The following is a 120,832-nucleotide window of genomic DNA, read 5'->3' as shown; positions in this document are numbered from 1 at the left end:
ATGGCCAGCCCTGAGCAGCATGAAGGCCTTATTCATGAATATTCACAGCCATGAAATGACTCTACAAAAATTTTCATGCCAATCAACAATCACCAGTATTAGAAGTATTTCACAATGGAAATACTTTTGCCAGCCACTGGAAAAATCTTTCCTCACCATCCATAATAATAATTTCTGGCATAATAACTAAATAAAATCTTTCACCTTTTGAAGTTTGCCTGGGATGAGCAGCAAGTGTGACAACAATCAGGTCTGGATTGCCATGCTGGATGTATCCGTTCTTACTAATCAAACACTCACATGAAAGAATGATGCCTTATATTTTAATTGTATATTCCATTAGGTCATCACCTTCATCTACTACAGCACCATGGCCCCTATCAGATCTTTAGCATTCTTGTATTTATAAATGTGGAATATTTCTTTACAGTTTAATATTCTTTGGCTTGCACGTCACCATCATATTCAAGGAGCATGAAGAGACAGAGTGAGAAAGAGTAGGAAAGAGAGACTCCTATTTACTGCTTGCTGAGGTAACATCAGCTGCTTTGCTATACTTTGATCTGTATTGCTTCTGCAGTAATTTAGGAGCTGATTAACTGACTCCATGTGATTTCCGACAGGTATGAGTACTTTACTGATTCACGTGTTGATAGAAAAAACAAGTTTGACAGTACTCTAAACTTCCAGAGCTGGAAGCTCACTAAAAAGTCAAACAAAAGGCAAAAGAATTGAAAGTTACCTTCCTAACTCTGTTGAGCTTATTTACTGGAAGCAGTGCCACAAACAGTGCTCCCAAGTTAAATGACACAAACCAGTAGCACTGCTAGCACCGTTCCAGCATTGTAAATGTTACTTACGACACAAGGTTCCTCAGTAACAAAGGCAGCTGTTACCTGAAAAATACTGCTAACATTTTCAAGGACCAAATTAAACCATCTCCACCACTTCTTCCCAGAGTCAGCTGCTGGTGATGCACTCAGTCAGCACTATGGGTGTTTTGTAGCTGTCAGTGCTATTGGTGCATTTAGTCAGAGTACATACTGGATTTAATCATAGGATGCTCAGGAGCAGCTTTAATTTCCTCTTTCCACATAGTCTATTTCTCTTTCTTCCATAGATATTTCTTTTCATAAGCACAAAGGACCTTCTTCAACAAAATAGAAAAAACAACCAGTCCATAAATTTTTGTCAGCTACTATGTATGCAAGATTTAGAATGGATATTGAAATAATAGTTGGATGGCAGTGCTTTAAATTGTCAGTTTAGGAATGATTTCTTTTCTGCAGACACAGAGAGAAGAACAAAATTCTGGGCCAAAATCTGTATACTTCTTTTATGTACAATATTCAGGGACACAAGAGGTTACATGGGCAGATAAAGAACAAATAATAAGTACTCTCTTTTGTACATTTAATGATCCATGCAATTAATTATATCTGGCCTTTCAGAATTGCACTACAAAGGAGAACTTTTGAACTGCTATCCTCATGTGTTTCAATAGTCCCAAGCATAACACACTTGGTGCACTTCACATATTAGAGTCCCAAATTTGAATAATAGCTTCAAAATCACCAGGGATCGAATTTGTGGAGTTTAGTCTAGAGAAAGCTGTCTCCAATTCTCTCCACATAGGATAGTAGTTTTTCAGCACAAAGTAAAGCAAATACATTAAGCCTAACAAAGCGTATCTTAACAGAAAAGACAGAAATTTGTCATTTGCTTTCAAGACATTCCCTTTTATTAAAGAACAATGTATTTGACAGAAAAGACAACGTGTCAGGTGAGAAACACTTTGAGAGTAAATTTTTACAATTATTAAGTTGTCGGGTAACTTTTTAATAGCCTGGTTATTCCTAGAGTGTAAAAGACCCAGAAAATCAAGAACAATTCTGCCTTTGAGCTACCGGGATCCTTCACAGGCATTAAATGCTAAATGCACTCATTATGCATCACTGTTTTATTACTATCTAAATCATTTGTGTATTAGCTCAGATAAGTGTGCCCCCAAGGGAGTGCTGTAGCTTTTAGGGACTTCTGTCATTTCATAATGGAAATAAAAAATAGTGAAGAAAAGCGAGAGATCAGTTATCAAATAGCTGTAAAGATAAAGAGAAAACAGGAGCTTAGGTAAGCGTTGCGTTCAGTCTGAAAATAAAAATAAAACATTTTCCTTTGTTTGTAAAGCATAGATTGAGATTATCATCTCTGGAGTTGAAGTGACTTTGGATATCTAAAATGAAGGACAATTCAGAATAAGAAGAGTGCATATTGAAGCAGGAGGAAAATCAGCCAAAGAATCCCATCTATTGGAAAAATGTGCATGAAATCCTACAGAAAATAAAAACATAGGCCAGATATTCAGCATCTTCATGGAACTAGATTCCTACACTGAGAAGGTTATGCAGACCAAAAGGAAAGTAAACATTTCAAAAGAGTAATATGTGGCCTCATCCAGGGCAGTTCAGCACATCTGCCTTACAAGATTAAAAACTGAAATTCAAAGGTGCTTGACCATAAGCTAAACACATAGTGTAATGGGTCTGAAAGACATCCTTCCTGTGGAATCCTGCAGAGGCCCAAGATGGCTCAGGGAGGTTTAATTTAAACCTCTGTGCATCAGCATTAGTTAATCTGGCCATTAAACTTTAGAGTTATCCACTTCAGAATAGCTCTGCTCTTTAGGTGATGTAATAAATCAAACCATGCCACGTTAATGGAAAGCTAATGATAGCAGGTTAACCTGGCTTTCCTACCTGGCTTTCACTACTACTTGTGTCCAATCAGCCTGTCAGCTCCAGCCATTACCCAGGAGATGAATCTAGTCACTTAGATGGTCCATCTCTGATCCCAGCCTTTGATTAGTTTTCAGTACCTTCAATACAGCTTCCCAGTTTTATCACCAGAAGAATATACTGAAATCTGTCCCTTGGTTTAGTAGAGGGTGGTATCAAAGTAACTAATCTTGGGTCTCTAGCAAACAATTTGTCACGCCCAGGCTAGCTAGTAAACAGTTTCTCAAAATTCTTCCGGTGTCTCAGGCTTAATTCAAGCTTCTGAAATAAAGGCATGCAATTGTTACTATGCACACATTAGCAGAAGGCTGTGGTATTTTTTCAGCATACCTTGTTTTACTAACTCTTATCCTGTGTTGTTTTCCTAAGAAGTTTGATGGAAAATTGCTGAACATCAGGCTTCAGTAGCTTTTAGATCATCAGTTGCTATTCTCTTTATATTTATTTATTCATTTATTTTCCATGGGTGAATGTCCCCTAATTGTGTTTTAAGTCTCTAAACCTTTTCGTCTTTATTTGCACATTTTCTCTAGTAGGCTGTTAACTCAAAACTGTTGCCAGAAAGATGGATTACCAACCAGCCAAAAGAAAAGTAAGATTTCAAGAAGTCTGTTTCCCAGTGTTGCACCCAGTTATAACTGCTTTATATAACAAGGAGCAATGAAAGAAATTATTTATTTTTCATGTCTGCAATATGTTAAATTAATCAAAAAGGTGTTGCTTACATGTACTGACTCAAAAGGAGACTTAGCTAGAACAACTGATAACTCACCAACATTGGCTACTGCTGAGCAGTGTTGACACAGTGTCACAGATTTCTCTCTCTTCCGTGCCATTCAGCAAGTTGACAAGGAGATGGGCAGGTGGCTGGGAGGGGACACAACCACTGCAGCTTATCAGAGGCACCCCAACTTATCAGAGGCATTCATTCTGTTCCATTTTATACAGCACCATTCTCAGCAATAAAAGCTCAGGAAAAGGAGAAGAAATGCAGAATACCTTTGTGGTGTTCCCAAGTAACTGCATGCTCTGGCCCTGCTTTCCAGAAAGTAGCCAAACATCTGTCTCCCAATGGAAAGTAGTCAATGAATTCCTTTTTCCCTAACTTGTGCATAGGCTTCTGCTTTCCCTATTAAATTGTCATTATCTCAAGCCACGAGTCTTCCTGCCTTCCTTCCATTTTCTCCCTGTCTCACAGGAGAGGAGAGTGAGCCAGATGCTAAGTGGATGTTTCATTACTGACTAGGTCATGGCTAGAGATATTAGTTGTAGTTGATCTGTAAAAATTTTTGTTTGGAGCTGACAGAGAATGTCAGACTCCATGCCCTCTGCCATGCTTTCTCCATTCCTCAGGACCTGGGAGGGAGCTCACAGCTTTACACCAAAATGCCACCTGTGGCTACAAAACCTTCAGACAACTTCCACATTCAGTAACAAGACAATGTATAAAAGCAGGGGAGTTACCCCATACTCCTCTTTCTAGCAGGAAAGATGTATGGATTAAAGACTGAACACACCTGAATTTCATTCAGTATCATAGTATAATTCAACTTCAGTTTAGATCACAGAATCACTGAATCACCAAGGTTGGAAAAGACTTCCAAGGATATCTAGTGCAAGTGTCCACCTACCACCAATGTTTCCCCACTAAACTGTGTCCCTTAGTACAGCATGTAAACATTTATTGAACATCTCTAAGGACGGTGACTCAATCACCTCCGCGGGCAGCACACTCCAGTGCCTGATCACTCTTTTGAGGGTGAAATTGCTCCTAATGCCCAACCTGAGGGCTCTAGAGCCAACACTACAGCCTTACTCTTTCTAACAGTGAAAGGCTATTTTTCACAATAGTTATTTAGAATCTGATGACTTTTTAAAACTTTGACCTCTGAGGCTTTCAACAACTGCTAGGGACAGTGACGGAGGAAAGCTGCCCCTTGTCAAGATGGAAAGAGCTGGGACAGTCATCAGATTGAGGACTGAGACCTGAGGGAAGGGACACACACAGCCTCTGTTCAAACAGAAAGGCATAATGTAGTGTTCAGATATGGCTTCAGCTCTTCAAAGATGTCAGAGTGGTTAACCAGAGAGAGACAGGTTCTTCTGTTTCCTGAAGCTGAGATTCTCCATCGTTTCCCTGTATCACCCAAGGCTTTTGTTCATCAGGACATAAATTAAGTGGTGAGAATGCAACTATTGGTCAACCATAATTGACCGGATTGGCTGCCTGCTTCATTTGATGGCCAGCTACAAACTGTGCCCAATTAAGTGCTCTTGTTGGGAATGATCATGTGGGAGAACACCCACTCCAGTGCAGAAATAACAGGCTGCTTTCTGTCTGGGAATGAGAATAATATTTGGGTGTTTTGGGGTTTTTTTTCTGTATTTGCTGTTACACTCCTGATGTTTTTGTAATGCGTAGGAATGTGTATCTCATTTTGATATTGAAATAAATTATTGGCTATTGCCTTCCTTCAATGCCTTGCAGCAGTGAGTTCAGCTGCTAAACAGCGTATTGCCAAAAATTCCCTTATGGGCTTCAGAAATGTAACTATATCTCGCGCTCTGTCTGAAACATCACTGCAAACTTCTAGTCGATAATTCCCAAACTATTAGTGCATTTGTATTGTGACTGCAAATGTGGCATTTACAGAATATGAAATGTTCTGCTACCTTCCTTGTTCTTATCATAAGACAATGTTTGGGGGATTTCCCAGCATGGGTTTCACTCAGCATCAGCTATGATGCTCTCCACAGCTTTGCATGCAATTCCTGCCCTGCAGAAAGCAAGCCAGGAGGTCAGATACCTGTGAGAATTTGGATCCACGTGTCCCAAGAATGTTCTGGGATGTGGTTCAGTCCCATCCAAAGGAATGCAGTCGCACTTAGAAGTGATTCCCATTGAGTTACCAGTCATCAGTCATTTGCGTAGCTCACCAAAATATCCTCACTGAGAACCCTTCCTCCAAGAAAACAAGATAACCTGTTTCTGTTTCAGTTTGTTACAAAAAGTTTTTCTTATTCACTAGACACTACTCTTGGACACCTTTGTGCTGAATTTTGAATCAGAATCATGAAGCATCAAGAGGAACATTATTTTACTAAACTACATTTCAGATGCTGACTTTTTAATCATCTAGAAAAATCCATACTACAGGTTTTTTTTATATGAAATTATTGACTTAGGGTATCCAGTCAGGAATTTTCTTTGTGATTACAGTGAAAGCTTTGAGTATTTTGAGTGTTTAATTGTCAAGTCTCTGATATTGTTTAGAAAGCATCAGGCACAATTTAACCTATTTTCTTTTCCATGTTCTAACTCCCTCTGTTATTTAACATCCAGGTGATGAGGATCAACAGTAAGATATATCGAAGGATAGATTACAGCTTTGTCTTGATGCAATGAGTTATTCAGCACAGACTGAGGAAAATCACAGCACTTTTAGCCACAGACCTTCCAAAAAGAAGAATCCTACAAGCATACTCTTGAGTCTTTTCTTCAATAAAAAGGTTTAAGCTCAATTTTTATGGCTACAGATGATTTGATAAATGCACTGAACTTGCACAAAGACTTGAATACACCCTAAAAAAAACACGTAAAGAAAGGAGGAATGCTCTTTTCTCTCCTTATTTATTTTTGAGTTCCCCAAGAAGAGGCTAGCAGTCAAAGAACACAGCTAAAAAAAAAAAACATTACCCTTATAGCCTGCTCATGATTCTTTCTCACAATAAATACAGGAGAAGCAGCTATATATGAAGCATACTCAATGTAAGCATGCAAAATGACTTGGCTCCAGAAAGCAATAACCATGTGAAATTTTTTTTTTCTTCATTGCAAATGAAATGTTTTAAAGCAGATTATGGTGGGTGTGTGGCAATACATTCATCTAAGGGAAGAACATAGCAGCAGGAGGGCTAAATGTCTCAACTTCTATAGGCTTTCCTGAAATGCGCTGTGTGCAGCAAGAGCCACTGACATATTGGATGACTGAAGAGGAAGCCCCTGAGAATCTGGGGTAAGACAGAGCCAATAACTGCACAGGCCTAAGGTGCATAAAGGATAGAGTGGGTGGGGAAGAACTGACAAAACATTCTTGCACAGATGGTTCTGAAAAATACAGGGATTGAAATAAAAAGCTCAGGCAGCACAGCATGGGCAGCATGACATCTTTGTGGTTTGCGTTTAATCTTACTTTGTTTTCTTGCTTTACTTTGATGTAAGATGGTCTGATGGCATCAGAGTGCAGTTCTTACCATCCTCTCTGGTTTTATCTCTGAATGACAGAGGTGACAGGATGCAGGGAGGAAGACTCAAGTCTATTCTCTCTCTTCTTTTAGTTCTTTAGACTTCTTTGTGCTACCCTATCAAAAAGCATAGCTCTAGTTCTATTCAGGAGAGGAGGAACCACAGTCAGAGAAGAGGCTGACTCTTCCGGATATTTCCTTACCAGATGAGAGAGGTGTCAGGAGTAAGGCAGACTCAAGCCCCCAGTCAGCTACAAAAAATACACCAGAAATAATTCCAGCCTTTTTTCATGCTCTATGAGATGGGGAACAGCTGTATATTGTTATTATTATCTTGGTCACAGTGTCTGTCACACATGCACGCATTCCAGCATCTATATTCACTATCATCAGTGTGAAAAAACTGACATGCTTTCAGTAGCCCTGTTTTCCATTGTTTACCTAACTTCAGCTGTTTGGGCTAACATTCTTCTTTACAGAAGCCTACTTACCATTTTTTATCAGAAAAAAATAAATCATCACTACTCGGATTTTCATACACTGATACTGGAATCTGCAAAAATAAAGGAGCGTAAGAAATAAAGACAAAATAAAGGCAGACAGTGAACAGCTGGGTGCGGAAAGTGAGAACAAGGATGTGGATAGAGGCACAGAGCTAGTACAGAAGATGTGATGTGGAAGCAAGTAGAAACAGGAGATTTTGAGCTAAGATGTCTTTGGAGATAAGAAAGAAACACTGATGTGTAGGAGACCAGCCCTTGACAGGGAGCTACTGCTACAGTCACAGATGGAAACAAAATTGATGGGATACAGATAGACAAAATTCATTCAACTTTGGCAAAAATAAGATAGAAGAACATGATCAGATAGACTTTGAGGATCAGAAAAGAAATCAATAGTCCTGCAAAAGATCTATCCCTCACTGTTAGAAAGTATCTGTGAAACCCATTGCTCCAATTCACTTGCCTTGAAAAGATGACAAAACTGGTTTGTTGTGCAAATGCATAACTGCATGTTACATTCTTCAAAGTTTTTTCCCTTACTAAGTGTACTGAAAAAATCTGCTTTGGGGTTCAGTTGGGAAGGCTGTTAGAAAATAAGAACAGATTAATCAGGTCAGATGAAAAGTGTTATCTGGTATCCTGTCTCAGCATGGAGAGCAGTTTATGTGTGGAAAAAGTGTAAAAACAGCAAATACAGATGATACTTCTGCCAGAATAATGTCCCAGCTTCCTGAACTAGAGTTTGCATCTGCATCATTGTGTTTAATAACCCTTGATGGGTCCATGATTTTCGCTAATTGCTTATTGCTCTTTTTATACTTTTGATATCCTAAAAACTGTGAGTTTCACACTTGAATTATGCATGGCATGTGAAATACAGCATTTTGGTTTAAATTTGCTTTATGAGAGTTTCAGTGGTTGCCCATTGGCTCTTCTATTATAAGAGGTGATGAATAATCATTTCTTATTTGCATTCATTTAGAGACCTTTATTGTGTGCCTGCTTCAGTTGTTTCCTTTCAGAGTTCTACTCCATTTAACTTTTCCACACAGGGAATTCATTCCAACATTTTTGTCATCTCATTATTCTTCTCCAAATCTTTTCCAGGTCTGAAGTATCTTTGCCAAAACTGAAGAGAGCCAGCATCTTCTAAAAACGTGCCTGCTTTTTTCAGTCATCAGAGGAATCAGGTAGGCATTTTTTGCCTAGTAATCCATAGTGACCCCAGATCTCTAAATAGTTAAAGGAAAAGTATAGTATTTCTAAAACTGCACACAGGTACTATGTAACTCAGACTCAGTGTGAAGTTTACCTACCATTTCTTTCCATGGTGACTTAATGAGTGAACTCTAGTTAATGACAGTTATTTTCATAATTTTTGAGCTTTATAACCTTGCTATTTGTTCCATGAATATTCAGAACAGATCCCTACAATTAATTTTACAAGACTTCCTCTCAAGTCCAAGCTATATTCCAAGACTTTCTATTCTGTCTTTAACCAGACATTAATCTCTAGAAGCTACAACTTTTTTTACATTTAAACTACATAAAAAGTAAAATGATCATAAACTTTGAAGAAATCTGCCTATGGGCCACCAGCCAAGCCAGTCCTAACTACATTTTTTCACCATGTTAAAAAACTCTAGTGGCTTTATAAGGAATGATTTCCTCCATAAATATATATGGATTCCTTTCCATTACTACTAATCCTGTCCCTTATTACAGTCTTACAGTACAGAAGGCTTTCTTAATGACTATTTCCAAGTTCCTTCTTTATTACTTGCAGCTCAGAAGTGCAGAATAAAAAACTGGAGATTTCAAGTAGCAGAGGATGGTCTCATCCCCAAGAAAGAGGGTAATTCCCTGAGGAACTGAAATCTTCTAGATTTTTTGACAATCTGTAAGCTGTGTGGGTGGAAGTGATTTCTTCAAACAGTTCAGAGAATGCACAATTAATCCGAAGGGTTTCTGCCCGTCAGGGAAGTAGTTCAGCACTTCTGTGCATATCAACTGATACTTGCAGGTATGCAAAAGATGATGGAAGCTGAGTTCTAAATGTACAAAAATCCATGTAATGCTACATAGTTTGGGCAGATAGGATAAAAGTAGTAAATGTTTAAAATAAAACACCCATAGTCACAACTGACCTTAAACTCTCTGTACATCCATGCCCAACTGAAATGACAGATAATAACACCATTCATCTCAAAGCTATTTTGTGAATATGGTCATTGGTTCCGAATGTGTTCATTGGTTTTGAAGCAGTCAGATACTTTAGTGAAAAATATGATAAATATGATATAAAAGCCCATGAGCAAATTAAGAACACTAATGTTGAAACTGGATTTGAACAGTGGAGATGAACTACACACAGCATGAGGCATAAATTGAGCTTCAAGAAGGAAAAAAACAAATAGCAAAAAATGTTCATCTTCCAGGATTCTGTAACAGCAACCTTGTGCTATTATGCAATTTAAAAGTGACCAATAAAAGACATGCCACAGTAGTTCAGACACATAAGGATTTTTGAAAGATTGATGAAAAAATGGCACTGATGTCCCCTGAACATTATTTTGCATAAACACCACACAGAGTAAAACCCTACACCCTTTCTTCTAATAGTAATGTTCAGTTTACAAGTGCAGAAAGATGAATGCAATCTTACACTAATTACTTCAGGATAAATATTAGAGTCTGACTCATCAATCACAGAAAACTTTCACGGGATTTCAGCTGGCTCTTTCCTTCTAAAGCCTGTGGGATGCACTCAGATTTCAAAGGACATGGAGAGACAGTTTATGAAGTAGAGAATTTGACAGAATTTTTTATCAGCCTAAATAAATAAAGACAAACAATGAACAGACAGTGAAACACCTTTAACAAGACATGTTACAACCTCACTTTTATTCAACAGCTCAGCTCACAACCCAGGCTAATGGAGACCTGTATTTTAATTCTTTAAGATTGGTCTGACCCTACATGAAATGGAGCACCATAATCACCTTAGCATGAGGGGACTGTTCAGAGAGCTTCACTTTACCATAAGCTGATATAATATGCCAGTAATAATGTATAAGATTATGTTATCTATACAATGACAATATAAGCAACAATGTATAGGAACACAGCAAAGCTTCCCACTTGCCAAATAGAGCACCAGCTGCAAGGACAGAGTAAGAAAGGAAAAAAGAAGTACTTAAATAGTAGCTACAGAAAAAGCAGCACATCCAGCAGGTGAAACTGGGAATACTATTTCAGTACAGTACAGTGCCAAGATTCCTCTTCAAGAAACAGGACTGGAATTGAACACACTGTTTGTGAGTACTATCAGCTTGTCATTTGCTCAACAGTAAACTCTTCAATGAACTTCAGCTTTCACATGAGTACAAACATAACAGAGAGAACAACTACATAAATCCCTGCTGAATTATAGTACTGCATCATTCAAATAACAACTTCATAAGAAATTCAAAATGTGCCAGAAAATCTTCAAGGCAAAGTAGTGTCCTCACAGATAACTGACAAATCAGCCCAAGATATTGTTTTGAAATATCAAAGAGCCAAATCTTTACTCATCACCAGCTGCGCTCTGTCATCTCAAAAATTCCCTCCTCTAGTGCATTTAACACTGCAGCAGATCAAGTGCAACAAAGACACTGAACCCCTGAAACCCAGCAAAAGACTGATCTCTATTGCATGACCCACTGATATGACACAGATGAGACATCCTATTGTTTTTTCTTGGCTGAGGACAGTGTTCCTGATATAGATGAAACTATTACATATCTTAGTCACACACATCTTGAATGATGGTGAGGGGGTGGAATATTTTCAGTAATATGATCATCTACATTTAAAATAGAGACATGACTAAAATGGAAGTGAGCAGACAGTCTATTGTTCACAGCCTCCCAAACACTTAGTGGAACTCAACTAAATTCTTACTGACAACCCAATGTACCTTTCTTCAACACAATGTTCTGTATTTTATCATTGCTGCTGTTAAGCTCTACCAAAAGGGGCACAATCACAGTCTCAAAAGCAAAGCACCTATCCATAAATGGCTCCACCTTAAATCTGCTTTAAAAACTCTCTTTAGAGAAAACTTGTTCTCCTTCCTCATATGCAGCATTCCCAGTCAGCTGCATATTAATGCAGGCTGCACTGTACAGAAGTAAGGATGAATGGAGCGCAATCCCTTCTATTGCATTAACCACTGCAGAGGGCAAGCAGTGCAACACAGAGGTTGCACCTGCAGGTACTAAGTCCAGCCTTTTTCTTCAGTTCACAGGAGAGATTACACATGCATGCGTAAGGGAAGAGGAAAGTGGTTTAGCAGATTACTTTAACATTCTGAGCTTACACCATCATCTTTTTTTTTTTTTTTTTTTTAATCAGACAAATTCATCATTCAGCAGATCAGGAACTCTTCACATCCTGCTCATTGTCATTGTTTTTAATTGTTAAAATGCCAAAGAAAGTCTCCGTTGCTCATCAATCTAGTTTTCAGTTCAGACTCAATGATAGCATTGAACAGTCCTGTTATTCGCATCAATTACCTTTTGTAACCTGAAGAAAGGAGAAAGTTACTGACTCTGAGGAGAATTTCTTTACATTCTACCCTCGCTATCCAAAGGGGCTTTGGGAGTTGAAACTACCAAATTAGTGTCAATTTGAGGTATTTCTAAGAAGTAGGCAAGGAAGAAAAAACCCTCAAGATTACTTGCATTCATTTTACATGCAGCCCACTGCTAACTTCTAATCATAGCCACCGTCTGTCACCTGGAAGGACACACCATATTACTGTCTGCATTCTTTAATTATAATAGGGAATAATCTTGCCTCACTTAAGCATGAAATTTCAGGGATTTCAGTATTAAAAAAAAATACAGTTACTTCTTATTTTCTGAAATAAACATTTCCCTTCTCACAAAGGAAGATGAGTTGAGAGTTCTTAAATTGTTTCGTCTTTCCTCCATAGGCACTTGCCTATCTATCAGACATCTCAGTGACTTAGGTGTAGTTAACAAAATACGCAAGTTAGAGATGTAGTCAACAAATACGTAAAGCGGGGATTGTCAAGGTCACCAGGCGTAACCAGGCGTAATCTGTGTGGGCCCCTTGCGTGGTCAGCTAATACGTGAAAGGGGGCTGTAACAGTCATCAGCCTCTGCGGGGGCTCCTTGACTCATGAGAAACCATGATGAGACATGGCAAGACAAGACATGCCACACGTCTATTGGGCATAGATAACCGTAGCAAGGGTGATTGGTAGCACTGTGATATAAGGGACAACTATAAGAAGAGCGTGTTGCTTGCAATAAGTGCCATTTGCCGCTCACCACATTGGTGCCATAAAAGCGTGTGATTTGGCCGGGGCTGTCTGAGCACTTCACGACGGGACATTATTCAGAGGTTGCCGAAGCAAAGGCAACACTTAGGTTGTGGTTGTCCAGGGCAAGTGATGAGCCACTTCAAAATTTACCCAAATAAATGTAGCCAATAAAGGACAAATAGGATATTTGTTATTTTACACATAAACATGCCATATTTAAAGCCATCCATTCTAAAATGAGGAAAACAATTTAATCCAATCCTCCTGCCTGATGAGACAACAAAAAGCCTGTGTGCTTCATCTCACACTTTAGTAAGGTTACTACTTGCTATCTAATATCAGCTTGTCTTGTGAACACTGATTAGCAGAGTCAACAGAAAATTTCATGCAGAAACTTCTCACTCATCCCTGAACTTCATTTTTTTGAAGTATAAACTTCAAAAGTACATGAAGTATAATACAATTAGTCCAAATCCTGCAGTCATTAGTCTGTTGATTGCTGAGAAGTAGATAAAATGACAGGATGAACTAAGAGATCTGAATCATTCAGTCCTAAGAACTGGGCTCAGATGCAGATCTGATGCAAGTATTCAGTGTTTTAACATCGAACTATAGTTGGTTTTAGCAGATATTCTGTACCTTCTACTGAGCGTCCTTTGTTACACAGACTTCTTTAAAAAGAAATGTTTTTCATTTTGTCAAAAGATAAAAACATGCTTTCTAGATACTCCCATTTTCAGGACATGTCTATTCAGTATAGCTATGTATTTTGTGCATCTCAATGGAAGAACATTGTACATCAGTTGCTCCAAAAGTAATGCTTTGTGTTTATTTCCATGGAAACTACAACAAAGATCACAATAACACTAATTGATCAAGCTAATTCTCAGCTACAAAACACTATTTTCCAGCATAGTCACCACCAGTAACTGCGCATTTTCACCAGCGATGAACAGGAGTGTCAATGATTGTCACTGGGTGCCCTCTTTTCTGCATGGAGGAATGCGCTGACACACCTATGCTTCATACACACTTCCATGTACTCTAGTCAGTTTACTATAACACTGAAAATTAACATGTGTCCACAGACAAACTGATGGAGTAGCCACCACATTGTCTCTCTAGACACAATATCTCTTGCTTTCAGGAGACGAGCACTTCATCTCCGTTCAGGATAGTGCTGGCCACATGAGTAACTTTGCTAAAACTGGATGAAGTTCTCTATTTTCTAGCACTGTGACATCACCAGCCGCACAGCTGAAGCGATGTAACACAATTAATACTTTAAAAATAGGTAAAATAGGTGCCCTTCCTCATAAAATGCATCACCAAGGGAAATGTAATGTTTATGAATTTCAGAAGCAATTGCCTTTCATTGTTTTGTATGCCGTGTCAAATTGGAAAAGTTGCCTTTAACATTTTCACACTGTAAGAATTCCACCTAGCAATCTGTCAAGATAATCCCCGCAAAATCTATACAGTAAAAAAAGTTGGCTTTGTGCATTTTCCTATCTTACTTAAAAACTCTTTCACATAATTGGACAGGGGTTCTGGCAGAGCCACCATTCTCTAAAGGCATTATACCTATTGTGCTGTTTCACATCCAAGTAAAATGCACAAAGCTTTATCAAGTACAGCAGCAAAATGATACAATGCAGTATAATGTGGTTTTGGAAGGATTAGCAAGGCTGAGACAAAAGCACCAGTCTCTCATGCAGTCTGAAAAGAACCACCAAGAGAAAGCCACACGTTTAAGATGTTGGTCTAAGAGGACCAAATTCTGAGCTCTGTGACATGTCAAATTCTTTAATCCTGCTTATGCACTGTTGTTCATTAACAGCAATCCAGTGTGATTTCTCAGAGATACTTCTTACACGATTAAGGATTTAAATTACTGTAATTTAAATAATTATTTAAAGCATCTTTTCTCCTCTACATTTTTTCAAGAAAAGCTTGGAGAAAACATAAGAAGTTTTTGACACAAAAAATGCTATGAATGTAATAAAAAATAACTTTTTCTCTAAGACATTTCCTTGTGCAGAACAAATCTTGATAGGACATAGATTGTACAGCTGCAGTGCACTACACTGCTTGTCTCCACGCAGAAACAGAAGTCTAACAAGCTCTCTACACATCAAGCTGTTTCATCTGCAGGTACGGCCTGACCACATCTTCCGTGAGGACAAACTGAACGCATGAAAGAACATAGCAGAACACCCCGCACTATTACAAGGTCCCAAGAGCTTCTCAGCCAGGAGGGGGCAAGAACTTCCTGCAGCAAACTGCTGCTGCCCTTTTCACACATCACTAATGAGCCATTATTTCTTCTCCTTCTTATGCTCTTATCCTTATATCCTAACTTCTAGTTTCAGAGAACAAATGTTCTGAGAGGTGCTTAAGCAGTGAACTGGTGATAAGTGGGCAACCTCTGTATTAAACACCTGTACTTGCCCAGTGCTCATCAGCTCTTGCCTCCGGATAATCTGTGCTATTCACTTTAATATTAACAGGAATCTCTTTTTATTTTGTCATCATCTCTTTCTCAGTCACAAGGAGTTAAGGGATTAGAGAAAAATAAGCAAAGGAAAAATAAGTCATTTCTAGATCCCAAGTGAAGACAGAGTCCCTCCTACAAATTCAGAAGCTTTGATGAACTTCAGTTCCCACTTCAGTCACCCACAGTGAAATTGCTACACGCACAGGCAATACTCCAGCCCTGCATAACCTGCTGTATGTACATAAACACGTTTTTTTTTAAGTGCAGGACTTCATTTAGGATGAGAAAATATTTAGAAGTAGGATATAGAAAATCCTACAAAGTAAAACGAAAGTGTTCACTCCCCCCATTCCTTTGAAGTCCCACAGACAGAATAACACTCCCTTTTACTGCCTGAAGTTCCATTGACAGGTGATTTTCTTCACAGAAGAATAAATCATGTATATTAATCAAAATTCCTGTCCTGCAAGATAGATCAAAATTAAACATTTCCACAGTTCAGATTAATTAGGCCTGAGCATGCCTCCATAGTCTGAGATTTAGCAAATATTTTTCATCTAGGTATGTGGGAATATTATCTTTTAGCAAGATATTTTCCCTCTCTGACATTAGAGCTTGACCTGTATTAACTGCTATCTTCTCCTCAGGCTCTGGGTGCAAATCATGTCCTGATGTTCTGCTTCGGAAACAAAGAGAGCCTGCTCTTTTCCTACAAGGCTGGGCTCTGGAATGCTGCGTGCTCCCTCCCATCACAGCTATGAAGGAGGATAGGGAATAGTAAATGATATTAAATTCTGACTTACTTAGGGAGCACATCTGTGTCTGGCATTTTTAGAAGCCTTGTACATTCTAAGCCGTAATTATGGTCTGCCAGAGTAGCTACCAGGCCCAAAGGGTCAATTCTCAGACAGAAGCAACTCAAAGAAATTCCTAGAAAGAAGCTATGTGGGTTGGGTGACAATTAGTTGTTCTTTTAAACTGAGATAAGCAGTATTAAAAACAAATATCCCAGCCAAATGAAACTGTTAGGGAAAAAGCTGAGGAAAGAGAGCAGAAGCTCCCACCCCAATTCAATCCCCGCACTAAGCTGGGATGCAACATAAAGTTCAGGACACTGCATGAGTATACCACCAACCACCTCATCCACTGCTTTGTTGTTAGTGTAATGCAGGGGTTGACACCACTGTGTTATGTTTTATAAAGTTCTTTTCCTGGAAGACAGTATGCAAACTGGAGGGCCTTCACCTATCGTCTGCTTCATTGCTATTTGCCTTGAAATTACACAAGCAGATAATCACTGAATGAGATCAGGCACATTGCTGTATCAAGGATGGAACTCAGTGGTGCATAGGCAGAAGGAAGAGCAGAGTCAGCAATTCAGTCTTTTAAAATACTAATGCTCTTTCCCTGTAACTCTAATTACCACAGTTCAGTGCTTAATTAAAGCAAACTAATACATTCAGATCTGTTTTTCAAGCACCAATCTTCCAGTGAAAATCTTTAATCTTCTTTATCATGTAGTCTATTCTCCCTCTCCCTGCAAGGCCTCTAGTTTACAAAACCAATTTTTCCATTAGGATCACACCATAGTGGGAAAAGATAGAGCAGCAGGCAGCAGATCAAGGCTGCCCTGGACTATAACCTTCGAGTTTGGGGATTTAAAGATCTGGATATCAGAGAGGCATTTCATCACACCTAAGCATAGTATGCATCATGGAAGTAATGTTACCTTTATAACAGAAATTATGATAAAGTGGAACACTGAAAACTAGGGTCAGTTCTAATTTCTACACATCTTTGGGCTGAAAATACAAGGAGTATGAAAATCCAAATAAATGCTAGCCTTAAATTAACTTCTGGCAATCCTTGCAGGATTATTCTGTCAACGCAACACGGCTACTATCCGAATTTTACAAAAAAACAAACACATAATAAGTTGCTCTTTTTACTTTGAGTACTGTCTTTCCACCTTGCACCAAACCTCTATCATGCAAAGTCATTAGATACTGGTAATAGAAGATCTGTCAGCGTCCTCATCCATACACAGACATATGGCCAGGTTAGAAAAGCATCTATATGTATAATTATAATTCTTTCCTCAACAGGAAAATGAAAAGAAATGATATCCTATGGAAGGACATAACAAAAAATGCTAAACGTGTTCATTTTATTCAGTACATTCTCTGTGTAACTGCCAAGCTGATTGCCTGTATGTGCATCTGTTTATGCAAGATTTCAAGTATTCGTATCTGTGGACTGTTCAAGATTAAATCAATTGGAACTTAACAGTAATCCTTTACCTCCCCACAGCAGTCTTTAATTAGAACACTGTGGGTGTTTTGGAGCTTGTGTTTTGTTTGTCAAAACAAAATCTGAAGCCTTAGGACTTGTAACAAACTAGACAAGAAAAAAGAATTAATTTTTATTCTTAAAAGGCAAGGAATTGATGTGTTGATAAAAGAAGAAAGGATAAAAATGGCAAAATGTGTAATTAATGAAAATGAGCAACTTCCTTTCTCCTATGCTGAAGGATAACAGTAGAAAATAACAAGCATGACATGAAGTAAAGAACGAATTAGACACAATCTCAATAGAGAGAAGTTTACCCTCACATTATAGGCCAGAAAGCAATAACAGAAAAAGGAGAAAAAAGAATGTTCTTTTTTTTTTTTAAAAAAAAAAAAAAAAAAAACCTATAGAGAACATCAGCTGATAGTTGCCAGGCACTAATTTGCATCAGTCCCCAAAATTACAGGTAGACTATATCCTGCATTCAGCCAGCTCATATAAATTGATTGTCTTTTTCCTTACACTGATGGAATTCCAGGAGATCTGTTACAGCTATTCATGGTCTATATAAGGAGAGAGATGAAGAGCAGGAAGGATTTTTATTGTTTTCTCTATATGTTCTCTACACTGTCCCAAATACTCATTTATTCAATCAAATTTTTTTTGCTTGTCTTGCTGGAAGTCTAAAAACTGCCAGTGCTACTTAATGAATAAAGTCTCTGTTCTCTCACCTGCATGTGAAAGATGTAGAAAAAAAACTACTAAAAAAAAACCTTTAAATTTTAAAGGCTGAGCTGGCTGAGGTCTAAACTGGAGAACAGGCTTGTGTGTAGTAAAAGGAAATCATTAGATGCTTTTGAAATGTTCTAAGTTAAATGGCTCTGGTTCATCTCCTGGCAGATGTTAGACCTTATCTCCCATTCAACACACAACTGTTCCAATGTAGACCATGCAGCTTCCAGCTCTGAAGGAGTGTGAAGCATAATAATATCCAGGATAAAGCTGGATATTGGCAAACTGCTTTGCTCTGCTAGGTGCTATTCTGACCAAAGCTGAAATCCACCAGCACAGAAATGCTCATGCACTATTCATCTACACTTTGTCTGCCCTATCTCTCTAAAATATTTTGTCCCTTTGCCCTAAAAATAACTCTCATTTGGCAGAGATTAACCCATTAAAAACAGATGGATGAGCAAGCATACAAATACGTGAAAGTACAAGCTATTCTGAGTTCATTTCTAACACTGAGATTAAAGTAAACACCACTGTATTCCAATAGTTAGAAATAGCATTTTATGGCAACTGCAAGTCACTCAAACTAAGAATGCTGGCTGGGAGATTTTATGACAGCATAGTGGCATAGGGCCACTGTGCTACAGAAATAATCTCTGGACTATTCGTTGGTAGCTCTTCATTACATTAAAGATCAAGGAAGTAAAGATCCATATTACATTGCTTATGAGTTGATATGAAGAAGATGATCACACATACACTTTTATTTGCTCAACAAAAACAAGTTACGGAAGAAGGAATGGAAATGCATACTTTCCAGTCACAACAGTCTTTTAGCAAGTTATCTATTTTATCTCACAGAATTCTAACTCACTATATAACACAAATAATCCGCCATACAGAGATTAGCATCAGCCAGTACTTAAAAACAAATATAAACATTACAGGCACAAATTGTGTGGATTCATGCAGTGACTCAGGTTTCTTGCTAATTCACATTGTTTGTTTGTTTCATTCTCAAGTGTGTAACTCTTCTTTTAACTAAACTTGTATATTGTTGGAAAACAAATAGAAATCATATATTCAGAATTCCTGATCTTAAATAAGATAGAGTGTTAGCAGGCAGGGTTTAGCGTGATATATGCCTCAGAATTTCTCTCTACATCCCTTTATATGCAGATCAATGGCCTACACTCAACGTGTTTTTATTTGCAAAGCAGCCTACAAATTCCTTGTGACAGGGATAAACATACCATACCTAGAATTCACTCTGGCAAAAATAGAGAGAAAATAAGTCCCAGATACCATAAGTTTATAGATCCTAATGTCATTGTCAACTTCAACACAAAGCATATGTAGGAATTCTACAGGTATATTCATTTGTACATATGCAAATACATACACGAGTATGAATGCATGTATGTACAGAGCATAAGCTCTTCCTTGCAGCATCACATGCCAAAACACCTCGTGGCATCTTATAGCAGAATCTGCAAGACACGAGCACAGTGCTCAAGCAAAGACCCTCTCACAGTGTGTGAAGGACCTTCACATGCAGGACTTTTGTCTCATAAATGAATTCCACCACAAGGCACCCATGGACATATAGGACTCATATTTATGACAACTCTATGAAAACAAAAGAACTTTCTGTCAATTTCATTGTCAAAGGATTCCTGAACAATTTAGAAGCTCATTAGTTGAGTATGCTGTGTATTAAGAATGATAAAATATCAGGGAAATAACTTCTAAGAAGAGGAATTTAGTGACACTCTCCCCATCACAACTTGTAAAAAAATAAAATTATATATATGTAACTTCACTATCTTGATGGGAAGTAGACATTCAACTTTATCAAGTGCATTGAGAAAATGAAATTGAAAATTCCTGATATTTAATATCAGATCCTGAATTCACTTTTTTTTAAATCCAGATAAAGCCAAAAGTACTTATGCATAACAAAGGCAGTTGTTGATATGCATACAGAAATTTATATCAGGATTATTAGGATGTAAGTGGTGCACAGGACCCAAGGTTACCTTACTACCAACATGGTCATATTTTGAGCAATATCTTGTTTCCTCAGGGAGCCATAAGTCAAGTCAGTGGAGCATCAACTAAGAAAAGCTCTGCTCACTTGATCTCACCTCCATTGTAAGTAGATCTCACATTTACTTCAATAAATAACTTCAGGCATAATCTCTTTCTTCATTTCATCACTGCATTCAACTTTCTAACAGGCTTAATTCTGTAAGGGTAAGAAATGAATGTAACAACTTACTCTAGAAGTATCTTTTCAATGCACTTACAACCATTTTACATATAGCCTGTAAGTCTGTGTGTGCTAATAGATTAAGCTTCAGACCACAGGAGTACTAATATCTACTTATTTCTTGCTTTCATCCACATACAACAGAAATGCTTGAACAAGATTGTTCTTTTCATGTAAGCACATCAGAAAAGTAAAATACTAGAATAGAATGAACTGATTAAGAAATGAGGCCAAACTGCCTTAATAAATATCTTAAAAGAAGTCACTGGGGAATCAGAAAAACAGGCCACACTTCACATTTGGTTTTCTAGCTAACGTATGTGAGAGCAGCTCTAAGGAAGCCTATCCCAGCTGACTTGCTAGCTCTCTGAATTAACAATTTAACCCTACTCTCTACTGAATAACTGTATGATAAGTAAATGAAATTTTCATCATGCTACTAGGTATTATACCAACAAGTACACATAATTTGAATATATGTATTTATTTTTAACATGCTCTTGTCTTCTATCAGTACTGAAAATGTGAGAAATATGCCACTGTAGAAAAGTTATTTATACTGTTACAAGGAAAAAATTGGAAAGAATTAACCTAAAAAACAACACAGAGTCAGCATGTAACTTAAAAATTATTACAGAAGCCATTCTAAGAAAAAAATATCATACTTAAAGTAACAGTTCATGCCTCAGAGTATTGATATGACTGCTGAGGGAACTTCCAAAAACAGTTTGTCTGGTCCTGGCTTTTGTCTCCATTGTGATATTCAGGGTTAAGGAACATACATTCTAACATGGGAAATTTCAGTGTTACTGGCAGTAACTGCTTAACTTGAATTTACCATGTGTAACCGTAGAATAATACATCATGTCTTTCATTTCTTAACTCCTACAAACCTCAGACTTAACATTATACTTTGTCAAAGTATTCCATCAATTATTTTTAAATCCAATCATTTGGTAATCACTTTGTCACAAAAAAAAAACATACAGTAAAGCCAAAAATAATTTAAGCACAGCAATTATATGTGCCATTGTAAAGATCTGAGCTATTTTTTAAATGCAAAACAAATTCAGAGTACCATTTATTTTTTTATTTATTTCTTTTCAATCAATGCCTGAAATATATGGCTGTGTATGGGCTACACTCGATGTTGTTCCACTAAACAGATCTACTGAGATATTAAATAAATTGTAAGATTCTCCCCATATGTTATTGCAGAAGGGTAATTCAAGTATAGCATTTCAAGGAAATCAACGATTGGTTTGAGAAAAATGCTTTCTATCAAAATGAGAAACGTATGACTTTCAATAAATTTAAGAGTTTTTTAGTTTCTCCCATTATCCTCCTCCTCTATTTTTTAAGTCTAGGGAAGTAGAAACCTAGATGACAGAAAACAAACTGTACTGATAATGAAAAAATTATTTTGTTTTTTTCTTTAATAACATTACATTTTTATCCAGAACTCCAATATATCGCTCAAATTCAGTTGTCTGTAAGTTTGCTTATATTTATTTGACTCAGAAGTATTAAAGTAATGCAGAAGTACTGAAGTAATGCAAAAAAAGAAAAGCAAAAAACAACAAAAAAAAAAAAGGGAGAGAAAAAAAAAAAAAAGAAGCATCTGTTAAAACCTCCTTCATCACAATAGAGGACTTCAGAGGTTTGAAGGAAGTGACTGTTTCTCTCTGCTCATCACAAGGCTGGGTTACTGTGCCCTGTTTGGGTCCCCCAGTACATTATGAGAACACTCAGAAGCTGAAGTTCAGAGAGGACAGTGATTTGATGGAGCCATGTTCCTTCAGTTCCCTCAGTTTTGAAAAGTGAAATTGAATATTAGCAGGAAAAAAACATAATGAGGGGGAAAAAAACATAATAAAGCTAGCTAAGCTTTTCTACAGATTGTCCAGATTCCCTAATGTTGAGAGTGTAAAAAAATCAGCTGACAAAGGCTCTGCACACTTAGAGAAGCTGGCCCTGCTTTGAAGGACTAGATAGCCTCTGTTGGACCTCTGCTACTTTTTTTTTAATGTGGTGCTAGGATTTCAAACCCTTATGAAACAAAAAAACAAAACAAAACAAAACAAAAAAAAAAAAAAAAAAAAAAAAAAAAAAAAAGAGAAGTGCTGCCAGTTCAGAATTAAATGGAAAAAATATTTTCTTTTAAGAGTATATATAAATTGTCACCTTAATCTTTGGAAAACAAATTAAAGTACATGTAGCTATATTGGCCATTTCGTACTGACATTGCTGTAAGACATGAACCTCTAGACAAAACCCAGTTTATTTCTAAATAGTAGTACTAATACATAACTAAATCCATGTGGCAGTGACATTTTGAGAGAAGATTGAGACTTTGGTGTATAACTGAGAACACGTATAGTATATGCTGAAAAAAAAGCTTTATATAGCTTTTTATAAAAAAGTATATGCTACAAAAGCTTTGTATGCCTTATTGTAATCTGAAAATTTAAGTTGAACACATCAGTAGTGATGTGAACCTGACCTGTGATCAGTAGATCATAGTTATTGTGTTATTAGTTGTACATACACTTGCAGTTACCTTCTCTACTTCATGTGAATTTCCAATGTCATGAAAAGTCAGGGAAGTCTAAAGTATCAGGGCTACCTTGAACCACACCTGGAAAAACAGAATTACAGGCTACCTCTCAGAAGAATCTTAATTTGAATCTGAAGTAATTTACTTGTGAGAAAACAAAAAAAAAAAAAAGAAAAGAAAAAGAAAAAAGAAGGGGAAAAAAAAGATGAGTCACCTTAAAGGATGGCCTACAGGTAAACTGGATACCAAGTTAGATTAAGGAAACAAAATGTTATAGTAATAAAACAGTAAATTTCTATGGAAAACAAAAAACAAAGGAACATTTTATAGGAATTGCCTAACATGATGGAGAGCCACACCAAAGTGCCAATAGCAGTGGTAGATCACCGCTAGACTGTGTATATAAGTTCAAAAACAAACAAAAATACTACCAAGCAATGCAAATATCCCCTTTTTTTTTTTTGTCTGCCAAAACTGGATCAGTAGAACTGACCACACTGATATTCTATACTACAGTAGTCCATATGTAAATATCACTTCATTATCATTAAAGAGGAAAAATGTTTCTAATGTTGCAGCAATACTTGCTTGATTCTGGTTAATCGGCCCCAAGGACCTGCTGAAAGAACTGGATGAAGCAGATTTCACAATACCACTGTGAGATAAATTGGAAATACTCTCCAAAATGAACAGATGGTCAAACAACAGAATAGAGATTAAATACTGTTAAGCTGATCATAAATGAAGCAGAGCTGGGCAAGACATTTTAAAAGAAATGTAAAACCCTGATGACAATGTCTCTAAAATTATGTTTGAACACATCAAACAAGAAAAGCTTTTTTCCAGTAAGACTGGAAAAAAAAAAAAAAAAAAAAAAAAAAACCTGCTCAACTCTTGGGTAGGAAATCCTTGATAGTGTACCGTTTATCTGAAGAAAAAAGAAAGCATAACTTCAAATATTAAGGGGAAAAAAATTTGGTGAGGTGGGAAAAAAAGTGTTTCAGCGGTTAAGCTCTAGTTTCTGTTGGCCATGTATTAGATTCCACAAAACACAGTTTTACTTATTCTTACAATTCTATTACAAAGATAGTAAGCAGAATTTACATAACAGCTAAGGAGCCTTCTAAATCTCTTGATACATTCAGATCAAATTCAAAGTATCCTGGAAGTATTGAGAGCCCTAGAGACCTAAGAAGTTATGGTGAAGATGGAATAAGCCAGAAGCTCTTTTTTTTAAAGCTAAGATGTGATCACGGTCTTCCCTGCCCACTTTTCAAGACTTCTTTTATTTAGAAGCACCCCAGTCTTCATGCAATCTGATTAACAGTTTATACGTAGACTCATTATTCTTTTGCCAGCAACTGCCTTTATACAACTGCTTATAGAGCCTCCTTACTTGAAACTGAGGTGAAGATTTATTCACTTAAAGCAATATAAAGCAATATCTTGATCAACACAGTACCTCTGCACCTGCCGCCTTCCAAAGTTATCTTACACCACACACAAACTGGATACAGACTACTTCTAGTCATGAACTAAGCAAGGCATGCTATTGCCTTTCAGCTCTTCAATCACCTGTACTCCCAGAAGACATTCAGTAAAAAACTACACAGTTAGGGATGGAAGACATTTCTATGCAGGTAACAAGAAAATGAAACACTGAGCGCCTGCCTATTTTATACAGATGCATGAAAACTGAAGTTGGTAAAATTTAGATTGTTTGCTCAGGAAAATAATTCTGTATGAGTGAAAAGAAAGCACTTCCTTGGTCATGTATTAATTTTTTAAGAAATAATACATTCCAGATTTCATTCTCTGCTTTCTGCTCTTTTCATGCAGATGACACTCTTTCAAAAGCATTCAGCATCTGTGAAGCTCCACTCACATTCCTTCACTCACGTCTCCTGCAGCTAAAATACTTCAAGATGAATCTTCTGAAATCACATCTGATTATGCAGGACATAAATCTGATAAAATGTCACAATGGAATTACAAGACCGTCTCAAAAAATCATTACAGAACCTATTTTACGGTTGGAATCAAATACACACTTTAATTACCCCAACATTATTTAGAGTTATGATGCAGAAATCTACTACGTTTTGTATTCCTTGCTTTCTTCAGACTGTTTCCTGCAAGCATTGCTCAAAGTAATATAGGTACAAATTAGAGCATTATTTTACAACTGCTGTGGTTAATACCATTACATATATTGAAATCATCTCACTCTTACACTGCTGATCCTTTTACTCATTTACTTATTAACTCCCTTTTGCAATACTGCAATCAACAATGCAACATTCTAATGGTCGAAGCACTGATGACTCAGGCAGAGGCTTCCTGGGGATTAATGATCACTCGGGAGAAGCTGATGTCCCAAAATATAGCCTAGGGCCATTTACTTCATTTGTTCATTAATCTTTAGGAAATGCTTCATGATGAGGTTGTTACTTCTATTACAGACTGAGGACTTATATAGGGAAATATTTTAAGTTCCTTGGCAAACGTCAGACACTTCTAGAAGATTTAATGATCCATAGTACTCTTTAAGTTGTGTTTCAAGATTGTATTATTAGTAATCTAGGATTTTAAAATAAGAAGTGTAAATTTGTACAATGAAAAAACATCAAGATAAAAAAAGTACTAAAAATATGAAAACAAGAAATATGCAGTGACAGATTATTTAAGTACCACAGAAGTATATACAGACATGTATTTGGGCAAAGAAGGTTACTAATAACAGAGATATAATTTATGTCTGGTACTGTACAGAGTAAAAAAACTGATAGAGGATATAATGAGTCTACTCCTCATCCTTAATCCTCACCATAATATGAAGGATTAGTAACATCAACTATTTTTTCCAACAGCATCATATCACCTTGATCACTCAGTCAATTTATTTACACTTAATTTCTGAGCATCAATCTTATTTGGAAGATAATGAGCATTACAGAATATATCGGCCTGCACAAGTGAAGCTAGTGAGAACATGAATAATAGAACATCACCCCTGTTTGGAAAAAAAAGTATTGATTCCAGCTTTTATGATCAGGTTCCAGAATTTCCAATCCAAGATGAAATTAGAACTTACAAAACACTTTCACTGTGTTGGATGTAAGCACTTAAAATTCCTGCTGAAGACAAATTCCAAAATCCAATTTTAAGCAACTCAGATGATGTCGATGTCTTCAACATTTATTGAACTAATATGAACACCGTAAAAGTTTGAAAGCCAACAGTCTTACTTCAGTGTTCTTAGCTGCAGAATTCAAAGTTTAAAAACTTAGTTTCTAATTCTATTCTCAAACCATTAATTATGAGATCTTGCTGTGAAGACTGAAAGCTTGAAATTGTAAACTAATGCCTCACACTGTGAGTCTCAGGGTTCTGGGACTGTGGACTACACAACATCCTTAATGATGAACTCTAGGAAGGAAAAAAGTTGGCTGAATACTCTGTATAAGTCGATTTACTGACAGAGAAACATTTCTAAGGAATATATCCATTTTATCAATATCAAAACTGAATATTTTTGAGCAGCACTATCAATAACTTCAACAATATCAAACCTTCGTCTAAAAATCCTGTTTTGACAACTAAGCACACAAATGCCAGTGATGAGAATGAATTCTGCTAGCTATCTGAAATTGAATAGACTCTTTCTCCAAAAGTGAGTAGATTTTTTAATATGGTATTACATCACAGAATCACAGTATTGTAGGGGTTGGAAGGGACCTCTAAACGTGATCAAGTCCAACCCCCAAGCAAAGCAGGCTCCCTACAGCAGCTGCACAGGTAGGCGTCCAGATGGGTTTTGAAAATCTGCAGAGAATGAGACTCCACCATCTCTCTGGGCAGCCTGTTCCAGTATTGTCACCCTTCACATACTGGTGTAGAACTCCCCATACTCCTGCTTAGGGCTGTTTTCTCTCGTTCTGTCCCCACAGACCACTGAAAAGGGGTTGGCCCTGTCCCTCTTACTCCTACACTTAAAATACATGTAAACATTAATAAGATCACCTCTGATTCTTCTTTTCTCAATGCTGAACAGACCCAGGTCACCCAGCCTTTCCTCACAGGAGAGATGCTCCAGGCCCTTTATCATCTTGGTGGCCCTCTGCTGGACGTTCCCCAGGAGATCCCTGTCTTTTTTGGGGAGCCCAGCACTGGACACAGGCCTGACCAGGGCAGAGTAGACGGAGAATGGCGTTCTATGAAAGTGTGTTTTGTCCTTGAAGTACCAAATAATTACAGCTAAAAGGAGGATATTTTATATCACACTTCCACTGTAACTACTAAATCACCCTCTTTCTCAAACAAATATTATTTTACACAAGAGAGAATGCAAAGGGAAGATAAGCTCCTTGTAATCAGTATGGTCACAACCATACTTGGGTTGTTGACACTTACTTTGCTTTCTATTGTTCCTGTATCAGGCACCTTAGGACACACAGTAAACTTGGTTACAATGCGGGGAAAAAAATCCCCTTATTCAGACCTCCGTACATTATAGTGTGGCACAACCTCTTGACAGTCATGGAATTAAAAAGAAAAAAAGCTTTCTAGATATTTAGGTAGCTTGGTGACAAAATTCCATCAAGATTAGACAGGTGGTTATTTACATCTCTGTGGGCATGCCACTGCTCTCATCTCTCACTGATTCCTTACATACATTTGCCACCTTGTGCAAGGTGCATGCTTCTGCTTCTGAGCAAAGGCACTAACACTGGAGTGACTGGCAGAGATTTGCAAAGGTAACTGGCAATTTGAACTCGGGTTCAGAAAAGTATGCATTTTGTAGTTCGCTGCAGATCAGAAAGTATTTGAGCTTTTCAAGCTCAGAATTAGATCTCTGGTTGCTTACTTGAATTCAAGTGAACTTTACAGAACATCACTAACTGCACTACAAAATACAAGGATTCTTTGGGTCTTAGCCCACCAATGCTGGCGGTCTCAGTCTCAGCACTGTGGTTACTTAATATCTAGGCACAGCATTAACAAAAATTGTACACTTGAAGCATTCTACTTAGCTAATAAGACAATTAGCAAGGCATAATAATTAGCTCTAGCCTTATTTGAGGCAAGAAAAGGTAATGAAAATCAATTATTTCAAATGTGGAGAATCAAACAGGTGATTTTGCAGTACTTCAAATGACATAATTCCTCTCTTCAGATGAATGTCAAAGTGTTTGCCATATCTATGAGGCATGAGACAAAAACATTTCTCTGGGTTCCATGGAAAGATCAGTATGGAGAAAAGATGCTATATGGGTGCTTTGCTTCATTTCTGGAGAACCAATGAATTGGTTTAAGAAGAAAAAAGGTAAAATTATGCCTCAAAATCCTCATAAAGCTTCCAAACAGTCATAAACATTGCAAGTACATTATTGCTATTGGACATTTTTCAGGCAAACTATTCTGGATATGTAACGTCAGAAATTATAAAATGGGAGACAACACTTACTAATCTTTTTTTTAAGTAGTTGTCTTTTATAACAGCCTAATGTGAAGTTTCCACTTAGGAAAAATGTCATTTTGACTGTAATGATGAAAGTGAATATATTAACACTTCACAGTTGTCAAGTGTATCCCAGCACCTCACAATTGTAGCAGCAAAGTCTAGGGAAAAACAGGCAATACAAGGTGTGTATCTTAAGCCAGTATACGTTTCCATCAGTGCAGATAGTTGGGATTCTGCCCTAATGAATAACAGAGTTCATGTCAGAAGAAATCAAATAAATAAATGACCGTGGAAGACACTCCTGTGTTGACATTAATTGGATACAAAAACTGTAAGACATGAGGCTGCGTACTGCAAAGGAGATTGGCTTTTTTTATATTGAGCTCCACAGTCACTGCAGCTGTACAACAATCAAGAAATGCTGGCGTGCACCATGTGCTTGTTCATATCATTACATTCTTCTGCCCATTTTCTTTTTTTGTAGCCTTTCAAAACTAGAAAAATAAACATAACATCAAAAAACTCTCAGGAGGGGTTTACAAGTTCTGTACACACAATCCCTGAAAATTCCTGTCCTGGAATAGTTGAAGTGCATACATCACAAATCAACAAAAACAATGGGATTACTCATCCAGCTGACTCTCAAATAGTCTCAGTTTATGACCATGTAGCAACTGTCCCAGGTGAACTGGACAAAATAAATTTCACTGACTCAAGCTTGGTATCCATGCAAAAATATCTCACACACTGTTCCCTGGCCTTATGGATTCACTGAGCAGGACCAAATGAGAGCATGCTGCTGTTTAAGTAGCTTAAATGAAAGAGAGATGGTGCAGTATAACTCACATCCAGATGCAGGCTCAACAGTATCAATAACATTATTAGCCAGTTCCACGAAAAGTAATGCCTCTTATTTTTTTTTTTCCACGGAAACTACAAGAGATACAAAGAGTGCAATAACAGTATTTGATACAGCAAATTCTCAGCTACAAAACTCTGTCTTTCAACACAGTCACCATCAGTAACTACACGTTTGCACTGGCAATGAACAAGACTCTGTGTACCAGGCTCATAAAAAACTGCACCAATGGAGACAATCCACTGTCACTGCAGCACAGCTGAAACACACCACCAACCGCCTCACTGCGCTCACATCCACTGCTTGGTCTCCAGAAACATTCAGCACGTGTCTGTGAATGTCAGCGGGGGCCATTTTTTCCACATGGAGGAATTCAATTCCGCACCTTCACTGCCATCTATTCCATGCTACAGAATATCGACGAGGAGGTTCGATCCCTACTGCCATCCCACCAACACTGAGCATTACTTTCAGGGCCATCATAGGTGTACAGTGTTTGAATTTTCTGAGAACGAAGGATAACCTGGTACTAAATTGTTGCTTAAGAAGACTGAAAACAAGTAAGTTGTGATAGCATTCAGTACACATGAATATTTCAATATTACTTTAGAATTATTTTTATAGAATTAAAATGGGCTTAGTTCATGCAGCTTATGTTAAATGATGTTTTGTATCCTCTCTCAAGTATTTTAAGCAGAAAAGTACTTGACTACAGAAAAGGTATATTGTTAAACTGCTATGTTAGCTCTTTTCATTAATTTACTCCCATTTGCTTTTAAGTATAAACATACTTTTGATTTCAAGGGTCACATTCAAATGCCACCATCCCAAGGACTAAGTAGAGGAAATTTAAGCACAAGCCAACATCTCTCTGGGATTTGCAGAACCTTCCGTAAAGTAAATAGGGCCCTTGTGGCTTATCAGTCATTGGTGTGTTCAGCTCCTAAACTAAGAGAATTGAGGGGATTAGTTAGAGGAGAAATGAAATGTACCTAATTAATTCCCCAGATCCCTGCAGATATGGCATGTTTGTAGCAGCAGGAAATTGTGACTGAAATTAAAAACACATACTTACAGCGATGATGAAAAAGGCAGCCTCTCTTCCTATTACTGCAATATTGTTGGTATATTAAGAGCAACTTACACATTAGAATTTTTCTTTGCCTTACAAAAAGATTTTCTATGCCAGGATTTTTTTATTTATTTATTTTTTTTAAACACAATTCTTAGAATTCATTCTTAGTCTCTGACAGATAGAAAAGTAACGTTGGGATACGTTGGCATAGCAGCACGGAGCTGTGTCAGAGGAGAACCAAGTAGGGGTTAGGGAAATATTCAGCACCAGAGGGTGACAGGCATGGAATGGGCTGCCAGGGTCATGGTACCAAACTGCCACAGTTCAGAGGCATGTGGACAAGGCTCTCAGATAGAGGATTTGATTTTGGGATAGTCCTGTGTGAATCCAGGAATTGGACTCAATTGGATCCTTGTGGAGCCCTCCCAACTGGGGATATTCTATGACAGATATTATTTGTCCTTCAAAATTTGTGATGTTTTAGATTTGAACCATTTGCTTCCCCATATCAACTAGATATGGCTATCTTCACTTACAAGGATATAAACTTGGAAAAGCTAAAATCCAGATAGTCTTCTAGACTTTCCTAAATAAGGATGAAAGAAAAGTAGAATCAAACCTGAGAATTCAAGGCAAAAGGAAGGATAAGTTAAATGAAGACAACTAGTTCCAAAAAGGTAAATCTGAACTGGTGAAGATCTGAAGTGTGTTCTATAATCTATTTTCTCACTCTATCACAACTGATAGTTGCCTCTATCAGTTAACAACAAAGAAAAAAAAAGTGCTGTTTATGGACCACATTACAAAATTTTCAAAAAAATAATTATATAAGTTTACATAATGCATTCAGAGCTTTGCTACTATGCATCCCTCCAAGCCACATACACTGAAATTAAGATATGTATTTCTGCAGTTCCAGACATTTTAAAGTAATGTTTACCAGGTGCTTCTGTCTTTGTCTCAATGATTTTTTTTTTAAGGTTTTTCATTAATGTGGAGTATAAATAAATATTTGCTTTTCTATCATCTTTGTGGTGCCTCCCACGTGCTCCTATTCATGGAATTAAAGAGCCACTAGGGATGAAGATTAGTTTTCTACAGAAGCTCTGTATAATACCATTGTCAGCACGCTGCCAGTAAATAGAAAGATTTAAAAACAGAATTTCAAAGAAAGGTGTTGTAACAGCAAAGGGAAAACTCAACAGTCTTCTCACCAACAAATTATGTGAAGGCATGGAGAAGGATAAAAGCAAGATCTTCAAAATGTTAAGATAAACAGTCATAGAGAGACAAGAAATCATGTGATTTTTGATGCGTTCTGTAAACAAGGGATGTAGTTTGAGTTGACCACAAGGAAGGACAGACAGAAACTCAACAAAATGGTTATTGTGTAAAACAAATATATATAAATCACTCAACGGTATCAGTTCCCATAGGAAAATGCAATTCAATTTGCAACTCATCAATCATTTGGCATTATAATGGAAGTAAGGACATCATAATAGAATACTGGCACAGGAGCAATGTCTTCTACTTTGGAAATCAACATTTCAGGATTGCTCTAATGTTCGGATAATAGATAATAGATAAAACAGATAATTATAAATTAAATAAATGGTTTCATGGCATTTACATGGCATTACTTGATGACATCTTGTTTCAGCAACATTATTTCTAAAAAAAACCCAACAGATTGAATGTTCATGTATTCATCTGGCACACATTCCAGTTCATTAAGTAATAACCATTGATTGTCTACATATAATATTATTTTATCAGGAATCAAAAGACAATTAGATAAATATTACACACTTGTCATTCTAAAATATCAAAAATATCAAAAGCCCAGAAGACTACAGGTGAAGACATCTGCTACATAATGCCCACACGCTTTAAAAAAGAATCTAAAAATTTACAGTAAATAACCTGCTTATATTTTGTATCACAACTCAAGCTTGCTGTAGTGTAGTAAGGTGCCTGTCAAGTCATTTTCTTTTTGTGTAAATGAATGATGAAGTGTTTTATTACTCATGTCAAGAAACACAAGAAAAGTCATACCACTGAAAATCCTGCCCTCCTATGTTCCAGTTCACTAGTGATGGCAAAGCAAGTTTCAGTTCTTGAAATGTATGGACATATTTTCACCATTTTTGAAAAATGTTGAATTATTCTACTTTGCTTCTTTTTCTTCCAGTTTCACATCTGAATAAACTAAACAACAGTGATATTAAAATAAATGAAAACTATCAAATGCTATCAGATTTCATGTGCTACTTGGATGCTTCAAAAAAATAAAAATTCTGCTCTGTTTTGTAACTTAACTCAAACTCAGTGCATCTGAAAAGGTTCAAGAAACTCAGGTAACCCACATAAGCTTGTAGATCAGAAAGAAAAGGAAGACATGGTCCTGCCAATAACGACCTCTCCCTAGCAGTGGTCAGAGCTGATAAAACAGATGACAGATGGAGCTATGCATCAAATTCCTTGGAAATGCTTTGGGTTATTCCAGTTTGGGCCAGAAATCTGCTTTCCATTCAGGTCTCGGCAGGTAACACCCTTCAGTTCACCTTTTGTGCAGTCATTCTGAATTATTAGCATTCATTTAACAAGACATGCTAGCAACTTCATAAACCTCTAGATCTTCTCAAACTGTTTTCAGAAACTTTTTTAAGCATCTGCTTAGCTCTTATAAATTACCTGAAGACATATCAGGTTGAGCCAATGATCTACTGGTAATCTGCATAATAATTAAACAGTGCAAATGTTTCCAAAGGGAAATGTATGTAGTATGAATAAAGTAATATGCAAATTTTGTTTTTATAGTGATTTAGTTCTGCCATAATATCTAATGCCATTATATAAGCAGTGCATTAAGCCATGTCATTGCTGACAAAAGCAGACAGGAACTGGACCAGATATCCTGCAGCTTCAGCCTGAATGTATGGATGCCTTAGGGGCACACTACCTATTAATTTAAAATTCTGAAGCTAATTATGTATGTCAGGGTGACCTCTTTCTAATCTATATTCATCACAGAACACAAGCCTTCTGTCTCAGTTGTTCCCATAATAAAATAGCTGTTGATAGACTTATATAATTGACTGTATCTGAAGCAGACTCGTACCTCGGTGCTACATTCAAATTCTTTGTAATCCCTGCTGAATAAAGATAAGAAAAATAGTCCAACTATCCCAACTAATTAACTTCTAAGGTTTCACAATAACACTGCAAAAATAAAACATTATCCAGGATTCAAAAAAACAACCGTGTGCATAGTGTACAGAAAACTCATTCACTGCACCAACCAAGAAATTATTTGCAACACTTCAGGATGGATCTAGCATAATATATTCAGTTTTATAAGTCCAGCATGCAGCTCACCATATGCTAGACACTCAAAGATGAAGTGTTCACCTACGCCCAGCAAGGTCCCCAAATCTAACAGTGGAATTTTCAGAGGTGCCTAAAAGTACCTAATTCTTGTCGAATTCTAAAGAAAACACAGAATAAAATATTAATTGATATTTTAATAACAGGAACATTTTGGTAGAGCATGCACCCACTAGTCTTCTACCCTCGTTACAACAAAGTACACAGAAAAAATACCTGCTAACATGTTGCTTTCTCCAGCCTACATTGGAGAATTCCTTGGAGTTGCTCTTAATCACATTATTTTGAGAGTGTAAGTGAAGTGTTTTAAAAAGCACCACTGAAAAACTAACTCAACAAGTTCATTGCACTGCATGTTTGTACAATGAGACAAAATTGAAGGACTGTCATTAAGTGGAGATCTATTCATGAAATATCCTAGTCCAGAGGGCATGCATGCTCAAAAGAGACCTTGAAATTGCAGTATAGACTAAGGTACAAAATGAAATAAGCAATCAGCAAAGTAAATCTCATATAATATGAGGAGATATGACAGATACATCTTTTTTAGACACTGAATTTCTAGTGCTTAGGAACAGAGGGTTTAGTGAGGGAACAATTCATCCACTTTTCCACTTAGAAAATCAGAGTGTATCTACATTAAAGAGAACTGGAATAACACACGGAAAGATGTGAACAAGGTTCACCTTATAAGCCAAAACTGTCTCTATATTTGGTAATGATATTAAATTCTATTGCAAAGAGTGCTCTTAAAAATCACGAAACTAGTTTGTTCTGTATGAATGAGTTGCCAAGAGGAGAGGAGGAGAAAAGCCTGCTAACTGACCTTTGAGATATTATGCCAAAAGTATCTGCTCTAGTCAGTTAAAAACATTAGTATTTGTAGTAAGTAGGTCAGCATGAGCTCCTAAGATAAAGCTCTAAGCTATAAATGTAGAATGGCTACATACTTAAACCAAATAAAAGCTTTTTCACTTCTATGTGTATTTTACTCATTAAATCAATTCTACTTCGCATAACATTCTTCATTTCTCTCCAGTTTACAGCTTGATTTTCCCCATTATCAATTTATTATTTCAGATCTATTTTTTCACAAAATTGTGCTCATTCGCACAGGGAAGCTCTCCATCGGAACCCAACTTCTCTGGAAATAATGAGCACTCCAATTTCCAAAGGCTTCATGCTATCTAGTAGAGACACTTACAAAGAGACATATTAACCAGCTCAACAAAAAAGTAGTTGAACAAAATTCTGCTGCATTCATACTTGATGTCTCAGGTTAAATTTCTTATTTCGAACTTGACAATTCAGTTGCAGCTTTTGCCCATTTGAAACATCAGTCATTAACATTCTAAGAAACCTTGAACAGATCCTGTTTATCGTAAAATCCACATGAACTTGACTGAAGGCAAAGCCAAGATCTGGCACCAAAGCTGTTAAATAGGACTAGTGAATCTGGGTTTACAGTTTCCCATATTCAGTTGAAAAAAAAGGTATCAATTTGCTGTCTCAAAGACAGCGCAGTGCTTCCCCTGAAAGCTGCTTCTCTGGAGAAGTCACTATTGATCAGCAACATCTCAGCCAAACAAAAGCATACAGTAACAGAAGAAGATCACAAAATACCAAGTGCTACTATAATTGAGAAAACACTTATCTGGAAGATTATTCAACTGAGGTAACGTTCTTTATATTCTTAATATAACTTTCACAAGATGGCATTTATTTCTGAAATTGCAGTGCTTCACTTATTTTTAAACTTCCTATCATGCAAACATGCACTTTTCTTCAGTTCTTTCTTTGTCTTTTTTTTTTTTTTTTTTTTTTTTCAAGCCCTTGTTTTTCCCACTCTGGCCAATTTCACATTTCATGCAGTTTTATACAGTATTCACTGTAGCTTTTTTTTGACCATTGCTGTATCAGCAGCAGTTCCAAATTACAGAAAGTTCTCCAATTAAAAATTCTGCAATTAAATTAAATTTTCTTTTTTAAAAAAAAAAAAAAAAAAAGCTAAGACATTGTGCAAATGACATATTTTAGGATTTTTGAAGAAAGAGCTGAATGACACAAAAATTCAGATTCTACAGAACTTTAAGAGATTGAAATGTGAAACTCCACAGCTAAAGTCCTGTTATATATTACAGTCCTATTCTAGAAAAAGAGGAACTGACATTTCAAATTTCCACTTATATAAAAGTCACAGCAAATATACCAGTCCTCTGTTTGTCCTTTCAACAGCGTCCCTACTGAAAAGCAGCACTGAAATTTTTTTCTAGTATGCTGGAGAAGTTCTATTACTTGAGTAATCTTAACATCACATCAGTGGGATGGCTCAGTTCTTGCTAATACAGTACATCTGACAATGCAGAAATTATCCATAACACTACAAGAATGTCATCAGCACAGTAGTTTTGTTTTCTTAACAACCTGTTAGCAATTCCAGTTTAATTTAGGAGAGGTCCCCCACTACAGTGGTGAATCTTCCAGTGCTTTCAATAATACAAGAAGAAAGACATTAAGATGAAAATTTATTGTTCTGAATCATATTAGGTAACATGCTTATATTACCTGAGGGCTGATTTTAATCCAGGTACTAAGCAAGATAAGAAGCCACAGCTTCCAATAGCATCATCAGCCCAGTGTTCCCCCAGTGGCTTCTACCATCCTTGTGTGAAGAGTCTTGTATCACTTTTAATACAGACTGCAGAGCAAAACACGTAGTTTTCCAGGAAATATCTCTATTTTACATGCACAATGTTGCAATTTGGAGACTCCAAAGCTTTTCTTGTGTGTTAAAGATGACTTCTCAGATATTTACCACAAAAGTCACCTTGAAACTCACTAGGCTTTGGGGGCCTGAGTAATTGGAATGATTTTCTACATCCTGTCCTTTCTTCAGCTAAATATGTCAAACATCTGCGCTTGCCTCAGCATTCCATCTCTGGTACATAATGGCAAACCCCAATGTCTCTACCTTAACAGTAATTAACTTCTAGTAATCATCTCCACCTTAAAGTCATACTCTTCACCAGACATTTTGCAACACAGATCTATCACAGTAAATGATGTTATTCTCTTCTAAAAGCAATCCCTCATTCCTTGCTCAGCTGCGGTCCCACAATTCTGCGGCTGTGTAATGTGAATACATGGAAGAAATAGAGCTGAACATGAATACATCTTCAGATCAGAGTATCTGAACATGTTTTCATCACATGTGAGTGCATATTAGGATAAGGGATGGCTCTGAATCAGAAAGCTGTACTTTTTTTTTTTTTTTTTTTAGAACAGAATTCTTTTGTTGACCTACTTTAAAACATGAGGTGACATCTACTCCAGAAAGAATTCTCTCCTGTAACTCTCACTACCATTGCCAAGCAGCTTAAGTCAGATATTTACCAATACTATGAAGAAGAGAACGGTCTTTCGGAGGCTCTCTCTGGTTCAGGAGGTAAATATTTCACTTGAAGCATAGTAACAACCACCACCATACAATGCAGATAGAATAAACGCGGACTTCACAATATGAGGTCTAAACGATATCCGGGGCTTTTTCCCTTTTTCATTTCTTTCCACGGTCTCACTAGCATAAAGTCAGATAACATTTAAAATGAGATTTACATTGAATTCCAAAATTGTGAGGAGTGAAAAATAAACATACTGAAGTTTTGAAGTTCTAAGCACAGTGGACATCAGTCATTTGCATGACATTCATTATAATTGTACACCGGAAAGGAGAGAGGATAATTGCCTCATTAAAAAATTAAGGAAACAAACATCTTAGAGAACTTCTTTGTACAACCAAGCTGCTATGATAAGAATTGACTGCTGAATGCAACAATCCCAGGATTTCATCCTAATATCCAAAATAAAACTTCTAGGTTCAGCTTAACAGCAGCAGAAGTGGTTGCAAAACTACTGTCATTCCTTTCAATTCTCCCTCTGCACATAATTCAGACAGACACAACCGCTTTTGACATAACTGCTTTTCAAACTGTCACAAGAACTTCTTCAACAGCTCTTAATTAGTTTTCAACAGCACCTCTCTATAGCATTTCAACTTCTTTCATTCTGAATTTTGTTTTACTAATAGATGCTAAGTAGTTGTACACTTTCCTACGCCATTAGCAAGTGACTGATGATGGCTCCTGAAGTAATCACCATTAGTGTTTTTCACAAAACAAACAAAATAGGGTTTTTTTTCTTCTCCTCAAAATGAATAAAATTTACAAGTTCCTGCAGAGCTTAAAAACTACTCCTGCAAGCGGGAGTCTTGTCATCTCTGACAGAAAAAGATCAGGTTCTCCCTACCAGTTTCCTTTAGACTGTCAGGGAAAGGGATTTTCTTCATCCATTTGTGGTAAACAAGTATAATACTAAGTTGATCACTGAGGAACCTACAGCCTTACAGAAATTAAAGGCTTATCTATGAGTTCTGTGATGGATCTAATGCCATTACTGGACTGCTGCTCGCAGTTTTTTCTAAGTTTGAACTACATGAATGAAACTGACCATTCTGAATGCCTGCCTGGACTTCTTTTTGTTTATTCGTTTACTCAGTATCAGTCAAAATAGTATCATATTTGTAGAAATCATGCTTTTTCAAGAATGAAGTGAATGGAAAAAGCACATCACTATCGATGTTAAAACAAATCCGCAGCTTTTTTTTCTAAGAAGCTTTAGAAGTAACTGTATATTTCAGAGTGACTACTTCACAATAATTGTGTACTAAGAGCATTTTAGTATTGTCATTTCATGATTTCTGCTTGACTTTGCAATTCTAACACTGTATCTAACAATATAACTATTATACTTTACAGTGTGTGAGATGACACCAATAAGATTAGCTTTCTACATTTTACAATTTAACAAATCAAAAGAAATGCTAGCACATAAAATTCAAAAAACTATTTGTATCACTAATAAATACATTATGTAGAAGATTTAGTATATACTGTAGGCAATCTGTAAGCTAATAAATTATACAGCAAACTACATTTCTTTAAAGTTTCATTTTCTGCTTTAGGGGCTGTTAGAGTTGGTGGGAAGGAAAGTATATTTTATCAATTTTTCCCTTCTTCCAAGACAGAGAGAAACATTCAAAAGTAATTTCTTGAGCTAATTTGAAATGCTTCATGTAGGCCAGTGAGTTGACTGGTGCTAGACCTATATTTTAAATTGCATTTTTAAGTCATTCAAAATGATGTTTTTCCTTATAATCCATTATTTGCGATTCCAGGTGGACCACATTATAAATGTAGCAATAGTCACACTCTTGGTGTAGCCTACTCACACAACATAAGGCCGTTAGGAACACGGGAACATAAGGCACTACAGCTTATCACTGTACAGCTGTCAAGCCCTTTATTCATCTCAAAGTTTGGTGTGTTCTGGACCAATTCACTATGGTTGAAATCCCACTAGAGATGAAAAACTTTCAAGGTGAAATAGTTTTTCATTTTTGTTATCATGAAAGAAAAGAAGAAGAAATGTCTGTAGTAGCAGAATACCACAGCAATATGTTAAGACTGGCAATTCTGTGACATTCTGTGTCAAGTTTAAATAGAATGGTGTTTATTGCTGTCTCTTTTCTTCCTCCTGAAGACAAACCCTTTCTTTTTTTTCCTCAGTTTTCTTTCGGCAAAGTATAAAGAAGAAATGCTGCACCAGAAAGAAGTGCTTTTGAGGCATTATTGAAAATATCACTGCCTTCTCTAGACATAAAAGCCTCTTTTTGTTCCTCAGGTACTATATGAAGAAAGGCAGAAAATGGTGAAATAATCGTAACATTACCTATTTAACATGTCCTTATTTTTACATACTAAAAAATCAAATAGCAGCATCTTGCCTAGTGCTAATCACCCCTCCTCTGAAAGAAGACTATCCTCTATCCCTAACCATGTAACTTTATCACAGCATTGCTTTAACAAACATGGAAAGGAACTAAATCTTCCCTGTAGCAGTAAAACAGAAGGTCTAGCTGCCAATACTTCATGTGCTTTACGCTTCTGTTAGCAGTACCCTCTGATGTCTGGGGGTGCATTACAAGAAAACATGAAGCTTATAACCATACCACCAAACAGATCTCTACACTCCTGCAATGAAACTCAAATATGCATATATCAGCCATTCCCGACAGTGACCAAAACAAACTTACTTAATTCCTCAATAGAGAACTAGCGTTACATGTTACAGAAATCTCTCCAGATTTTGTTGTACTGAAATTATGAGCAGATTAATTATAAATATAAGAACTCACACTATTCAGCTTTTAAAATCTAAATACCAGGCTTCTAGTAGAAGACAACAGGTTTACGTTAGAAAAGAAATAAAAATCAGGCAGAAGAAGTAAGACAACTGGTTTCTTACCTTTTCTCTGAAGCAAAAGGAAAGTCTTGTACACTCTTGAAGATGTTAGTTCAGAACTGCTTCTTCTGGAAAAGAAGAAAGAGGCAATTTTACAAATTAGGTAGACCAAGTTTAATTATCTTTTATATCTCAAGAACTGACCATAATAAAGTATTCCCACGGTGAACTTAGGCAATTTTCCTGACTTTCATTTTTATCAGACAAAATATTTTCTTTTGCTGTTCTGTGTTCAAGCAGATGTCCCACTTCTGTCTGGTCATTAAGGAGGTCAGGTTGGAGGTAGCAGTTTCTGTATATATTCTCTGTTCATACCTTCTGTTGGACCTACGTTTTCAAATCTTTGTTATTCAGCTCCTCCTACTTATTTTGACCATATTATAGTGGTGCTGTTTCTTTGTGAAGAGTTGAGATCAAAAAACATTTGGGTAACATTCCTGCACTGTCACTCATAGCTGCATATGTATGAACATACATTTGCACAAAAAACTGGGAAGGCCCGATAATCAAACTGAAAAACATGAAAGCAATTAGAACAGTAAACTCATCAAGAGAATCTATCACCTCAGTGATAAATAACAAACCACGGGCACCTGTGCACAGCTCACCTGACACTGAGGAGGGCTGCAGCTCTCCTTCCTCTCCTGCTTTCTCCCACAGAGTCACAGCAGCTGCAACACCCATCTTTAGTATCTCAACTACTTTTATAACAAATCATTAGGTACACTCACAGGTCTACTGCCCATTATTTTACAGATAAAATTAGTATTTTCCACAACTTTCTGTACTGGAGCTGCTGAGGGACACGGCAATTCCCACCACAAGCACTGCCACCACCTCCTCTCAGCTGGCAGCTGCCTCTCACTGCCCAGGAAAAGGCCGGCCCAGCACAACCTTCTGATAACAAACACCTTGCAAGTCACACTGAGCATCACAGAATCATGGACAGAGTTGAAAGGGATCCTCAAAGCCTGACCCTGAGCGTCTGCAGGGACGAGGCACCGACCACTTCTCTGGGCAACCTGTGCCAGAGCCTCACCACCCTTATTATAAAAAACATTTCCCTTTTATCCAATCTAAATCTCCCCTCTTTTAGTTTGAAACCACTGAAACCATTTCATCTTGTTCTATCACAAAAGACCCTGCTAAAGAGTCTGTCCCCTTCTTTTTTACAGCCCTCCTTTCTGGTCTCCTGGAGCCTTCTCTTCTCCAGGCTAAGCAGCCCCAGCCCCTGCAGCTTGTCCTTGCAGGGGAGGTGTTCCATGTCCACGTATGTGGAGGCTGAGGAATGGAAGGAGTAAATATTTGATTGGCATCTGATTATTTAATTTGGTTAAGATCACCGGTGTCTTTTTTTTTTTTTTTTTTTTTTTTCTGTTTTCTGTATTCTAGTTGTTGGGTGGGTCTGGCATCTCTGTAACATGAGAAACTGCAACAGTAGCATAGCTCTGCACAAGTCTCAACACTGGGCCCCAGCATAAAACATTCTCTCCAAAACGGTGCTGCTTCAAAAATCTGGGAACATATTAGCAGTTTGAAATATAACTTAAGCAGCAGTGAAAAAGCTGCCTCAGTGGCCCAGACATTATATTTCTTGGCTGTAATCAATGCTTTATAGAACCCAAATGTTTATTGCTATTCTGATGGGGGAAAAAAAAAATCTATGTCTTTTCCATTCAACACTGAAAGGAGCCTTAGGATATCACTCACTATAATATTAACGTATAATATTAATACATGAGGATTAATTGACTTGATGTTGCAATTAAATTGGGGACAGTGTTTCATCAATCTGTGAAAAGCAAATTGCTTAAAACGATAACAAACAACATCTCCAAGACATCACAACCAACCCCATTGCTACGAAAGTTCATCTGATACCTCTTGGATACATGGTAAGGGGTGAACCTAAAACATCTGCTGCAGGATAGGCTTCAGAGAAATCTAATTAACACCATGTCCAGGATTGATGAAAGCAGATGTATCCTGATGTATCCTGGATAAAGTCACTGATGGGTGATCATTTCGTTATGCCAACACATTTTTAACTTAGAAAAAAATAGGTTTGGAAAAATCTTTGAAAAAATCATGGAAGTTTTCAATGACAAATTACATCCCCAAACCCCACACATAAATTATGATGCAAGAGGAAAAAAGGAGATGCAAGAAAGGTTCTCATTCTGTTTTAAACTGGATCTTGCTACTTTGAAGGTCAATGCAGTTAAAAATGGCTGGAGACATCCTAGAGAGCAGTAGTGCACTGAGCTGGAATGAACAGAACTGACTGATCAAAACGCTAATCAAAGCCTCAAAATACTAAGAGCAGATACCAGTGTCTTCTTTTCTTGCATTCATTGGTATGAATTTCAAGCTGAAAACTAAATGGAAATCTGCATGGTTTCATTGCTGAAGATGACCAAGAAAAAAAATCTCTGCAATCTACAACAAATTGTTCTGTCATCTAAACAAAAGGGAAGATAGCACCATTTTTTAAAATACTGCCCTTTTGGAGTTTTGCAATCCTCTTAAATAAAAACTAGCTCAATCTCATTTTTGGGTGCAGGAGATTCATCTTTTACTGCTGTATTTATAGCGTGCTTTTTAAGGTGATTTTCTCTTTACTCATTGGCCATTGCACAAACTTATTTCACAGCCACCCACTAATGGACTGAAACCACAGAGAGAGAGAGAAGTGAAAAATCTCAAGTTCATCATATTTAGAATCATTTCTTGATACCTATGTTGCTTCACTTCCCAAGTACCTTTAGCAGTTGCAGTCACAGAATGACTCTAAAAAGATACAACAGCAGCAAGGTTTTGCCCGGAGTTTTCTCTGTGATACGTGTCCAAAAGATTAATGTTTTGATTAAAAGAATCTTGATTGAATTTTCTGATAGAAAGTTGTTCATAAGCACATGCCCCTTATTCTTTGATCCCAGGTTGACCTTCTCACTTACAGAGAGACTTCATATAAAGGAGGAAGCAAATGGTGATACTAAACACAGACAGCGCAAAGAACTCACGGTTAAGAGGTAGGTGGCAACACAAAAGAAGCTGGCACGTTCAGGCTTCATGTTCATTTCAGCTCCAGCTTGCGCAACAGTTCTCCTCCTTGATCAGTTCACAGGTTCCCACAAATAACAAATGATTTCATTGTATTGCCCACTAAATATTTTACTTCTGACAGGTCATGTTTCAGAAACGAAAACAGATGTGACGCAGATCGCAAGTAACATGCTCATTCATTTTGACTTACAATTAAAAAATTGTCAGCACAAAGGTATTAAACGCGTCCAAGGAGACAGATTTTTTCAGGTCCCCCCACCCCTTCTCAGTAGAGGCAGGCACCAGAGCAATCTTTTGATCACATATTAATGGAGCACTAGTGTCTAGTGGGTAGAGAGGAAGCTGGCAATGAGGCTTCCTGAATTTTACTTTTAAGCTCAGCCATTGATCTCTGTGTTGCTTTTGGCAAGTCGCTTTTTGTGTTAGAGTTGATCTAAGCATAAAATATTGTAAATAATGTAGGTGTGCTGAAATATATTTAAACTCTGTAAATTATTTTTCAGTATTTAAGCAAAACAGATGCCCAAGTATTATTGTGATGGTAGAGATATAAAATCCCGCCTGGACTCAAAACCACAATACTGTGTTTATTTATGTTTCAAGGGTCAGTCTCAAAACAAGTAATTTCAATTATAATTTGCATACTACTTGCATCTCCCGGATTTTTTTTTTTAATTAAAATGCTTCCCTTGGTTACTGACAAAGTGACAGATTCTGTTAAATGCTAATAGTAAGGGCAGCTGACTTTTTTTTCTTTTTCTTTTAGTTTCATGATTGATTCTCTATTAACTCCAGTCTCAAATAGTCCTTTCACGTTATGATTTTGCATTCACTTTGAACAGACATAAATGAGAATATGTGGTTTAAGGTAGTGGAGAAGTAAGCTTTTGATGCAGAAATGTGAAGAGTTCTGCAACTGTTATTTAGCTTCATTTTAGTACCCTGAGTTGGGGAGCTAGGAGATCTCCAGTATTCCATAATTGCTACAAATACACAGGCAGAAAGCTATTTTCATCTGGAAAATCCTGTTCTGATTATATGGAATAGTAGTAAAAGGAAAAGAAGTCCGGCTATATGTGGGTGAGGTTTAAGCTACACATAAGAAGGAGCTCCATGCTCAAGCCATGCTAAGAAAGAAGCGTTCCGACTACTTTATGAAACACAGGCATCACTAAAGGGGAAGGAAACAAAGTATTGGTAAAATACATAACGGTAAACTAAGGAAGGCAGTATGTTGAAGAGCTGCTAAGTGAAGAAACTTGGGTTTGGCTTCAGAAAAGAAGGTATTAAAGAAAGGATGCATAATGACATGGGCTGCAGAGAATAAAGAAAATGTAAGGACAAACATGGCTAGAATAAAGTGACAGATTCCAAACAGGCAACAGCTGCATTTTTAAGCAAGAAGCAAATGCACAGAAAGAGAGCTGATAAAGTTGTATGAAATAAGCCAAGAAATGTAAAACCAAATCAACTAATGAATTCCTTCTGAAATCTTCTCTTTGAGTTTTCTGACTGACTTATGGTGTTATTTATTCTCTATATCACTAGAACCCATATCCCTTCTGCAACATTTGGAAGGAGTCTCCCAACATTGTCTTTTTTCTGTCCCAAATTCTCAAATTTTACATTCACAAATGCAATTCAGGCACCATCTATGATGTCTTCCTTGTTCTTTTCTATACTCCAGAACTACCTTTGCTCACAGAGAGTGAGCTGCACCTGTGATCTCTCCTTGCAAACCTATAAGAATCTACTCCCATGGAACTACCTACCTAATTAGAAGAGAGATCTTAAACACCCTTTTTCCTGTCATCTTCCCTCATTTCTCTCATAAAGCAATCCATGAAGTTATCTATAATCTCACTATTTCTGTCCTGTCCATTCCTTTGGGCCCTGGACACGCTTTCTGAGCCCAATTTCTCTCTAGGCTTTCGTATGCAGAGTATGCCAAACCCTTACAGAACGTGCCTAGATGACAAGCAGAATATGTCATTATGTAACCTTTCCTACTAAATTCTGACAACAACATTCTCCTAACTGACAGTCTTTCCTACACGCTGTTTCTCTAGGCACTTTCTCTCTTCTGTTGCTTCAAATGAGCTGCTTATTTTCCTGTTCAAAGCTTTTCTTATTTTCACGTTCAAAGCCCTTCTTACCCTGTGTCTATGCTGTTTGGCTCTTGCTGGGTATTAAGGATGCCACTGCCTGCCTGCCTTAGGTTAGCCCATGACCTCAGCATCTTTCCTCATCTCGTTACTTTTTAAACAAGCACTTTTTCCCCTGCTGCTCTCACACTGGGAAGAGGTCCCATATACATCCACAAATTATTCCATTACACATTTCCAAACACCTTTCTAAACCACACTAACGCTCAGAAAAGTCTTAAAGTATACAGCACTGTGGTTTTATGAGGCTGTAGACAACTAATACTGTTTCGTGCATTTCTGTACAACTAAATCTATTGTATCCTGTCACATACAAGATGTCTGCAGAATTTCTTTTCAATCTGTGTTCATCCTGTGCCTGGCATACATACATGAATTTGCAGATGATACTGCATGGCTACAGATCCTCTGTGCCTCGTTGTTAAAAATACAGTATGTGCTTTACTAAATCCTGCTGGTATAAAGCCCTGTAATATGTAGAATGAAGTCTTCGTGAATGAAGCCAAGATTTAAATCTTGGACTTCATTATCTGGACTTTTACAACAACTCTCTTTTTGTCAGATTGTGGAAGTATTGAAAAGAGAAAAAACAAAACAAAACAAAAAAACCCTATATGTGAGTTTATGGGGTGGTACTAAAGAGCTATAACACAAAACAGATACTGATTCATAGACTGACCTGCTGAAATTATCCACGTGTGACTGCACTAAAAAGCATTACTAAAAGAGAAGAGAATTTTCTTCCTGTTTTTGTCTCTTACATGTTTACAAACCTTTCTCTTCATAAAACTGGAGAGGGGAAGCAACCTGTGTTTTAAACTTTCTGTTCCAATTTGGAAAATTATTTTTGTTTGTTTGTTTCTTGAACTTATCAACAGTATGTAGTGTTTTCCACTGTTTAAAATGAAAATTTAGTGTAAATCAAGCTACTAAAGCTTGTAGTGCTTCAGAAGCACTCAGCAGAACGGAGATTCACTCATTTAACAGATTTTGACAGGTTTGATTCCTCAAAGCCATATTTTAAAATAAGCGATGTCTGCAAAACCTGCGTTCTAAATGAAATCATTATTCTGCAGACTGAACCTAATACTGAGGTAATGTACAGTCTGACCTTTCCAAATAAATCTCTCTTAATAAACGTTCCTCTCCTGTCTCTAGAACAACAGAAGCCTGTAAGGCAGCAACAAACTAGGAACGAGGGCAAGATGCAACAGTGAAGCAAGAAGCAATGTGATTTAAAGGTGAAAGGATCTGGACATGACCCTACTGGGCAAAGAGAGTCAGAGAGGCTACATTTTTCATGAGTGCCTACGGCATCTTGTTTGCAGAGACTGAACCTCTGGTGAACACCTCGATGTAGTTCCCTCGAATTTTATCAGCCTGATTTTTGTGTCAGAGAGATGAAAGTTACACCGATTCCTGTACATCAGTTTACATCAGGGAATTATCATCAGTACATACACTAGCCATTCAGAATACCACTAGAGGTGCTATTATTTTTACCAGCATCAGTAAGTTTAATTCCCAAGTATAAAACGTTCCCTTTAAAAAGTTCAGTATAAATATAAAATGAAATAATCCCTCACAGACCCATCTTCAGTAGGTTGATGCTTCACTTTTCCCAGTAAATCAGGGATAACGGATTGCAACAGAGGTGAGACCGAAATGATGCTAATAACCAAACTGAAATGAATATTTGAGAAGAAATTTCCAATAAGAGGATTAAACAAAGGAGACATAGCAGGGGAGCCATCCAGAGTCCACCGGGCAGCCCTAAGAATCCACTTAGGATACTTTGGTGGAGTTCTTGGACAAATTGGGCCACTTACTGAGTCCAGCAAAAGTTCCTTTCACATGTAATAGGCTGTAATGGTTCCTCCTTTGTTAGCCTGAGTATTTCAGACAAAGCAACTCCAGTCAGACACTGGCTATGATTGGACACCTGTAGAGGTAATAGCATTCAATGACACATCTTCTGAGTGACAGGCCAAGCACAAAAGGACTTTTCAATTGCATGTAGGATGAGGTTAAGATACACACACAGAATTACACACAGCAGAAATGCTGACAGAGAAGCGCAGCAGAAAAGCAACTTGCTCATGGGACTTAGAACTATGCAGTTTTTTTGAGATTTCAGAGCAAGACAGCCTATTCAGTGCCACACTGATGTCCTTTCTAGTAGGACTCCGCTATACTGGGGACCAGCAGGGCTCCATACTGTTTGGTAAGTTTATACTCAAGAATTTATTCAGTGAGCTCATACTTAATAATAATAATAATAAAAAGGATGGATTTCCTTTTTCTCATTCAAACATTGAAAAAAATCTTTAACAGTTTGGAACCACAAACACTGCAGTGTCTTCTAATGTCCTTCTAAGGAAAACATACATCAAAATCCCTTTGGACGGTAGAGGACACTGAGAGACCTGTGTTGAGGTAATACTCCAGTTATGCATTTCTAGGTAATGAGGTTTATCTCTCAGGATCAATTTTCCATTAATAGCATTCAGTGTTCCATCTAACTTTAAAATTAATTTGACCTGTGAACCCAGGGTGTTCTGAAGCTGCTTTTTAAACTACTGGAATGTAATGTCAACATAACATGCAAAAATTATAGCAGCACGACTTTAATGACCAAAATGATGATTACTGAAGAATTTCAAGGCAGTTTAACGGCAAGTAGGCAGTGTAAATTTGAAAGATACAGGAAGAAGAAAAAATTGGTTTTTTTCCCTCTCAGCTGTAGAGTCAGTAAGATAAGCAATCTAAAGCTGCATTTATCAGGATTGTCTGAGGGAAGAAAAGTGTTGTGTTATTGATCTTCAAGAAGTTTATTTTTTCCACTCTGTAATGTTAAAGGAATCAATCTGTTAACTGAAGAACAAATTATGGTATTGATAATCAAAACAATGGCTTTGCTTTTGTAGGACAATGAGTAGGTTGTACTGGTAGTGCAATAACATAACTGCCAGGTCTGATTGTGTCTTTGACATGCCAACCGGAAGGTTATGATTACCAGAATTAATTCTTTGCAGTAAAAGAGACATCTCCAAAATGGTCAGTGGGACAAGCAAATCATCAGGAGACTATTAATCTCTCATGGTTGCGTGCAGCACAGGTAAATTTTAATATACACAGACCAAAAGGCTGAGAATATAATCAAGTGGATGCAGACTAAATAACTGTAGTCAATACCATCTTGAAGTACATTTCTATCACTTTATCTGTGTGTGTGTGTGTGTGTGTGTGCGCGTGTATGTGTGTGTGAATAGATATCCATATGTATATTTATATATGCAGTCTTAGTCACTCTGATTAATTTTGGGGGGTTGTTTTCTTTTGTCTCTGTTCTTGTTGTTTTTGTTCGTTTGGTTAGATATTTTTTTTTTTGCCTCGGCCATGCGCCAGAAGGAGTTCCTCCATTTTCAGTGAATCAGTAATTTTATCCCACTATAGCCCTAAAGAATCATCATATCCTGAAGGGCAGCCAATGTCATAAGGTTCAGCAGAAACCCAACTTCTAACAGTATTGTAGTTTAGAGTATTAAACTACACCTCACATAATTCCTTCAGAATTTCAGAGATCCCATTTTATTATGTGCAGAACTATAAAAATAACATTTGCTCAAGTTAGAAGAAATATATATTATTTTTTTTTACAGCAGAGTAGGCAAAGATTACAATTCAGATAACATTTAATTAGTTATTAAGATGATTATTAAGAATATATCAGGATAATCTGACAAAAGTCAGTAGTAAACCATTAAATATGAAGCACAGAAAATATAAAAGACAACCTATTTAAAAGGAATTTTACAATGTCTCATCATGATAGGAGGTCCTATTAAAAGTCCTCAACAGACCACAGTAATTTAGCAGCTCTTTTTGCATTTCTACGGCACAGCAGACCTCCACTGAACTGTAAGTGGATGTAGCTAACAGCACTTCCCCCTTTTTCTGGCTGGTTAATCAAGTTTTGCTTTGAAAACATGTGAAATGACTCAGTTTTTATGAGCTTTTGGATAGCCAAGTCCTATCTTCATCCACTCAGAAGAAATAGATAATGGTTGTTAAGCTTTTTACATAAAATTCATAAGTCACTGACTCAGGCTCTTCAATAACATAATTTTATCGTAGCTGATTATCTTAGTGGATTCCAACTGTTGCAAGGCAGTAAAACTAGGCACTATAAATATGTTCTCCTTCAACATTCAATATGACTGAAGTATTACTTTGGTAATACGACTTGGAAATAATTCACTTCAAGCAAAACTTTGCTTCACAAACAATCAATTGAAAGAAAATCACAAAACTGAAAACATAAGAAAATGCTTTAACGAAACCCTGTCTTACGTGGGATTTATTTATTACAGCTCCTGAAGATAATCAGTATTCAGGAATACTGAGCCATAGCAGCTGATGGATTTGGATCACTACTTACAAGAACCTAAAATAACCTGTCATCAAACCTATGTATTTACTTAAATAGACAGAATTATTCTGTCTAGTGCTCAAAATGCAAGTCCACCTCAGATCTTTTTAAAACTAATCACTGCAGTGATCGATTCATATTTTTCTGAGGTATCTGTTCGCTTAATTCTGTTGTGTTCTTAAAGAAGATGGCTTACCAAAGTAAAGATGCTTCAACAGTTCTTTGCCTTCAGTGTCTCTCACCAGCATAGCCAAAGGGAAATTCAGAGATTTTATAAAACTAAATATGCAGTCAGTAACTACCTTTGTTATGAAAAGCCCTTCCTAATAATTTCCAGGGTAAAAAACTGTTGCTGGAGAAACTTAAATGCATGCTTAAACAAACAGGCTTGACTTAGAATTCGTTAAAATGAGAAATACTTTCTACACAGAAAAAGCACATTGCTCATGGATGCTATATTAAGTGGGCCAAGCTTCCAAAAACGTCATTCAAATCTAAACTTATTACTAAACAAAATAAATAGTGCAGAGTTCTGATCCCCTCTGTTTTAGACACTGTCCCTTCATTATGTAGGCTCTTTCTGAGGCGTGATTTAGTGGATGTACTGAATTTTGAATTCACTTCTTACTTTTCTTTTCTGTGACAAATAGTAAAACAGCATCATGAATACAGACAGCAAGAAGCCCAACATTATAATTCTACATGTGCCAAGAACAGCTGAAGTGGTTAAACAGACCATCATCAGCTATTTACCAGGCAATGCCTTATCTCAGAACACTGACTGTACTTGAGGAGAAAGTAGCAGTATGACTCACTGTTCCAAGGCCTGTCTTTGTCTCTTATTCTCAGGAAAACCAGCTAAAAAATATAGATGATATCCATATTTTTACATTGCTTAGTGCAATAGGGCTAGGGCCTCAGAGAAGCCTTGCAGTATAAATAACACAGAGTAAATAACAATGACATGTACTTTTTAACTGCAGAAACCCATCAACTATGCTAAAACATACATCACACACACCGCTATCATCTCTCACTGTTCATTAAAAGGGAATGAATCCTGAGGGAGACATCATTGAATACAGATACGTTTCCAACACACCAAATCATATCCTGAGCCTGCAGTAAAGCTAATAAAGCCATATTAAATACGTTCCAAAAGTTCCCTTGGCTTAGTCCATACCACTTGAGCAATTTATAATTTAAAGGAGAATATGAGATTAGAGAGAGATGGAAATAGCACGCTTCAGAATCTGAAACAGCAGTTTAACTGTTCTGTTATATGCGTAGGATATACTGGTTTACAGTAAATATTACTGAAATTTACTTCCAGAGAACTCAGAAGTCTTCTACACTTTCAAATCCACAAATTGTGTGCACAATAATGTTGGATTCTCAAATAAATGACAAAAACATACTATTTATAAAATTAGTCCTGTCAAACCCACTACATTTTAAAGACGTGTCACAGTCATGTGTACATACACATTTCATCCACACTAAGAATCACAGAATCACCAAGGTTGAAAAGACCTTCAAGATCATCCAGTCCAACCATCCATCCCTCCCCAATAGTACTCACTAAACCATGTCCCTCAACACAAAATCCAAACATTCCTTGAACACCTCCAGGGTCGGTGAATCAATAGCATCCTTACTCTCTGTGCTGATGGGGCTTTTAAGTAGCAATGCCTGAGATGCACACTCTTTGTCAAAGCTCTGAACTTCCAATTGTGCACAATAATGTTTTATTATTTTAATCAAAGAGCTCACTGTATGATCATTCCTGAGGCTTTTACCATAAATATTGATTCTTTATTCATAAATGCACTGATATTCAGCTTCTGTAGACAATTGAAGAAGAACACAAATTCCTTCCTAGGTTTTCTAACTGATTAAGATAACATTATCTCTTGCTTCTACTCAAAAGCAATAGAACTGATACTGTCCTGATCCTCTATAGGTATACTTCCCCTTCTGAGCCACGTGAGTTCCCCTGTAGGCTGACAAAACAATGTTACCACATACACTAGAAAAATCTACAGATTACCTACGTTTACATAACAGACTGTTTGCTTTGACTTTCTAGAGAAATATAATTTCTCAGTGTTTTCATCTCAGTAAAGATTCTGCGTTAAGAGCTGGTGAGATCAATAAGCCCACCGTGAAATACAAATGACAACTTCGTGTTTAGACTTCTTTTTCTTATATTCTATCGCAAATACAAAATTCATTTAAATTTTCCATGGCTCAACACACTGATCATGCTTTGTCCTGACTAGAAGGAAAGGATTTTAGATGGAGCTGATTAGTAAATCCTAAAGCTTGTTGTTTTAAAAGAAGTATGTCCCTTTGAGAATAACAAGAATGATCCATTTGGGGTAACAAAAGCTTTTCAAACCTTTGCTTGTATTTGTAGACTAAATTGACATGGAAAATTAATCTGAAAATATGCAAAAGCCTTGGTACTCTTTTTATCCACAACAGAATAATTCTAGCATGCTGTACACTGAACTGTACCAGGGAAGACATATGGATTTATTCTTCCAGATTAACGCTTTACAACAGGTTAAGGTGAGTGGTGAAATAAACTTGCACATGTTGTAGCATCTAAATCTGTGGAACATGCTCTTCTAATTCATCTCAGGTATTTAAAAATCTGGGAACTCTTAAAATAAAACTATTATTAATGTTTGAATATGCTAAAAAACAATTTTATTTTTTTTTACCAAAGCCATGTTAATCTAACATGAGCTGAATGTCTTTCAAAACTAAACAATACACTGTTTATAGCTTTTTCCAGAACAACTACAGAACTTCTCAACCATAAGATTTGCTTATTCAAATAAACAGATGGAATGGCTGCTAGCTGTATTTTCCTATCTGAAGATTTCAAAAGCAAATCTTTATTGTAAATTTGAGAGACAGGCTTATCCTGGTCTTAGAATAAGCTGCTTTTCACACATACATTATCACAAAACAATGGAGTGGGGCATTCCTTGGTGCTTTTCATTTGTTGAAGGATGAGATGTAAAAAAAATAACAGTGCTGTAGCAGGCAACTGCATTGTCAGCTAATGGCTGCATGCTGACAGGAAGATGTACTTCACTGAGTACTATGGATGCCATACAGAAGGAACCATAGAAAATGAATTACTCTTTGGGCTTACGATGTTGACGTACACTCCTGGCAAAAAGTTCAGTTTTGCTGTTCTGGGTCAGTACCAATTTCCAGGTAAGAACACAGCACAAACAGAAAGCCTGATTCCTCGCTGCCTGCCGCCAGGTTACTCAGCACCGCCATTGGAAGGAAAACACCACACCTCAGCCTGACAGTACTGAGGGACTGCTGACCTCCTAACGTTCCTCCAAGTAAGTCGCCAATAAAACTGCTGTACAGCCACAGACTCATGAAAAACTATGACTCATCCATTTCACAAGTATCTACTTAACTGAATTCTTGGCTTCCACGTTACATAAGGTCAAGTTCTACCTTCACATATTCCTGAGCCACAAAACAGATCCCCAGATCAGAGGGAAATAATTCCTAATCATGTAGCCATTTCTTTTAGTAGTCTGTATTCTCAGATGCTGTCATGTCAGCAATATAATTTTGCACAGTGCTGCAGTTTTTTGTTTCTTTGAACATAGCTGCCTAAGGGCACAGTCACTAACATCCAGCTAGTGACTCCTCACAATCAGTACAGCTTCTCAAGGCCAGCACAGCACTGGTTTTGAAATGTTACCCTGAGCATTCAGTAAACACAACACATTTGGAGATGTGCATCGGTTTCACCTCTCTTTACCTTGTGGCTGAAATCCTAGCTTTGCTGCAGGCTACAGCAGTTTTGGCACATCCTTCAGAGAAACAGTGTTCCTTTCTAATTTCCACAATTCATTTCCAATAACTTCTTATACTGATTTTTGGCCAGATAACTTACACTGGTAGGACCCTTAATCTGATCAAGAAACATATCTGAACCTCATAATTACAATAATAAGAAAGAGTACTGCCCTGTACTGACTAGCACAGCTCTGTTTCATATCACTGAATGCACTGTACTTCTTCGGTACTTACAGTCACACTTCTGGACAAGGCTGTTGTCACACACTTCATTGGCATTTTAAGAAACATACTAAATCATTGTTTACCATTGCCATACTTTTCTTGTCAGCAGTTTGTGATGCTGATCTGCTCCTTAGCCCTTTTAAAATCCTTTAAAATCTTTTAGTTGAGATGTAGGGAATCACACAATACAATTGTTTCTTGCTTACTTTTTTTTGTGGTTGTTTTTTTTTTGGTTTTTTTTTGTTTTTTTTTTCATATGCCTTGTTTCCTCATCTGCCACATCTTTTACACTACCTGAACACTTTCTGTTTATCGTGGTAACTGTTCTTCACAGAGGTTGCACACAGGCTTAGCCTTTCTATAGGGCATATCTACTTATGTCTGAGATTTAGAGTGAATGATTATGAGAGATTTCGAGCAATTACTTATGCCCCATTGTTTCTTATATACTTCCCATAGTCGCAGCCAAAAGTTTATTCCAATCCATGTAATCCTTGCTGGTTTTGCTTTGATCTTTGTTGTTTTAAATAATATCTAAATGTTTGCGACTACTTTCATGAAAGCTCACAGTGCACACACACTCTATGGATGTTATTATGAGATCTGCAGAGCATAAATGTACATTTACTTGAAATATACTTTTAATGTACATCTTGTGATTGTGAGATGCCCACTCCAAAGTCTCCTGCATGCTATTAAGATGTAAAGAAATGAGCTGTGGCATGTCCTAACATTCTGATGCGAAAAGTCAGAAAGGTAACAAGTCCCAGTGAAACCTGTTTTATCACAGAACAATTCCACTAACGCAAACAGTGGAGAAGTAGCTTCTTTTGTGGTTATGATGCAGCAGGAGTGCTAAGAGTTGCAATGTTTATGGCCTCTGCAGCACCCACATCTGTGCTGATCCCCAGAACGCTCTTCCTAAAACCTCAGCTACTGAGGATACTACCTACAATTCTCATTTTGTTTCTGAAATTACATGGATTCATCTAGAATGGACTGCAGATAACTTAGATTACCTTCATATTTAAACCTATAAACATGCTTTTCCCCGTGTCTGAATACAACACAGTAACATATTCAAAACCATTCACAACTACATTGCTGTATCCTAGAGATTTCTTTTAAGTGAAAACTCCCCTCAGGGCATCTGCTTAGTGCGAAATATACAAGACTTCAATCTATTCTGAACACAAAGTATCATACTTCCGTGTAGCTTTACCCATTAGAAAGTCCAGCTACTACAGCTCTTTGAAATTATATTGCACTAACAAATCTGTAATTAAAAATAAATTTTAAAATTATACTACAAATCATTGCTGAGCTCCATCTGCTTTGATTTCTTTGGTTTTTGGTTTGGTGGTTTTTTTTGTTTGTGGGTTGTTTTTTATTTACAAAAAAAAAAAAAAAATGAACTATTTGATGTTTACAAGCTTCAAAATATATGAAATGCTGTGTAGTTTTACACTGACACTTGTACATTATGATTGCATTTGTCAATGGCATTTAGAGCAGTTGGCTTTTTGAAATAAAGCATGTATTCAGTGGAGTATCATTAAGAGCAATTGAATTGCCCTTCATCTGTTTCTAAAGCTCTAAGGACTAAAAAGCACTGTCTGGAAGCTTCATGGGCATTAGCTGCCTTTTTGTTTTGTTCTGCTTAGGCAGCCTTGTCTGTTTTCATACATTAGACGAAAGGATTTCCAGCGATAACCTTCTTCTGATGAAATGCATCTATAACTACTGCTCTTTGTTTCTTAGTAAGCGATGAAAAAATCCTTTATGGGTGTAAGCTTACTTAAATCAATAGCAACTTCTCCATGCACAACAGTGCTTTGGTGTGTGTTCATCAAAATGTCTGCTCAATAGCTGCACTGTCAGTGGCAACATTCACCTGTCCAAGTTAAGTACTCTGCTCGATGCTGTAGCGAATAGGGACCTAGTTCTTTATGACTCTAAATATGCCAAATATTCAGGTTTTCAGGCTTATTGCTGTCAGGGGCAGGGCCTGGTTTATTTGCGATGGCAGCAGCACTACACTCAAAGTGAGGACAGCTGGCAGTCTCTAATAACCGAGCAGTCTGTTGCTCATATCACAGCAAGTGCCACCTTACCATCCATCCAGGAAGTGGCTGGTTCTTGCTTCCCAGGAAACTTTTCTGAGCTCGTAGGCTGGGCTCAGACCCAGGTATGTGTCCATTCAGCTGCCACTGGCCTCCCAGTCCAGACAGCTTGCAAAGCGATTAGTACATAAGTATGAATTACACACCTTGAACGCACTCAGTTGTCTTTGGCAGTCCCACAACCCCGTCTGTGCCTGCTGGCTCTTCTGACCTCCAATCTCTGGACAGCATTTTATATCACATTTATTGGATATTTAGCTTCTCATTTTCCTTGCATAACTGCTCCATCCAGCCAGTCCAGTTCTCTCAGACTCCATCCTGCCAGTAAATCCCTGCTGGGCCAGGCGAAGGATATGCTCCTGACATACGGTTAGCTGGCAGAAGAAGCATGAAGCACATTTCGGTGAACATCTGGAGGGAATACCCCAAGCATAATGACTTTGGCTGGAGAATGAGAAGAGCTCATTATTATATCACTGGAAGCCAGCTTGTTCAACTGGGCATTTTCAAGGCCGGGTTACAGCGCCTAGAGCAACACAAGTACTGCAAAGAGCTGTCACTGACACAAAAAGATACTAACTGGAGTTCTGTTCGCGCCCAGCTTTATGCTCCTTCTTTTAAATGGGTGATACTCACCAGTCCTCGAGCTTCAAAATCTTCCTGACACACATTATTAGAGAATGTATTTTATCAGAAAGGAAAAAAGAAAAGAGAGAATGAGACATTCTCGTGAGATGCTAGGGACAGTGTGTATCCTTCCATGGAATAAGCAAGAAGTTTTCTAGAACACTGGATGCAAAGGACATCTTTACTGTGACCCCCTGAAAAATTACAGATCCTGAAAGGAGGTACAAAAAGACCTCATCCCCAAAACTGCATCCTGGAAACAAACAAACAAAACAAAACAAAACAAACAAAAAAGATAAAAAGCAATTTCCCTACAGCTCTCCAATTTATTTGAAGTTACAACACCTTTTTCCCAGGATGTGATTGATCTTTGATAAGTACAGAGGGATTTAACCAGTCATTAGCTATTTTCCCCCTCTTTTTCCCAACTATAAAGCATAGGTGCCTTAATGTGGCTGCTGGAGGATTGTCAATGTATTTATACAAATATGTACATCAGTTGCTAAATGCTCTGAAATACTGTGTCACTGATTTCACCTGTGTGTTTACACACCTTCTGCTATTCATTACCTCAGACGTTAAAATGTTCTCCTCTAAATCACACTGCAATTTTAAATAAGATTACAGATTCAAAACTCTCCCAGGTTACAGTTCAACGTGGACAACCACGTGTTGTCTGCCATATTGTGCAGCTACAGTTTACTGGTATATTCTCAGCATTTACTCTCTGAGACAGGCAAAAAAGGTTTTCCTACCAATCAAATTTGAGCAGTTATTGTGCTGGTGACAGGAATAAAAAAGTAAGTCACATATAAACTGGAAACAGTCTGTTGTTGGAATAAATTATCTCTGAGGTCTTCTGAGATAAAGGCCAGAACTCAGCAATGAATAGGATTCCTGTTAGCCTCATGTCCTGCAATTATCATCAACAGCTGTGTCATGGTTAAAAGGACTTCTCCAGAGGATAAGGATCTCTGACTCTTTAGCAAAGGCCCCTGCAGTATTTAGGAGGGACAGATTTTGTCAGCAAATCCTGTATTTGTTAGGACAAGTCACATAATGTTCTCATATTTCGCAAGTTTCTTCAGCTAACATTTATTATTTTAACATCCTTTTCACCAAAGATTCAGTTACAATTCTTACCAGAGACTCCTTATTGATGCCCAAACACTGCCACTGAAAAGAAAGGATATAACATTGCTAGAAACAAAAATAAAAGGAAACAAGAGAAGTGGCAAAAACAAGTTAGTTCCTCATGACACTGCAACTAAAACATTCATGGGTGAAGCCAGCAACTCAAAAAGGGTGAAGGAAGAATCTGGTCTATTCACAGAGGAAAGCAGAGCTTTAAAGGACCGCAAGAGTCACTCTCTACATTTTTATTCAAGTATTACTCAGTGAGAAATATTATGTTTATTTATGAGTGATTGAGAACAAGGCTGTTATCATAACCTGTGTTGCAGAAGGGTTTGAAGAAAACTATAGAAAACTATTCTATTTTTTAGAACACTGGAAAACTTTCTATTCCATTCAAGAATCTGGAATAACTTTCGAAGCATCAAAGCTCTGAGATCTGTGGATCAGGCACACAACTTTGGAGGGCTTCTAGAATCCCAACCAAGTGAAATAAATAATATGCCAAGCCGTTTAACAGCTTTGATTTTGTTGTTTTTCTCTATGAAAACTCACTGGAAAACTACAGAAATTTTGAAAAGCTTTGCTTGGGAATTTATTTTGCCTGATCTTCTTATAAGCTTATGGTTTCCATGCTGCAAATATCATGGATGGTGTAGCAAAAACACTACAATTTGAAATGCCAGATTGCCTGGACATTGAATTCAAAGAATTTTTTCTCTCTAGCTATTAACATATTAAAGCCCTGCCAGACTTGGAGAAATGCCCTAATTTATAGAAGTCCTCTGTTTGGCTAATGGAAAAAAAACAGCCTTTTGCCCCCAATCCAGTTTGGTGTGTGAAAGTATAGACATTTCATCCCATTAGAGCACAAGAACACAACACTGAATTTTGTACTCTCTTAGCATGATTACTTTGCAATTGTGGCATACGTATTATGGCAAATCCCAAGTAAATTATGAACTCTGTATATTACAAAAGCACTGTAAAACACTGATTGATTTGGACAGTTTGTAGTTAATTAAGTTCATTTCCAATTCTATCTCTTCACACAATTTCAAAGCATTCTGCATTGAAAGCCCATTTTCAATTAGTAAGGAAGATGAAACAAAAAAGAATTAATTATAGAAGTGGCAATCCCCATTTAAATCTTCATAGTGCAGCAATTATTTATGCTAAGTGTTGAGAAATTGGAGAGTTGTACTTGTCTAATACAGTTTTTTTTTCCTTGATATATATCTCATGTATATTAAATCTGTACAAAGCAGTGGGTTAGTATTTTTTAAATCAATGACTAAAGTATTGCTCAAAAACTTGTACAGCACTCCAAGAGACAGCAAAATGTCTGTGTTTGGCTTTAGTCAAATAAAGTGTCTTGGTTTGATTCTTTTCTGTTCTACTGCACTCATATCCTAAGGTAATTCCATTATTTGGACTGAAGCAAAATTCTGCATTGAAAAAAGTAGTGAAGGAATAATGTATGCTGAACTTTATGCTGTGGATTTGTTGCCTGAAAGAGGCTACAGAATTTTACTCTAGCATTGGACAGTGTTGATGCTGTCCAAAATGGTGTAAATCACCACTACAAATTACTGGAAAACCTTTCTTGCCACGCTTTCCTGTGTAACCTTTTCTAGCCTTTTGATGAGCACATGCTAAGATCTGGTCACCATTTTCAGGTTTTAGTAATTAAGCAACATCACAGTACCTATAGAGTAGTCCAGGAAGTGCTCTTTAACAAACCATCTTTACAAAGAGTTACAAATGAGATGAGGCTTTTAACATATCAAATTAATTGTTTGTTAATAAGAACAAAATACAACAACACAGAAAAAAAAAACCAACAAAAAAAAACCCACCTGAGATTCATCCCTTGGATTGCTGCTGTCATTGTTCTACAAAACAGACCCCCTTCTAGCACATCAACTCATTTTTCTCCATGCAAGCCAAATGCCTCCAATGGCAACCAAAAACAGAGAAGGGAAAAAAAAAAGCATACATATCTGTTGCCAGTTAAAAATAGCATATCCTCACTTGCTGATCGTACTGTTTTCAACTTTACCAAAGGTTGTCAGCCACAAACTTGATCTCAGAATGAATGATATGAAATTAGTTGTACCTGTAGATGCACAGTACTGTAAAACAACTTTGTTAACTTCATTTGCTTTCATCTGCTAGATTTTAAACTGCAGTGCTACTTCAGAGAGATTTCTTATCTAAGTTAGTTAATGCAATAAATTATTAAAAGTTTTACAATGTTCTAACAGAACAACCACCATGAAAAATTCAAAGCAAGCTAGAAGGACAGCATCTCTTCTACAATCATTTTTGCTATAGATTTCCAAGTGTATTTGGAAGAATTGTTTAAGGGCCTACTTTCCACTTACACAGGTAAGAATACATATTCCAAGTCATTCTATCTTCTCCTTTTTTATTTTTATTTTTTCTTCTTTTGTCCATGCACACTTGACTCTTCTGCTTTGATTCTTCAGTCAAGGAGCAAACGCTCACTGACTACCCGTCGCAGTCATAGCAATGACAGAAAAAGAAGAAATGTGCAAACACTGAACTCTACCTCTCAGGAGCTTCTCAGGGGCTCCCAAGGATAAGGGTTTTGTCAGTACTGCTCAGATCACAGGGAATTCAAGACAGGTCTTGAGGAAGCCACAACAAATTCTCCCAGACATGCACCAATAATGGAACGCTTGCACCATCACCGCTCCTGCATCACATCTTGCAAATCCTCTACTTGTGATCTGCATTTATACAATGCATACCATTTCACAAGCACAAAACACAAATACAAGGCCAAAAAATTGGAACATTGATGACACAAATAAAAGGTGAGCACCCACTGATATCTACAAAAACAAACCTGGGTCTCCAGTGCCTTAACAACCTCTTCAAATAACAGCAGCAACAAGCTTGAGACTGGGTTGACAATCATTTACATGCAAGTGTGACCTTTTTATTCAGTGGTGACATTTGTATCCTATTAGCAAAATACTGTATTGTATTTAAGCAATAATTGCATTTTGTATAGAGATAAACGACATGTAAATCAATAAATGACAAGGCCGCAGGCCAAGCACATTATTGATTTTTCAGTCATGTTCATCTCTGAGTTCAATGCTGAGAAAATAGAGTATATGCTATGATTTTTTACAAGTTACATCTTTGGGGCACGACAGAAATTTTGTAAGTATTAAGAAAAATTTTCTCCAGTTGAGAGAAAGGAGATTGAAGGGAGGAGGAGGAAAATAATTTAACAGCTGTAATCAAAGTTAACACACAGTATGTTGAAAGCAAGTGCCGAGTATCTCAACAACAGCTTCAACAACACCCTTGTCATCTCTTCAGTCATTATGGCAAAACGAATCTTGCACACTTATGTTTGTATTGGACCACACGTTAATTCGTATCATTTATTCAAACACAGGATTTACAGAATGTTCAGTCAGAACTGTTCTTACCACCTTTGTCCTTTAGTAATAAAGCCAGATTACTAAAAATCCACAAACATGGGGCACTGACAAGTGGCAGATAGTGACAGTGCAGCTGTCCTTTTATAAATAAATCAAATTCAGCAGTTAAATTTTAAAGGCAACAGCTCTTCCTTTGGGAACACAAAGTTTCAATGCAATACAGCTTTAAAATGAGAATCAGAAAGGTACTGTATTCTGATAATTAAAGGAGAAACAGTAGTTTTCAGAAAGCACAAACATTATGCGTTTATTATTCCTCCATTTTGTAACTGCAAAGAGAAAAAGAATAATCTGGAATGGAGCAAAGATAGAGATCACTAGCTGGTCTCTGAAAAAGATAAGCATAAGTTGTCTGAATCTTATCAGAGCAAGCAACGAAGAAAAACTGCAGCACTCAAGCACACAGCTCCAGAAGTCCTAGCAAGGTACAAGCAGTCTTACTAGCAAAGGTGTCAAATTATCATTTGTGAATGAGGCAAGATGTTTAGCTGCTTCTCAGGGTCACAAGAGACAGTAAATTACTTATACCCTCACTGCTATATCACTGCAGTGAAACCACTGATGTTTTCTAATCTCCATCTAAATCATTAATAAGGTCATCCACTGAGAATATTTCAGGGGACTAAGCCTAATATAGCAAATTTTTCTCAAATTCCTCTGTGACAGACATAATTTTACACTGTTTTTATGTTCTTTACTGTGGTTGAAAATAAATTACTTGAAAGAAAAACTGCCAATATTGTGTCTATAATGTCAACAAGCAGAGTTCACCAACTCATCTGTATGAGGAATAATTCTGCAGTATTCCTTCATGCTGACCCAATCTTTCTATATAGCATAAAAGCAGCAGACATAAATGTTAATTTCATCCACAATGGCCAATTTCCCCTCCACTAGAAGTTATTTTGAATATGGATTATACAATCTAAATGCAGCCATTCAGTGTGCAAAATTCCATAATATCCTACCACTGAATCAACAAGTGAAGACACTTTTCATCTGACTGCACTAAATTATTGATCTAATAGTCTCTTTTTCAGATTTTAAATCATCCAAACAGAAGGAAAAATAAATGCAATAAGACTTTTCCTGTCTCAGTGAGAAAATATATGTAGGTAGTTTGAGTCCCAACAGTAAAAATAATCACAAAGAGTATCTTGCAGTAATCCATCCGACTTTGAATTAACCACTCAAAAAGTAGTTTATTTTTAAAAGATGTTTTGTATTGCTTGCGAGTCGACTGTATAGGTCTCATCTATCAATTCCTGCAGTTTGGGTATTATAATATAAATAATATATGCCTTTGTCATGTGAATAAGATAACAGCCTTCACTCTTCACTGCTCTATAATTCTTGTTCCCAGTGTGACATAAAACAAAACTTTCCTTGAGCAGCTTAAAAGGAATTTAGAATAAAAGAATTATGAATACATCAATGGAGATAGATGCTAATTTTTTTAAAAAGGTGAAGTATATTAGGCAAAACGTCAAGATTTATTAAATAGAGTGAGACCCTCAAAAGTGTCTAAAGATTTAACTGAAGAGTAGAGCTTTCTTAAAAACACTTCCATAGCTGCAGTAAACATGTTTTTTAGGTTACCTCTTCCAAAGCTTCTGAGACCTATATGGCTCTCATCAGCCAACAAAGAACACACTCCTTGAATGCTGGCAGGTGTGAATTCAGATGGGCTCAATTCTAAGCTAACTTGTCTTATTTTCAGAAAATGTTCTCTAATCTGTTTATTGCTGGTGCTTTGGCAAACTTGTCCAAAGCATCAGGAAACCGCATCTGTTAAGAAGAGGTTCCAAGGCCGGGTGCAACTCTGGTATCTCGTGCACCAGATCCCAGGTTCCTGTTTGGCAGAGTCACCATTTCTATTTCTGAAATAATCCCAGTAGTAAATTTAAACACCTGGTTCAGCATTAATAATGTGGCAGTTTGGATATGCCTGGATGCAAGCTACAGTATCAGATAGCTTTAGTACCATAATTCAGTACTAGAAAAGTATGAATGGACAAAAACCACAAGTGATTAAATTGCCCACAAGGTACAACTAAAACCTCTTCCCCTCCCCCTGCCATTTTCCTAAAAGTTCTTAAGACTTCATTTTACTTTCGACTAAAGACAAAAAGAATTGGAAACAAAGAACTGGATGAAAAAGAATCAGGAGAAAGCCTGGTATGCACTTGTGATGGACCAAGGTCTGTTTATTTGTCTAGGTTGTTTTTTCCAGGCTTTAACATTTGGGCATGCACACTTACTTGGACTGTCACAGTTGTTTAAGTCAGTCAGTATTTGATATGTGACTAAATATTCACAAAAGAGCCAGGAGTAGAAGAGAGGAACGATTTCAGGTGAAATTGGAGAGCTTTGGAGAGAAGGGTGGGAAAAGAAGAATAAAACAGGGAGTTGACCATATTTGATATGAATTTCTTATAATAACAAATGTAAGAGGAGGGAAAACATTAAAAGTAAAAAAAAAAAAATATTCAAAAGTACTCAGATTTAAGCATACATCTCTTCATTTTTAAGGGGCTAAAAGAGCTAAATGAGGTATGTTTCAGTTAACTGTATTTTTCTAGTAATCCAAAATGATTTTAAAAATAATTTTTCAGTGGCAGAGAAATTTGCACTTTAGGATAACTTGACAAAACTGTCTTGCTGTCTTCTTCTCTGATAAAAATCAGCAATCTCACAAGATAATTTAATCACACAGATGTAATCAGCATCACTGCCATACTGTTCACAGGTTTGCAGGTCTCAAAAAACTGGAGAGCAAACTTTGGCCTGTTAGTCATAATGGAAAAGCAGTCCATCATCCTAATGGCAATGGGCTTGGGCTCTCAATTTGTTATGGAAAAGGAAATACCCTTGCTTCAGACAGAGAATTCAGTCTTCAGGCCTTGGTTTGACCTTTAAGTCAGAAGGAAGTAGGAGAAATGCTACAGATGGGTTAATAGTTAATGATGTTCACCAAGGTGAAGTGACATCACACTAGAAGAAAAAAAGAAGCCATAGTCCTTCACTCTGCTGTTATTCTTGTTAGAAATAGAAAGTCACAAGCACTAAGCAGATGATAACATTTGTTTTAAAGGAAATGTTAATTGAAATTGGCACGCCGCTGCTCACAGCTAGGAAGGGACCCCAAGAGATCAGTAGAAAGAGGAGGGAAAAAAATGGAGAGAGTTTTGCCAGACAAACACTGACTCCCAGCCAACAATGGGGAGGGCTCCGTGTCTGGTAATCCACTTTTAACTACAGCAAGATTAACTTTGTCCTGAATAAAAAGTCTTTTCTAATGTGCACAAAGACTATTGTCTGCTCTGTGCATAGCAGAGGGAGGTGAAGAAAAAACATATATATATATAAAAATATAGATACTGGATCCAAAAATCTCAAAGTAATAGAAAAATATTTATCTTAATGCTTATTACTTAATACTTATTTTGTTAATACTAATATTTTGTTTATCATTTAATCATTCAGAAATGCTGACAGGTTTAATTACAGCCTTCACAGGATCAGAAAGATAAATAAGTCATGAATCTGACCACCCAAACAAAAATCTTGAAAGTTAGGTTCCACCTTCCTTCCCAGTGCATCTGTTAAGCCTACCTTAAGATCCACTTTTAAACAGAACACCATTCAAAAAACTAATTAAAAAAACCTTTTAAAATCTATATCAAGGACCAAAGTTTGCTTGCAGGCTAGCAGTAACCTACACCGCTCTTACTCTGCATTAATTGTAACTTGGTAAAAAAAAAAAGGAGCTGCTGGACAAAAAACAGGGCTGCTGGAACACCATAGATACTGAATTACAGTTATAAATAAAAGATTCAGATGTCAGTTACTGCAGTGGCTGAAGGACACTGAACAAGCAGTGAGATAGAACAATTCAGACAGCTTCTTAAAGCACGCTGCCAAGCCTGAGCACTGGCATGCCTATGACTGAGGAGTGTGGCATTTTTCCCAGAGATAAATCTCCAGGTGGAAGACCTCAGACAAACTCTCTCAGCTATGCTCTTTCTCATATGCAGTCTTTGGGTATAAATAACCACTGCACCTAAAGCTGTTCATTTCCAAGAACTTGTTCATTCACAAACACATTGAGATTCATCCGAATGCTTAACATACTTCCAGTTTTATGAGCATCAGATACCTGAACGTTTTGAAAAGCTGCACTTAAGAATCCCATCAGTGAGAAATCTTTCATCAACTTCAGTAGAAAGAGATATAAAACATTACTCCAAGTAACTACTTTGATCCAAGTAGTCTGATATTTTGAGGAACACATTAGATTTCTTTTTCTCCTTACAGTTTGAAAAGTATCTGCTGACCTTCGGCAGCTGCTGCGGAAGACCAGTCTGGATGTTCAGTTTTCTCTCTAGGTAGATTTATTCACGTGTTCTGCGAAGGAAAATAATTCAAAAAAAAAAAAAAAAGTCAATACAACAAATTGAAGACAGTGTAAAATTCATAATCCCATGACAGCCACTCTTTGTAGGGTTAGATCCCTTGGTGAAGTACATGGCCTTGGCAGCTAGTCAATTCACTTTGTTTGTTGAGCAAGGTTAACCCCTTCCCCAATCATAGTATAGTTTTACTACTTCCAGATATCAATACAGCACGAATCCAAAATCCACTGTTCAGTAGGATGCATTCATTTATTTTAAGGTGGTTACCACTGAGATATTCCCTGATCATTATTCTCTCCTTTGCTCCCTTGGTTTATTCTTTACCGTGTGAAGGGGAATGCAAAACGCCAGCTTCTCTCTTCTTACTCACTTTTTGCTCTCTCTGGGTGTTTCTATATTACATCTTATTCCAACAGCTTTTTGTGTGAAATCAAAAAAATATTTCCCTCACTACAAGAAAAACACCTCCTGAGCCTCTCTAATGGTTTCCAGAATTGACTAACAAATGAGAAAATATTGTCATTATATAAATACCACCTCTTGAAAGAGAGCCATGTAAAAATATGCAAGACCTGAAACAGTTAAAGCCTCCCCATACAGAAAATGAATTTTTGATAACATTAAAAACAGCTTAATAGACTTCTCTGAGGAAAAAAAAAAAACAAAACAAAAACAAAACAAAAAAAAAAAAAAAAAAAAAACCAACAACAAAAAAACAAAACACGTTGATACTCAAGCTGATTAGTAGTTGCAACATCCATTGCTCAGAGAAAAGACACTGCTGCAGCTCTTCTCTGACCTGAATGAGATGCCTTCTTTCAAACAGGAATACTCAATATAGCCTCTTTTCATATTTTCTGCTTCAGCAGCAAACTAATGCTTTTAGGAAAAAGGAATGCTTAAGACAAAAATAGAAAAAAAATGTGCTAGAGCTACGGAAATAACTTATTCATATTCTAGTGTGTAAGAGCCACTCTCAGCCAGATATTAGCCTATGAAAAAACTCTTCAGGAAATCAGCTACTATAATAGAACATATTTGGAAAGGTAAAGATGATAATCTGTCTAAAGTACACACAATGGGCTTCTTCCTTTATGCTTTTATAATTACAGCATTAAATCCTATACTTTTTAATGTATTAGACATACAGAAGATATAGGACACTCAGTGTTATACAGAAAGAAAAAAGCTAGGGCTTTACAAAAGAATTTAAGAGTGGGATTGGCTTTTACTGTACATATCTGCACTGAGCATCACTCTGAGAAATAGGAAGAAAAAGAAGAAACTGTTAATAGAAAGATCTTCTTTTGCAATAATATATCTGTTGACTTATTATCAAATAGTGCCTTTGACTACGTTCTATTTCAATGAATATTAAATGTGGCTATTTGAAAGATGCAATCAGGTAGAAATCCAAGGTTTGGTATAGGTATATAAATGGAAATTTATCCTAGAGTGAGAATTAAGAGGATACTGATAATAAATAATTAGACACAGCTGGGATTTGTTCCATGAATTCCAAAATCCAAAATAGTTTCCACACAGAAGCAGAGGTGAGGGTTTTTTATTTTCTAAGATGGTGGAGACTTTGCATTTCCCACCTGTAATTGCCTGTAATGCAATCACTTACTACCAATATTCATTCTCCTTTTTGTACAGCTGTGAAATGAAAAAGCAGTTACTGTCTACAGTGCAAAAACAATTATCCACAGAATGCAGTGTATGGTTCTGAACAACGTGTTGAAAGACCAAAATTAACACAGCTCTGATCAGCCCTCAGAATCAGAAAAAGAAAAAAAAAAAAGCAGAAAAAATATTGTGTACGTCAAAAAGTCTACTTTGAACCTGTGAAATAAGAGGTTAACAGAACAGTATTTCTGTTCAGTCTCTGGCACTTTCATTATGCCATCAATTACTACAATGCCATCTTCTAACAGGAATTTCATCATGTATTCATACTGGTGAGCAGAGTCATTTAGCAGCCACAACAAATTGAGCTCAGCAGGCTTTATTTCAAAAACTACAATGGTGTCAAGTGGTCAGTCCTTCACTTTTAATTTCTGGATATATGAGATGCAAATTGCCTGGTCTCTCATTCTAACAGCCAGTCATGGCAAATAGTTATAATTACATTCTAACATACTCTTAACTGTGGGTAAACAACGTTATAAAGCTGAGGATGGGACAGCTAGAATCACACACAAAAAAACCTGTTGTAATATAAAAATATATACTTATGTTCTGTGTACCATATATGTATGTACCACGTGCATTACTCACACACAAACAAATCAAATTCATTTTTAAATTGTGAATATTCTCCTACTTTGTCAGCATTCCATGTCTACATTTGTAGCTTGAAATGCATCTTCCCCATTCCAAAGCCGAGTTGCAGACATCTGTTTCCATCTCCAGCATACCTAGCTATTGGCCCTGTGGCACCTTAGGTTTGCCTCCATTTTGACACAAGACTTTGAATAAGACGCTGAGTCTAAGTGCCAGATGCATTTTTCTCTTTGCACATAAAAAGTTGGCAATGAATGTGTGACACAAAGCAGGAAGACTTAGTGTATTTAAGCCCAGTAAAAGCAAAGAGAAAAGTTCAGCTAACTTCAACATGAGATACTGCAAGAAGCAGGAGTTAATTCTTACCCAGTTAATTTTACATCAAATATCTCCAGCCTCATTTACATTTACTGTAGCATTACTTAAATTAGAAGGTTAGACATAGTTTGACAAAATATGATAAACATAATTCCATTGGCTTAGGCAGTGTCATGTGGCAGTGGTCAGAGTGAATGGTTTGTCTGGGTTCAAGGAAATCCAGAAGAATCACACCTTTGCAATCCCAAAAGGCAGTGCACATCACTTTACCTGCTGAGGGCCATATCTTGAACTTTTCTTCAACGGGGAATTCACATTTTACTCCATGGATGGCTGTTTTGACTCAGACTCATATTGTTACCACCACATCTCATCATCAGAAATGATGTGAACCAGGAAACTGCCACCTTCAACCTCACATTGGTTCAATAAGCACTGAGGAACTTGCATATGGTGTTTCTTCTGATCCTATGTGAGCATTTGTGGGATCTACCTACGCAGATTTTGTTTGCACTGTGGTCACTGTACTCACATCACCTGTTTGGTCACCAGAAATATTCAGCTAGTGTTTAAGGGCAGGTGCTGTTTATTTTGCATGGAAAAATCCAATGAGACATCTTTACCTCACACACACTTCCTTCCTTCCTGTGTGACACTGCCATCTGTCACACAGCAACAAAACGGAGTGGAAGGAATGTTGGTGGAAAGGTTTAACCTTTATTGTCATCCCACCAGCATCTACCTCTGACATCATAGGCCAACATAATAAAATAGAAAGCTTTGCTTTCAGAGCAGCCCTCATAATTCCTTCCCTTCCAGAGCAGACAATGAAGTTTTCTTAGTGAACAAATGTTACATGTTCATTTCCATCCTCAAATAGCATTGAAGATAAACATTAATATTTGGGAATCAGTCATGTCATATCTGATCACCCACAGCATACCTTCAATAAATACCTCAACAAAGAAACACGTATTTCCTCCTTTTTCTGCACTACCACCTGGCTGCAGTCCATTCACCTGACCATCTCCCTGCCGTCACATCCCTGAAGCACTGTGCAACTGTGACAGAGGTTTCACAGCTAATTCATGCAACGTCAACTCAGTCCAGCCTTACCACTGGATAAATTACAAGTGATGAAAAGAATTTCAATGGGTCACCCATAGGAAGCAGAATATTTATTTAAACAATTCACCAGTTTCCAAATAGTCCTAAGTTAGCTGTCAACACAGTAAGACTGCAATGCTGGTTCACCGTTACTGCAGCAGATGGTAAGGACTTGTTAAAGCAGAATGAACTGCTACTTAGCCACTGAAACAAATTAAAACTTAAGTCATGAAAAGTTCTTGAATTCAATCAAAAGCAATAAAAATGGAAACATGAAGTATAGACCTCTGACAAATTTAATATGCACACATATACTTTATGTGCACTTAAGCCATCTTCTGAGAAATGCAGAGCAGTGACAGTTTTTCTACAGGAAAAAGATTTTGTTTTTATACATACTTTAGATTTCCAGTCACAGTTCATTTATTGCTTTAATATTAAATCATTAAAGCTGCAAACGTCTTCAAGATTCAGCGTGACACTCAAAGCTCCATAAAAGACCTCCAACAAATACATGAAATGGACTGCAAATACCTAACTAAATATAATAGTCATCGTCGCATGTAGGAGTTGTGTTTGGATACGTTACTTCACCATAGCTCCCTGTGGAATCATTTTCTAATAAGAGAAGATTTCACTTCCTGGCTCAAATCCTCTCAGAAGTCAACAGTGTTCAGTGACATGGTTCAAATCCCATGTTACTATTCCCATATCATAAACAGGCACACGTGGCCTTTGTTCTGCAAATAGCTGCTGTGTGGCCAGAACCATTGCAATATACTTACTGAATGACTGATGCTAAATAAGGACAATTTCTGACTGTTTCTCAGACTACATTTCTCTTCCTACATCTCTTATTGTCTTACTGCACATCATATGACATCTGATCTGTTTTGCTGCTAGCATGGATTTAAGCAGCAGTCTTGATGAAACAATTATTATCTTACTTTACAGATGAAGCAGAAGGACGATGAGGTTTTTTTCCCCCTTTTCTTTTAAAAGACATGCGTATCTGCTCAGCAATACAAATGTAAGTGCTTCATTAAACACTGCTATTTACACAAGGAAGTTTAAAAATCAAGGCAGATGTTCTAAGATGCTTTTGGAAACCGAATTTATGCCTCAGAGCATAAGCAGATCCATAGTTTGAAATACTGGCTATGGGAGTATCAAAAGGTCACCAAGGAAGTTCCTGGCACATCTCCATCTGTTGGGACTGCCTCTCTAATCCCAGCCCAGGAAATTCTCAGGCCTTTCTATCCAGAGCTTCCAATTTCTCTTTGCCTTTCTTTCCTCTCTCCTCTCACCCTCTCCTGCTTCAGAAATGCTTACTTCACTTTCAAGCATCTACCATTCTTGCTGAACTTTTTAACAAGTTATAAACAAACAAATCCTCACTTATCTTTTCACCTCAGCTTTTTTTACTCATTTGTGTCTCTAGAGACCCAAAGTACTATAGAAATTGCTCAGCATTCCTTTGCAGTTGCAGTGCCTAGAAAACGTCACCCTGATCCACTTCTTTGTACTATGGAGTTACAGAAAAATGATGGAAGATGAACAAGTCTAATAGGAAAAAGTACACACAAATAGAAAATTACAGTATACCCTCTAGAACCTCTGAACTCAGTGCAATAAGTGTTTGGGTTACACTTCCTCTCTGGCTTATGTACTGAGAATGCAAATCAGAATTTTTCTCCTTGATGCATGTGACAAAACCCTACTGAACATCCAATTTGAAATTCTACTGGTGTACAAGATAGGGATAAGAAAGAAGTTTTGATTGCTCACAAGACAAGGGGGATTCATTGAGACTTCAAAAGAAATTACCTGGATTCTTTTGATGTACACTATGAAACCATATAAATACATAATAGCATGCTAAAACCGTTAAATCTGATTGATACTATTATTTGGGCTAGATCTAAAGATCTGCACAGATTTGCTAGCCTTTCTGTGTTCCAAGTATACATTCAGTCTTTTTCAGATCCTCTTTCTCTGCACTGCTACTACTTTTTCTTTCCCCTCTATTTTCACCCATTTATTTCAGTTCTGATTTTTTTCTCTTTCCCTACCCAACAGAATTTTTCCTGGGTAAACAGGTTAAGTTGTGTTACTACAAGGCCAAATACTTTCCTCTCTGTGACAACACAGAATGGTTTGGGTTGGAAGGGAACCCAAGGATCATCAAGTCCCAACCCCCTGCTGTAGACAGGGCCACCAGCCTCCAGATACGATACTAGATCAGGTAGCCTAGGGCTCCATGGTGTCTTGAACACCACAAGGGCCAGAGCATCCACAGCATCTCCGGGCAGCCTGTTACAGCACCTCACCACTTTCTCTGTAAACTACTTCCCCCTGACATCCGATTTAAATCTTTCCTTTTTAAGCTTAAAACCATTCCCCTTTGTCCTATCACTATCTACCCTTGTAAAAAGTTCATTCCTCTCTTGTTTATAATCCTCTTTTAAATACTGGAAGGCTGCAATGAAGTCTCCTCACAGCCTCCTCTTCTCCAGGCTGAACAAGTTCAGCTCTCTCTACCTGCCTTCGTAGACATAGCTCCATGCCGTTCAGTTACATTCACCAAAGGCAGCCTAAACTCAGACCAGCAGAGACCACTGACCAATAATTCATACTTTGTATTTCTACACACCAGGTTGTCATAAAACTAAAGAGCAGGTGGTCCACAGAGAACTGAAGTACGTGGGGACTCTTTTTGTACACTGGCAGTTCGTGCCTTGCAAAAGCTGTCATGGTTCACCTGTGTGAAGTGAGTTTTGAGGATGACAGGAATGACACAGGACCAAACTGCACACCTGTGTTTAATCTACTGCTGAAGAACACAACAGTGTTCCTATGTGATGAAATACATTTATTGGGTGTACTTAGTTATAAATGAGGACAAAGTGTAGCTATGTGCTGTGCTGCTATTTAATACAGAGAAATGAGGCACAACGATTTTAGAAAAGCAAGTGATAATGAGTGTGACATTCAAATGAAACTTCCAGAGTCTTTAAAAATAAGAATATAATTACCTGACTGAAATTGGTCCAGAGCACAGAAGATATCAAAACAACCAGGAGATAGTTAACGAGCACGACCTTGACTAAAAAATGATGATTTTCTCCAACGTCCATTAGATGCAAATGATTATGTTAGCATTTTAACTACGTTAACGCTAAGAATCTTCTGTAGGAATACATAGATATGTATATACATATTTGATGCATTATATTTTAATTAGGTTCATTTCCTTTTGACAGCAAAGCTTCTGTTCACATGTCAGAAATGGAGATTTATTCCTAATCCTTATCTTGTAAATGGATTATAACATGAAATAAGACTTTAAACAGAAACTATATCTCTATTCAACTTGAAGAAGTCAAAATATACACCTTCTCAATTCTTTACATCCATTATTCTCTTTTTAATTAAAGTTAGACACAATGATGCCCTCTCCATAACTCTACATGTACATGAGGCAAATAGCGTACACAAATTTCATCATTAGAAATGAAAACAAATCTCAGGGACTTTCAGAAGGCAAAAATGTAAAAAGAGTGAGACTGATACAGCAGCCATACATACTTGGGCCCACTGAATTTGCATACACAGAACAGATGCACAGGTCATTACTGCCACAAAAATAAGATTCCTCCCATAAAATAAATTAATAAACACACAAAAAGAGGCAGATCTAAACTATACTTTGATTTTCAGGCTCATATCCATTGCCATTGTTCATGTCATATAGTCAGAAAGTAAATTATCCCATAGGAAAAATAGGGGCAGCTGCGCTCCTCACTGAGAGCACAGTAAAGTTCTTACACTACTGAACTGTTCCTTTTTTTTTTTGTACAGCTTACAAATAAACTAATCCATTACATGCATTCATGTAAAGTGATGCAGTCACGCACAGGCTGTGACTATTATTGTATTATTACTTGCTTATTACTGTATTGTATTACAATACTGTATTGTTATATTGCTTATTACTGTAATTAATAATTGGGTACTCCCACAGGTATGTTCCAAACTCAGAGCCCTACTATGCAAGCAGAATGACTAAGTTATGGAAACTTAACAGTCGACCTTCTACTTGTCCTTCTCGAGCTCTGCATTTCCAGGTGAGGGAATTAAAGTGTTAACATAATTACATATTACATACAATATAAGCTCTACTTTGAAAGCAACCATATCTTGTTGGTTGCCTACATTACTTGGCTTGTTTTATTAGACAGACCTGACACAGAGCTCCCCCACGCTAAGCACAGATCAGGGCAATCTATCTTTCAGCATCCCCTTCCTGCTTCTTAGTACATCCACCCTCAGTACTTCACCGGACAGAGAATCAACATCACTCACACAGCCCCATGTTTTTTGCCTCACATGCGCTTTCCCAGAATCTCTAGAGCATTGCTACAGAACACATTTTTGCCAGTACAACTTTTTCACAAAGATGACAAGATTCCCTAAAATAAGAGAGAGACTGACATAGAAAATTCATGTCTTTCAGAAAGAAAACGAAGGCAGTGTGCTTGAGGCTAAGTGAGACTCACACGAAGACCATGAAGCCTGTAGAATCAGCTACTCACAGCTGCATTTGCCTGTGGATACAGTACTATTTCTTCATCTACTCCACAAATACTCAAAAACTACTTTCCCTGTAAATATTCATAAGCTGCAAATTAGTGGTTTCACAGCTCTGTTCCCTTTCTTTTTCTCCTCCAAGCTGCTACAGTAAAACCTCACTTGATGGAATCCCAGTCAAATGCAAGGCAGGTCTGTCCCTTGATCTAAGCTTATGTATGTCACCTCTCCAGATTATTTAAAATACTGATTATTCAAATATTTCTGTCTCTGAATGTCTCTGAAACATTGCATGCTTATGTTGGGACTGATTTTCACCTGGAGAAAATAAATCAAAATCCCAGAACACACTGATAAAAGGCTGAAAGACTAACTCTGTGGCTCGATCAAAATCTGCAGTTAACAAAAATATCACACTTAGCAGATAGTTCTTGAAAAAACACACACCAACTGTGTGACCTTTAGACAATATCCTTGTACAATCCATATTTGTTTTACACAAAGAGAGATGCAGCTTGGAAATCTTCTGCATACCGTGTTGGAGCAAAACAGCATCATGGCCAAAAAAAAACCTCTGCACCAAAAACAAGGTGCTTAAAAGAAACACCTATGATGCTAACAGAAAAACTAAAGGTCTGACCAGGATCTGACTCCCACACAGCCTCTGTATTTTAAAGCACTAAATCCCAGTCCTGCACATTTTCTTCCTTAAACTATGCTTGACAGAAGTCTGGAACAGGCTCACTAACTCTGAATTGACACCAGAACTGAACTCATAGAGCAGACTGCAGTATGGGAAACCCATCCTGGTACTGAAAAAACATTACCTTCAGCTGCTCTGCCTACAAAGCTCTGTGCATACTCAGAGTTGCTAAGTGTGCTATCATCTGACAACATCCTCACCACAAAGTCACTGCAGGTTCTTTTTGTAATTGCTGGAAAAAGAAAAAAATATTCCAGACAAGTGAAAAAAAAAAAAGTCTTCCAGGCTCAGAAACCTAATTAAAAAAATTAATTTCTTTTCCTATTTAATCCGCACACCAAAAATAATAACCCCTGTCATTCAATTATAGACAGTAAACATAGATGTCTGATCTTTCCACAGCATTGTTGTTTTTCTTAAGAACAATTATTAGGAAAAAAAAGTTTTTGAGATTCCTCATGCTTACACATGTGCAGACCCTGCACTGCCATCAGGCAGCACTTCTAACATTAGGAGCTCAGAAGATGAAGGACAGCTGCACATAGATCTTCCCACTGACACTTTTGTGTCAGACTCCAAGGTGTTTTATGGTGTTTTGGTTTACATGCCCTAGGAGAAAAAGCAGCAGCCTCAGAACCTCGAGCAGCAGCTCGTTTCTTTTTCTTCACTTCCTCAACACTTGCTTTCTCCAGCAGCTAATGTCATTACCAGAGACAGCAAAAGTTAAACACTTATGCCAACCCCAGGCAGACAGACAGAACCCTTCGACAATTCTCCTGAGAGCTCCATCTGCCCGATTCATTTTTCAATGAATTAGAAAACTGAAGTATACTTTCCCATAAGTAAAGATGATGCTATAGTTCTGCATTCCAACTGGCTTTTCCAATTTATGGCTAAATTCCCACATAAACAAATTCAATTTGCAGTATGGTTTTATTCCACCAGCTTTACCAGTGAAGCTAAGTAGAAATGTCATCAATGTCTGAGTGATTGTTGGATATTATTCATTTAATACAAAATGAGTACTAAATAAATTGGCAAATTAATCAGCTAATTATGTTATTACCTTGAAGAGATTTGAGTTACTTTGTGTGAAACTATGGCTTACTGTTGTATAACTTTGATTACTGTCTAAATGTACAGATCATCATGAATGATCCTAATAAAAACAAGATTAGTGGATAATGGAGACAGGGTGGATGCTGGAGATGTTGCTGGCAGATCATATTTAAACAAGAAATTTGAATGAAAATGAGCTGAAACATGCTCTAGTGGGGAGGAACAGGTGGTCATCAATAAACTTCATTTATAGAGTACTGTTACTGACAGTATGTATGCTAAGAAATCATGAGGCTGTTTCCTTCCACAAATTGGACTAGGACTAGGTTCCTCTAACAGTGTACTGAAAGAAGCCAACCAGCTGTAAGCACACAGGTAAGTGAAGAATTTTCTCATCAGAGTTTAAAAGATTCTATGAAAATTACTTGCTCTTCTCTCCTAGAAGAGACGTAGGAACATGCATTTCAATGACTGGCAAAAGGCCTGAGAGAGGTCAAGGAAGAATATCTAAAGTGAATCAGGCAGAATTTGGGGACTGCAGAATCCAGAAAAGATTTGGAAGGAAGCATCAGATGCCTGGCACTCCTTGCAACTCTGTCTTCTCCAAATGCTCCAACTCTATGAACATGCTGATAATTCAAATTATCATCTACAGCATGTGAAGCTGAGAAATCCTTCTGCAGTCAGCCTTAAATTCTATCATTTTACAGATTTCTAGAGGTAGACATTTCTAGACATAAAGGCCAGACTGTTGCATTTTTCACTTATTGGCCAGAAGGTTCTTAATTGCTCATTTATTAAATACACTCTATGTCTGTGTTTATTAGCATATTGTCCAAAAATACGTTGCTATCTACACAAAAGAACTCATTATTCAAATGCATTTTCTGAATAGCTTTCCAGCCTCTATAATTTCCTTATTTGCAGCATTCTGTATTTGAGACAATGCCAGCATCCAAATGTTGCATTTCATCTTTATCTACTCCCAATAGAACCATCATAACTCATAATAAGCAGCTCTGAATGGCAGGCTTCTGACGCAAACACACGAATTACGATTTAGCTTAAAAAAAAACTCCTTGCATTTAACATTTACAGTACTGTCAAATGTTCGTCTAAATCAATATATTTTCCATCTGAAGAAAGTATGAGATGAAAAGGGTAAACTAAGTCAGAATATTTTTTAGACTGACTCAGTCACTCTTAGTATTTCATGATATTTGTACCAATTAAAAAAACTAAGAGTTCGGCCAATAGCATCAAGAGATTTGAAGGGTTTCCCTGTCCTTGGGGTGCACATTTATTTTCTCCTCTAAAGACAATATTGTGGGACAAAGTTAAATATTCTCCTCAGATGTTATATTTGCTGAGTGAAAAAAATAATTGCTTCAGTGACGAATATGATTTCTACGGGTACAGATCAAGTTCTACACTAAAATGGTTGCAACATAATACACCAAGGCATGCCTTCAGTTTTGGGGAGGATTATTCATCCAGTTATGGGGTAACTTGCTTGTGCCCACATGTCATCCTGATCACTAGCTATTTTACCTGCAGAAGACTCCTGTACATGTATATGCTTCATTTGAATCACGTTGTTGCTTCAGAAGACAAAATTAAATCAATACCCTTGAAAGTAAAACTAACTGAGTAACATTTCAATCATCATTCCATACTTGCATGTATAAGCTGGTTGCACACCAAACTTTGCATTGTCCCACAAAGGATTGAAAAAAACGTTTCCTACATTAGAATCATAGAATAGCTTGGGTTGGGAGGAACTCTGAAGATCACCGAGTTCCAACCTCTGTAACACTGCTGGGGCCACCTCCTTCTAGATTTCCTCCTTTCATTGTTAGATAGCAGTAAACAAATGGAAACACATAAAAATAAATGTATTGAGCTGCTTAACCACAACCCTGCCAAACTGGTTGCTAGAATCACTTTACTCAAGAAACAGAAAGAAAGAATGGAACAGGTTTCCTTTGGCACAGCTATAGAGAGCTCAAATTCTCACCAAATTCTTGCATTAGGACTACAGTACACTTTTTTATATCCAGTTTTTAATACATAGTACAGATCTTCACAAAGCTCCTGTCTAATTCTAGCTCTTTCCTGATATCAACAGAACTTGAGCTTTCTCTTGGGGCAAGCTAATCCAAAAAGGTGTTTCTCCTCTTAAGTTTAAAGAAGTCTGCAGAAAGTTAGCTGCAAAGGAGACAAGAGGCTTCTGTGACACAGCTGAAGTTAGGGAAGAAAACATATTTAATAGACAAGCCTAATGCTTTTCTTGGTGAGAATACTAAAGCGGCTGCCAATTCAAGTTTGCATCCAAACTGTCAAATATAATTGCTTGTATATGTAACATAATAAAAATCTTTATTGTTGAAGTTTTAAATACACTAAGTAATATAACACCAGCTTTTACAGCATTAAAAACAAATAATAGACTTATGTCAACTTATTGTATTTAGAGAAATGCAGAAAATCCATTAGATTTCATTAAAGACAGACAAATTGTTAAATGGTTTCTGCTGCTTTGATCCACACAAAAGACACAAATCATTTCTTGGAAACATTTCCAATTCAAACTTGCCTCCTTAAAATAAGCTTTTCAAACTGTGCATTAAAATAAAAGCTATATTCAAATGCAAACACTCAACTCATAATTTCTGCATGTTGATAATTGTATTAATCGGGTAGCAATCTGTGCATCTGTGATATTGTTGTGACCTCTTCAGCTGAAAGCAACTTCTAATAGGCACTTTGAAAATTCAAGAGTCATTGACATGAGTGCAAGAATGTTCTATTTGCAAAGAAACGTGTTCAGCTGGTAAACAGGAAAAAAAGAATTCAAGATAATCTGAAAGATGAAGCAAACAAACTGGCACCAAATGAGGCATAATAAGAAAATGGAGTAGCAAAAACAATTTAAATGGCTCTCCTGCTGCCAAAACCAGACTAATGTAGAAGTTTTTCTGCTCTTCCTACACAGAGTGTATTCCCCTCAAATGCTTTTATTCCAACCCTACTGCATCTAGAAGTCTAGAAAGGCCACATTCTATTTGAGTGAAAAATGAGACAGGCAAAAATGAAACCAGAGACCTCCCACAAGTAGATCCAAAAGACTTGAGAAACAAGTCTTTTACAAGACTTTTACAAGCCAATATTAATGGATAATAACCAACTGAAAAACAATTCAGGAAGTAGTAAGGTTATGATGAAGATTCATACTCATTAAATACAAGCCTTGCTCAGGCAAGAGGATCCTTTTTGAGAGCACTGGAAATGGGTACACGCAGGAACTCTTGCAGTAAGAGAAGGACAACTTCCTGACTTTCTATGCATACTGACAGACCAGACATGATGGCAAGCAACAGCAGGTACAAATAAGTGAGGTGATGTTTGGGGTGTTTTTCACTGTAGTTGTTTTTCTCACTTGCATTTTTTGTTTGTTTAACTGAAGGGGAAAAACACTGCTAAAGAAGCAGTCAGAAGGGAAATGGAAGCCTCGTACTTCTCTGTCTTGAAAACACAGCCTCATTTAGCTATTTCATGTATGCAAAGTAGAAAGTTCAATATTTATTGTCTAAACAGTTAAAATGAGTGTCAGCCCTTACATCTCCTCAGTAGTAAATAGAATAATCCGCTCCTCGTGAACAAAAAAGAAATAACGGTGATATGGCTCCTGAGTGCTGAGACGACATTTGGAAAAGGAATATTCTATCTGAAAGTGAGACAAAGGTGCAAAGAGCCACAAGACACTCCAGGTGCTTTCAGTAGTCTTCAAAAGGGAAGAGGACATCAGACTTGTGCCATCTCACATCTAATAATGTAACTTGGGTCATTCTGAAAGCCATCCCCCTTGGCTGCATGTGTAGCAAGTCCAAAGGATTTTGCTTAGCACCAGTGCAAGAACTCACTTCTGCCTAGAATGCCCTCAACTTTTTACTTTATTATGGTATAAATATTAAGGAAAAGAGTAAATAAATACATTAAAAATTATACGTCCTTAAAGAGACAATAACTACTCCTCCTAATTATGAAATAATTTACTGAAAACTGAAATTTATTCACAAAATAGATTCCATATTCACAAGCTCCCTTGCTCAAATCCTGACTTCTACATGGACAGCAAATTTGGAGATCCGAATCCAGGCAGAATTTATAAAAATGTGTAAGAAGGAGATTGAAGGAACAGCAAAGGATATAGCAGTAACAGCATGTGCCCAGCACAGGCCAACTATAGGCATAACTACATAGTTCCATTTTTTAATTCCATATTTAATTACAAAAGGATATAAATAGTACATAAACAAGATTCATATGAGAAGTACCTGCTGGACACTACTTAGCTGTTATCTGGCAGCAATTTGCTTCAGGATCCACAGTTAGAAGTTTAAATGCAAGAGTTGAAGTCCCGAGAATTTGAAGATCACCTCCAAGTTGCAATTGTTAATCCTCCCTTGAATTTTTTTAATCAAATATTCAGTCAACTATAGTTGATGCTGCCATACATTCGTGTTCTGAGGAAATGGGTACTGCTCCAGTGCCAAGCCTGAAAATAACATTGTTGTTGATGGTAAAATCGGGAACTCTAAAGATGACAGACATCCCTGTGTCTCTTTCTCATTCAGAAGATATATTCCCCTCCAGGCCCCCCCCCCCCCCCCCTTAAAGCACAAGTGAATAGGAACCAGTCTTTAGCAGAATAGAGAAAGACAACCCCTATGAGAGTCTGCACCATTTTATCAGTTTATTACTTGCTTATATATATTACCATTATTCTTAGAAAGAGCTTATCTTCACTCCCCTCTGTGTCAGGTATTATCATCAAATTTTAACAGCTCAGCGCTGCTCCTGTGCCTGAATTTGATTTCCTACTTCCTCAAACTGCTACTGTATTCCTTTCAAAGAAAGGGAAAAAGAGGAAAAGGAAACAATCAATATAAGATGCGACTTTCAAGCAGAGTTTCCACAGTATCCCAGTGGTCAAATTGGAAAGGGAAGGGCATGTAGTTGGAAGATAGGAGAATGCATACAGGTATGGTAGCAGCCAGCAGCTGGGCATAGAGGCAGAACTATAAACTGCTGTGGCTGTTTTCATTTACAGCTAAACACTTGGAATATTATGTTTTTTCAGAAACAATTATGACCAAAAAAAAAAAAAAAAAAAAGAAAGAAAGAAAGAAAGGAAGAAAGAAAGAAAGGAAAGCTACACAACTCTTCTTCTTCTGATAGTGAATGCCTAAAAAGAAATGGAGAAGCCTGGTCAGTCTCATGCTATTTCCCACCACAAGGCTCCTCTGCACCGTTATGCTTCACCCATCAATGGAACTACAAGCAACAATAGAAATATTCACTTCTCTTTGCTAGTATTACCCAGGCACATCTCCAAAGCCTGGGTCTCTCCATGCCAATCCTTACTCTAATATCACCTTGGACGACACCCTTTCCTTTATCCTCTACAGAGTATGTATTTTCTCAGCTTTTAGGTTTTATAATTTAAGTACTTGCACAAATAAATTTGTTCTCTTAACAATAATGGTTTCTATTTTCAACTTGTGTTTATTACAGTTATCTCAATTCCAGTTTTGAATGTTGAATGAAAAAGTCTATGAAGAATTCTGAAGTACTTAAAACCACGAAAACTACCAAATGTCTGTTTCCCAGGAACAGCAACTACCATAACGTTATAAATGCTATAAACTTCAAATTCTGTACCAGGAGAATATGGCATCACTGCTACCAGTTAAAAAATAGCTAATGTGCTTTAAATGAAATAAACTGAAACTTGAAAAACTGAAAGGAAATTCCTGGAGTTAATTCCAATTAAAACCATGAACTATAGAGTGAACAAGGATGGCACACAGAGAAGAGCTGGGGTACATCCTACTAAAAGGTTGTGGTTATTAAGAGAAAGTAAGGAAACAGAAGCCTATTCTCCACCCTCCAGCAGCAGACCTAGTTGTTGTTAACCAATGATCTCGAGACAGAAGACATACAGAAAATCAAGATTGTAACTGGAATAGACAGGAAATAATGAAAATGAACTCAGAAAGCAAAATTGAAAAGACAAGGAAATGAAATGGAAGAAGGACATTCAAAACTATCATGCAGTGCACCTTTGGGTAACTAAACATTTAAGTGCCAGCCTGACGAGAGGAAACTTAGTTAATCTTTCCTGACGAGCCTCTTGTAAGACTTTTACTCTCTTACTGTCTTACTGTCTTTCTTACTGTCTTCTTGTAATACCTGTTACTAGAGGAAACTTCTGTAAACAGAAAGAGCCGCAAAGGAACAAACAGGTGAAAATCTACCAAGAAACCAATAAAATTGCTTTAGGCAATTTAGTCATAAAAATTCCTCCAGCTACTTTATCTTCTCCACCAGTGTTAAGCTTTATGGAGCATACCATCAAAAGGAGCATTGTTGCACTGGCATTGACCCTACTAGAGTTTGTGAAACTGCGCAGTGCTTGGCTCTAAATGCGTGTATTTCTTCTCTTCACAAATATTCTAATCCCTCATAACTCAGATGCTGTTCCCCCAGTTAGAGGAGCACATTTCTCATTTCTTCCCTGGCAGAATTCTATTGAAGTCTGGAATGACTTGATTACATTTTCACTGAAGTCTTCTCAGGCAGCACCTCCAGGATGCAGCTCCGATAGCAGCAAGGCAGGGCAAGGCAAGGAGAAATCTCATCACTTGGAAGTTTGCCTTAAAAAGATGTTACCAATAAAACCTCTCCCCTTTTCCTTCAGAAAGCATCAGATACTTCTGAAGCAATAACTTTGGCTTGCTCTGACATCCTCAGTTTCTCCTTGATATTGCCACCATTGGGAAAGGAGGAACAGACAGGAAGGAGAAAAGAACAAGACCAATGAGTTTCATATTCTCCTGGTCTACACCCAGGAAAAATTCTGAACACAAAATACTGAAAAGAATATGGTTCAATGTAATCACAGTTTGGTGATTAAAAGGGCTCTCCTGTTTAACTATACCTCACAGGCACATTTCCTCAAGGCAAACCTCTCCATTTCCTTGCTCATGGCTTACATAAAAATTGGAGCTAGCCTCTCCCTTATGCAGCAAAGGGACCAAGAATGAAAGTGGTTTACTTGTGAGGATGCAGGCAGCCTATCACAGCGATAGCAATGTTGCTAACAGCTGATCAGCTTCCTGGCTCCTCCTTCCCTATCAGCCTTCAGGCTAGCACAGCACTTCCCATGGCACTGCAGCACCCAAACAGCTCACTGGAGGAAGAAAGGCGAGCCAGAGCTGAAGGACAAAGCAGAGCCCTGTGCTGAGGTGAATGCAGCCAACTTGCTGCCAGGAACAGACTCTTTATTCACATCATGGAAGCACTGGGAACAACTGCGCGATTTTTTTTTTATTTTTTTTTTTTAATTTTTACTTTATTTTTTTTTTACTGCTGCACTGAGAGTTTTCTTACCTTCTGAGAAGCCTTCTGACCTTAAGCCAACTCTTGTTTTTACTAAATGCCCTTCCCTCTGCATTCTCCACTCTCAACAGCATTCCCAAATTTATTATCCGTCACCCATAATGAGGGTGACGGATAGGGTTCTATGCTGGAAAGGAGAGGCTATATGAACATCCTATTTCCAATATCTCATTCAGAAATCATCACACAGAGAATGTGGTTCTGTGTCCTTTCCCACTGTGTGGCCTCTAAAAGCATTAATGGTTTACAGATTTCCTGCAGGAGTTACCTAAAGACTACTCTCCTTAAAAAAGGGCACTCCTTTTTGTTTTTCCTGATGTAATTTCTGTCTTCTAAGGGGATGAACACTGTGCTTCAGAATGCCAGCATCAAAGGATATAGCAGAAGCCCAGCTTTCCCATGCTTGCTTTTCATGACTTAAACAAGAGCATGTTAAATTGATTTTCAACAGAACAACCATTTCATGTACACAATCCATAGATTCCACAGACCTGAAGAGCAGGGCGCTCTGGGTTCTCTCCCAAACGGGGGAGAGAAACTTTTGAGAGCTGCTGCCATAGCAGTTGGTTATGACAGCCATGCTTTAACTCCTTCATCAGAAGTGCAGTACATCAGTGAACGCAGCACACTCAAACAGCAGGTCACAGCAGCTCAAGGAAATATAAACTAAAAACAAACAAAGAAAAAACTCCAAAACAATCCTACAGCAACCTTATAATACATGCAGAAGGCCCTGACAAAAATACAGAGCTTAGTCTCTTAGGTCTCTTAGGTCTTTTTGTATAAAACAAGGTCAACATCGTGTGCTTTGTTTTACGAGAAAAACTAATTAGAGCATATTTTTATTGAGTTCAGTATGAGCACAGCAGTTCATTTAATTGAATACGTGTAACAATAAAGAGAGATCCGAATATCAGATCTTTGTAGGAACAGTGTTCACATTCACCCCTCACACATCAGTAACCAGCAGACAAATCAATCACAGATTGAGAAGCACTTGAGCAGGCTGACTGCAGGAAATGGAGGGCAGTGGCACAAATACGCGTTACACATTCTGCAAGGTTAAACTAACGTGAAGTAAATCCCTCTAGTTATGTAAATAAATTATAGTAATGTTGTCTGACAGCTTATATTAAATAAGATTAATTCAGTAAGCATAAAATACACAGGATACTTTTCCCACTAATATGCCCCTGTGCATCTTGTGACATGCAAGGCAAAATGTAACACCCAAAGAAGATTCTGCAGTCTCCAAGCCCAGAGAAGTGAGTGAAAGAGCTGCCTGTCCTGCAGTGGCATCTCTCTGCTGGTTCAACTGCCGCTCAGCCCACCTGAGCACACGCCAGAGGCACACAGCACCCCCACTGCCAGGCAATACCTGGAATTCTGCAGAACTATTGAGAGGGTCAGAAGCTCTAGAAGTGAAGCAGACTGCTAAGCCTTTTACAGATTCAGATGTAAACTGGCCCCCAAATAGGCTTATAAACTGCTCAGTCTGCAAAGCAGATACAGCAAAGTATTTCAAAACAACTAAGTGGACGATGAATTGGTTTTGAAAAGTTCAAAATGCTCCATCAAGTATTTTTAAAACCAGATTCCATCTCTATCAAGATTTTAAATACCAAAATTCCACGAGGAAACAAAAAAATCAGAGCAAAGTACCAATATAGTTAACACTGATACTTTCATTTTCCTGTAAAATCATGAAAACCTTTCCAACCCAAGATACTCCTAGGAGGGAACCGATGCATTTCCATCAAACTTCCTATTAAAGATTTTATCTTTTTTCCTACCCTCCCCCTTTCATCTGGCTTGGCACCCAACCCTTCGAAGTTTCATACTTCAAAATATGAACCTGCTTTTATATACAAAAGAATGTACTTCTGTAAAAACAAAGAACCCCAAAGACACACACACAGCTACAGAATAAGCAGAGCAAGCCACTGAACTCCTTTGTACTTTTGATACTCAGAGCTAACCCTTTTATCGCCAAGAGTATTGGGAAACCACAGACTGCAGACAGCAGTAATCACTTTTAAAATAGGGAGAAGGATATTTTCGGTAAAGGAGTAGTGTAAAAACAAACCAACAATCACTTAATTATGGATCACTCAAAAATTAAGGATTTTACAACATATTACCTTCATCGAATTGAGATTAAGAGTGACTTTATCGATCCGTCTGTTTGCAGGCATGAATTCAGCAGGTTCTGCTCGTTTGAAATAAATAGGCTTAATCTTACTTTTTAATCTTCACTTCAACTTTCATCTTAAATTTCCTGCTTTCAAGTATCAAGCCAGATTGACTTGATGCTTAATGCTTGATAAATAATGAGCCTCTGAATTAGCCTACGTGTGATAAGGCGGTGATCCCATTATTTCTAACATTCTTATAATCAGGCAATGATTAAATTATTTCTAACGGTCCTTAGCGCAAATGCAAAAATACACTAAAAAGATCCTTAACAAAGCTCCCCACCATGTTTTTTTATTAAATGCCCTTAATTTGAGTGTTTTATCACATGATTACACTAGCTAGGCCATAAGAGTTTATTTTAATGAGAATAGGAAGAGCTCTAACAGTAGGTGTTCTGTGTATCTCTTTGACATCTTTATAACCATGTGCCATTTTGAGTGTGATTAGCTGAATAGCAACCATTAGCAAGGTTGATTAATACCTCTAAAATATTCTACATCTTTGGATAGTTTACTTTCGTTGAGAAACAGACTGAACAAAGACTTCTGCTGATCTCCACCCGAGGACGGAGTGCAGTCAAAAGAGTTCAACAAAAAAGGGACCTGAAGCTCAGCTCACTGACATTTCTATTTACAGAATTCTGGACTCACATATCATACCCAAGGACTTATCTTAATTAATATCATTTCCACGTTACAAGTGTGAACACAGTTGAAGTTAAAGAAATGGGGTGGCAGGGTGGTTTCAGTGCGTGCCTCCAGGACACTGCTATCAATAGCAGACACCTATTACAGAGCAGAGAATCAACATGAAATGCCATTTAACATCCTATTAAAAAAAAAGAAAATCTTCCACATATTGAGCTTGCAGAACAAAGCAGTGCATTAAAAGCAATGATAAGGGTATTAAAAGGTAATATTTGATGTATGCCTATCTAGTACATTAATATTGAATTTGGCTGTGATATGAGTTCCACCAGTTAAAATTACATATTTCTCTTTTTCCTTGAATCAGAAGAGACAGTTACAGGAAAAATCAATAATCTAAAGCCTACAAAGCCAAAAATCTCCTTTCAGCACTTAGATACCATGGTGATAAAGGCCACGAAATAAAGGTCAGAAATACATAAAACAGACATTAGATGCAGAAAAAGACATTTGTCACGTGAAGTGGAATTAGTCATGCCTTGCTCTTACAGAGGTTTGCCATAGGAGTTACTCCTGCTGGCACAGCACAACCTCCTCCTTCCGTTAGCCCACAAGTAGGCACTAACTGTCTGAAGTAGGGATATGTGACTAATGGACATCTTCTGGTGGCAGAGTGATGGGGAAAACGGGCTTTGAAGACAAGTAAACAATTTTCTGTCATTCGCTCAGACTCAAGGCTAGCAGCCATCCATAGGAAGACACTTCTCCAGCACAACCTTTTGGATATTCCATGTCTCCATACACAGCAAATTATGCATCTTGCAGTTTTCCATGAGTTTGGGAGTTGCTGCAGTTCTTTGCAAGCAGATGAAGGCTAAAGGACGTACAGTGGAAGAAGCATTATGAAGGGTCAGAACATGCCTTCCCATGGACCATACTGTCCACATATCAACGACCAGTTAGATACTGATCCTAAAATTATTACTATCTAGCCAATTCTGAAAATAACTAGACGTAGCAAAATGTTACTATTAGAGCAAAACATAGGGAATGAAGAACGGCCTTCTCCAAATGATGAGCAGGACGTAAGCTGCCAGCACTGTCTCAACAAACCCAAACATTTTCAGCTACCTGCTCTGCCCTGTGCTTGCTTGCACCATGTTAAAACTGAAGCAACACAGACTGCTTAGCAATTGTCAACTTCTGTTAATCTCCTTCTAGAGTACTGAAGAAAAGCTGTTTGGATTCCCTTTAGCGCAGTTAAATCATATTTCTATCCCACATCTAGTTGTTACAAGGACGTACGTGAACATGACCATGCTGCCGTTCATTTCTGTATTTTGGACAGAAAACCTGAAAGTAGTTACAAGGCAAATTCGACATGGAGAAAACAACTGTAATTTGTTTTATTCACATATAATTTTCAGACCTGGCTCATCCTGCCAACTCAGCCCCCTGTCTGAGGGATGGAGGAGATTTCCAAATAAAAGACTTATTATGTTTTATTGAGATCATGTGCACTTGACTGCAATAGAGAAAACATGCTAGAGGAATTTATTGCACTCGCAGAAATGTACTTGGAGTTCAGTTTATCACTGGTAGATAGCACAACTTACTGGCTTCTTCACATTTGTATATACTCATTTTATTGTATGAAGGCAAAGGGAGAACCTTAAGTGTCTTTATCTAATCAGAAAACAAGAAAAAGTTTAGAAATGAGGTTGGGGGGCGGGGGGGAAGGGGAGGAACAAAAAAGAGGAAAAAATGAATCCCACAGTGAACTGGATTTGTTGATTTAAATGTAACTCAGGTGTTAGGAGAGGTGTCTCCTCACCTCCACACCAATTCTTGATGTGAGAAAACATCTCTTCTAATTACAGGAATTGCACCAGGAAACAGTCCTCGTACAGGGAAAGGCAGGCAGCAAGGCTATTGGGGGCCCTGAATTCCCTGCTGAGCTTCTCTATATCTGCAGCTTGCTCTGACTTAAGTCTTTTCTAAGGATAAAGGGGCAGAAAACAAGACTGGAAGAAGGACTAAAGGACAAAGCGACAGGGAAATGTAACAAGGAGTGTCAGTGGACAGGGGAAGAATGCTGAGGCAGTAACATTGATCAGCAGGCACAAGCAGAAGGAGAAATAGGGAAAAAGGCAAAAGGGAAGATAAAACTTTCCAAGAACTGGCCCCAGTTTCTAGTATTGCCTTCTAAAAAGCTGCCACACAAGAGGGCAAAGCAAACACTTCCAACAGACTTTCTTTAGCCTTCTGAGAAAGAGTGGGAAAATTGTGTTTTTTAATATGTATAACTCACTTCTTTCTTTCATTGCTACCCTCAAAAAGTCATATTCATCAAGACCTTGACGACTTTAAAGAAGCAAAATTAACTTTGTGACCTAAGCACTAATGGCGGCAGAACATACTGCTCCAAAGAGAAGGGATCTTTCTGAAGTAGAAAGTAAATTGAATAGGAGAATGGATATCAAGGTTACATTTATTTTTGAAAAATTAAACTGGTATGAGTCTGAACAGTTTATGGGCAGGCTCAGGTAAAGGTCAAGACAAGGGGAAAAAGTAAACAGCTCATTTTATTACCTACCATGTAAGAATCAGATTCCTGTCAAAGGAAGAAATATCCTCTTTCATGCACACATCTTTTCTTCCCTCATCCCTTTAGAAAAGAGTGACACTGCTTAGGAGACAATAATTCAGTGGATTCCTTGTCTGCAATCACTTTGTGCCTCTTACGCGCAAGGTGCTGCAGCAGCTGGTTGCAGAAGGCAGTGCTACTCCAGGCTGTGCTGATACCTGTGCTGTGAAATGCTAGAGCCACAGTGGTAGTGAGAGAGCCTTCACAAAAGGAATAATTCCCTGTTATTGTCAGACCACTTTAGCTTTTATCTCATTATGTCAGAATCTTCCCCTTGTAAGCAGCTTCCCTCTACAGCCCCCTGCAGTCATGTAAATTTGTCTATAGCAAAGCAGATCCTAACCAATCTTCCCTCACTCCATGTACATACAACCATACCATATTTCCGCAGAACATCACCCTTCATTTTTTGAGGAAGAGAATAAAATCACCACCAGCAGCAGTACCTGCTCTCCATGAAAGAGCAATGTGCACATTTGTCATTTTACAGGGAGCAAAATGACTGCCAGGACTCTGTGCTGCTCTGTCACCACCCATGTTCACCCAGCTGAAGGCACAGAGAACACCATCCTTACACCTAAACACACACCGTTATGTTTGCTTTCTAGCATAGAAGTGAGGTTCTTTCTTCAGACCTGATGGAGTGAGGAGTTTTATCTCCTCAGTAGAACTGAGGGGGAACATTTCAAAATGCTTCCCAAATGCTTAGCAATATGTAGATGACTAGTGCTTTCAGTGTATCTTCATTACATCATCTGGCAGCCAACACTAGGGATGAGCAAGACAAAAAGCTTTCAGAAGTGGTCAGGAACTACAGCCATCACTGGATTGCTTCCATTAAAGCAACACATATCAGGGCACAGTCAAAGCAGCTTTAATTTTGACAGCAAATAGGTTCTTGGCAAGGTTTTGGGTCAGCAAACATGTTAAAGTGGACAACAGGCACATTCCTACCCATACAGCTTGGCTGGCTATTACAACAAGCAGTAAAGTAGTTGTAATAGTCTGCCTTATTCCCTCCAGAATGTAATTCCACCACAGTGCCAGTTTGCTCTGTCCTGGGTACACTTCATCTGAGCAGCTCTGCAAAGAAATGGAGAGGACTAGCAGGTTTTACCCTCAGGACAAGATAAATCCAGTATCACAATCATTTAATGAGGGCTACAAATCCGACTAAGTGCTTTTTCATTTATAAGCCCTAGATAAAGGGGCAGGAGAAACTATGTTTCCCTTCCAGAACGCTCCAGATAAAGACAATGCCAATTTTGGCCTCATGACAGTGTGTTAATACAAGATGATCTGCAATAAAGCCCTTCTAAAGAACACCTCAGAGTATATGTTTTAGCAATTATGCCACAAGACTGGTGTGCTTCAGCAGCACAATCCCCCACCATTACAGCCACGCTAGGCGAGGAGTAGTCACTTTGCCATGATAATGCTTCAGCACAACTCTTCCATTTACATAATGAACAAGAGTTTCAGAAGTTTAATTTGCCAGATGTTGGAGCAGAACCAAGCATGACATTCCTTACTGCTGACACCCAGTTACTCATTCATAAAACATTTTCAGGAAGTGTTTCTCCTTACTGGGTCAGTCAACCGAACATCTCAAAGAATTTTGACATCACCTGGATCTCAATACAATATGTTAAATTAATATAGAGAAAAAACTGGATTACAGAGCAGTTCCCATATTCCTCTTACTCAATCTCTTCTTTTTGAGACCCGAAAAAGAACAACTGGATAAATCTGGTATTACAGGACACAGATAATTATACTCTCTGCACAAGCCACAATGACCTTCTCCAGATTCTCTCACTAGGGGAAAAAAATAATGTTTGTAGCATCACCTTCACACTGTACATACTGAAGTATCCTCATATATCAGTATAAACCTGAAGAAAGAGTGAAATATCTACTGAGATGATCAAGGACAGGAACACAACCCAGGCCAGGTCCAGTTGGCAATGTAGTCAAGTTTATTACTCAAGTTTAGAAGTGAAAATTAAGATTACAAAAAATAACTTATTTTTCCTTCAGGTCACCCTTGTTCCTCCTCCTTCACATCCCACCCAACTACTGCCAACAACAAGCACCACTCCATGAGAACAAGAACCACTCCTCACTTACAAGTTCCCTAATCCATTCAGGGCTTTACAGCCTGCTTTGGATGTACATCTCTGCAGTACTTCTGTAACACAAAAAGCCTTTTTAACAACATACACACACACACGAGTAGTCTTACATTACTTCAAAATGAATTTACACTCTCCAGAATTGCACTGAATGAAGAATAGCCAAACAACCATGTTTGCATGCCAGCTTTTCTGATGAGAACAGTAAAACATTCTGTGCTTCTTTCAAAAGGGAAAAAGTGTATACATATGCTTTTTTCTTTATCACCTATGATTAGCTAGCAACCAAACATGTCTCTACACCTAAACTGCAGAGCTAATACTTCTCTTTTTCAGCTGACAAAGCAGGGCTGAGGAAGAGTTTTCCCAGTTTCAGGCTGTTTGTCCTCAGTCTTCTAAAAGCCACACTATTCCTTGCCGGGTTGTTTGTTAGAAGTGTAGGACTCAGAATCCAGTAGTATAGTTGTGAATTTAACAACTACGTAAAATTGTCAAACCTACTTGCCAAACAACACAATGAGATGTAAGAAAAATAACATCTATCTGTATTTGTCCTCCATTTCCACACTGCCATAATCTGTCAAAAGAAACAACACCTATGAATACAGTCTACATTCAGATGCACTGTGAAAACTCTTCAGTAGTTAAAACCATGCTATGTTAGTCAAGGTTTGTACCTTCAGCACACTGTGCAGTGCTCCATCATAGAGAGAAATAACTTGGTAGTAGCTTTACTTTACAGAGAGCTAATCGCACATTAGCTGGTATTATCAGCACAGGTGTTGAACTAGTGAACCATGGGCACTTACCCCCAACTCCCTTACAAACATTGTAAGAGCTGATAAGAGGCTTGTTATCCAAAGTGACAGACAGTACATGTTTATTTTTCCTCTTCCAGATGCAGTAGAGCAGATTACATAGCACTTTGCTGTGTTGCACAGTGTCAATTCTGCAGCATTGAGCAGAATCACAACAGGTGGTGACAAGGAGTAGCATGATGGCATTCAAGATGGGCAGCTGGGTTTGGTTGTAATTCAAACCCCAGTGTGCCCTCCAAGTCCTTATCTAATGCCTGTAGTCAGTGTCACACCAACAAACACATACATAGGCCTAAATACGTAAATAGTTCCCTTAGCTCTTAGAAAATGTCTATACATATTTGTTTCAGCAATCAACGCTCCTTTAAATGGTTCTCTGGTTTAAATGGTTGCATATGAACATCTACATCTTCATGCTGCGCTTTACTCTATCACGACTACAAAAATCCCTTCATGATGACTAAATTTGCCTTTTAGTTGAACAGCTCATCTACTGGAGGAGGGAGGGAGACAGAAGGAAGGCATCAATTGAGCAAGTGCAAATTATGATACAGAAAAAGCCTTTGCACCTTTTAAAAAGGTTCTTAATCAAAGAAGTCATTCTCAGCACTTGAGAATCTGAGAAAAAGCTTATTATACGAAAAGTGCTTGATAAATTGGGTACCTTAGGTTTTCCCTTGAATTCTCAAAAAGGACTAAAATTACAGGAGTGCACAACACAGAGCTGTGCAGCAACAATTCTGCAGACAACATCATTCCTAATTACAAATGCATAGAAAAGAAAGTGCACATATCCCTCCCTCAGGGATACAAAGAAAATAACAGAAAATGTTAAGACAACCTCAATGAAAAATTGCTATCTCTAGTGTATTATAATCTAATCTGAAGTACTTAACAGAACAAGACAAACTTTTACTTGCAACTTAGATCTTCAAGCTTATATACAGGGTTCACAGAACTTCATACAGCTTTGTAGCCCCTTGAATCTAAAAGATACTTTGGCAACTATCATGTCCCTTGTTTTAAGGCCCAGCCTCAGACCTATTCAGGCAAAGAAAGCAGAAAACATCACTCAGCATTGCCAACACCAAGTCAAGCTAGACAAAGCCACACAGGTGGGTAGCACTGCAGCAACACCCAGCTGGTGAGTCCTTGCCTGGCTGTACCCGTGAAAACAGCAGGCAACTCTTTTTTGACAAATGCATTAAAAAACAACACCTGTAACTTTTGCCATCTGCTCTCCTGACAGTGTATTAGTTAGAAATGAAGCTAAAGCACAAGTTGTTAACAATGAAATACAGTTTAAATTCTGAATAAAGATATTGAAAGCACATTGATGTATCAGTTAAAGATTTCCAGAATTCCTGCCTTCGAAGGAAATAAGAGGCTTTTGCCTCTTTCCTCCTGAAGCAGTGAGTGTTAATGTGGTTTTGGAGACAATCCAAAGATGCCCTGGTTTCCTCGGCTAATTTCTTAGATTCCTCACTGCAGCAGCAAGGCTAGCAAAGTAAGAGCAGTGGGCTGAACTTTATTTATGTGAGAATCAGAAACATGCAACAAATCTGTTCAAACTGACACAAAGACAGCAAAACACGACAAAATTTAGGGTGAAGTTTTTCCTGAAAAAATGATGCCTTGATTTACTGAAATGCCAGAGACTTGCTGTAAAGACTCACAAATATCGCATCTAAAAGTTTCGTCCAGTTTGAAATAAAAAGCGCTGATTGACAGCAAAAATAGGTCCTTGTTAGCAATCAACATGCTTTGTTTTTCAGCCTCTCTGCATTTTGTGGACAACAGCCCAGATTTGGGCAGATTATTTCATTAGGGGAAGCTTACAGTTTAACTAAACACAGCTTTCTCAACAGAAAATTGGTATCAATCATTTCACATTTTTAAGCAGTCTGAATGATTCATCTCCAGGAAATCTGTATGATAATCTAGAGTTACAGCTGATCAGACAGAATTAAAAAGAGCAAATCGCTCCATTTTTTGCTACTTAAACTACAGTATCTTGACACGTGTACAAGAGAAAACAAATCCCCAAACAGATCTGAGTTTTGTTACTGATTTTCCTTCTTTTTACATCACAAAGTTTAGTTTGCAATACATTCACCATCTTCACTTATCGGTAGGATAAAGCAAAGTCCCAGCCAACTAGCATGACTCAGCTACTGCTTTATGAATACTCCTATTTTTCTATTTGCAGCTACATAAATCTCCTTGGGGTTGAGATGTTAGCTGGATTCCAATGCTGGCATTCTGCTTAGATTCAACTAGTAAGAACAAAACAGTTTATGTCTGATGGTGATGGGCTAAAAGGAGAAGAGGAAAGGAAAAGGAGCTTTAAAAAAAAAAAATTATAAATAGTTGAACATTCAGTCATTGAGCAAGGCTTACCAGAACAACCATGCTTGTTCAGCATTTGACTATTTGTATTGTCTTGAACCTCAAAAAATGTGCTTCTCTAAACTCCCGTGTACTCAACCGGGCAAATATAACGGTTTCACGCCTGGAATAGTTTTAAATAGAGAGTCCTTGTTCTCTTTTTCAAGCCTAGTAAATATGAGCCACATCTAATCCCACTAAAAATACATATATCACCAATTAACTGAATCTGCATTTAGACAAACTTCTACAAGATATTATCTAGATAAATAAATAGCCATACCTGAAAGCACTCACGTAAAGGACCCGCTCACAGGAGTCATGCATATTCTCAGGCTTAGAAACACAATGGGAGCAAATGGCTTCTACCCCCCCGGCCCCCAGCAGGGCTTTAAGAAACAGGTGATTCTGTCCTAATCAACAACACCTAGTGCTACTTCATACCCACACCTGATCACAGTGATTTCGTTTGCTCATAAATTGGGGGCAATACAGTGAATCCATTTGAAAGATGAGTTTTAATCTGCTTTGTGAATGGGAATTGTTGTTCCTATCTGAAAGAAACAAAAGGGCTCCCCGGCATCTGCAATCTTCTTCTCAGTCATTGCTTTACTTAGCTAAGGCATTGCTAGGTCAGACAGTCACTTTAAAACTAGAAGAAACCAGGTGCTTTTTGTATAAACATAATTAAGTAATTTAATGAAAATCTGGTGAGCCCATCTCTCTCTGAGAATATGCAGGGTTCAGTTCAGTGTATTTTTGCTTGTTTTTAAATGCAAGCTGCACTTTAATGTAGCTTTGCTGTCACCAACAGGTTGCCATGAGAATTTAATGCTTTTCCTTTCGTTCTTTTAATGTTATTATTCAGACTAAAAATAACAGCATGACTCACCCAGATTTACTCTTAGTGAGTACTGTTTTAACTTGTAAGAAGTCTTGTTATGTTTGATGTAATTAATGATGAAGTAGTTAGCAGTCTCTGACTAATACAGGCAAATCTGGTAGGGGAAAGCAGATTAAAGTTGCTACTGTTCAAAACATCACAGATAAAGAGCAAACAAAAATACCCTGATTTTCAAATTGTAACAGAGAGATGCACCACGCAGCATACCACTTCTGGTTTCTGGGAGCACTTACTCATCTTTTGTTACAAACAGAATTATCTGTAGCCACTGCATGAGATGACTGGTTTGAAAATAATGGGATTTTTCCCTAACCTTCGCTTTGCTTCTACTCTGTAAGTCATGTAAAATAACGTGGCTCAAAGAGGCTGACCTGTCTGTCTGCTTGGTGTTTATAAGGAGTTTGTCTCCATGGTATTTCAGTTCTTTATCTGAAAACAAAAGAGGAAGTACAGGAAGCCAAGGAAACCTTGAAAGGGAGCTGTAACAGTGATATACTCAAATCAGACTTGATGACCTAGGCAAATCCTGAGAGGCTGATGGCATGTCAGCCTGCTTCCTGAAAGCCCTGGGAACACCACAGTTCCGCCCCTGCTTCCACTTTCCTCAGAGCATACAGATCCTGCTCCAGCCTCATTTTACATCAGCTGAAGAGGTTCAGCTGCACCATCAGGATTCCGGTAGGGAGGGCAGCGCCGCAGCCTGACCGGCTCCATCAATACTCCCCCCATCCCGCCTGCCTCCTCCAGAGCTGATTAATACTACGGGCACAAAAAGGGACAGCTAAGTCTTGAAATACTTGCTGGAAATTGCATGATAGCAGCTGAGCACAAGAGATCAAGCAGTGTATTGGAAACCTGAAAGAACAGTCTGTGTACAGAGGCAGGCATTACAGAGCACCAGACATTTAGATCTAGGGCTCCATTTGCTCCTGTTGTTGGGACCAAACTAAATCACTTTTAGGAATTGAATCATGTGTTTGCAGCTGGGACAGCTCAATTTGTCATGAGTTAACCTGGTGTTTTGTCCATGGCCTAAGTACCTTTTGTACAGAGTGCTCACTTTATCATGCACACAAGGGCTCAAGGACCACAGGAACAAAATGAAAAGACTGGAAAAAAAGACTTAGATTCTCACTTTCTTTACTCTTTTATATTTATGCCTATTTTAGGTTCAAGTAAATGATAAGGCATATAACACCTTTCTGTGACTCTGTGGAAAAAAAATTGTAAGCCTCTTTCATATGGTATTATTTCAGCAATATCTGAGAGTATCAGGAAAGAAACAAAATTCAAAAAATCTGTGCTCTAGCACAGGGAAATTTAAATGACCTCCTTGTTTTTTTTTCTAGGGCTCTCTCACATATCAGTATAGAAGGAGGTAAGAGTGAGAGGATTCACGCGTTCCTGCAAGTCCCTCTACAAGCTCCATAGAACTCTACACAGTTCAATAGGGAACAAGGGCTGCAAAAGCCCTGACACACCACAGCCCTTGTGCCCACTGGTGGGGTTGGCAGCAGGGAGGCCAGAGGCTCTCTCTGTGCACAGCCTTCAGACCATGACAGCCAATTCAGTTTCTTCTATAGTTTCCAAAGCCGAAGTAATTCCTGTCTTCCCTGGCTTTTTGCAACTCTGCTTTATCTACTCTGATTTGTTTTGGCTCTTATATTTTCCCTTCCTTAGACAGCTGTCTCCTTTGCTTGTATACTCATACTGTCACCAGATATAAGTTACTTCTTAGAAGGGCATATGGCACAGCAATAAATGGACTTCTGGAAAGCACCTTATGCGATATAGCTTATTCCTTTTGTCATGCAGGTTTAGCTACATCTGTTGCCAGGTCCATGAGGATAGTATTGATTAAACTACACCAGGAATGCCTAAGTGGCACAACACTCGGGTTCAGACAAGGCTGTAGAACCCTCCAGCAACTGCTGCTTAAATGGAGATCAGGGCAATAGGGAGAAACCAAGAGTGAAAGAATTTCAGAGCAGTGCTGTTAAAATGGCTTTGCTCCTGCAGCAGCTCTGTGCTTGCACACTTGCTGAGCTGATGCACCAGGAAACAGCAGAACAGAAAACAAACCCAAAAGAAGGAGCTTGCTCACCACAGGCAGGTCTCCCTGGTGTCCCCAGCTAAAATGTTAACCTGGATGTCTTTCAGGATAAATATCTCAAAGAGTTATTTGTACACAGTGCCGCAGTGTTTACCTTTTGATTACAGATCTTTACACGCTGTCCATTATTATTGAATGCCAGGATGAAAGGCAGCCTAAGGGTCTGAATGCAATGTTCTGTCACAATGAAAATACAGTAAAAGTAATGGCAGGCTCTGAAAGTAGACATACACTAGATTGGAAAGAAATATGAGCATGGCGTCAGGGTTCCTTTTGCAGGATGCTAGGCTTCTGCTTAAAAAAAAAAAAAAGCTTTGTGCTGTTTTCCCAGGAGAATGCCATGTAAAGCCTGGATTTTTGACCAATTTGCGCCTCTTGCATTTGTGTCCACACAAATAAAATATACATTACAGAGCTATGCTTTCCAGGTTACTGCATGTAATTGCATGAAACTTCCCATTTGGGCTCAGACCCTGAACGGGGCTCCAAGAGATTAAGCCAATGTAATTAATGAAGTCTAATGCTCTCGTAGAAGGTAACTGAAATGAGTCACAGCTGATATTTAAAGTGAAACCTCACATCAGTCAGTCCCTGTGCATTCCTCTTACATGGGCACTCCCAGAGAAACAAGGAAAGATTCTGCTTTGTGTTCCTTCGAAACATGAGTACAGACACACAGTCTGTATTTTTGTAGATACCACAGATTATTTATATTAAGTCTCAAGGATGATTTTGAAAAACAATGAAGTATATTTACTCATTAAAAAAAAAAAAAAAAAAAAAAAAACAACCGAAGTTTTAAATGAATAGTGCTAATAATGGCATAGAAATGAAAATATAAAAAAGCAGTTGTACAATTCATGTAGCAATGCATGTGCTACAGCTTAGGATGGACAGACTCTCAGTGGTGTTGGTACTGGCATTGCTACCTAGAACCCCAGTGAGCTCTACACTTTTCTTTGAGTTATTTAGAAATCTGATTTTCAAGCATCTCAACAAGTTACATTTTAGCTATGCTCACCTTTCAGGTTTTTTTTTCAGATCTTCTCTGCTGGCACACAGTTTGCTCCTTAGCCTACTGCTAGAATCATGCAACTCATTTGCAATTTTGATGCTCATGTTCCAGCAGTCTTAATTTGGATTTCAAAAAGCCAAAACCTGGGGCTGTTTCCATGCAGCATATTGGTGAGTCACCTGAGATAGATAGTTCACAGTTTGAACATGGCCACTTGTGAGGTATCAACAACGGCAGAGGTGTCCAGACTTGTTTTCATATTTGCATCATCACATTACCCCACTTATCAGTATGCTTTCTCCCACTAGAAAAAAATTACAGAAATTTTCATTGAAAAATATTTCTACAGCTATTTACTGATGCCACAGGTATTTATTAATACCAATACCTGATCAGTTAGAGAAGATTTCTAGTAAATCTTGAGCTTATGTTTTTATGTTTCTTTTATAGTACTTTACTGCTCAATGTAATGCTTCTAAGAATACAAAACCCACTTCCTACATGTCAAAATCTGCCCAGTGACTTCATCCACTTGAAAATAATCATGTCGCACTCCATCAGGCTACGCTAATACAAAATGCCACAGAACCACCTGACTCCACAGAACAGAAAAAATGAATTCAAGTAAATGCAACTGCTCTGCATTTAAGGGCAGGAGAGGAAGCAGTAACAATTTTTCATACAGTCTTTCATTAGGTTTCATTCTTATTAATAAGAAATGAGAGTCATTAACACTATTAAAAATCTAATTACATTAGCAATTTTCCATCTTGTCACTTATGAGTTGTTAAGTATTGGTATTTGTTTTTCCTAATGGGATTCAGAAGTCTAATTAAAAGCCTCTCTTTTGTGGATAAGTGGAATGAGACTTCATGAAAAACAAGGCACTCTGAATAGCCACAGAACGTTTATTTCCTCAAATACCATACTTCATAAACATTTTCTCTTCAGCAATGTGAGGAACGCAGAGAGGTATCAGAAACTCAGACTTACTGGTCGCTCCAATAACGAGCCGCAAGCCCTTTGCTTTTCTCATTCCTCTCTCCATGCCCCATTGCATTGCATGCTCTACGAGTTGAGTAATGGTAATAAGGACAAGTATAACATAACCTTTTAAGCCTTCAAAACAGTACTAGGCTGAAGTATGATTTTTCAATATTTCTCAAACATGTTTCCAAAAGCTGTATTGTGGATACCGTTAAAATGGAAAAAATCACTTCTCTCAAGACAATGGTGTAAGAGGTAGCAAAAGAGGACAATTTTGGCGCACAGCTACCCCACTCCGTTTGCCAGCACAGAAATTTAGCAACGTTTGGCTAGTTTGGGCTGAGATCCCAGTTTTATTCTGTGTATGTGACTGATATTACATTGTAGAGGAGAAGGACCCTCAAGAGTCCACTGTCCCTGGATTCTTCTGTGCTTTCATTCAGAGAAGCCAGCAGGGCAGCCAGCCCTTTCACAACTAATTCTGACTTTTGATGATCTTACAAAGCCCACACTTCTCTGCCTTCAACCCAATTTACGTTTCCAAGACACTTCTTACACCTATGTTGAATCCACATTCAACTGTCTGTGAAACAGAAACTCACTGTAAGAGGGAGAGAGATCGCAGAGGTAAAAACCAACAGGCAGTAAGGGTGTTTAGAACACCTTAAAAACAGCAAGATAAAATTGAGATTGTGAATACAACAGCCAGTAAAACCAGGTAATACTTAACAGCCCAGGACAAAGCTAGCATGCATGCTACATTGAACTCACTCTGTCCTTCAGTGATGCCACTTTACTTGCCAATAATTATACGTGAGGAACATTTTGCATATCAATGAACACTGCTTCTCCACCCAGCAGAAGTAACCACTTTACTACAAAATGCAAATCCAAAATGCTCCACAGCGGGCAGGCTTCGCTCTTCCTTAACACATAGAGATCAATGACAGGTTAATGCTTAGTTAACATTTATTAAGAGCAACATGGTTTTAGAAACTTCAGCCTAAAGGTGTCAATTAGATGAAAGATGAAAGAACCTCTGTGTTGGACAGACACTCTCATGTTTTGCTGTCAATGATTTATTAGTTACAAGGTCCCAAATGCCCAAGCTTATCAGTAATGAGATAAGCAAGTATGGACTAAAGGGTACAGTTGACTATTTTGTTGTACATAATCTCACTATGTCTGCTATCAAAATAGTCCAGATATTACAAATTCACACAGTCCTACAGATCAGCACAAGATAAAATATCAGATACATCTTTAGGGAGCAAGCCTGCTGAAAGCCTCTGTGAGGGTAACCCATCTACTCTCAAGGTGATACTCCAAATCAAACATATCAACACTGACTCCAAATTAATTCCTCTATAGTCTTTTATATTGGTGCAGACACTGAGACCCTGTGAAATGTCTGACACCCTGCACATAATAACTATTAAAGCTGAATGGGAGAAGTACAAACTTGTCTGAGGAGCATACGACTGCAGGCTACATGGCGAGAGCAGAATCAGAGGCTTCTGACAAGGCAGCGTTTTACACCCAACAGGTTTTCACACCACTTCAATCTGTGAACTCCCAACAATTTTCTACTAAAGTTGTAAACTCAGTGCAGGTGTCTAACAGTGGTCTCAAACTGTCTGTTCCCTGGAGATCAGAAACCAGTGCACTGTCAATTTGCATGGGTGTGAATGGCTACACAAAGAAGTTAGCAAGAACCAAAGATGTAAACCTCATCTCCATTCTTCTGCACCACGCAAAATACAAACAAAAGCCAGTAGTCAGCACCCAAACTACCAACACACCAAGCACACAAGGATTTTAGAATTGTACTGTTACAAGAACAGCTACAGTACAACTGACCCCAGGTCTTTGTGTGGACAGGCAAACAGATCTGCTGGAGTTCCTTTGTTTCCAGTGAGAGTTAGTTCTCATTATTTCCAAAGACATCTTTTTAAAGAGTATACACAGAATCTTTGCTAGAAAAAAAAATATACTAGTTAAAAAACATTTTAGACTTTTGTTGGGAATGGCCTAGAGTTGTTTGCTTTTGTGGCAAAAGAAGAGAAGATGACAATCTAGACTAACCTGCATAACCCTGCAGAAAAATTTCCATTTTAAGTATTTATTTTTCAGTGTGTACAGCACTGAACATGACCTCAGTTTATCAATAACAGGAGTATTAGGAATATCTTTTGGTACAGAGGACACTTTTTATTCATCATTTGCCAGAATAAAAAATATTACCAAGCAATGAAATAACTCATTGGGCTAAAAATAAATAGATAAATAAAAGTGTGAAAGTAGGAAAAAAAGAGGTTGGTTTTTTTTTCGGTTGGTTGGTTGGTTTTTTTGTTGGTTTGTTGTTGTTGTTGTTGTTGTTGTTGTTGTTGTTTTGCACAAACTGATAGTAAAATCCTAAGAAAAGGTACTGCCAGAAGCTATTTTGCATCTCAATCAAAAAGCTGCAAGCTACAGGCTTGAATTTCCATTGCAGATGGTAAGATGCCATACTATTAATATGATTCTATTTGTGTACTCTAATCAAAGCTTGAGAGAACAGGAAAAACAAATATAACATACTGGGTGTCTTCAGATTCCACCTATGATGCACTGATGAGACCGTTAACACATCAGCACCAAATTCATGTTAACTTCCTTCTATCTGTAACAGCTCCCTTCTTTCTCAATGCCGTTGCAAGTCGGAGGCAACTGTTATGTCTGAGGTGCTCCCCAGATCTGCCAGGAGTGCACTTTTCTCCCACTGGAATGCACCAGATGGTGTATAGGTATCAGATTTTGTTGCCAAAGTTTCCCCAAAGGTGGATCACAGAATTTTCTGAGATGAAAAGCTTTGCTATATGCTACTGTTCTCATCTCATTTTGACTACCTCATTCCCCACCTCCCCACCATTCTTTGTGCAGAAAACACCTCCTGGAAGGACAGTGCTTTGCTCCTGATCGCACTCTGATGTTTTCACTAGTTTTCTGTCTCTGCATCTCCTACAGACAAAAGTCTTCAGAGCTTTCCTGCTCACCGCATGTACCTGCCTAAACCCGCAGTACGCAGTGCTGTGATCCTATCCTTTGTTGCATTTTTTGTTTCACTGTAGTGACAGTGGCTTTCTGTCCATCTGAATTATTTAAAGCTACAGAGAACACAGTGACTGTTCTGTAAGGAACAGTGGTGCTTTGGTAAATAAAGGGAGGCATACAACTAATAAGCAATCTGATACATCGTAATGCACAAGCATAGCAATCTTTCTTCCCTTTCTTTAGGAACCAGCTCTTGGCATAATCGAGCTCTGCTTTTAGCTACCCAGTTCTGATACTCTGTTACACCACAACATGGTGAGACACACAGCAACCGCATAATGCTGCAGTGAAAAGCAGAAACATTTCTATACACAAAAAGGACACATTTATTTATTCTGATCTTATATAAAATTTACTTGTGTTTTCACCTGGGAATTTAGCTGGGAAACAGCAAAAACAAACAAACAAAAAACAAACAAATAGGACAGATTTAAAATGATGGAAATGGCAATTTGCTAAATCTCCTCAGTGCAGCATTGTATTCACAGGAACTGTTAGTTTATTGCTCCCACACCTATTTTCTCTACTAATTCTTTTGTTATATGCAGTGATGGTATGTGCCCTACCGTCCTCTGCAGCATGAGATACAGAGGCACGAACTGGAGCCTGGAAAAGGAAGAAGGTTTGCCGAACCATTGCTGAAAAAACCCTGATCATTTCCTGCTTCAGCTGCCCATAAAGACATTATCCCCTCATCAGAGCTGTTTCTTCAGCTCCAACACCCTAGGATCAAGCACAAAAGACACTCAATGCTTTATACAAATTAATTTCATTCATTAGATGTTTCACAGACCAGCATTACAAATATTCATTCAGCATTTACCAGAGGTGATTTCAGTCTCCATAAGGAGCCAGCCATGACCAGCACTGTGCTCGGTATGGGACTGCTAATTCAGAACAATAACAGTGCGTGGGTAATGGTCTGTACCACTGCACAGACTGAATTTCATCCTTCTAATTACGTGACAGGTCATTTGGTACTGTTTTGCTCTCATTTTGGATGAGAATAATTGTACAAACTCACAGATCAAAACTGTGCGTGTTTGAACACGTCAACAAAACCTTCCTTGTCTGAAGCTCCCGAGCAGCGCACATAGAGAAACATGAGATCATGCAGCCCAGCACTCCAGCATGAGATGTCATGGAATCCTTTACATAACGTTGTCACAGATTCAGGCTGATCTTTCTATGTCTGATTTTGTAGCTCGACTCAAAAATTGGTCCCTTCTTAGTGAATCAGTAACAATTAGTTTTCAATTTACAAATAGAATTAAAACCAAGGAGCTAATTGGGCTGGGAGACATAACATCCACTCCAACATACTATAGTTTTTCTTGCTATGGAGTACTTATGTACTGCGTGACAAGCATGTAGAATGTTAAATGAAACATGAATGAATAATTCTTCTTCCACACTTAATTAATTAATCAATTTTCAAGCATATAAATAAATGTTAATAGCAAAGGTTTAATGCCAGTGCATAATAAATAAACGTAAGTAACACTGGCATATATTTTGACACATCAAAGGAAAGAAAGGAAAAAGGAATTGCGAAAGTGAACAGTTTGAAAGAAAATGAAGTTTAGGTGACCTAATTAAAGGCTTTTCCTCAGCTACAAAGAGACATCAAAGTGCTGCTTCTGAAGTTCTTTTGCCAAACCAACAGCCTCAAATTAAAAGACTGCATTAATTTCCAGGAATGAGTCAGAGAAATACTCCTGTAAGAGCCTTCAGTCCCTCTGTGTTGCCACAGAAACAGAGCATTACGGCTAGTTTATAATCCAAGTGTTCCATTTATATATGAGAATTTATTTTTCATTTTCACCTTTTCATTTACTCATCTAGATATATAAGAAAGCCCCTCAGAAATTAATGATGCTTCTTCCATGACTGACAGCTGGAGTTTGGATGTTGAACAATGCCTGTTTTATATTGTTCTTTCTTAATGGCTTTCTGACACAAGAGAAAGTGGCAGTCTTCTGTGCATTTGCAATGCAGAATGGCTGAACCAGTGAGTCTCTGGTGAAGCTGGGCTCAGGTCTGCTGCACAAAACGCTTGAAGAAATGCACCTGGTGCAAGAAATATCTTTCTAGAAAGTCTAGGAATGTTCAGTGCACACCCTGGGATATCACCGAAGTTCATGGGTTCCAGTACGGAACCGCTCACAATGTGAGCTCCTGTTCAGTCTAATGGCTGAGACTCCGAACTGCCTCCATAGTGCAAGGAAACCCTGAACTCCAGCAGTGCAAGGAAAGCACTGCTAGAGCAGAGATGTATGAATATGCCTTTCTGTCCCCACTTAGAGTAGCCAACTGCTTATTGATCATCTTCTGCATGCAGCTTGATGAACAAACACTATGCATGGGGACCAGCACATCCAAATCCTTGGGTCCTGCCATGGGAAGAAGGCTGAGCCCCCAACTGCGCTGAGCACCCATACCAACAACTCTGCTCTCCATTGGACTTTTGTCAGCAAGGATACTTTGACACACTGGCACCTTCTGACCCTCCTGGCTGTATAGTGACCCTCCTAGAATCCAGCCCACAGCATAAACATCAAATTTAGAATAGATGAGCTGGCATAAAATCAACTCAAACTGTTCATTTCATGGCAAAATGTGCATAAGGTTTTGTTTCACTTATCCTGTGTACATTTAGCTACAAATGACATCAGCTGTAGATTCTATAGAAATTCAACACATACACTGTGCCCATAGTACAATTTAATCAAGTTGAGTACTACCTCCTCTGAAACAGCTAGCAACAAGTCTCATTTCTGGGCCTTTTAATGAATATTCTAAATTGAAGAAATGCATAAACATAAGGATAATTTACATTGCTAAAGTTAATCAGTTTTCTTATACATTTTTTGCATCTGCATGATTTTTCATCTGTATTGCATAAACGTGTCCTCTCCTTGTTTTTCAGTATGCATACATAAAATCAAACACTCACAGTGCCTTTTATTTTCACAAATTTCTAGAATCATACCTGACACAAAATTTAAGAATTTCGTGGCTTACGTGAAAAACTGACAACAAAAGGTTGTAAAATAATTACCGATTTGGGGCAGCATAACTTAGATGTGAATTTGTCTTTTTGCAACTCAGTTTTTCTATCGCTAAAATGATAACACAAAAATCTCTTTCAGAAGCTGACATACCAGCAAATATCCAATACAGAGGACAACTCCATTAAAGAGAATGGTTTTGTACATACAAATGTTAGCTATGAAATTTGACAAAGACATTGCAGGTCCTCACTGATTAGCATTTGCAAAGGTCTTTAGGAAGCAGGAATGGAAGCTCTTCCCTATGAAACAAAATGTGCATTTGTTTTTAATGTCATTCTACATTTGAAAGCTTCCTCAATGCACCTTAATTAGACTATCGTTAACCTGCAAAGATTTCTCCAGTTTACGCCAGCACAAAAGCAAGGACTTTAGAATTCTTCTGTGTCAGGGTCAAGAGGATTAGGCACCTAACAGAATAAGTTAGTGCTGTTCTGTCAGACGGGCTGACCTGTCCTTGATTTTTTTAAGCTCCTATATATCCAAGTTAATTTCAGCTAATTCCATGTCTACTTTACACACGTGGAACTAGGAGCAAAATAGAATTTACCTTTTAGCATGCAACATTTCCTTATTTACAGACCAACAAGAGAGATTTAATAATATAATTCAGAAACTTGAGCACACCGGTCAGTTGGAGGGACTTTTAGATCAGTGAAGCTGCTATTAAAGTGCCATCAAAGCATTTCTGACTCTGTAGAATTAATCATGAAATCTGTTCCTGCCAGCTCACTTATCATATCCGAAATATTAATTTTGAGCAAAATTAAATTGGACACCTACCGACAGCAACATTTTGCCCTTCAGAACTCCCCTTCACATTGATTTATTAACGGCTGCCAGAACAGTGTACCAGAGCAATTTATTACTACTTTCTGGATGTTTCCCTATGCTTACAAATAGTCCTCCAGAATGAAAGGTGCTACCTGACAGCATTCTGACAAAGGTGCATTTTTCTATTTGCATAACTTTCTTTAGATTTATAAGGATGCAAGGAAAGAAATTTATTATCAATAGGTATGGGTGATTCACATAAAAGAAATCAGAGCAGAGATCCTGTGTTGAGCTTTCAAGTAAAGCAGAGCTAGCATTTTTATTAGTACTTGGTGTGATTTTCAGATAGAAGAGTCAGCATTTTTTTTTATTTCTCAGCCTCATTCTCTTTGCATGCAGTACAGCCAAAGAGACTACACAGAGCATTTGGAAGAAGTGGGGCTGGAGACACAGTGTTAGCCCAAAGAGAGAGAGCTCCATGTTTTATGTTCTGTGTTAGAAAGGCACATTTTTTCAGGGGTGGAAAACATTTCCCCTTAAACTCACCAAATTAAGGTAAGTTAAAGCACAGCTACTAGAAGCACTGGGACAGGCTCACATAAAAATATAACTTTTTGGCATGCAAAGTTTTGACACCATTCAAGGTAAAACTAATAGCAGGGAAATTTGAAGTCTCAGAGTTACTACATCAAGTGATCAACCCAAGCCAAACCCCAACATTTAAGGCAGCATCTCCAGTCTGAAGCATTTGGTGTCTGGAACCAGATTCTAACTTGGGATTTTTTTAAATTCCTTTTCACCAAATAATCTCATCATTCCTGTTTCTTCCAGTTCTGCGATCCCACAAAGAATAAGTAATCCCACTACTGGCTGACACAGATACTGCTTACTAACTTGCTGCCTGAGACAAAGACCATAAATACAGTGGCTCCTGCCTGTTAATATTCCTGGCTCCAATTCAACTATTCAATCTAAACTCTTATTTTTAAGCCTGAATAGTCCCATTAAGTTCAATTGGGCTGCTTGTGTTCTTAAGTAAAACAGGTGTTTAAGTACTTTGCTGGATCAGAGCCTATGAATGCACATCTGCAGTCTTCTTTGGCTCTGTTAAAGGTTCCTGTCTAATCGTTATACATTTATCTAGGAATTCCTCTTGTTTATACTTGCACACACATTAAGAATTTGCAGCTTGACACATTTAATAGCAATTGTGTTTATAATGAAAGACAAAACTATCTATGTCTCAATACTAATTCTGTGTATATATATGCTGAGAGAACACATGTAGCTGAAAGTGTAGTAAGTGCAAAGCTCACCGCTGAACATTAGTGGAGAGGGAAGCTTTTGGTAACACAGAGGAAAGCAAAACAAGCTAAACACACAGAGCTGATCAAGATTCTCCAGATCTAGTCAGGGAAAAAATGGTATCAGCTTAGATCAGCAACAGTCTTTTGTAACAAGAACATTCAAAGTGAAAAAAACAACACGCAAAACTTAATGCTGTCCAGTGATTGTCAGCTCAAAAAAATCATTACCTACAAATAAACTCAGGCTTGTCTCCTCAACAGCTACGTATGGAGAACATGCTGTTGGCAGTTATTATTTTCATTACAGTACATAGTCAAGGCCAACATTTCCAATGTGAAATTCATGTGAAATTCGAACTGCTCCTAGTTCTCACAACCAGATTCTCCTGTCCGCTGCCATCACTCTCCCATGCCCTGTACAGCACACTGTGCCATTTTATGCTCTACATTGATGCTTGTCATTATTGGGTAAAACTCCCTCTTGGGAAAATTCTGCATGCTATGAAAGGCTACCAAGTGACAGAGTGCCAATTTTGTCATAGTTGTGCTGGCTCTCACAGTACGAGATTTTGATTTTTAAACCCAAACTCTTTAGCACTGTACTCTATCTCTCAAAGGACAAAAAGAAGCACATGAGCATACATATATATACCCAAAGCCATGGGCAGTGCTAACTAAGGTCACAGTTTTCATTTTGACTACTGAGCCTCATTGGCGTTTCAATAAAAGCAAGGTAGGAGCTCTAGTTTTCTGTACTGCAGGTTCACAGGCACACTTGTCATAAGCACTTCACTGTGCCAAGGTGCCCGTTTTCAGCACATGGGTTAACAGATCAGAGCCAGCAACCAGCAACTCCCCACCTTTTCTTATCATTCACTGACAGCATCTTAGTTGTTTCTCAGATAGTTGCAAATATATGAGAAGAATTAACTATTGGGACACAGGGTAAGGAAAGAACACAGAAGTATTGCATAAGCTGCTTGTGAGGCCATGTATGTGGGCACTGCTTCTACTTCTTCCTCTGGGTGTTTCCCCATCTGCTTCTGAATGAGACAGATAGAAATTGCATCTCTAGTAGTAACCTTGCTGAGGGTATTGTCTCTTTTGATCTATTTATTTCTTTAAAAATGCTCCCAAGCCTAGTGGAGTATCTAGGTTTACTATGGAGCTCTCTTTTCCATGCTTCTAATTTGTCTTTTAGAAATGCTCTTTCCTATTAAAGATTTCCCAGTTGAGTTCTCTGAATGCTTTCTACTGTAATTGTATTGCCAGCAACAAAGCCTATTTTTGGAAACGTTAGTGAGATCGGCTACCTTCAGTCTTGCTCTTCTTTCAGGAAAGACAATGTGTTGCAATGAAAGTGGAATGAAAATTAGGAGTGCAAAAGTGCAAGAGATCTACAACATCATGTTGTCCCCAAAATGAAGAATGACAAGAATTCTGTCCAGTTAGTCTCTCTATTAATGCCAGCTTTTGTACCACGCTCAGTTTTTGTGCCATTTTAAAATATATTTATCTGACCTTCTCCCTCAAGTCTCTTCTACCATCTAGAATAGTTTACTCATCACTTTGGTAAATACCTTTTTCTTCAATTTTATTTTTTGGTTGTGATTGTTATTCCTACGTATAGTTTGAGTAAGCAGTAACGTTTTCTGAAATGAGTTATTCTTCATTGTTCTCAGATATTGAATACATGCATGTTTTATCATCATTTTGGCAAATTGCTTTTATTTATCTAGCTCTTAATCAATCTTTCTTGGTTTTCATAAATAATTTCTGCTGATCTTTTCTGACCTCCCTTCACTGTTCTCAATTCTCATCAACTTTTTATGTGGGCAATTAGAGATCAATATAACCTAAGAAATATTTACAATTAAAGACTCAAAATATAGCGACAACAGATGACCAAACCACAGTCCTTTTCAAAAATAGCTGAGTTTTGCAACTGATCTTCCTGTATATTTTATATATACACATATAATAGCACTAGTTCCCTTAATATATCCACAATACTTACTGCTCACAAACACAACACTTAGAAACATACACTACCTTGATAAAAGTTATTAGACAAATTCTACTATGTTAACGATACACCAATTAGAGCCGATGATCCTAAATGTACAACCATCACAAATAGAGAAAGAATGCGGTAAGCACCTGATTACTGATCAGTTTTCATTGATGCGAAGGAAACTGAGGCGTGATGAAATGCTTCTATTCTGAAGAGTAAGTGCCCCTGTCCCAGGTTAAGAAAGAAGTATTCTACATGGTCTACTCCCTCTTTGCTTTCTTTCTTAAAACATTTTGTGCTTTGGTCTCTCATACATCAGAATTAAAAAGAATTGTGCCAGGATCCGTCACTGAGACATTCATCTCCTTCCTTCATTAGACCGAGGCAGCTCCTTGCCTCCATGCCCTGATGGACTCTGCCTCCTTCGACACCAGTGGAAGAAAAAAAATGCCTATCTTGTTTCAATCTTCTTTAAGGTACTGGCTTCAATTTACACACAGAGATGAATCTCACTCAGAACCCTACCCAGCTCCCCCTAATTCTTAGCTATTTATCTTTATTTTGCCTTCTTTAAGATAGAGAATTTTTTACTGAAGAGATGTTTTTTCCGTGGGAGTTGAGCAGTGCAACAGTGACATCCGATGGCTGGTAGTGTCACGATCCAAAGGGCTTTCCTGACTTGTGAGTGGCCTGCCTTGGTAAAGGCAAGTGCTGATAAGTTAATATTTTCAGCCTTCAGTACATTTTCTTCATTTTGCCTTCATAATAAAACCATTTGGATGTGTTGCTCCGTGTTTCCAGTGCAGTGGGAGTTGTCTTCAAATGCAGTCTTACACATAGATCCCACTGCACTGGAAACAAGAGAGAAACGCAGCCAGCTAAGCAGGTATTCTTTTTCACTCCTCATTTATGGGTGCATGTGAGGCATTTGTCATGGTGAGCACAACTCTCAGGCATCTGGTTCATTTCAGCAGCTCTCAGAAAGGCAATTAGATGCTAGCAGAAACACTGGTGCGTGTGTGTGCAGCAGTACTCTGCATGTAAAGAGATGAAAAGTTATGACATGTTGTAAACAGAATTGCTATTTAGTTTAAAGAGATCACTCAGGTTTCAAGGCTAAATGAATGAAACAAACTTGAACTTTTCATGGGATAAAATCTGAACTCTACATTTGAAGAGAGGAATAGGCTTCTACGGATACACGGCAGCATGTTTTACTGTGTAACCTTTGTAGTGTACTTATTTAATGGTGTTCTGAAGAATTCTGATCCAGTATTCTGCATTTTCTGACAACCATGCAATGTTTTTTTTTATTCAGAACAACTTACTTCGTATGTCGGCATACAGCACTTCACAAACTATAGAGCAGTGTTAGAACCAGACAGCCAAAAGCCACGTGCATACTGAACCACAGGTAGAGAGCTCAGATGCTAATAAGCCCTTGCTTGTCAAAGCTCTGTTTGAACATGACATATCACAACGTGTGGCACATCCCAACACTGCTCCTCCCAGTTCATCCATTGCTTCCATAAACAATGGCAGTGGCCTGAAGTTTCGTTCTGTTTCTAATATTGTAGGCAGTTGATATTTTTTAAAGCCAGTAATCCTCTGTGCGTTGTCTAAACTTACCTATTTTTTATTATATCTGTGGGGAAAAGTTGCCAGTCTCTTCTCACAGACCATTAAAAGGAAAATAAGCCATATGTAACTCTAAGTTCTTACACTACAGGCTTTCCATTGCATACAGAATGACTCTCCAGTTTACGCACATATACACCCTTCAAAATAGGGAAAAAATTGTGGTGAAGGGAGTTTGCCATTTTCCTGTTTCCTTCCCTTTTTTGTCTTACTTGTCTACTTTATTCTGCTGTTTCCACTAATGAATCTTACTTTGCCCAAGTCTAATTGTCATTTTGTTGAATATATTCAAAGTGCCTCAAGCCGCTAAACAGCTGGCAAAACACACAAACGTTTAAGACTATAGGCTGAATACTAAATCATGATTTCCAGGAGAGAACAATGTGGTCCTTTCTGATTTAATGACTTCCTTTGAACTGTATGTCATTTTTGCTTTCAAATTAATCGGAGTGGGGAAAACAGGTTGAGTATATTTTTATTAGAAGACACTCCAAATATTTAGATAGTTATTTGAATCATGTTTTGGCAAAATGATTACACTTGTCAGTCTGAAAACATACAATTTCCATATTTCCCTTACATTAAATCTCTTTAACAAAGAATTATTAAAATCTTAAATGCTATTTACTCTTCTTTTCCCCTCCCTCTCTGGCATACACACTTTAAAAAAGCCCTAATAAAATATTTGGGATAAATTAAGAAACATCTGAACTGCAGTTGCAATTCTGCTATAGTCACAAGCTTGTCATTAGAATGCACAGCACAATGTTAGTGCAGCTGTATACAGCTTTTATTATTCAGACTGCTAAATGGATAAAACATATTTTAATTTAATGTAAACTGTGCAGCTAGAAATATGAGAGTATGAGGCTTTTTTATTTCCTCAGGAGAAGTACAGATCCTTGAGCTCAATGATAACTTCTCCTGGCCAAGGGCCAATCCAGATTTATTGAAAGAGTCCCTGTGCTGCCTCTCCAGACATACATTTTGTAATACTTAAGGAAGCCGGCAGGAAAGACATGCTTTCAGCCCCTACCACCTCTTCTTATTAACACCTATCTGTTAATATTTTCAGGACCTAATTCTATATTTCATAGCTGGGATACAGGCAGCAGCACTCCCAGCCTGAGAAGTGGCTCTGATACTGCTGGAGTCAGCTTACACAGCTATGCAGCAGTGCCCAGGGACACATGGTGCTGAGGTACACAAAAAAACGGCCCCACATCTGCGGCCTTATACACATGCTGCTCCTTTTAATCGTGTGCTAAGGAGTCTGAATCAGCTTAAACTCCCTCCTACAATGGGTACTTTGTTGATTGACTGAATTCCAGTTGATAACTTCAGAAACAGACTTCGGTAGTAACTTTGCATCTCAAGCATTGTTCTGTGTTACTATCTGCTAAATGTATCTTAGCTGTATAAGCATACCTAATTTTTATTTTGAATTTCATATATTGAGAGAAGAATAAAGCAGAAGAAATACTTCAAAGCTCACACACAAACCATATGGAGGAAGTGATTGAAAAAGCATAGAGATCCACAGGAACGCACTAAATAGTGATATAGAATTATATGCTGAGAGACTGGATCAAGGAACTCAATACTTCAATTTCTTTTTAAGGCACCCTTGCAGTAGAAATGCAACAGAAGATAATGACAACCATAGTGGACAGCAGAGCCTGTGAACCAGATGAGCCATCAGCATGAACAAATGAAGGGTCTAGCCTTGAAAGAGAGCAAGTCCACTGCCAGATTTCAGTCCTCCTATGCTAAGCAACAAAGTATTTCCCGGCCTATTGTGTGCCCTTCTACTGCGATGGCAGTGGAATCTCATGATCTCCACGGGCTGTAAAAGTGCCTCTAATTAGCTGGTCGACAATGTTATACCAGAGGGTATTTTGGAGTAGATATATTCTAATTGTCTCTGTTGGGTGTCCACAGTGATTCCATAGAAAGCAACCTTCACACAGGGTATGCTCAGCTTGGAGGCATTCCAGTCTGCTCTTTCACTCATTCACAGGATTTTAAGCCTGGATGCTGCATAAAGCCGAGATGGACATGCAACGATTAAAGACAGAATAAAAATGAAATGAAGAAACAGACCAAGGTTAAAAATTGGAAGTAGCAACAGCTAATTAGTTCCATAGTTGAAAAGACAGAGCCTTAGTGCTCCTGTTCAAGAAGCTACTGCTGCTGTTAGAATGTGCTGGTATTCCAGCAGTGTATTTCTACATTTCTCGTGCGTTGGTTTATATAGTGTTTTTGTGGTTTTTTTTTTTTGGTGTTTTTCATTTTGTTTTGTTTTTGTTTTTGTTTTTTTTTTAATGAAAGTAAATACTTTTATTACTTACATCTGGCTGCTAAAGCTTAAGTATTCATTTTCTCAGGCTTCCTGCAACAGTCTTCTACCAATAACCCTGATACGTATGATGTCAGTCATCACCTATTTCTGGTATAGCACAAAAGAGATTTCTGTAGTGCCAAGACACAGAGATACCAACCTCTTTTATTCCGTTCAGAGCCCAAAGCAGCCATTCAAATGAGATTTATCCCTTCTCTGTAATATGGTGGGACATAAGTTCTCACCCATGCCCAACACTGTTTTTATCCACAGGGCCAAAAGTTCCTGTGTTTCTATAGAGATACACCTATGGGGTTTAGGGAATGGTGTACATATATATATAAGCTATTTACAGAGAAGAATAAAAAATGGTTACTTAGAAAAGCACTTGTGTTTTCCTGTTCTCAGAATTTGTTATATGCAAGGGTCTTGACCACAGACTCTTGGGTTCATATGGTTTAAAAGTGCCAAATGGTTTCATATGAATCACAATTTGAGGGAAAAAAAAAAACAAGCCACAAAACAAATTATGTTAAAAAAGACTGATGAATAACACAGTGACTCAGGTTCAAGACATTTCATCTACAGTATGTCATCATTAGTCTTATGACAGGATTACTATAGAATTTCCACTCTCCATCCTCTCATTTTTATGTCTTAGCAAAAGAGGGCTTCTCTGAAATTATTGACAATCACTCATCAGCCATCAGGCAAACTCCAGTCAGGACTAGTCTGGGCTACAGCAGAAACACATTGCTCCTGCTGCAGGTTCCTCTGCGAAACAATCATTCTCAGCCTACTAGCCCACAGCCAGATATTGGCCATTTGGAGAAGTATTAAGCTGCCATTTAGATTGAGAAAATTTTATTCATAAATCAGATAGTCAGCTAATTATCTAGACAGTCACATCTCTGTGGGAAAGAAGGCTGCTTAGTCATTTCTCTGTCCTACCTCTGTTACTGCACACAACTTTAGGCAGCAGCAAAATATTCATGAGTAATGCTGTCAAGTTAGGGATTAACAACATAGCAATAACCTCAATCTGTAATATTTTGGGCCACATTACTTTGTGTTGCATCCAACATTACTGCCATTTACAGCAGGACATTCCCCAGAGGTTTTTCATTCCCCTGATTCAATTCACAATTTTGCTTGCTTGTTTACATTTCATTCATTTTCTTAAGTTTGATGCTTAGTGAGATGAGTTTGATGCTATTCAATCACTTTTCACAGATTCCTGCATGACCTAAACTTTGAAAGCAAATACAAACCACAGCAACATATTTTCATGAATATATCAAATTTAATCAGAACTTAATCAGACTCTTGTAACTGAAGAAACTTCTTCACTTAAGTACGGTTGCATCTTAATGAAAGATCACAGGGATTCACGACACTGGGTGAAAAGTTAGTATTTTCTGTGAGCATAATGTTCTTCCATCCCTCCTCCGATTCTGATATTTACATGTCAAACAATATTTTTCAAAAATAGCATCCAAAACAATGCCCAGGTTCTCTTCACCTCTGCACCATTTCAGTTAGCTGAACAAATTAGTTCCTCAGCATCACATAAAAGATGCAGGTAACTGAGTTTTTCTGCCTTTCTATCCTTCTAAGCTTGCTGATACATTATTTACATTCTGTTTAATGAATAAAATCAAGATTAAAAAGCTGAGCTGCCTGCAGGCACTCTTTGCTAACAGAGTTGTATGTGTTCAATTGTACCTTTATTTTATTTATTTATTTTTACCTCAGATTACACTCACAGAGTTTTCTTTTACGAATTAGCCATATGATGTGTGTACACAACCAATGGAGCTCCCAGGAAATAACCACATTTCCTCCTCTATCTACCTGCCCTTTACTTTTTGACTGTTCTTTATGGTCTGTACGAACACTCAATCTTCCCTACCATCAAACCAACTTGCTGGATTAGAACCTAAGAGAGCAGGACTTAATAATGTGAACATAAGGAGAAACCTTCAAAGACAGAAAGGGTGAGAAGGTGCTGCACAAGAACTCCAGCACTTACCTACCTCACTGGTGAAAAACAAGGCTGCGTGTCTGCGCGGCACCCTGGGTTTGTTGAGGAGACTGCACTGTGCAAGGCTCCAAGCTGAGAGGGATTTATTGCCAGACCAACAGTTGCCACTGTTTATTAGAGCCATTTTTCCTCAGCCAGTGAACTGAAAATGACAAGAAAATAATCAACAGTTATCTGAGAATATAAGCCACCAGAAGCAGTCCTTCTCAACAGCATTTAAAAAAAAAAAGCCATTAAGCTTGCGTAACACAGCTGGAACTGGAACAGGTTCTGGTTCTAAATCGTTACTGAGAGCCAAGGAAATGCCCAATTGAGGAAGAAGTGGCTGTAGTAGCCAAATTGCAAATGGCTTGGAAAGAGGGCTTTACAGCTTACACATCCTTCAGTGCTTCATAAGAGGGGTCAACAACCTCTGAACACTGATATGACAAACTGCGTAATTCCTTCCAAATGAGGGGTTAAGTGAGCAAGAAGACCTCATGCAAGAAAACTGACAACAAGGATTCCTGACCAGTTTCCCAATTGCTAATGGATTCAGCTACCTCACTTAATGAGCTGCGGTCTCCAGTTCACAGGCCTGTATCAGTGCTGCCTCATGCCCTCCAAGCCTTGTGCAGATCTTTTTTTTTTTTGGTACATTTACACCTTTGGTCACCATTCACCCCACTTCTCATACCAGTAGTGTAAGCAGAATGAAGGAAGAACATGTGAGAAGGGGATGTTCACAGAAAGTGGACTCCCTGAGGAGTACCCATGAGACTGATGCTGTTTGCTTTTGGGGAGAGTATCCTCCGTCCTCAGCTGAGCAACCTTTCACCAACACCAAGAATGAGATCATAAAAATTGTTTTTCTCTTTTTCCCTGCTGGGAAAAGGAGTTTCTTCCTGCCATTTATATTTCTCATTCTTTTCCCTCCTTCCCCCCTCCCCATTAGCACAATTATAAAGAGAATGCTGCCGTTATAATAATGCTGCACCTAGATAAAGTGGGAAATAGCACAGGATTACTCGTATTACACCTTGAAGTGTTCAAGGCTCAGAGCTTGCAATACTACTAAATAATGCTTCAAGTAATTCCACCGGTGGTCCTTAGCTCAATATGACATAATTGCCCTCTCACAGGTGCAGCACTCCAAAGCCTGCAGCCATTTCAGAGAATTGTGAAAAATTAGAATAGAAAAATAATTTTTCATTTGTCAGCTTGCACAAAGGTTCTTAGTTAAAAAATACAGCACTAATCTCTATTTTAATTTAGTGATTCCAAAGGCAAAGGAGAAAGAAATAAGACGGCTGATACAATTTCCTTGGCTAAATGTACAGAAGACAATAGAATCTGAAATTAAAAATAGGGAATTATTGTAGAAAAAGGACACTCTTTTGAACAGGAAAATCTTACGATAAGCACTTAGGTAGATCCACACAGAAAATAGTACAACAAAATTAGTCACACACACCCTGTGTCATACAGAATGTCTGCTGAGGAACAAAGCAATAATGCTTTATTGAACATGTGTAGCAGAGGAAAGACAGATTTTAAAATATTAGAATGTCAGTTAAGCAGTGATATTTTTAATATACCTCATGAGCTTTTAGTTAGATCAAAAACTGATAATACCAAATATTTTCTGAAAAATACATCTTGGAAAGAAAACCAACCTACAGTTTCTAGAGATTTCTTAAGATCAAATAGATAAGTGAAATTCTTAATTCTTGGCCCAATTTCTCAATATGGACATAGACCACAAACCAAACCCTGAACTTCAAGAACACCACATTCTGCTTTTTTTCTTTGAATACATAATTACCTACCTCCTGGCAAGAACAGTTTCTATACAGAGACTAAAATCTGAATATTATAATTAAGCATATGATATCTATAAGCTCCGCTACTGAAATGTTTGATAACAGTGAACAGCATGTCTATACAAGCTTGAAAAATACAGCCAAAGCTTTTCTGAATACTTCTTCATACTTCACCTGTACTTCTAGTTTTGACAATGTCTTGGCATTAGGCAAGCTAAAAAATAGCTTTCCTCGGTGAACCACAATTCAGTTCTGCCACTGTTCTGTTGGTCCAGGCTTTTCTCTGCAACTTTTAGCAGAAACTAATTGAGCCTAGTAAGAAACAGTGATGAGAAGGGCTGGCCATCGCTTCCCAAAGTTGTTTTTTTTATTTCCTGAGGATCCCCAGTGCATACCTCTACTCCTTTGGCTTCAGCCTTCCCTAGCACCCAGAGAGGGGCTTTCCAACCACCTCTAGAGTGAGACACAAAACAGATTCCCTCATCCCAGAGTACTTTAAAGGACAGCAATCTTATTAAATAAAATTGAAAGACCTATTCCTATTAAACCTATAACAGCCTATTCCTTCTGGCTCCACGGCTGGCTCCTGCTTAAGTTTTCTAGCAGAGTGGGAGTCACTTCTTCCACAGGCTCCTAGTCCCTAGCAGCTCCTAGTTCCTCATCATTCCTTTCTTTGACACAGAGTGCACACAGCAAGGTGTTATTTGAACAGCCCCCAGCAGACACAAACAAAATTCCTTATTTTTCATCTAGTAGGCCGAAACTGTCATACTCCACACTGGTATCTAAGTGTTTCCTTCAAATAATGGCTGAATAGTCCTTGAAATTGTTCCCATTATGCTTCCAACCCCCATTTGCCACCTGCAGTCGTCATCGTTGTCCATCTGCAGTCATCATGGTTTTTCATCTTTGTCAAATTTACAGCAAACACAGTATTGGAAGGAACAATGCACAAACCAGAATTGTAAAGACAAGAAATAAATAGGGGGGATTCTCTAACAGAAGACAGGTGTGAAAGTTAATTAACTACAGAGATATGGTATGAGTGATTCAAAGAACAATTTAAATAATTGGCACTACACATTTGCTTGATGCATCTGAGAATTAAGTGCCCTCATCTTTTCACTAAAGCACCAAATGACATAAAATTATTTAGGAAAGCATGTTCATTAAGTTCTACCGCACCGTGAGAAGAAGGCCTTATCCAAAGTATTTCAAATAAAATATTAATGTTTCAGATGATACAGGCAGTAAATTTTGACAGCATCCAATCTCTGGGACTGCAGTATCTGTGCTTTGTGCTCAGGGCTCCAGAGTAGTAATGTTAATCGTTTCTTTTTAAAGCAATGCTTGAAAAAGATAAAAAGACCTTTAATTTTGCCAAATGAAACTTAATGAAGGTGATTTAGTCTATAAAGTTAATGACCACTTTGGTGTCACTAATTCACAGGTTTTGGAGACTTTCCATTCTGAGGCAGCAAACAGACAAGGGCACATCAGTATTTCTCCAGCTATCACTTCTATAGATAAAGAGAAGATATAGTGTCTGCTTAACAGGCACCCAGCTTTTCCCAACTGCTTTATGATAAATATAATCTTTCTCTTCTTGAACTTATCTATAGATAAGCCTCTATTCCACACACCTATTTGTGTACTCTCCAGGCTCCCCAGTGTGTACTCCTGTGCATTCTAGAGTATCTTAAAGGAAGAAAGGCCTATTATGGCTCTCATTTGTTGCACTCTCAGGGCCTGATCCAACACCAGCATTAAATCAACAGAAGTCTTTCCAGTAAATGTAACGTGCATTCACTCATGTCCCTGAATATTAAGCCTACAGAGGATCCAAGTATCATGAAATCAAAACACAGAATTGCAACAGGGACAAATTATTTTCCCCCCTATAAACTGCCTTCCTGGGGTAAATGCAGCCTGAGACGATGGAAGCCGAAGGGACTGTCCAAACATTTCAGTGCTCTTTTACATTTTTTTGGAAACCAGAATAACCAGAGAGATTAGCAGCACTGAATGCACACCCAGAGTACCCTCGTATTTAAAAACTGCTCCTGCATCACGCCTCTAAGTAATTTCATTTCACTACGTTCATACTGTTAAACAGAAGATGAGTTCTGATGCCAAGGCAGATTATTTTCTATTTCCCTAGGAAAGCAATTTTGCCATGTGAATCCATTTGTTCAGTATCATACATGCACATGTCCAAGATACTCTCCTCCTTCAATAAACAGGCCAGAGGGCCAGCATGAGGGAGCATGTGAGCAGCAGCACGTGGGCTTTATGAACAACTGCTTAGCAAAGAACAAGAACCATTTAAGATTATGGTATAATGACAGCAGTTGGAAGATACAGAGCAACTCCTGCAGAGTCAGAATCCTTCATATTTACTTTTAGATATGAAAATTCAGTATTGTGTTCAAGCTGTCTCAATGGGTTATTTTTATTCTTCCTCTCTATGACTTATTTTCTCCTCCTTTACTACCCAGTAAAATTAACCTGAATGAAAATACATGCAACACACAATTTTTGTGCTTTCACTCATTTACATTCTATCAATTGCCAACAACTCTTAAAAGTGAGAGGTTTGTATTTCAGAAGATTTTTGTTTGTGGTATATATAACATTTTGATAAATACCATTATTCTAAGTGCTTTAAAGCCTGCTTTATACTGTTTATGAAGTCATACAATAAGGCAATGGTAATTGCAAAGAATTTATTTAAAACTACTTTGCTTACAAAATAAAATGCTTGTGCAGATTTGTCAGTTAAAAATCAAAATTGTAATTTACTACACAGAATCCTTTAGTACAAATAGAATTCCTGACAGATTTATGATCGGGATAAAAAATGTTACCTGTCAGAAACAGCTATAAAAAATTAAGTATCTGCCTAATGCGAGGCTTCAAGTCTTGCAAATGCAGCATTCATTATCATAACTACAGTAGTATGATCTAATTATGCATTCTGTACTCAGTTTGTCAGATAACACAATTTGAAAATAGTGCAACTAAATCAAATATGTTCTACAAACCTATTGAGTAGTAGTGAAATTGCACATAAAAAGCCTTCTTTACAGACAATTATGAGATGCTACAATTTTGCAATTCTTTTTTTCTTTTTTTCTTCAGGATTTCATCATCAGTTTACCTATTTCAGACGTTTTCCAACAAGAAAGTGCTTTAATAACCAAACACAGATTGATCATTCGTGTAACAAGGCACCTATCTTATCACTGCTAATCACCATCTCACACACACTGTCCAGGTGCTCATCTTTTTTCACTGTCCTTTGATTCGTAACTCAGGAAAAAGTAAGGTAAGGCCTTACAATCTGTGTGACTGAAACAGAAAAGCAAGGCAACAATCTGAAGATCAGTTTCCCTAGTTTCAATATCCAGATTATCAAATGCAGAGAAAAAAAGGACACTGTTTATGTTACACATCTTAGACTAGATAAAAAAAAAAAATAGC

The 120,832-nt window shown here is 37.8% G+C and overlaps 1 long non-coding RNA gene across 2 annotated transcripts; it reads right to left on the bottom strand.

The window, feature by feature from the left end:
* Window positions 1–40,375: 40,375 nt before the first annotated feature.
* On the bottom strand, window positions 40,376–94,617 carry LOC128081594 (uncharacterized). 2 transcript variants are annotated; one of them, XR_008207283.1, is made up of 3 exons: window positions 94,530–94,617; window positions 65,811–65,880; window positions 40,376–40,441 (listed from the first exon to the last, which is right to left on the bottom strand). It is a non-coding gene; the product is annotated as an uncharacterized LOC128081594 (long non-coding RNA). The 2 variants fall into 2 exon arrangements; XR_008207284.1 differs by lacking the exon at window positions 40,376–40,441 and adding an exon at window positions 59,854–59,942.
* Window positions 94,618–120,832: the final 26,215 nt, after the last annotated feature.

Source organism: Tympanuchus pallidicinctus, unplaced genomic scaffold, assembly GCF_026119805.1.
Source record: "Tympanuchus pallidicinctus isolate F22 unplaced genomic scaffold, pur_lepc_1.0 scaffold21, whole genome shotgun sequence".
Taxonomy (NCBI): Eukaryota; Metazoa; Chordata; class Aves; order Galliformes; family Phasianidae; genus Tympanuchus; species Tympanuchus pallidicinctus.
This window is presented reverse-complemented; position numbering and strand designations above follow the sequence as displayed.